The sequence below is a fragment of the Pongo pygmaeus genome, chromosome X (genome assembly GCF_028885625.2).
Source record: "Pongo pygmaeus isolate AG05252 chromosome X, NHGRI_mPonPyg2-v2.0_pri, whole genome shotgun sequence".
Taxonomy (NCBI): Eukaryota; Metazoa; Chordata; class Mammalia; order Primates; family Hominidae; genus Pongo; species Pongo pygmaeus.
Genome location: NC_072396.2, coordinates 41,268,467 through 41,412,645, shown reverse-complemented (window position 1 = coordinate 41,412,645; position 144,179 = coordinate 41,268,467). Strand labels below are relative to the sequence as shown.

Here is a 144,179-nt window from a genome sequence, read left to right as displayed (position 1 = left end):
GGGAGTTGCAGACACCCATCCCTAGATGCTGTCTTGGGGCCGGAGCCCAAAAGTGCTCACAACGGCCTCTGCATCTGCCCAGCTGCATGCTCTCCCTAAGGGTTTGAGCTGCCAGCGACCAAGCAAGTGACACCCCATCACACATCCGCAAGGGGAATCAGGGAACTTCCCGTTTCACTTAGATGAGGTGTTTAAATCTTTAGCTTTAAGACATTGATCCCAGTTCCAAGGATAACACAGCTGTTCCCAGCCATTTACTCTCTAGTGCAAATGAAGAGTTTACCATGGCAGACTTCATTGAGAATAAAAGAAGAGACCAAGACACATAAAGATGTGGACCCACCTTCTCCTTGGGGAAGATAGAGACAGTCACCTTGGGAAAGTTTGGAGAAGGGGAAGTTGGCAATCAAAGCCAATTCCATATTTTGGTCAGGACTGGCTCTGACAACTGGGTGTGGTAGAATGATCAATAGACCAGAAATGCCATGGAGTTAAGGTCCCCAGAGCAGCCCTAGTTGAAAAGGGATGGGAATTTGGTGATAAATACTGCATGTGCAGCATCCATATGGGCCATTCCCCATCATCCTGTGGAAATGTGGGGAACTGCCTGCTGTGCCATGAGTAATATATCCTTTTCCTCTAACCCAGGAGTCTCCTGTCTTCTGCCAGCATCTATGAATCTGTGGCTGGCTAACTTGTTAGCTTGCAAGTGTGGTAAAATCTCAGAACCTTCACACTTCTTGACATTTATATAATATAATAATATACATGTATATAATCTGTATACATATATATCTTTTCTGGAATTTCTCCAGTACGCATTTATTCTTTTTCAAATTTTAAATGAATAAATGACCCTTTGTAGTTCTTGACAATAACATACCTTCCTTCTCCTTAACATGGCTTCCTTCTCGTTCCTGTTTTACTGCCCCCTTTCCCCACTGTTGTTTTTGAGGTTCACCTCCCAAATGAACTATTGGCATTCAAATTCTTGATTCAGGGTCTTTGTATTAGTCCATTTTCATACTGCAATGAAGAAATACCCAAGACGGGGTAATTTATAAAGAAAAAGAGGTTTAATGGACTCACAGTTCCAAATGTCTGGGGAGGCCTCACAATCATGGCAGAAGACAAAGGAGGAGGAAAGGCACATCTTACATGGCAGCAGGCAAGAGAGCTTGTGCAGGGGAATTGCCCTTTATAAAACCATCAGATCTCATGAGACTTATTCACTGTCATGAGAACAGCATGGGAAACCCCCTCACCACCATGATTCAATTACCTCCCACTGGGTCCCTCCTATGATACGTGGGGATTATGGGAGCTACAATTCAAGATGAGATTTGGATGGGGACACAGCCAGGCCATATCAGTCTTTTTGGATAACAAAACCTGAGACAACCAACATGTTCCACAAATGTTTGTTCAACCACCCTGCACCCTCCTAATCTCAGTCTGAAAAAGAGATTAATGCAAGTTTCCACTAAATTAGAGGACTAGGGGGCAGAGTGGGAAGGTAGGGGAAAGGGAAAGGCTCAGGCTTTTTATGTACTTCCTGCTTGCAGTAGAGGGTGTGCTTTGAATAAGCCCCACCACTGCCTCCCTCACCTCCTCACCACCTTTGGATACCCTTTCCCTTTCTTTCCATTCATTTAATTCCCAAATAACATATTCATTTAATGACTCCATAAAATGGTTTAGACCCCATGGAGAATGGAGTGCAATGATGGATGTGGGATGTGGTACATTTTTCTTAACAATGAATTACAGTAATAAACAGTCATCAAATACTGAATAGGAAACACACAAAAAATTTTAATTTAAGAAAGCACTCTGGTAATAAGTGCAAATAAGTAAAAGGCAGGGTCAAATTAAAATGCAAAGTAGCAGCTAGACAAAAATTATAAGGGATGAGGAAGCCAGTGGGGGCCTTAAAGATAGACAGCATGGAAGTTGATTCAAAATGTTTTTCTCTCATATGCATAATAAAACATGCTATTCATATTCAAGTATTCTGCAAAATGTAATGAGAGCAAATCAAATTTTAAATAATGATGCTTTATTTATTTATTTATTTTTGAGACAGAATTTCACTCTGTCGCCTAGGCTAGAGTGCAGTGGCACAAACTCGGCTCACTGCAACTTCCAACCCATGGGTTCAAGCGATTCTTGTGCCTCAGCCTCCCGAGTAGCTGGGATTACAGGCACGTGCCACCACACCTTGCTAATTTTTGTATTTTTAGTAGAGACGGGGTTTTGCCATGTTGACGAGGCTGGTCTCGAACTCCTGGCTTCAAGTGATCTGCCAGTCTTGGCCTCTCAAAGTGCTTGGGATTACAAGTGTGAGCCACTATGCCCAGCTTGATTTTAAATAATGATGCTTTTAAAAGGCAGCTGGACAAAAAAAGCAATTGGAACTTTTAAAAAACACAAATTAAAATGAACTACTGTTTTGGCATGACCGTTTACATTTTAAAAATCTTTCCCCTCCTACCTAGAAAGTCCTCTTTTTCCTCCTCAATCCTCTGTCTATTCAAACCCTACAAAGCTTTCAAAGAACTGGCTTAAGTGCCCCCCTCCTCCAGAGACCCCCTGATAGCATTTATTATCTTTACTACTTGTTTTAGCACTTAATGATAAGAGCTACCACTTAATGAGCTTTTAGTATGTGCCAAGTCCTAAACTAAATCTTCAGGGGCAATTATCTCACTAAACACAGCAATCCTTCAGGTAGCTAGCATCATTATCCTCATTTACATCAAAGGCAATTGAGGCCCTGAGAGGCTGAGTAACTTGCCCATGATCACAATTGCAGAGTTAGGACTTGAACTCGAACCTGAGTCTTTTTAATATAGGGACCCACTATACTATACTGTCCCTACTCTCCATCCTAGAGCCTTTGAGTTATTCTGTGATTGGCTCATGCGGCACCCCTCCCCTGGGATTATAAACCTCCTGGAATAGACATTCTTGAACACACTTGTTTGTGAAGCTACTAGGATCATGTGTTACATTAACAGATTTTCTTTTAGATAAATAATGTGACTTATTTTTTACCACTTACAAATTTAGGAGTTGACACTTATGTTAAAAATGATAAAACAGGACCTCATGGATATTTCTTTAACATGATTATATATTTATATGTCTCCCCCCAAGGTACAGCATCTTAATAATGAAATAAGGGAGGTTTTCATGCCAAAGTCAAGACTGAGATAAGAAGGCCCATTGGATCCACTAGTTTTTTGTTTGTTTGTTTTGTTTTGAGATGGAGTCTCGCTCTGTCACCCAGACTGAAGTGCAGTAGTGCAATCTCAGCTCACTGCAACCTCCACCTCCCAGGTTCAAGTGATTCTTGTGCCTCAGCCTCCTGAGTAGCTGAGATTACAGGCATATACCACCATGCCCAGCTAATTTTTGTACTTTTAGTAGAGATGGGGTTTCACCATGTTGGCCAGGCTGGTCTCAAACTCCTGACCTCAAGTGATTTGCCCTCCTCGGCCTCCCAAAGTGCTGGAATTACAGGCGTGAGCCACCGTGCCTGGTCTGGATCCACTAGTTTTAAAAATTGTATTGAAGGTATTAGCCAAAGCAATTAGAAAAAAAAATCAAGTAGAGGCATAATAAGGAGAAAGAAAGAAGTAAAATTTTATCTTTTTTGTTGCAGCTGATATTATTATATACCTGGAAAACCCAAAACAGTCAATGAACAAATTACTGCAAATAATAATCAAGAGACTGTTCATTCTCCATTGTGTGTTCTTGGCATCTTTGTCAAAAACTGACAAATAAATTGACTGTAAATGTGTGGATTTATTCTGGGCCCTATATTCTGTTCTGGTGATCTATGTGTCTTGTTTTTATGTCAGTATCATGCAGTTTTGATTACTATAGATTTGTAGTATATTTTGAAGTCAACTAGTATTATGCCTCTAGCTTTGTTCTTTTTGCTCAAGATTGCTTTAGCTATTTAGGGTCTTTTGTGGTTCCATATGAATTTTGGGATTTTTAAAAAAATTTATGTGAAAAAATGTCGTTAGAATTTTGATAGGGATTACATTGAATTTGAAGATCACTTTGGGCAGTATGGACATTTTAACAATATTTCTTCTAATCAATAACCAGTTAGAAGAAATAATGGAAGAGAAAACACCATTTACAAGAGCAAAATAAAATAAAGTGCCTTAGTAGAAACATAACAAGAAACGTGGAAAACCTTTACGAAGAAACTATAAAACACTCCTAAAATATTTGAATAAGTAGATTACCACATTCTTTGATAGAAAAATTTAACAACATAAAAATGTCAATTCTTTGTAAGCTAATCTACAGATTTAACACTATCTCAATATAATTTCATCAGTCTTTTTTCTGGAGCCAGAAATGTTGATTATAAAGTTTATTTAGAAGAATAAACAAGTAAGAAGAGACATTCCTTAGGAAATAAAAGTGATGAGGGGGACTAGCTCTAAGAGATATGAAAACATATTTAAAAGTTTTATAATTAAATCACTATGATATTGACATAAGAATTGACAAATGGAACAGAATATAAAGCAAGCAAGAAATACATCCACATGCACATGGAAATATAGTATATGATAAAAGCTTATTTCAATCATGGGGAAAAGAAACACGGTTTTTTTTTGTTTTTGTTTTTGTTTTGTTTTTGAGGTGGAGTTTCACTCTTGTTGCCCAGGCTGGAGTGCAGTGGCGCGCATCTTGGCCCACTGCAACCTCTGCCTCCCAGGTTCAAGTGATTCTCCTGCCTCGGGCTCCCGAGTAGCTGGGATTACAAGCGTCTGCCACCATGCCTGGCTAATTTTTTGTATTTTTAGTAGAGACAGGGTTTCACCATGTTGGCTAGGCTGGTCTCGAACTCCTGACATCAGATGATCCACCCACCTCGGCCTCCCAAAGTGCTAGGATTACAGGCATGAGCCATCGTGCCCAGTCCAAGAAACACTTTTTAAATAAGTGGCACTGGAACAACTTGATAGCCATACGGAAAAAGATGAGATCCAATTTATTCCTTACACTGGTAAATTCCAGATAGAGAAGAATTCTCAGTGTGAAAAATGAAACTACACAAATAATAAGAGAAAATAAGGGTGAATCCCTTGAAGTCTGGGAGTGGGAAAACATCCCTAACTATGATTCAAACTCCAGAAGCAATAAGGAAAAAGATAAATTTGATCACATAAAAATAAAAACATTTTACATGTCAGAAAACATTATACAAAAGTGAGAAGACAAATGACCAATTGGAAAAAAATATTTGCAACTTACATCATAATCAAGAAGTAAACATCTTTAACATATAATGAGCTTCTTAAATTGAGAAGAAAAGAAATAGAAAAAGTTGTAAGAGATATGTATAGACCATTCACAGAAAAAGAAATGAAAACAGCCTTTAAACATGTGAAAAGATATTCAACTTTACTTATAGTAAGAGAAATGCGAATTAAAATGATACAGAGATAATGTTTCTCACTTACAAGACTGGCAAAAATTCAAAAGTTTGACAACATATGCCGTTGGCTGGCTGATCTCCCAGAGCAATGGTCCATTTTGAGGGCTCAGCTTTGGTGTCTACTGCTGGAAGGTTGGGCATTTAGCAGAGACAGTAGTTAGATCAGCCATGATGAAAGGGAGTACATGTTGTTGGGCCCAAATACAGCTTCCATCACTGCCACCATGACTACTCTGTTCGCAGGAACTAGGGTGGCCGAGGAAAGAGGTTGGCTGACATACACAAGATGGATCATGCTGTGCACCTATGTGGATGCTCTTTGGTGGTGATTAATACAAAACACAAAAGTCCCCACGCTCTGTATCCTCTCCTATAGGTTCATCCATATTCCTGTTTCTCAGACCAGTGTGTGTATCTTTTGCAACCTTTTCCTAAGCTGGTGTTTATAATTCTGTTACTCAAAGTTCATAGTTATGGACAACAGGTTCATTCTAGCTAGTTTAAGCAGAAAGAGATTGGATATGACTCAGCCAGAAATAATGCAGCCAGGAAAATGTAGTTAGTAAAAATACACCATCACCCCACGGGAAAGTTTCACCTGAAATACCACCAACATTAGAATAGGAGTTAAGTGAGCCATTTTACAGTATTTGCCTAACGGTCACGATTTCCTTTTTAGTACATTTAAGGAACATAATTAAGTATATACATCCCACTAAAGTTTCTAAATTAATGTATCATAGTTACCAACTACTCATATAAAAATTTTAATACTTATAATGTGATACCCACTACCTAGCATCATGCCTGGCACTTAATAAACAATGAATACTTGTTGAGTGACTGAATACAGACCTTTTAAGAAAAAAAAAACAAAAAAAAAACCTGCCTAGGAATTTCTCCACTGAAACATAGAAGATGGGTGACACAGGTGGGACCAATTCCTAGCGAGCTATAAGTTCACACCTTGTCTCAGTGAGACAGAATGGCACTGTTCACAGAGTAACTGGATTTACTCTAACTCATACTTACGAAGGAAATCATTCACATATTTCAGTATTTTTAACATACTTCCTGACTGAGCTTGACATCTCAGGGTAAAGTAGAAACCCCGGCCTAGGCAGAAGTTGTGAGTTCTGGCCTTTAGAGATATAAGGTAGTGTTGTAGTCAACCAAATTTCCTTATGGCTGTCTTCATTTTGGCTCCCCCGAAAGCAGATCTTGAGACAAAGTTTTAGAAACAAGTAGTTTATTTAGGAGGTGATCCCAGGAAGTACAGTGATAGAGTGAGGAAGTGAGACAAGGAAAGGAGGGAAGCTAATAAAGGGTGTGTCAATGGGCAAGTTATTACTTTGGGCAACTGAGGCTCAATTCTGGCAGGAGTCCTCTGACATAGGAAGTACAAGATATCTCAGAACTGTGCCACTGGGGGTCAAAGAAGCTGGCGTACAGTAAGTCCTCCAATAACACTGTTTTATTCAATGCTGTTTTGTTATAAGGTTGATGAGAAAAAATAAAATCAATTCCTGGCTGGGGCCAGGATCTGTGTGGAGTCTGTGTGGGTTTTTTCCAGGTACTCCAGTTTCCTCCCACATCCCAAAGCTGTGCACATGAGGTGCAACTGACTTGTCTACATGGCCCCAGTCTGAGTGAGTATGGGTGTGTGAGTGCCGCTCATGATGAGATGGCTTCCTGGTCAGGGTGGGTTCCTACCTGGCGCCCTGAGCTGCTGTGATAGACACTGGCCACCCGTGACCCTGAACTAGAATAAAAAGGTTGGAAAATGAATGAGTGAATGAATACAAATTATTGTCAAATAAAAATTCATAAAGTCCACAACAATCAATAAAAGATGCGGTACAAAAGCACTCAGTGAGCCTGCTCTCTTTGTGATTGTTTGGTTTCGAACTGCGTGGTGGTATGAGATGCTCCTTACAACGTTTGCTTTGCAAACATTTATTCCTTGATTTAACCCACTACCACCACAACTGTCATCGCTCACTGATGTGCCAAAAATTGGGTAAATAATTATCTTACTGGTTTTTGTTAATCTTTGTTAAATGTATGTATGGTTCATATTTATTTCAATGTTTAATATTACAAGTGTTTTGGGTCTTTATTTAGAAGTTTCGTCATGTTTTGAAGACCAGAAATATGCTACAGGAACTTAACTCTTGTTTATATCAATTAGCCTATGGGAAAATTGGTTTTGTTATATGTTGCTTGCTTAAAGTGGCAGTTTCTAAGAACCTGTTGATGACATTAAGTGTGGATTTATGTATTTATTTATTCTTATCCCTCATAAGTGGAGGTCCTGAGTATTCTTCCCGAGGTTGTTAATTCCCAGACATTTTCAGCATGCTTAATCATCCAGAAGGCACAGAGAGATGCAGGAAGCCACCAGTATGCATGGGGAGTGTCCACAGTAATCTCTGGGCTGGAAAAAGGGATTAATTGTGAGACTGCAATATTATCTACTATAGTAGTCTAGTTGAAAAGGTTAACAAGGCCGGGTGCAGTGGCTTATGCCTGTAATTCCAGCACTTTGGGAGGCTGAGGTGATCAGATCACCTGAGGTCAGGAGTTTGAGACCAGCCTGGCCAACATGGTGAAACCCCATCTCTACTAAAAATAGAAAAATTAGCCGGGCATGGTGGCACATGTCTGTAATGCCAGCTCGGGATTACTCAGGAGGCTGAGGTGGGAGAATCGTTTGAACCCGGGGGGCGGAGGTTGCAGTGAGTGGAGATCGAACCACTGCACTCCAGCCTGGGTGACAGAGCCAGACTCTGTCTCAAAAAAAAAGAAAAGAAAAGAAAAGAAAAGGTTAACGAGATTGTGGGAGGTGGGGAAACTAAGAAGAGTACATTGGAAAAGCACCTCTTCCTGCTGGAGCTATACTTGGGACACTGTGCTTTGGAAATTTCTTTCTTTTCCTTCTTCAACCTTTGCAGCAAAAGGAAGAAGTTGTCAAGAGCCAGGGAGATTGAAGGCTCTCTTGCCCTCTCAATGATCAACTCTAACTACTCATCCAAGAAGAAAGAACCATTTGAGGCAGAAGAAGGAGACATAAGGCAGTTTTCACTCTGAGCAAAATGTGGAAGACAAACTTCAATATTTTAACATTTAAAAGAACAAACTTTTAACTCTCCTTTGGGGATTTGGAGTTAGTTAATAAAGGTAAAAAGCTTGACATTAGTGACAAAGTTGCCATATGAAACCTAGATGTTGAATGCTTTCATACCTTTATATAGAAAAAGCCTGGAAGCATATGAATCAAACTGATAATAGCTGTCACAGCTGAGGTATGGAGAATATATTATATATATTTAATATATTTAGTGGATGTATATAACATATACATGCTTGATATATTACTTTTATAATTTATATATTGTATATATGTATTAGTCTGTTCTCACACTGCTAATAAAGACATACCCAAGACTGGGTAATATATAAAGGAAAGAGGTTTATTTGACTCACAGTTTCACATGGCTGGGGAGGCCTCACAATCATGGCAGAAGGCAAAGGAGAAGCAAAGTCACATCTTACATGGCAGCAGGCAAAGAGAGCATGTGCTCTCATGAGACTTACTCACTATCACGAGAACAGCATGGGAAAGATCCTCCCCCATGATTCAATTACCTCCCACTGGGTACTTCCCATGACATGTGGGAATTATGGGAGCTATAATTCAAGATGAGATTTGGGTGGAGACACAGCCAAACCATAGCAATATACATAATATATGCTTGATTTTTGGTAGATGCATATACATGTATATATAGTTAATATACATCTACTTAAATAGTTTAGCTTAAAATGTTACTTATAGTGAATAGATATGAAAAACCAGGAGAGGCTGATTATAAGGAATGAGGTAGCAAACAAGCCCTGAATCTTAGTGGCCTGATACAGTACAACAAAAGTCTGTTTCAGTCACCCAGGTACCTATGCTGTCAGAGGCTTCAACACCTTGTATCTATACTGTCTGGAACATGCAGCCTCTTTAGTCCCCCAGCAGAGGAAGAGACAGAATCACAGGTGAACTTTTCACCACCTCAGTCCAGGAATGACTCCTCCCTTCACAGAACATTGGCCAGAACAAATCACATGGCTCTGCCTATCTACAAGGGGATGAGGTGGGGTTGCCATGGAGATCCTGAAGTATAAAGATGGGATTTGCAATTGTTATTTATACTCTCTGATTACAAACATGTGGGTATCTCCATAGAAAGATACAGTTACATTTGACAGAGCTTGTTTAAAAACAGTGATAACAAATATAATAAAATCTTTCTTTTTCATAAGGAAAACCCATTCCTTATGAATGTGCCAGAAAGTGCCAGAAAGTCAAGCTTCCATAGGAGATTTTCAAAACACTTTTCAGAGGAGCAAGATGGCTGAATAGAAGCCTCCACTGATCATCTTCCCTGTAGGAGCACCAAATTGAACAACTATCCACACACAACAGCACTTTCATAAGAACCAAAAAGATGAGTGATCACAGTACCTGGCTTCAACTTCTTATCACTGAAAGAGGCACTGAAAAGGGTAGGAAAGACAGTCTTGAATTGCTGACACCACTTCTTCTCCATCCCTCAGAAGCAGCTGCATGGTGTGGAAAAAGGAATCTGTGGGCTTGGGAGAAGGAGAGCACAGTGATTGTGGGACTTTGCATTGGAACTCAGTGCTGCCCTGTCACAGTGGAAAGCAACACCAGGCAGAACTCAGCTGGTGCCCACAGAGGGAGCATTTAGAGCAGCCCTAGCCAGAAGGGAATCACCCATCTCAGCAGTCAGAATCTGAGTTCTTTCAAGCCTTGCCACCATGCGTTAAAGTGCTCTGTGGTCCTACATAAATTTGAAAGGCAGTCTAGGCCACAAGAACTGCAATTCCTGGGCAAGTGTTGGTGCTGTGCTGGGCATGGAGCCAGTAGACTTGGGAGGCATGCGACCTAGTGAGACACCAGCCGGAGTAGCCAAGGGGGTGCTTGTGCCACCCCTTCCCTAACCCCAGGCTGCACAGCTTGCAACTCTGGGAGAGACCCCTTCCTTTTACTTAAGAAAGGACAGGGAAGAGTAAAGAGGACATTTATTGCCACTTGGATACCAGTTCAGCCACAGTAGGAGAGGCCATGAGGCAGAGTCCTGGGGCCTCCATTCAAGGCCCCAGCTCCTGGATGACATTTCTAGACACACCCTGAGCCAGAAGGGAACCTGCTGCCTTGCAGAGAAGAACCCAGTCCTGGCAGGATTAATCACTTGCTGACTAAAAAACCCTTGGGCCCTAAATAATCTGCAGTGGTAGTACTTGCCGTGGGCCTTGGGTGAGACTCAGAGACATGCTGGCTTCAGGTACGGCCTAGCACATTCTCAGCTGTGGTGGCTACAGGGAGAGACTTCTTCTACTTGAGAAAAACAGAGGAAAGAGTAAAGAGGACTTTGTCTTACACCTGAGGTACCAGCATGGTCAGAGCACCAAATGGGCTCTTGGGGTCCCTGATTCTAGGCCTTGGCTCTTAGACAGCATTTCTGGACCTGCCCTGGGCCAGAGGGGAGCCCACTGACCTAAAGGGAGAGTCCTAGGCTTGGCAGCAATCACCACAAACTGACTGAAGAGACCTGGGCCCTTAAGTGAACATTGGCTTTAGCCAGGTAGTACCTGCCATGGTCCTGGGGTGGTGGTGGCTACAGGGAGAGACTCCTCTGCTTGTGGAAAGTGGAGGGAAGAGTGGGAAGGACTTTGTCTTGTGGCTTGGATGCCACCTCAGCTGCAGTAGAATAGAGCACCAGGTAGATTTCTAAGGTTTCTGGCTCCAGGCCCTGGCTCCCAAACAGCATCTCTGGACCTGCCCAGGGCTGGTGGGAACATGCCACTCTGAAGAGAAGGATGGAAACCTGGCTGGCTCCACCAGCTGCTGATTGTAGAACCCTTGGTCTTTGAACAAACATACGCAGTAGTTACAGCAGGCCTTTGGTGAGACCCAGTGCTGTTCTGGCTTTGGGTCTGACCCAGCACAGTCCCAGTAGTAGTGGCCACAGGGGTGCTTATGTCACCCGTCTCCCAGTTCCAGGCAGCTCAGCACAGAGAGAGAGGCTCCATTTGTTTGGGAAAAAATAAGGGAAGAGAACAAGAATCTTTGCCTGGTAATACAGGGAATTCTTCCGGATCTTATCCAAGAACACCAAGGTGACACCTCTATGAGTCTACAAGAGCCACAGTGTTACTGGACTTGGGTTACCCCGCAATGCTGGCTGCAGTGACCAAAAACTTAGATCATAACACTCAAGTCCTTTAAATACATGGTATATTAGTCCGTTTTCACACTGCTATAAAGATATTACCTGAGACTGGGTAATTTATAATAAAAGGAGGTTTCATTGACTCACAGTTCTGCATGGCTGGGGAAGTCTCAGGAAAATTACAATCATGGCAAAAGGCGAAGGGGAAGCAAGGCACATTTTATATGGCGGCAGGAGAGAGAGAAAGTGAAGGGGGAAGCAGCAGACACTTATCAAACAACCAGATGTCTTGCAAACTCACTCACTATTATGAGAACGTCATGAGGGAAACCGCCCCGTGATCCAATCACGTCACACCAGGTCCCTTCCTCAATACGTGGGGATTACAATTCAAATTAAAATTCACGATGAAACTTGGGTGGGGACAAAACCAAACCATATCATTTCACCCTGGCCCCTCCCAAATATCATGTCCTTTTCACATTTCAAAACTAATCATGCCTCCCCAACAGTACCCCACAGTCTTCACTCATTTCAGCATTAACTCAAAAGTCCAAGTCTGAAGTCTCATTTGAGAAGAGGCAAATCCCTTCTGCCTATGAGCCTATAAAATAAAAAACAAATCAGTTACTTCCATGTGAATATATGTCACTATACATTTGTCCAAACCCATAGAATATACATTAGAGACAGCTCTAAGGTAAACTCTGATCTGTGCATGATAACCATGTGTCAAGTGTAAGTTCATCAATTGTAGCAAATATACCACTCTGGTGGGGGATGTTGATAATGTAGGAGTCTGTGCATGTATGGGGGAAGGGAGTATGGGAAATATTTGTACCTCCCTCTACATTTGCTCTGAATCTAAAACTGCTTTTAAAAAAATAAACTCTGTTTTAAAAAGGTCAGGGGATACTAGAAGAAAAGAAATGAGATCTGGAAGGTGATAAAGGAGGCAGAAAAAGAAAACAGCTAGCTCTAAATGAGTTTTGGAGACAGGATGGAGGGTTTTGGACAGAGGATTTCTGCCACGTGCGTAAGATGTTGAAGTTAGGCATAGGAAGAGAGGGAGAAATGGTGGGGGAAAGATTTATAAAAGTTTTCCCATGTAATATAAATAGAACCTCCCTTTGGAGTTTAAAAAATGTTTTACCAAAAATAAAATAAAATTAAGATGATTTATTAAAATTTAAATTACTTTTGAAATTGTTTCTTGAATGTTGAACTGTTTTCTTTGAAAACAGCACTATGTTATGACTGGGCCATAGTACAGCTCAGCTTTATGTGGGTTACATATACAATAATCATTTAAAAAATAATTTATGAAGATCCCTACTTTGCTCAGTTCTAGAGGAGTGGGCAGTATTGGATAGTTAATAGCCTGTGCCACACAGCTTCCCTGAGAGTTAAGGAAATCCCTTTATAAACCTATAAACCTATGCTTTATGTCAATACTCATTCAGATGATAGATTCAACCACCAGAAATCCAGTGGTTTTCTCTAATTAAAGCACCCTGTGTTTCCTTTCTCTTTCTTCATTCGTCTTTTCTCCCCCTCCTCTCAAATAAAACCCCAAAATAGTTGTAAGTGTGAATAAGGTTGCAAACCTAGGCAGAAAATTTCACTATAAATAAATGTGGGGTTAAAATTTATGTTATATCGAGCCAGGTGCAGTAGCTCACGCCAGTAATCCCAGCACTTTGGGAGGCCAAGGCAGGTGGATCACCTGAGGTCAGGAGTTCAAGACCAGCTTGGACAACACGGTGAAACCTCATCTCTACTAAAAATACACAAATTAGCTGGGTGTGGTGGCACATGCCTGTAATCCCAGCTACTGGGGAGGCTAAGGCAGGAGAATTGCTTGAACCTGGGAGGCGGAGGTTGCAGCAAGTCGAGATCGTGCCATTGCACTCCAGCCTGGGCAACAGAGCAGGACTCCATCTCAAAAAAAAAAATTTATGTTAAATGATGCAAATTACATTCTAGATTATACATAGAAAATGCATATTACCATGCTGATGAGAGCATGGCATGTTCAGTATAGCTTTTTAATATGAGTGTCAATTTTGACATTACCAGGTGTCATGCACTTAGGTCATCTTACATAAACGAAAACCATTATCAGAAATATTACCTACCTTCTAAAATTCTTCTTATACTTTATACATTCTTGTCTAATTCAGCCTTACACAGCCCACCTGAAATGACTGTTCTCGATGGTATTTCTTTTCTGTTTAAAATATCTGTGGATAGGCCAGGTGGGGTGGCTCACGCCTGTAATCCCAGCACTTTGGGAGGCTGAGGCAGGCGGATCACCTGAGGTCGGGAGTTCGAGACAAGCCTGACCAACATGGAGAAACCCCATCTCTACTGAAAATACAAAATTAATTGGGTGTGGTGGCACATGCATGTAATCCCAGCTACTCGGGAGGCTGAGGCAGGAGAATCGCTTGAACCCGGGAGGCAGAGGTTGCAGTGAGCCGAGATCATGCCATAGCACTCCAGCCTGGGCAACAAGAGCAAAACTCCGTCTCAAAATAAAATAAAATAAAATAAAACAAAAATATGTGGATAATACCTTGAGAGCAATGAGCATATCTAGTGCCCAGATCTTAGTCTGTAGAGATTATTTCCCACTATACAGAACCAGGGCTTCTTGGAGAAATAGATGATTCTAGGCTGGAGTGGGGAAAGTATAAAGGGAACTTGGAATATCTTGTGGCACAAAATACGGAAGTGCAGTAAGTACTCACTTAACCTCATTGATAACGTTCTTGGAAACTGCAACTTCAAGTGAAATGGTGTACAGCAGGTCCTTGAATAACATTGTTTCATTATAACACTGATAAGGAAGGAATATGGGTTTTTTAATACTTTGTTTCACTTAAAGTCACAGTTTTCAAGAATCTATTGAAGGCCTTAAGTGAGGACTTACTGTACAAAAACAAAACTGATAAAGTCATGCCAGAAAGAAGGCAGAAGCCAGCCTAAGAGGACTCTCACTTGCTAAATATGGAACAGTTTTGAGTATTAAAATAACTAAGGACTGGAACAGATCATAACACATTAAATAAAGAATTCAAACCAACCCTATTCTTTAGAAAATTAAGAGGTAGGGAGGAGGAAAAGGGAAAGTTGTTTACAGAAGAAGGCCAACTAATTAATGTAGGATTGTTAGAATTAGAAAACCAACATTGTGCAATCACCATTGTAATAATTGATTCAGGCAAGAATCATCAATAGATGTAAAATCATTAAGTGAAATGTTAGAGAATAATATATTCACAGTCTTAAAGTACCACTAGTTATAATCATGAATTATAAAGGGGAAAGGTACCTCTATAATGGGGAGGTCTGGTAGACACCACTTAAACCAAATGATCAAATTTAATGTCACGAATAATGGGAAAAATTGACATCACGTGCCCTCTGATGTGATGCACTAAGGACACAGATCACACATTAAATATTCCTGCCTTCTCCTCCCAAAACAGATTCTAATCATTAGGAAATAATCAAACCAAATTCAGGAACATTATGCAAAACAGCTGACCTGGACTATTCAAAAATATCAATGTCACAAAAGGTAAAAAAAAAAAAAAAAAGCTCAGGGATAATCTTTAAAAGAAAGGAAAGAGGGCAGGGCATGGTGGCTCACCCTGTAATCCCAGCACTTTGGGATGCCAAGGCGGGCAGATCACCTGAGGTCAGGAGTTTGAAACCAGCCCGGCTAACATGGTAAAATCCCATCTCTACTAAAAATACAAAAATTAGCCGGGCGTGGTGGCACATGCCTGTAATTCCAGCTACTTGGGAGGCTGAGGCAGGAGAATTGCTTGAACCCAGGAGGCAGAGGTTGCAGTGAGCCGAGATGGTGCCACTGCACTCCAGCCAGGGCGACAGACCAAGACTCTGTCTCAAAAAAAAAAAAGTAAGGAAAGAGATGTAACAACTAACTGTAATGTATGATTTCTAATTGGATCTGGATTTAAGAAAAACAATATAAAGGACACTATTGTTATTAGTTTTATTAGTTATTATTGTTCTTATTATTATAAGAAATAGGAATGTGGAATGCTTATAACAGTATAGTATCAATGTTTAATTTCCTGAGTGTGATAAATGTATTATAGTTATGTAGAGGAATGTCTTTATCAGTATGTATTATAGTTATGTAGAGGAATGTCTTTCTCAGTATGTATGGGTAAAATGTCAAGATGTCTGAAACTTATGTTTAAGCCTCTTGGATCTTTCACAAAAAAGTATGCATTTACACAAAAACAGAAACACAGTTAAATAGAGAGAAAACAAATTTGACAAAATGTGAATAATTGGCGAATCTAGGTAAAGGGTATGTGGGTGTTCATTGTACTCGTTTTACACTTTTCTATAGGATTAAAAATTTTCAATATAAAGAAGTAGGATAAAGAAAATGATGTGAAAAATAAAAGTTTCTTAAAAGATGCTGAGCCAAAAATGTAAGAGGCAAAGTTGAAATGGGCAAAGTTACAAGTAGAATATGGACAGGAAGTCCAAGTCTATGAATTCTCACGGCCTTATTCCTGCCAGTTGACCCTGCTGTCTCTGAACATTCTATCATAAGCCACATATTCTTCAAATCAGGAGCTAAACACTCTTCCATAACGTTAGGGTCAGAAGCTCCTGATCTTAGGTCACAAGAAAAGATGTATGAGAAATTCATCGCTCTGTAGTTTAAACTGTTTCATGTCTTCTTCCTTATAGACATGGTCTCCAGACACTTCTTGCTGAAGGGCTGACTGCATTTTATTTTCCTTGGCTGTAGGTCTGTCATAGGGATAACACAGTTCCCACAGTCTGAAAGGAGAGCTAGATGCCAGCCCCTCCAGGCATTTAAAAATGCATTTTTGAAAGTCAGAGACAAAATTTCTGATCTGGTTTGTAATGCTTCCTTCCTCTAATATTTATGTGAACCTTCCTCTTCCCGGGCATATTCTGCGTGACTCCTCTCTCCTTCCTGGTGATTTTCCTGTATCCCGGTGACCCAGCCGAATGCCACTGCTGGTTCTTTATGTGTGTGACTCATGAGCATGTATGTGTACTCCCTTCTCCTTCCTTTATTATTTATTCATCCATGGTAATTACTTATTTATGTAGGTCACTTTATTTTAAAATGATAGTTTTACAAATGCTGAAGGAGATGAGCATTTATACACTAAAGGACAGGAGAGATGAACAAGAGACACAAAATATACCACAGAGAGCTGAATTAGGAAAGAAAAAGAAATGTAGGTCTGGAATCTCATCTTTTATTTTTTATTGTATATATTTAAGATGTACAACATGTTTTGATATACATATACATATAGTGAAATGATGACTACAGTCAAACAAATTTACATGTCCATTACCTTCCATAGTTACTTTTTGGTGTGTGGTGTTAAAAGAAAAACCTTAGACAAATTAAGTTTAACAGAGTTAATTGATCAAAGAACTATTCACAGTTCAGGAAGCCAGAATAGGTTCAGAGAGTCTCCGGTGCTCCGAATGTGTGGAAGAAGATTTACAGGCAGCAAAAAGAAAGCGAGGTACAGAAACAGCCAGATTGGTTAAACACACGGTTTGAACAGTTGGCTGCCTGTGATTAGCCAAAACTCGGTGGTCGGCACCAGAATAGGTTATAGTTTGTTTACACATCTAGTTAGGTTACAGGTCACTCTGTGAGGAGATGCCATTAGGCTGAACTTAAAATACATCAGGAGGCAGCTTTAGGCTAAACTTAATTTAACAGCAATAATTTCTTCTCTATCATCATCTGCCTTTTTTGAGTTGTCTTAATCTGATGTTTTCATTGGCTCTTTATTAAATACCTTTGTGATGGTTTTGGACTCTACTACCTTCAAAGTGAAGTAAAGTTTGTTCACTGTGTTCAAGGAACCACAACGGCTATAGTCTTCAATTTAGCTAGCCTGGCCAAATTGAAGATTGGTGTGCGAGAGTTAGTATGGCTCAAGACTTAGCCAGGCTCATGAATGGTCATTCATTTTAACCGAGCACCTACTATTTATCAGGCACTGTGTTTGGAAGTGGAGGGAGAGATTGACTGAGACACAATGCCCTAACTCAGTGGTTGAAAATATTCCATGTAAGGTTCACACTAGCATCATCTGAAGAAGGGTATTGAAGATAAGATGATGCCACCACATGGATGTTAGTGAATGCTTTAGGAGTTGTGTTCAGCTGCTAGCAATCGACACTAAATAAAGAGTGGCTTAAATAAATTGGGAGATTATTTTCTGTCTTTTGCAGGCAGAGGTAGGCAATCCGGTAGTGGCATGTCAAGCCCATGAAGTCATCCAAGTCCCATGCTCCTTCTATCTCGCTGCTTTGTCCTTCTTAGCACACATTTTCCACTCTAAAATTTGCCTCATGGTTGCCAGATGACCACTGCAACTCCAGCCATCATGTCTGCATTTCAGGCTGAAGGAAAGAGGAAGAGAGAAAAGAGAAGAGGCAAAAGGACGCTTGCCAGGTGAGTCAACCTCCTTTTAAAAGAGCTTTCCCAGAACCTCCACCCAAAACTTCTGCTTACATCCCATTAAGTAGCACTTAGTCATATGGCCATCCATAACTGTAAGAGAAGATCTCAACAAAATAAGAGCTTCGCAAGTACTTAGTCATTTGCATGTACAAGTTCAGGTACTTATGTTGGCTTACCTGTCCTCTCATTTGGTCTGTGGTACTTTTTTTTTTTTTTTTTTTTTTTTTGAGACGGAGTCTCCCTCTGTCGCCCAGGCTGGAGTGCAGCGGCGCAATCTTGGCTCACTGCAAGCTCTGCCTCCCGGGTTCGCGCCATTCTCCTGCCTCAGCCTCCCGAGTAGCTGGGACTGCAGGTGCCCGCCACCGCGCCTGGCTAAATTTTTTTTGTAGAGAAGGGGTTTCACCGTGTTGGCCAGGATGGTCTCGATTTCCTGACCTTGTGATCCACCCGCCTCGGCCTCCCAAAGTGCTGGGATTACAGGCGTGAGCCACCAAGCCCGGCTGGTCCCTGGTACTTTTAAAGTTAACTTTGCTGGTTTCTTTTTATCACCCAATTGTCTAAAACAATCATCATCTTACACTTAAAATGCATAATTGTTAAAATTCTGACCAAAGAAGAGGGATAGTTCAGCAGACACATCGAATAAGAGGGGTGAATGAATGCTAGGGCAAGGAGAAGAAAATCTCATAGACTTCTGCTGCCCCCACTCAATGGTACAAAAGACTCTTAGGTTTTTTCTTTTTTAATTTTGATATAAATTAACAAATTGCTTTGCATAAATGTTATGTCAATGTATACTGCTACCAGCACTGTATGAGCAATAGGCTTGGGTCATTTTAAAGAACTTTATGTTCAAAGCTCATTCAACACTTCATAAACTCACTACATTGTTTTTTTTTGTTTGTTTCTGTTTTTTTTTTTTTGAGACGGAGTCTCACTCTGTCACCCAGGCTAGAGTGCAGTGGCACGATCTTGGCTCATGGCAACCTTCGCCTCCAAGGTTCAAGTGATTCTCCCACCTCAGCCTCCCGAGTAGCTGGGATTACAGGCTCCCACCACCATGCCTAGCTAATTTTTATATTTTTAATAGAGACAGGATTTCACCATGTTGGCCAGGCTGGTCTCAAACTCCTGACCTCAGGTGATCTGCTCGCCTTGGCCTCCCAAAGTACTGGGATTACAGGCGTGAGCCACCGCGCTTGGCCCACTACATTGCTTTCTGAGCATCTCTTACTAATATTGCTCTACAATTGTCCAAAACTATTTACCTCTTGCTCAGTTATCCTGATTTTTGCTTGTTGCTGTGCTCTGTCATTGCTTGGTTTCATAAACATTCTTCCTTCTTTTTAAAAAGTTTTGATTGATTGAGCCCAGGAGGTCAAGGCTGCAGTAAGCCACGATTGTGCCACTGCACTCCAGCTTCAGTGGCAGAGCAAGACCCTTTCCTCTCCCCTCCTACCCCCCAAACATTTATAATGGCTTTATTGAAATATAATTAACATGCCATACAATTTCACCCATTTAAAGTGTACAATTTGATGGCTTTTAGCATATTAAAAGTTTCACAACCATCACCACAATTTTAGAACATTTTTATCACGGCAGAAAGAAACTGTACTAATTAGCAGTCACTCCTCTTTTACCCTCCAAAACCACAAGCCCTAGGCGATCACTAATCTACTTTCTGTCTCTATATATAGATTTTCCTATTCAGGACATTTTATATAAATGGAATCGATACAGTATGTGATCTTCTGCAACTGGCTTCTTTCACTTAGCATAATCTTTTCAAGTTTCTTCCATGTCGTAGCATGTATGAGTACTTCATTCCTTCTTTAATGCCTAATAACATTCCATTGTTTGCTATATTAATATTAATACCACATTGGCAATTCAATGGAGAAAGAATAGACTATTCAACAAATGGTATTAAAATAATTGTATATCCATATACAAAAAAAGTCACCTTGGGCCTAAACCTCATCTCTTTTCCAAAAATTAACTTGAAATTGATTCCATATCTAAATGTAAAACATAAGACTGTAAACCTTTTAGAAAGAAGCACGGGAGAAAATCATCATCATCAGTGGTTAGGCAAAGATTTCTTAGACACAACACCAAAAGTATGATCCATTTTTAAAAAAAGAACTTGTATGTCCAGTCCAGGGTATACAAAGAACCCTCAAAACCAAACAGTAAGAAAACAAACAGCCCAATTTTTAAAATGGGCAAAAACTAAAAATACAACCCAGCAATCACACTCCTGGGTATTTATCCCAGAGAAATAAAAATGTATGTCCATAAAAACCTGTACACAGATGGTCATAGCAACATTATTTGCAATGTCCAAAACCTTGAAACAATCAAAATGTTCCTCTATAGTTGACTAAACATACTGTGGTACATCCATACCACAGATAACTCAGCAGTTAAAAAGCAATTAACTGTTAATATATGCAACAATTTGGATGGTTCTCAAGGGCATTCTGCTGTATACTAAGTCAAAAAAAGCCAACCTCAAAATGTCACATACTATATGATTCCATTTATGTAATATTCTCAAAGTAACAAAAGAATAGAAATGGAGGCCAGGCACGGTGGCTCATGCTTGTAATCCCAGCACTTTGGGAGGCCGAGGTCGGCAGATTACTTGAGGCCAGGAGTTTGTGACCAGCTTGGCCAACATGGTGAAACCCTGTCTCTTTTAAAAATAAAAACAATTGCTGGGTGCGGTGGCTTATGCCTGTAATCCCAGCACTTTGGGAGGCCGAGGTGGGCGGATCACAAGGTCAGGAGTTTGAGACCAGCCTGACCAACATGATGAAACTCCGTCTCTACTAAAAAAAAAAAAAAAAAAAAAAATTAGCCAGGCGTGGTGGTGCGCACCTGTAATCCCAGCTACACAGGAGGCTGAGTCAGGAAAACTGCTTCAACCCAGGAGGCAGAGGTTGCAGTGAGCCGAGATTGTGCCACTGCACTCCAGCCTGGGTGACAGAGTGAGACTCCATCTCAAAAAAAAAAAAAAAAAATTAGCCTGATGTGGTGGTGCGCACCTGTAATCCCAGCTACTCAGGAGGCTGAGGCAGGAGAACTGCTACAACCCGGGAGGCGGAGGTTGCAGTGAGCCGAGATCATGCCACTGCACTCCAGCCTGGGCGACAGAGTGAGACTCCATCTCAAAAAAAAAAAAAAAATTTAGCTGTGCGTGGTGGCACATGCCTGTAATCCTAGCTAGTCGGGAGGCTGAGGCAGGAGAATCACTTGAACCCGGGAGGTGGAGCTTGCGGTGAGCCAAGATCATGCCATTGCACTCCAGCCTGGGCAACAAGAGTAGTCCCAGCTACTTGGGAGGCTGAGAGACAAGAATCGCTTGAACCCCGGAGGCGGAGGTTGTAGTGAGCCGAGATCGTGCCACTGCACTCAGCCTGGGCGACAGAGTGAGACTCCGTCTCAAAAACAACAACTCAAAAGGCTACCTACTGCATGATTCCATTTATAAATGGAATATATATGCTATGTTTGAAAAGACAAAACTACAGTGACAGAAAACAGGTCAGTGATTTCCAAGGATTAGTAGTTGGGGGAAGGTGTGATTCTAAAGCAGGAGACAGCAAACTTTTTCTGTAGAGGGCCAGATAGTAAATAGTTTAGGCTTTGTGGGCCACATACGGTCTCTGTCACATATTCTTTACTTTTGTCTCTTGTTTTTGTTCTTTTTACAACACTTTAAAAATGTTAAAACGATTCTTAGCTTCTGGGCCCTAAGAAAACAGGCTATGGACCGAATTTGACTCAGGTGTAGTTTGCCAACTCCTGTGACAATGATGGAGTTTAAGGGAGTTGGCAAGGTGGGGAATGAGTGATGTAATTGTTCTGTATCTGACTGTGGCATGGTTACAGGAATGTATAAATGTGATAAAATTCACAGAGGTGTATGCACACGAAAACGTCAATAATACTGTATGTTAATTAGAAAGAAAAACCCAGTAACCTATCAGATCAGTTCATCTGTGTCACAAGAGATATCAAAATTGCCTTTTCCCTAAGATTCAAGGATCAAGAAATCTTTTAAAAGATATGGCTTCTAACCAGGTGTGGTGGTGCGTGCCTGTAGTCCCAGCTACTCTGGAGGCTGAGGTAGGAGGATCACTTGAGGCCAGGACTTTGAGGCTGCAGTGGGGCATGATGAGACCTGTGAATACCCACTGCATTCCAGCCTGAGCAACATAGTGAGACCCCATTTCTAAAAAAATAAGTTCATAAAATAAATGGAAAATATGGCCTCTATCCATTCTATTTATAAAGTTGTTTACTGCAGTAATTCCCTTGTTTAAAATGGCAGGCTTGTGTGAATGCGATGATGAACTCAGCTGTAACTTATTCGGTTACGATGACGACAACCGTTTCTTTGAGGACAGGAAAAGCAAGTGTTATTCTCTATAACAAAGAGATAAGGGTATTTATCACTTACAATAATGTCCAGTTTATTTGCTGAGCAATGATCACTTAAGCTCAAAGCAATATGTGAGTTTCAGCTTTGAAATAGCAATTTAATCTGTATTATTTTCAAATAAGGTACCTTTTAAGCATTAGAAATTACGGCTTGTGTTATAGAGAATATGCCCTTTCTTAAGTTTTGCAGACTACAGGAGAGACTCTGACATTTATTTTATGCTCCGCATAAGAGGGTCACTGTGTCACAGCAGCTTTACTTTCCCTAAGGCCTTGCTAACTGTCAGAGAGAATACTCAGCATATTGTATAAAAACATTGAGAGAACTGACTTTTGTTGTCTGACCAAGTGAATATGTAATGCTTCCCTAAAAATATCCTTTAAGATATTAAAAATATTTCATCTTTTGTAGTGATTCTCAGTGATAAGTGTGTGTATTTCAGGAATAGGGATGCTTTAGGAGATTTACATGGCCTAACCCCAGAATCACTGACCTGGTGAGCCCTGTGAAAAACAGTGTAGACCCCTCCATCTAGGCAGCCTTTCAAACTACTATATTTATCAAGCATATACTTCAGGTAAACACGTGACAGATGATGAAACTCTTTCCCTACATTTTACTCTGGATACAAAGGGATTTCAAAAATAAGCATAAAACATGAAGGATAAAAAGACAATGTATTTCTGTGTCCCCATGGAATGGTGGCTTGCCAATGGCTAGCTTGGCATTTCTCTCTGTATTTCTTTAGGTACCATTACTTTTCATCATCCCCAAGTGCTGCCCCACGCTCCAAACTAAGTGGTTGTACTTATATGACAGACTGTTTTTTCTCTTTATGCCCATAAAATATGTTTGTGCAGCAAAAATTTATTGAGCACCTGCTATGTGCTGGGTAACAGCCTGTGTGTGGGATAGATAAGCAAATGAAACAAACAGAAGTCCCTGCCTTCATAGAGCTTGCATTCCAGTGGGGGCAGATAGACAATGAACAACAAATATGATAAATAAGTAAATTATATAGTATGTTAGATACATTTGGATTGCCTAATGTATTAGGCTGTTTTTGTGTCACTATAAAGACATACCTGATGCTGTATAATTTATAAAGAAAAGAGGTTTAATTGGCTCATGGTTCTGCAGACTGTTCAAGGAACATGGTGCCAAGATCTGCTCTGGGTGAGGGCCTCAGGGAGCTTACAATCGTGGCAGAAGGTGAAACGGGAGCCAGCATCATACGAGGAGAGCAGGAGTGGTGGTGGGGAGGTGTCACACACTTTTAGATGACCAGATCTCACATGAACTGAGTGAGAACTCACTTACCGTCAAGGGGATAGAGCTAAGCCGTAAATAAGGGATCCACCCCCATGATCCAATCATCTCCCACCAGGCCCCACCTCCAACATTGGAAATTACATTTCAACATGAGATTTGGAAGGGACAAACATCCAAACCATGTCACCTAAGGTACTGGTTAGCTGTCTTTGCTAAATTGCTGATAAGTAATAAGTTATTACATATCCCCTCTCTCTTTTGCATCATCAGTTTTACCCTCTCTACTGGACTGTTCCATCAGTGTACCCATAAAGAAGCTATTATATCTCTAACCTTAAAAGAATGCTGATATGGTTTGGCTGTGCCCACCCAAATTTCATCTTCAACTGTAGTTCCCATAATCCCCACGTGTCTTGGGAAGGACCCGGTGAGAGGTAATTGAATCATGGGGGTGGTTACCCTCATGCTGTTTTTGTGATAGTGAGTTCTCATGAGATTTGATGGTTTTATAAGGGCTTTTCCCCCTTTTGCTCGGCACTTCTCCTTCCTGCCACCATGTGAAGAAGGATGTTTTTGCTTCCCCTTCTGACATGATTGTAAGTTTTCTGAGGCCTCCCCAGCCATGCTGAACTGTGAGTCAATTAAATCTCTTTCCTTTATAAATTACCCAGTCTCGGGTATGTCTTTATTAGCAGCATGAGAACAGACTAATACAAATGCCCTCTCTTGATTCATTCTGTTCTCATCACAGCAGTAAGGGTGATCCTGTTAAAATCATAAGTCAGATGATGATACTCCTCCAAACCTTCCCATGTCTCTCCAGCCCACTCACAGTCAAGTTCTAAGACCTTGCAATGGGCTGGGCATGAGCTGCCCTCAAGTACCTGTCTGACCTCATCACTCCAGCCAACTGGCCTGCTTGTAATTTATCCAACACACTAGAAAAGCCCCTGTCTCAAGATTTTGGCATTTACTCTTCCCAGAATGCTGTTTCTCCAGAATACCCTCATGTCCTTCAGCTACTACCTAATGTCACCTTTGTATTAATATCCATACCACCACCACTGCCACTCCTGCCCAAACATCCTATTTCCCTTCCTGGCTTTATTGTTTTCTCTTTGGTACTTAACATTATTGACATAGCTCTTTTTATATCTATATCTGTATTCTATAACTTTACTTATTTATCCTGTTTCAATTGGCTTTTCCTACCAGAATATAATCTTATGCAGGTAGGAATTTTTACCTATTTTAATTAGTCTCAGTATTTAGAATCATCCCTGGCATATAGTAGGTGCTAAGTATTTTAAATGAATCATGTTGCCAACTCTAATTGTGTTTGAACAGGGAGCTGTTGGCTGAATATTATGCTTTAAGGACTATACTGTCACTGGGCAAATTTTGTTTTTGTTTTTGTATTTATTTATTTATTTATTTTAAGTTCCGGGGTACATGTACAGGATGTACAGGTTTGTTACACAGGTAAACGTGTGCCATGGTGGTTTGCTGCACCTATCAACCCATCACCTAGGTATTAAGCTCAACGTGCATTAGCTATTTTTCCTAATGCTCTCCCTCCCCACAACCCACCCCTGACAGGCCCCCAGAGTATTGTTCCCCTCCCAGTGTCCATGTGTTCTCATTGTTCAGTTCCCAGTTATAAGTGAGAACATGTAGTGTTTTGTTTTTGTTTTGTTTTTTTTGAAATAGTCTCCCAGGCTAGAGTGTAGTGGCGCAATTTCGGCTCGTGGCAAACTCCACCTCCCACGTTCAAGCGATTCTCCTGCCTCAGCCTCCCAAGTAGCTGAGACCACAGGCGCATGCCATCATGCCCAGCTAATTTTTATATTTTTAATAGAGACGGGGTTTCACCATGTTGGCCAGGCTGGTCTCCACCTCCTGACCTTAAGGTGATCCGCCCGCCTCAGCCTCCCAAAGTGCTGGTATTACAGGCATGGGCCACTGTGCCTGGCTAGCAAATATTTTTGACAAGTTATTTCTTCCACACCCTTCAATCCCAGCCTTTGAACAGTATCAATGGGTATAACTCTAAACAATAAAATATAACATTGTCAGATCCTCATTCAATGTGTTTATAGGAGTTGTGAATGTGGGCTCCTCCTTCTTCAGACTGTAGAATTTGATAATGTTGGGTTTTGTATGTTTTGTTCTTAGGTTTGTATTATTCTTTCTCCTGTCAGTAATTCCTTTGTGATCTGTTTCCTTTCTTGTTTCATTCTTCTCCTTCCCCGGTTCTCCACCCTAGAAATTTGAGAGACAGGCTGATATCCAGAAAAACAAATCTTTCACTGTAATCTCCTTTTCAGTGTTATCTCAATTTTGAATAGATTTAAGTAAAATAAGCTAAGTATTTCTTAGATACAGATATTGGTAGGCATTCAATTTTATTCATCAAACTCTGCTTACTATAAATCTTTCTCTGTTGACAACATGTACAAATTAAGTTGGAAGGATAAAGAAAGAAGCAGGGGAGGCTTCTGGAACTAGCATCTGTGTTCCTCAAATATCAGAATTGCTTGATGGTGTTAATGAGGCACTTGCCTATTAATTTTAAGTTTGATTTTCAATTTATTTGGACATCATCACTCTGCAATGTATTTTTAATTTTCCTTATCAAAACTTTTAATTAGTCTTCCCCAAATTTTAAAGCAAAACCAGCTATTATGGCATTTAATTGGAATATTACAGATAGTCAGAAAGATATTTGAAACTAAGTTGATTCAAAAATTAAGATTTAGCTAGGAACAGTAGCTCATACCTGTAACCCCTCCCTGCTACTTAGGAGGCTGAGGTAGGAGGATCACTTGAGGCCAGGAGTTCAAGACCAGCCTGGGCAACATAGTGAGACCCCATCTCTAATTTTTTTCTCTTTTTTTATTAGCTAAGTGTGGTGCCGTGTGCCTGTAGTCCCACCTACTCAGGAGACTGGGGTGGGAGGATTGATTGAGCCCAGGAGTTCCAGGCTGCAGTGAGCTATGTTTGTGCCACTACGCCCCAGCCTGGGCAACATAGTGAGACTCTGTCTCTAAATAGATACGTACATAAATAAAAGTTAAGATTTGCTTTCTAATGCATTTACATTAAAATATTTGATAAGTATGTGAGTTTGCTTCTGTGGGTCCTAAATAAAATATAATGACTTGAGAAGTATATCTACGCTTTTTATCATGGAAGCTCAGTATTCAACACAAATGCTTTCTGGTAATCCTTATTGTTTTAGTTACTGTAATTTTTAAAAAGTTATTCTCAGCTAATGAATTGAAGTTACACTTCCAGATTTGGACACCATTAAATTACTAAGAGTACTAGGACTTTTAAAAGGTTTAAAATGCATGATTTTAAACATTTGGGGATTTTAAGACAAAAGTATAAAGTTATTTGTGGAGAAATTTAAGATGTTACATGATGGCTGAAATAAAAGTCTTGGGATAAGAATAGTGTGTGTGGAGGAGGGCTTGAAATATCCAAAAGACCAACATTTTACTTTTTAAAATGGAAATTTCCTGATTTAGTGACTGAGGATTCTAATCACATGGCATGCCAGATTTTAAAATATTTATTTTTAAAGTCAATGACCGGGCGCAGTGGCTCACGCCTGTAATCCCAGCACTTTGGGAGGCCAAGGCAGGTGACTCACTTGAGGTCAGGAGTTTGAGACCAGTCTGGCCAACATAGTGAAACCCATCTGTACTAAAAATACAAAAATTAGCCAGGCATGGTGGTGCATGCCTGTAGTCCCAGCTACTCTGGAGGCTGAGGCAGAAGAATCGCTTGAACCTGGGAGGCGGAGGTTGCAGTGAGCCAAGATCGCACCACTGCACTCCAGTCTGGGCGACAGAGCAAGACTCCCTCTCAAAATAAAATAAAATAAAAAGTATCCACTGAAACCCTCTAGATGACTTTTACTGGTTTCAAATTTGTTGGACTTCATTAATTTTGTTGAGTAACACTTGTACTTAGGTCATGAACATTCACTTTACATCTGTTGCAACACCAGTGCATCAGCTCATTAATCTCCTTTCTTCCCCACCCATAACTACCTGCATGCAATATAATTCCAGGTTCCCTAATGTAACTCAATTTTTATTAAATTTAAAAAACACAAATTAGTAAGTTAAAGTAGTAGTTGAAGTAATAGAGGTGAAGTGTCACCTTTGTTGTTGTTGTCGTTGTTGTTTTTTGTTTACTCCTTTCCATTCCGAATTATTTCTGCCACCTGGTGCAAAGACGTGATCTAACAAAAGTGATTCCCCCTCCCCCGACACACACCTATCATAGTCCCAGCGGTTGCCATACCTCACTTTTGTTCTTTGGTTTCCCATTTTCATGTTCAACTTATCCAGCTGCTAGCTTTCTTTTAAAGTAACAGTTATTTGTACAACAAAGCTAGACAATAAATTGTTTTCCTCAAAACACAAAATATGGGCCTGTTCCCTGTGCTGTGAGACTATCACTTCACCAGAGGGGTCAATTTGTGTGTACTTCGGGTGACAAGATTTGTGGTCACCTGGCCAAAAACTTCTTTGTCTCTTTGGATGACTTAAAAACTCTACCCCAAGATGTCTTTCGTGGGGATGCCCCAAAGTTTTGTTTTACTGTAGGGTTGCCTGCCCAGCACCCCCAGTTTTTTTCTGAGAGTGGAAATGGCCAATTTGGGCCTGCAGTTGCTGAACTTTTCCATGGCTCTGCTAGGCTGGGTGGGCCTTGTGGCCTGCATCGCCATCCCGCAGTGGCAGATGAGCTCATGTGTGGGCAACAGCATCATCACAGCCCAGGCCATGTACAAGGGACTGTGGATGGACTACATCATGCAGAGCATGGGCTTGATGAGCTGTGAAATGTATGACTTGGTGCTCACCCTGCCAGCAGCCATGCAGGACCTTCGAGCCCTAATGGTGGCATACCTGGTGCTGGGCTTCCTGACCATATGTGTGTGGCCACCATGGGCATGAAGTGCATGTGTTGTGGGGGAAATGACAAAGTGAAGAAGGCCTGTATAGCTGATACGGTTCGGCTCTGTGTCCCCACCCAAATCTCATCTTGAATTGTAATCCTCACATGTCGAGGGAGGGAAATGACTGGATTATGGGGGCAGTTTCCCCCACACTCTTCTCATGATAGTGAGTGAATTCTCACGAGATCTGATGGTTTTTTGTTTGTTTGTTTTTTGAGATGGAGTTTCACTCTTGTTGCCCAGGCTGGAGTGCAATGGCATGGTCTCAGCTCACTGCAACCTCTGCCTCCCAGGTTCAAGCGATTCTCCTGCGTCTGCCTCCCAAGTAGCTGGGATTACAGGCATCCCCCACCACACTCAGCTAATTTTTGTATTTTTAGTAGACACGGGGTTTTATCATGTGGGCCAGGCTAGTCTGGAACTCCTGAACTCAGGTGATCCACCCACCTCAGCTTCCCAAAGTACTGGGATTACAGGCATGAGCCACTGTGCCCAGCCCTGATGGTTTTATAAATGGTAGTTTTTCCTGCTCTCTCACATGCTTCCTCTCTCCTGCTGCCATGTGAAGAAGGTCTTTGCTTCCCCTTCCACCATGATTGTAAGTTTCCTGAGGCCTCCACAGTCATGCTAAACTGCGAGTCAATTAAACCTCTCTCCTTTATAAATTACCCAGTCTTGGGTATTTCTTTATGGCAGTATAGGCATGATTAGAGGTGTCATTTTCATCATGGCAGGTCTTGCTGACTTGATAGCTTTCTTCTGGTATGGCCATCAGATTGTCATGGACTTTTACAACCCCTTGATCCCCTTGAATATTAGGTATGAGTCTGGTCCTGCTATTTTTATTGGCTGGGCAGAGTCTTCTCTGACCCCTCTAGGAGGTGTACTATTCTCTTGCTCTTGTTCTGGGAATAAGAGCAAAACTGGGTACTGTGTACCTCACTCTTACTCTAAGTCCAACTCTGCCAAGGAGTACATGTGAACTGGGACCCCTTTGCCCCAGCCTGACAGGCTATGGGTGTATCTAAATGCCTGAAAAGACCTGGGGCAGAGCTCAGCCTGTGGGCAGGGGGCAGGACAAAAGCCTCCTGGTCACTCCATCCCTGCACACCATGTACTGTTCTCTGGGGGGTAGGGTGGGAGACACAAAAAGAGAGGAGAGTGCACATTTTGTATAGTAATAAAAAATAAGTTTTGGAGAGTAAAAAGATATATATGAGCAAGTAGGGATGGACCAGTGATAGCTACAATACCTATAGTATTGGCATCTGTACAGAAACATGCTTAGGGAAGCAGCAGGGCATCTCACTGACCTGGGAACAACAAAATAACCAAAAGGTACTCACTGAAAGTTCAGAGAGCCAAAGTGAGAACAGGAACTAAAACTGTAGGGGTAAACCTCCATAGCAATGGTCTGCAATAAGATATAAGAGATCTAAAATAGTCTGGGTCATATAAGCCCTTAGAACTAACCAGCCAAAGCATCCTTTGAGGATAAAGATCCACACTGAGGAGACTTGCTGATCAATCTAAAGTGACAATAGAGACAAAAGAAAGAACAGGGCCAGAAAAAGTAGGGGAGGGGAACAGAGTCTGGAGATCTCAGAAATTAAGCCACCATATTTTTTGACACTTCACAAAAACAACAGGAGAGCTCTAGTCATAAAGTTATAAAGTCCATATTTCCCTTGTAAAAGTTCAGGAAAATGAAATTCACGTGGAAATGAACATAATAGAATAAAGAGCAAAAGCCATGTGATCATCTCAATAGACACAGAAAAATACAAATTCATAATACAAATTCTCAACAAACTTAGAATAGAAGGGAACTTTTTCAACCTTCAACCTGACAAAGAGTATCCACAAAAACCACCAGTGTTTTGTTTTTACAATATATATTTTTTTTGTATTTAGCATCTCTCTTGACTTCGTAGAGATGAACAGGCAGAAGAACTAGAATTGAAGTTTGGAGAACAAACTCGGGATTCCAAAATGGGCTAGAGGCAGTATATGTTAGGATCTTGGCAGAAGCCAAAATGGACTATTTTTCGGCCAGGGAAGTCATTTGTAGGGACCTTAAGGTTAGGGTACAGAATGAGTTGGAATGAGGGTGCCCAAAGATTCATATACACCAGGCCGATAGGATGAACAGCACTGGGGAATCTGAGTAGCGTGTCTGTATTTCTCAGGCCAGCACTGGTCTTGACTTCACCCTCTGGTATTGATGGTTGTTGAGTTTCTTGTTTTTGCTGAATATGCTCGCATTTTGCTTTCTTAAGTTTTGCTCTGTGGTTCTCGAACCAGAACTCCAGTACTGTTGGATGTATGTCAATTTTCAAAGCCCACTGAAGGCTGGGGTTTGGGTATAGGTTCTCATTGAAAAAGATGTTCAAATCTTCCAGTAGCTTCTCAGTGAACATGGTTCATTTCCTGTGTGAATGCATCTGGTGCTTGCCTTTGGGAAGATCCTCTGAGTCTGACATCTTCTAATCTAGATGTGCTCCTGTATTCAGGTCCAGTGATAAGAACTAGCAGAGATTGAATCCGGACTTAAATAGCTTACTCCACAGCCACACCAGATTCCCACCCTCTTCCAACTGTTTCTGCCCTATCTGCCTCCAATCTGATCCCTGGATCCTCCAGAGCCCCCTGGATTTCTCCTAATTCTGTCTCACATCATACCTAATCATGAAAGACTGCATGTTTGCCTCCAAGACTAGGAAGAAAGCAAGAATACCCACTCTTGCCACTTCTATTCAACATTGTACTGGAGGTTCTAGTGCAATCAAGCAAAAAAATTAAAAAGCATCGCTGGGCGCGGTGGCTCACGCCTGTAATCCCAGCACTTTGGGAGGCCAAGGTGGGTAGATCACAAGGTCAGGAGATCGAGACCATCCTGGCTAACACAGTGAAACCCCGTCTCTACTAAAAATGCAAAAAATTAGCCAGGCGTGGTGGTAGGCGCCTGTAGTCCCAGCTACTCGGGAGGCTGAGGCAGGAGAATGGCATGAACCCGGGAGGCGGAGCTTGCAGTGAGCTGAGATCACGCCACTGCACTCCAGCCTGGGCGACAGAGCAAGGCTCCGTCTCAAAAAAAAAAAAAAAAAAAAAAAAAAAGGAAGCTGGAGGACTTTTACCTCTTTTACCTCTCAATTTCAAAACTTATTACAAAGCTCAGTTATCAATACAGTGTGGTGCTGGCATAAAGACAGACATACAGATCAAAGGTACAAAATTGAGAATCTAGAACTAAACCTTTACATTTATGGTCAATTGAATTTTGACAAAAGTGCAAGGCATTTCAATGGGGAAAGGACAGATAGTCTTTCCAACAAATAGTGCTGAGAAAATTGGATATCTACATGCATACCATACTCAAAATTTAACTCAAAATGGAACAGAGACCTAAATATAAAAGGTTAAGCTAAAAAACTTGTAACAGGAAACAGGAGAGAGCAATATGGCAGAATAGGAGGTTCCCTCACTCATATCCTCCCACAACAAGAATTCTGTACCCATCCACAGACAAAAGTGTCTTTGTGGGATCCTTGGGATACAGTTAGGAAGTTGTGAAACCCAGTGGAGCCCAAGACCTAGGAGGGTCATTTTGAGAGTGCAGACCCACACCTAAGTGGCAGACCAGCTGACTGCTATCCTGGCTTCATACCTGGAAATAGCCCTGTTCTTCTAAGGGTTTGGCTACAACCCCATTTGGCCTTGAGCCTGCTACCAAAACCATTTGCCAAGGGTCCGGGAGGAATCAGGCACACTAGTGCCTCAACAGACAGGCCTGCCAACATTGGTCTAGGTAGTAAAGCCAAAAGCTATCCTGTATCTCGGCCCCAGCCCTTCTCAATGGTGGTCCCAGATTAGTACTACTTGCACAAGGACCCAGAGGGAAATTTGCCCATATGTGCCACTGGGACAGGCTTGCTGGCCTCCATCCCATAATAGATCCTGAAGGGGCCCTGTCTCAGCTCCAGCTCCTCTCTGCCACAGCCCAGGAGTATTCCCACCCACGCAGAGAACTGCTGGGAGACTAGCCTGTCTGAGCCACTGTGACAGGCTTGCCAGTTTCCTTCCCACAGCAAATCCTGAAGGGGCCCGGAAGCTTGACTCTAGCCCAGTCTGGGAACAAACCCAAAAGCACAGAGAACTGCTGCGAGATGTGCCTGTCTATGTCACCAGGACAGGCTTGCCAGCCTACATCCCATAGCAGACCCTAAAGAGGCTCTGTCTCAGCTTCAGTCCAGAGCTATTCCACCTATACAGGAAACTGCTGGGAGACACACTGGGACAGGCTTGCCAAACTCTGTCTCCTAGCGGTTCTTAAAGGAGCCCTGAACCTCAGCTCCAGCCCCTCTCAGCTGCAGTCCTGGAGCAATCCTTCCCACATAGGGAACCGTTGGGAGTCTTGCCTGATGGTGCCACCAGGTTGGGCTTGCCCATATCAGTCACACAGCAGTTTCTGAAATAGCAATGAAGCTCAGTTTCAGCCCCTCCCAGCTGTGGTCTGGGAACAGTTCTGCCCAGCTGGGATCCTGCCAGGAGACGTGCCCTTCTGAGTCCCTGGATCTTGGTCCTGGAGGGAGGCATGTCTGGCAGTGTCCCTGAAGGCTGACTCCTTGACCTCGGTCTCATTGTGGATCTTGAAACAGCCCTATAAATAGACTCCAGCCCTTCTCAATTGCAGTCTGATAGCAGGCCTGCTCACCCAGAAGCCCACAGGGAGACACACCCACCCCTGACCCTGGAGACAGGACTGAAGATCTCAGTCTCAGCTGCGGACCCTGAAACAATCCCGTGTCTCTGTTCTAGCCCCTCTCAGCCATGGACCAGAGCAATATGGCCAGCCTAGGGACTCATCCAGTGATCCAACAGCAGCTCTCTCAGAATCACAGAGGAAGCCACATCCATCAGGGCACCTGGTAACAGGCCTGCCATCTGTGAATCCTGAAGTGGATCCTCATCCTAGCACCAGCCACACAGACCAAGATCCTGGAAATAGTCCAGTCCACTAGTGAACCATATAGGACCCATGCCCACTAACTTTGGTCTCCACTGCAGACCCGGCACCAGCAACATGATCTAGATTCAACCCTACTCAACTGGGATCCTGGAGGCAATCTCATCAACCCAGATACCTGATATGGTTTGGATTTGTACCCCCACCAAATCTCAAGTCAAATTGTAATCCCCAGTGTTGAAGGTGGGGCCTGGTGGGAGATGGTTGGATTATGGGTGTGGATTTCTCATGAATGGTTTAGCACATCCCCCTTTGTACCGTCCTCATGGTCTTGATAGAGTTCTCATGAGATCTGGTTGTTAAAAGTGTACAGCACCTCCCCCTTCTCTCTATTGCTCCTTACTCCCACCATATGAGACATCTCATACCCCCTTTGCCTTCTGCCATGATTGGAAGCTTCCTGAGACCTCCCCAGAAGCAGAAGCCACTATGCTTCCCGTACAGCCTGCAGAACCGTGAACCAACTATACCTCTTTTCTTTATAAATTACCCAGTCTCAGATATTTCTTTATAGCAATGTGAGAATGGACTAATACAATACCTAACAGGAGAACACTTTAACTTGCCAAAATGTATCTGTAAAGACTGAAAGAAGGGTTTGCTCCTTCAAATGCAAGGCTACACAGACATCACCAAAGGAAGTTGTAACAACAAATGCCTACATCAAAAAAAGAAAAAAAAAAGAAATCTCAAATAAACAGCCTAACCTTATGCCTCAAGGAACTAGAAAAAGAAGAACAAGCTAAGCCCAAAATCAGTAGAAGGAAAGAAAGAATAAAGATCAGAGCAGAAATAAATGAAATAGCGGCTAAAAAGATACTAGAAAACATCAACAAAACTAAAAGTTGGTTCTTTGAAAATGTAAACAAAATTGACAAACCTTTAGCCAGACCAACTAAGAAAAAAAGAGAGAAGACTAAAATAAAGAAAATCAGAAATAAGAGAGGAGATATTACTGATGTCACAGAAATACAAAGGACCATAAGAGACTGCTATGTGCAGTTATATGCCAAAAATTTGGTTAACCTAGAAGAAATGGATAAATTCCTAGAAACATACAACCTAACAAGACTGAATCAAGAAGAAACAGAAAATATGAACAAACCAATAATGAGCAATGAGATTGACTCAATAATAAGACATCTCCCATCAAAGAAAAGCCCAGGACCAGATGGCTTCACAGTCAAATTCTACCAAATATTTAAATAACTAATACAAATCCTCCTCACATTTTTTCCCAAAAAAATGAAGAAGAGGAAATACTTCCAGACTGATTCTATGAGGCCAGCATTACTGATGCCAAAGCCAGGCAATAGCACTACCAAAAAAGAAAATTCCAGGCCAATATCCCTGATGAACATAGATGCAAAAATCCCAAACAAAATATGAGCAAACCAAATTAAACAGCATATTAAAAGGATAATTCACCGTGATCAAATGAGATTTATCCCTGGGATTCAAGGATGGTTCAACATTTGCAAATCAATGAATGTGATAAACCATAATAACAGAATGAAGGAAAAAAACTATACAATCATCTCAATAGATGCAGAAAGAAAAAAACATTTGAGAAAATTCAACATCCTTTCATGATAAAAACTCTCAACAATTAGGCATAGAAGGAACGTACCTAAACACAATAAAGGCCATATATAAAAAGCCCACAACTAATATACTCAACAGTGAAAAGTTGAAAGCTTTTCCTCTAAGATCAGGAACAAGACAAGGATGCCCACTCTCACCACTTCCATTCAACATAGTACTGGAAATCCTAGCTTGAGCAATGAGGCAAGAGAAAGAAATAAAATATAGCCAAATTGGAAAGGAAGAAGTTAAATTGCCCCTGTTTGCAGACAACATAATCTTACATATAGAAAACCCAAAAAACTCATGCCAAAACTGTTAGAACTAACAAATGAATTCAGTAAAGTTGCAGTATACAAAATCAACATGCAAAAATCAGTAGCCTTTCCTTACACTAAAAATAAACTATATGAAAAAGAAATTAAGAAAATTTGATGCTATCCACAATAGCATCAAAAAATTGAATATTTAGGAGTAAATTTAGCCAAGGAGGTGAAAGGTCTGTGCACTAAAGACTATAAAACATTGATGAAAGAAATAGAAAAGATACAAATAAATGAAAAAGTATCCCATGTTCATGTATTGGAAGAATTAATATTGTTTAAAAATGTCCATACTACCCAAAGCAATCTATGGGTTCAATGAAATCTCTATCAAAATTCTAATGTCATTTTTCACAGAACTAGAAAAAGCAATCCTAAAATTTGTATGGAACCACAAAAGACCCTGCATAGCCAAAGCAATCTTGAGCAAAAAAACTGGAGCCCAAAGCTCAAAAACAAATGCTGAAGGCATCATACTACCTGGCTTCAAAATCTATTACAAAGCTGTAGTAATCAAAACAGCATGGTACTGGCATTAAAAAAGATGCATTGACCAATAGAACAGAATAGAGCCCAAAAATAACCCCAAGCACTTACAATCAATTGATTTTTGACAAAGGTGCCAAGAACACACAATGAGAAAGGACAATCTCTTCAATAAAGAGTGTTGGGAAAACTGGACATCCACATGCAAAATGAACTTGGACTCTTATACCATGTACAAAAATCAACTCAAAATGGATTAAAGACTTAAACATAAAGCTTGAAACTGTAAAACTACTGGAAGAAAACATGGGGGAAAATGCTTCACAACATGGGGGAAATGCTCCACAATAGCCCCAAAAGCAAAGGCAACAAAAGCAAAAATAAACAAATGGGATTGGATCAAATTAAAAAGCTTCTGCACAGCAAAGGAAACCATTAATAGGATGAAGAGACAACTCAAGGATTGGGAGAAAATATTTGCAAACCATACATCTGACAAGAAACTAATATCCAAACTAAGGAACTCAAACAACTTAATAGCAACAAAAAAAAAAACAACCTAGTTAAAACACGGACCAATGACTTGACATTTCTCAAAAACAGATATACAAATGTTCAACAGATATATGAAAAACACTTATCATCCCTAATCATCAGGGAAATGTAAATTAAAAGCACAATGGAAATATCATCTTACACCCGAATGTGAGGTGATATGATAGAATATCATGAAATCTATAATAGAATAGAATAGGTGATAATAGAATTATTATCAGAAAAAGAAAAGATAATAAGTGTTAACAAGGGTGTAGAGAAAAGGGAATGCTTGTATACTGTTGGTGGAAATATAAATTAATATAGCCATTATGAAAAATATTATGGAATTTCCTCAAAAAGCCCCACAATAAATAGAACTACCATATGATCCAGCAATCCCACTACTGGGATTAAAAGGAATCCAATCCTGGCTAACACGGTGAAACCCTGTCTCTACTAAAAATACAAAAAAATTAGCCGGGCGTGGTGGCGAGCGCCTGTAGTCCCAGCTACTCAGGAGGCTGAGGCAGGAGAATGGCATGAACCCAGAAGGCGGAGCTTGCAGTGAGCCAGGATCGCGCCACTTCACTCCAGCCTGGGTGACAGAGAGAGACTCTGTCTCAAAAAAAGGAATCCAAAGGAATTAAAATCAGTATGTCAAAGTGATATCTGTACTCCCATGTTCATTGCAGCATTATTCACAGAGGGTAAGATTTGAAAGCAAGGTAAGTGTCCACCAGTGGATGAATGGATTTTTTAAAATGTGGTATATATACACAATGGAATACTATTCAGCCTTTAAAAAGAATAAAATTCTGTCACATGTGACAACATGGATGAACATGGAGGACATTATGTTAAGTGAAATAAGCCAAGCACAGAAAGACAAATATCACACCATCTCACTTACATGTGAAATTTTAAAAAGTCAAATTCATACAAGTAGAGAGTACAATGGCAATTCCCAGAGGCTGGAGGAGACGGGTAGACATGGAAAGGGGAGATGTTTAAGTAGTTGAGGTGGTGAATTTGTTAATTTGCTTGATTTAATCATTCCACAATGTAAACATATATCAAACATAAAGGTCAGGCAAGGTGGCTCACGCCTGTAATCCCAACACTACGAGAGGCTGAGGCAAGAGGATCACTTGAGGCCAGGAGTTCGAGACCAGCCTGGTCAACATAGGGAGACCCCTGTTTCCACAATTTTTTTTTTTTTAATTAGCCAGGTGTGTTGATGCATGCCTGTAGTCCCAGTACTCAGAAGGCTGAGGAGGGAGGATCACTTGAACCCAGGAGTTCGAGGTTGCAGTGAACTATGATCACGCCACTGCACTCCAGTCTAGGCGACCCAGCAAGACCCTGTCTCAAAAGAAAAATAAAAAAATAAAAAGAACAATTCTGTTTACCACAGTCTGCCCTCTGGCCCCCAATGATTCATGTCTCTCCTAAATGCAAAATACATTCACCTTCTCCCAAATTTGCCAAGGGTGTCAATCCCATTACAGCTTAAACTCAAAGTCCAAACTCTCATCTAAATCTCATCAATTCAAAAATCCAATATCTCATCATCAAATCACTTAGATTAGGTGTGGGTGAGACGCCTGGCACAATTTCTCTCCATCTGTGGACCTATGAAACTGTAGAAACAAGTTATCTATTGCCAACACATGATGATGGAACAGGCATAGGATAAGAGTTACAGACATTCCAGTTCAAAAGGGAGGAAAATGGAAGGTAAAAAGGATCACCAGTCCAAAGCAGTTTTAAAAGCTGGGAAACTCCCTTGGGTTTCAAGACTTGGAAATAATCCCACGTGCCTTTCAGTTCTGCCCTCTGGCTCTCGCCTATGCCCCCTGGGCTTTCAGTTCCTCTCTCTGAGCCATCCTTTTTTCATGAAAGGTAGAATGTGTTTACAGCTGAGTCGTTTTATCAACCTCCTTTCTGCCAGAGGAATTCTGGGAGTTTGACAGCTTCCTTTCACTTCAAACTCTGTCACTTTCAGTCCAAGCTGGCAGTATTTCTGCTGATATAAATTTCTCAAGAACCTTGTCTGCTTTGAGTGGATGTCATAGGAATTCACTACATTGAACAGAAGCCATGTCCACAAATCTGGTAGAGATCATTCCTTCTCTAGCTTTGGCTGCTGCTGAGATGGCTCAGGGACACCCTTAAGCTTCCTAGAACCCACTGATTTGAATGATATCTGTGAGGCACAGCATAAACCTCTTGTGATCAAATACTCTAACCTTTTGTCTCTTAATTTTAGTGTCTTCATCAATCTTGATATGCTGAGAATTACCCAATTCCTTTGTGTTTAACAGTCCTTTCCTCAATCTGTCTCTCTCTTCTTGGGTTTTACTATAATCAGCAAGAAGAAACTAGATGGCACCTTCAACACTTTACTTGACCAATCCAGCGAGACCCTATCTCTATAAAAATAAAAATAAATTAGCCAGGTGTTGTGGCACGTGCCTGTAGTCCCAGTTACTTGGGAGGCTGAGGCAGGAGGATCATTTGAGCCCAGGAGTTTGAGGCTGCAGTGAGCCATAATTGCACCACTGCACTCCTGCCTGGGCAACACAGGGAGACCCTGTCTCTAAAAAAAAAAAAACAAAAAACAAACAAAAAAAAAACCAAGCAAAAACAACTTTACTTGGAAATCTTTTCAGCTAAATATGTGAGTCTTTGCTTTCAAATTCTACCTTCCAAATAACTGCAGGACACAAGTTTCAGTTTTGCTAAGCTTGCTGCCAATACATAACAAGGATCTCACTTCCTCCAGATTCTAATAACATGAGCCTCACTTCCTTCTGAGGCCTCACCAGCAGCCTTCCCACAGTCCATATTTCTACTAACATTCTGTTCAAGGCAACTTAGGCTGTTATCATGCTCCACAAAATCCTCTTCAAACTTGGTTCCAAAGACACTTCCACATTTTTAAGTATTTCTTATAGCAGCACCACACTTTCAGGTACTAAAATCCATATTCATTTTCTATTGTTGCATAACAAACTACCATGAACTTACCATATCCTGACCTATATTCTATATTTTGGAATTTATCTTATCTGGCTTTCTCTTTCTAAGGGTTATTTTGTCCGTGCCTTATCCAAGTCCTCTATGCCCCACTATATTTTTTCATGGCATTTCTATATGCCTCTTCTCCTCTGCACTGTGCACCCACAGGCTTGCAGCAGCAGGCAGATGGCAGGAGCTCTATTAGAATTTGGTTTATTTCTTTACTTACAAGTAATTTGAACATCAGAATATTCTCTTTTAGCAAATACTGATGAAGGCATAAGTCATTGTATTAGTCCATTTTCATTATGCTGATAAAGACATACCTGAGACTGGGTAATTTATAAAGTAAAAGAGGTTTAATGGACTTAACAGTTCCACGTGGCTGGGGAGGCCTCACAATCATGGTGGAAAGTGAAAGGCACATCTTACATGGCAGCAGATGAGAGAGAACTTGTGCAGAGAAACTCCCCCTTATAAAACCATCAGATCTCGTGAGACTTATTCACTATCATGAGAACAGCACAAGAAAGACCCCCCCCCCCACGATTCAATTACCTCCCACCAGGTCCCTCCCATGACACGTGGGAACTGTGGGAGCTACAATTCAAGATGAGATTTGGATGGGGACACAGCTCAACTATATCAGTCATATGTTGCTTTATTTTATGAGGTTTATTTGTGGAGAGAGGGGTGAGTAGGGAGATTCAGAATGAGGCAGTATTGCCACTGTCCTCCAAACCCAGAAGGCTAGTTTTTCACAATGGTATACATTATCTATTCTGAAACTACTTTCTATGTATTCTAGGATTGAGCAAATAAATATATTGAGCCAGATTGTTCACTGTCAGGAAAGGAAGTTACAAATATGGAAAGGGTGAAGACTAGAATGAACCTCTGGTGTTGGATTGAAATACGAGGTATCAGTATGAACTCATGGCTTTTATATATATATATATATATATATATATAGAGAGAGAGAGAGAGAGAGAGAGAGAGAGACAGATGTGGAAACAAATATGTGTGTAAATGTACACATGTGTGTACACATGCATGCACATACACACATTTGCAAGAAGGAAAGAGTTAAAGGAACTGACCTGCAATTTATTTGGTCTCTTTACAAGGGGGATATCCCTAGTGCAAATAAAATAATGCATAGTTATAGTGATTACTGATATATTAGTATTTCTTTTTTTCTTAATTTATGCTTTCTATTTCCCATTCTTTTGCTTTATTTTTTCCTCCTCATTTCATGCCAATTATTGGATTCACCATGCTTCATTTTTTCTCTTCTTTTTCCTCTTCTGGCTTGGAAGTCATATAACCCATTTGTACTCTTGTAGTAGTTTCTCTTAAATTTGGCATACTTGGTTTGAAATCTAAAGTTAATCTATATTGGCCGGGCTCAGTGGCTCACACCTGTAATCCCAGCACTTTGGGAGGCCGGGGCCAGAGGATTGCTTGAGCCCAGGAATTTGAGAGACCAGCCTGGGCAACATAGTGAGACCCCCGTCTCTGCAAAAAATACAAAAAAATTAGTGGCATGTGCTGGTGCATGCCTGTAGTCCCAGCTACTTGAAAGGCTGAGGCAGGAGGATCGTTTGAGCCCAGGAGGTTGAGACTGCAGTGAGCCGTGATAGTGCCACTGCGTTCCAGCCTGGGTGACACAGGGAGACCTTGACTCCAAAAAAAAAAATAAATAAATAAAAATAAAATAAAGTTAATCTATATCTTTACTGTCCCCCTGACTAATGCATGGACCTTGAAATACTCTACCTCCAATTTCTCCTTCCAATTTTTCATGTTATTGCTAATATTTTAACTCCATCTTTTTAAAATATACTCAAATTAATCATTATTGCCATTTTTCTTGCTTTTTTCCATTTTCTTAGTTTTTTTTTTTAATAGTCAATGTCTATTTAGATTTATCTGCATATTTACTAACTTCTTTCCCACAGGTTTACCAATTTATTTGCTCACCATTGCTTCTTGCATTCTACATTGTCCTTCAGGATTCAAAACAGTTCTTTCTAAAGTGAATCCTTTAGAGGTTTTCAGGGTGACAGTCTGTGAATGATAAGCTCCTTTAATCTTTGTCTGAAAATGTCTTTATTTTGCCCTTCTTTGAATACAAAATGTAGTCTCATGGTGTGGCAGCTATGAAAATATGCCACTCAGATCTCTTGCTACAGGAAGCATAATTGACAGATGGCCTCAGCTGCTGCGCTACGAATCTACCGCCTGTTAGCATGGAGACCACACTTCACACAGGCTGCTTTCAGTCAATGATTCCGCATGGCAGGGATAATAAGGTAGACCCATTCCTGTAAGACATGTGATTCCTCTGACAGGCTACTTTGGCTTCAGGATGCCTCATCAACCTAGCTGAACCTTTCTTAGAATCTCACTGCAGTCTTAGACTCTGCCTATGCAATGCTCCTTTCATTGGTGTCAGACCTGCAGAGTGGCCTGAAGGCTCTTCCCACCTCCTGGGGATCCCTCCCTCCTCTTTTACCCTCAGAGGATTTCTCCAATCAATCCTTGCATGTCCAATCCCATGTTGGCTTCTGCTTCTCAGAGGACTCAGACATGGTTTGTGAATTAAACCAATATAAAATGTATACAGTAATGTAAGTCTCAGGCCCACCCTTGCCCAAATCTACTATTTCCCTCACCACAACCACATTCAAACAGATGTACTACTTGTGTATCCTCTGAATTTGTTATGGGAATATAATAATATATGAATACATATTATTATTTTCCTTTTTCTTACCTCAAAGATAGCATTCTATAAACACTGCTCTGAACCTTACACATTTTATCTTCTAGGTCTTTTTCACTTGTTTAATATTTTCAGTCTTTGGGTAACTCCGTGTCACAGCATTCTGAAAAATTTCCTTAAATCTATTGTACAGTTTATTTCTTCTCTTTTTAGCTGTCTAATCTGCTTTCTAACTTATTCACTAAATTGCTTTTCAGAAGCAATACCAAATTTTTTAATCTTTACATTCCTATGGTTATTTTTCCCTAGTCTGTCTTTTCTTTTTGTCATATTGTCTTGTTCTTTTCTTAGCATTTCAATTCTTCTTTTAGGTTTCTAATTGTCTAAAATATACTGATTTTATATTTTCTTTCAAATTTTAGCCTATTATCTCTGGTTTGGAGGGCTCTAATCTTTCCTCTTATTTTTCCTCCTTTTTTTTTTAATGCAGACCTAAATGTTTTCACATTTCATTTATGCCTTTTGATAACATCCAGAGGAAGTAATTTTGGCATGTTTCATAAATATCAAAGCAAAACTAAAATTATAATCCATATTTTCTTCAGGAGCATTGTTTTCTCTCTAAGCTTTACTTTTATCTTAAAATTTAAAGTTTCCTTCCCTTTTGGCTCAATTCTATCTTCTTCAAAAATCACTAGAAATAATGGGCTAATTTTTTTGGAAGTAAAAGTGAATTCTGTACAAATCTTTCTACTGGTTTACAGGTGAGGTAGTCCACCATAGGTCTCAAAGATCTTTGCACAGTCTTGCTAAGTGTGCCACACTAAGGCCTAACCATCCCCTGATACTGAACTGTGTAGCTGACTTTATCTGTGTATTATTCCAGTCTAATGAATGGCTGGACAGATTTCTGTAATACTTTCTCACTCTGAGCTAGGTTGTACTTTCTTAGTCCTTTCTTTTGGCCAAGGGCTATAAAATTTGGACCATAGGACATTATTTTGTGAAATCCAGATCTGCACCACTATCTGAGTTCCATTGATAGGAAGGCTATTCGGATAGTTGGATTAAAGTCAATCCTTCATGTTTCTTTCACTGTAAGATGAACTTTTGAGTCAATTTATGTGACAATGACTGAATAATAGCATTTAAGACTCTGAAGATCACACATATAACACTGTAACCCAGACAAATACTAACAGAAGATTTTATAATCAGACTTTGTAGTATACTTTTAGGAAACAAGTGTGTCCAAAATTAAACTAAGATTATAGGTCCTATCCCTAATCTGAAGGGTCTACAGAGTTAGCTATGAGAAGAGGGCCGCTGTCCTCCAGCCCCCAAGACGGTAGATCCACCAACAACTTGCACCATGCACCTGAAAAAGCCTCAGATACTCAATACCAGCCCATGCAGGAGCTGCCCAAGGCTGTGGGAGCCCACCCCTTGCATCAGCGTGCTCTGGATGTGAGACATGGAGTCAAAGGAAATCATTTTGGAGCTTTAAGATTTAATGACTGCCCCACCGGGTTTTGGATTTGCATGGGGCCTGTGGCCCCTTTGTTTTGGCCAATTTCTCCCATTTGGAATGGGAATATTTACTCAATGCCTGTACCCCCACTGTATCTTGGAAGTAACTAATTTGTTTTTTATTTTACAGGTTCATAGGCAGAAGGGATTTGCCTTGTCTCAAATGAGACTTGGACTTTTGCGTTAATGCTGAAATGAGTGAAGACTTTGGGGGACTGTTGGGAAGGCATGATTGGTTTTGAAATGTGAAAAGGACATGACATTTGGGAGGGGCCAGGGACAGAATAATACAGTTTGGCTCTGTGTCCCCACTCAAATCTCATCTCGAATTGTAATCCCCATAATCCTCACATGTCCAGGGAGGAACCCAGTTGGGAGTGATTGGATCATGGGGACAGTTTCCCCCATGCTGTTCTTGTGATAGTGAGTGAGTTTTCACAAGATCTGTTGGTTATGAGGGGCTCTTCCCCCTTTGCTCCTCACTGGATGTAACTACAGTAACAAAGGCTATTATTTAAACTTACTTGTCTCTATATTTTTAAGTGAAATAAATAGTTTATTAAATTTTTTGTTTCTCATAGACGTGTGACAATTTACCTACACTAGATATTCCTAGAATATGCACATGACTGAAAGAGTTTTCTGATCAATTATATTTAAAATTTCCCATTGCCCAGGGAAGGCCAGGATGGAAGGGGTAGGAGGAATGGGAGACTGGTGCTATGTATCTGTGATTGCATTCTAACAATCTTCAGCCACCCCATTCTTTTTTTCCGCTGGCCCTTAGTGCCTGGTAAGCCTGACTGGTTTCAGCCTAAGGTTAGGCAATAGGAGGAAGGTGACTGCAACCTTTTGCTTCTGCTATGACTTGGTTTCAGTTGTTGGATATGGAAGAGTGCTGGCCATGAGAATAATAGTTGGTGAAATTCATGGGCACTAGAGTACCCCTACAGTGGCCTGCTTGGGCAATGTTAGAGGACATCGTGGGCTGTTGCAAGTTCTACCCATGGTGCCCAGTTCCCATGAGCCTTCATCCTTCTGGGTAGAGGTGGTAGATGGCTGAGCGAAAGGAGAAATAGTGGCTACTGATTTAAAACAAATGGACTATATGGGAAGAGTAATAAACCTGGGACCTGGGGAAGGAATACCTTAGTACCCAGGAGGTATGGGAAGGGGGAAAACATTTAATGCTTTCTTTGTCCCCTAGATGTAGCACTGCAGCATGGCAAAACAATCACATGGTCCACCTGAGTCAGGCGGCAGCTGCAATTGGCAACATAACGCTGCTGCTGGGTTTACCATCCCCATACTCATACTATAAAAACAGAACACTCATGTAGGTATGGCAGGATCTGAACTATTTCACTGTGCATGACACTCTCACAATAGCAGCACTGTTTAGCCATACCTGACACCCTCACAATAACATGACTATTTGGCTGTGCCTGACACCTCAGCTCCTTCCTCATATGTGCACCAAGGCAACTTTGCTTCAATCTGACTGGTAAGAATTAAGGCATGGAGCCCTCAGCCCTGGGTTCCATTAGCTATGGCACAACTCACTGTGCATATAGTCTCCATGCTCATCACAACACTCCGTGAGACTTGGAGGCGTTGGAACCAGAGCTACCATGCTCATGCCCCTGCTATTTGCCCTGGTGTCTTGCTCTGATTTCATTGTTTATTTTGAGCAGCTATGGACGGCAGGTTTACTCCTTGCCCCTTCCAGAGGTGGGGGGGCTCTTCTCCAACAAAGAGAACAAGGCAAGACAAGATTTTTATCTCTTAATGAAGAATATAATAATTCTAAATGGACTCCTTCCTTCCTCCTCATTTCTATTTCTAGTAATGCCCTTCTTTTTCTTCTTCTTTTGTTCACCCATTAGAAATCATTTATTTAAAAGATACTGAATTTTAGCATAGCTAGAAAATTTTAAGATTATAAAATTGTATACTTTTTTTTAAGAGTTCCTCGGAAACATTCTTTTCAAGGCCTGAAACCAAAACTGTTAAAATATTTGACACTTTTATCTCTTTTATAGGCAATTATAATTGAAGTTTCCATGTAGTTTTCTTTTTTATGTTAGACACTCTGTAAATTAGAATTTGTTAAATCTGAAAACGAGTAGATATATATTAAAGGCTGTTCATTAGGAAAGAGAAAAGATCTGAGCCTTTAGTTGGCTCCCCATTTCCAGTCTTTTTTTTGAACTTTTTATTATGTATATTCTGAAACACAGAAAAGAAGACTACAATGAACACCCATGTATTCATCATCAGCTTTAACAACTGTCAACATTCTGCTAATCTTATTTCATCTAACTCCCCAACACTTTTTTCTGAAGCATTTTTAAAAAAATCCTGAGACCAGGCATGGAGGCTCACACCTGTAATTCTAACACTTTGGGAGGCCAAGGCAGGAGGATTGCTTGAGGCCAGCTTGAGGCCAGGTGTTCGAGATCAGCTGGGGCAATATAGCAAGACCTCCTTTTTACAAAAAAAAAAAAATTAAAAATCAGCTGGGTGCAGTAATGTGTGCCTGTAGTCTCCGCTGAGGCAGGAAGATCACTTGAGCCCAGAAGATAGAGGTTGCAGTGAGCTATGATTGTGCCATGGCACTCCAGCCTGGGCAATAGAGTGAGACCCTGTCCCCTCTTCCCCCCCAAAAATATCCTGACACTTTATTTCATGTAAATATGTGTAAGTCAATGTTTGTTTGTTTGGTTTTTTTTTTTTAGACAGAGTCTTGCTCTTGTCACCCAGGCTGGGGTGCAATGGCACAATCTCGGCTCACTACAACCTCTGCCTCCTGAGTTCAATCAATTCTCCTGCCTCAGCCTCCCAAGTAGCTGGGATTACAGGTGCCCACCAGCACATCCGGCTAATTTTGTATTTTTTTTTAGTAGAGACGGGGTTTCTCCACGTTGGCCAGGCTGGTCTCGAACGCCTGACCTCCTGATCTGCCTGCCTTGGCCTCCCAAAGTGCTGGAATTACAGGCGTGAGCCACTGCACCCAGCCTGTAAGTCAATCTTAATCCTACAAAAGTAAATGTAATACAAACAGATCTATAGCATATAAATGAAGAAATATTAGGTTGGTGCAAAAATATATTCATCCCATTCATTCATTAAAGCCAGGTAGCTAGGCACTATGGTAGGTGGGGAGATCAGAAAGATAGCCACATGAGGACAGGAGAAGAAAGTTCATAGGTTATTAGGTGAATAAGCAAATACAACTTACTGATCCTAAATGATGATGATCACTTACTGTTTGATCATCAAAGGATGAAGACCACTTGCTGTTTTAAGCCCTTCGCAAATGTCAACTCATTCATTCTTCACAATCATCCTTTGAGGTAAGCAGTATTATTACAGATGAAGAAACTGAGATCATGCAAAGTAAAGTAACTTTCTGGAGAGCGTTCAGATAGTGTGTGGTAGAGCTAGGATTTGAATCTAAGCGGTCTGATTTCAGGGGCTGTGCTCTAAGGGGAAAAAAAAGAGGAGACTACTTTAATATTATGGTAAAAACAATGCTATCTGTTCATCATACTATTTCATTTCTTCCCTAAGCACACAAGAAGACCATATTTTCCAGGTCCCTAGCCTTTAAATGGGCTTTATGACTAATTCTGGCTAATGGAACATGGGTGGACATAAAAAAAAAATTCGCATACAGTGATGGCTTCCCAAGATGGAAGAAGCTTGGGTCTCTGAGTTACTACTTAGAGGACCGTCCCCATCAGGTACATCTTTATTGAGATTCGTGAGCATGAGAAATAAACTCTTACTCTGTTAAGTCACCAAGATTTTGGAGTTTGTAATGGCAGCTATTGTAAATTAATAGAAACATTTTAATTTAAATGTTTTAAAATTATGAAATATTTAAAAATATTGAAAAGTACAGAATATATTAACAATCAGATCTCTGTCCCCTGATTTAATAGATATTAATATTGTCACATTTCCTTTATGTTTTTCTTCCAGAAATCCATTAGATAAAACAGCTAGTAACCAATAAAGTATCATCTTATCCTTTAGCCCTCCCTAGAAGTAACTACTATCCTGAAGGTGGTATATATCATCCCCATTTATATTTTTTACTTTTACTACACAATACACTAAATTATAGAGTATTATTTTGTGTGCTTTTCTTTTCTTTTTTTTTTTTTTTTTTGAGATAAGGTCTCGCTCTATTGCCCAGGCTGGCATGCAGTGGTATGATCTCAGCTCATTGCAACCTCTGCCTCCCAGGCTCCAGCAATCCTCCCACGTCAGCCTCCTGAGTAGCTGGGACTACTGGTGCATGCCATCACATCTAGCTAATTTCTTGCATTTTTTGTAGAGACAGAGTCTTGTTGTGTTGACTAGGCTGGTCTCGAACTCCTGGGCTCAGGTGATCTGCCCGCTTCAGCCTCCCAAAGTGCTGAGATTACAGGCATGAGCCACCGTGCCCGGCTTTTGTGTGCTTTTAAAATTGACACAAGTGGTATCAAAAAGATTGCTTTTCTTTATTCAGTATTGTTTTTAAGATGTATTCATGTTGGTTCACGTAGCTGTAATACATTTGAACAGTTACATAAAAATATATATATTTATTTATTTATTATTTTTATTATTTATTTTTGAGACAGAGTCTTGCTCTGTCACTCAGGCTGGAGTGCAGTGGCGGATCTCAGCTCACTGCAACCTGCGCCTCCTGGGTTCAAGCAATTCTCGTGCCTCAGTCTCTCAAGCAGCTGGGATTACAGGCTTGCACCACCACGCTCAGCTAATTTTTTTTTTTTGTATTTTTAGTAGAGACGGAGTTTTCATCATGTTGGCCAGGCTGGTCTGGAACTCCTGGCCTCAAGCAATTCGCTGGCCTCAGCCTCCCAAAGTGCTGGGATTACAGGTATGAGCCACCATGCCTGGGCAAAAATATAGTTTACTTATCTATTCTCCTACTGAGAGACAGTTAAGATTGTTCATATTTTCTTGCTTCTACAAATAAAGCTGCAATGAAGTTCCTTGTACATGTCTAATGTAATATAGTCAGGAAGGCCTCTCTGAGGATTTTATCATTAAACTGATACTTGAAGGATGAGAAGCCAGCCAGGAAACAATATTTCAAGCATCTGCAATATAATGCAAGATATCTTCAGCGGGAGGGAATGGCATGTACTATGTAGTGAAGTTACAGTGTAGTAAGGGAATAAGTGGCAGGAGATGGGGAGTTCATTGAAATTTCTGTGGGTTGAATAGATATCTTTAAAAATGGAAAAGTACTATTTATCAAAAAGAATGTTCTAAAGAAAAATAAGGTAAAAATTCAGCAATAGGACTATGGAACTTACAGTGCTTGAATTATTGGAGACCAGAGAGGTAAAGTAAATGAGAGCTCCTGAGTGCAGTGATATCCTACCTCCCAACCAGATAGTGTTACCAAAATGCCAGGGGTTTGGTCTAGGTCCCATTGCTCCCTGCACAGAAAGCCAATCACTAAGACAACGACTATTGCCAGGGAAGTAGTCATTCCATCTCTCTGACTGACTAAAATTGGGGGTTTATATAGTGGGAAAGGAATGTAACTACATGTGGGTAAACAGCAATTAGGGAGAGGTAAGGAAATCATGAAGGATGAGGGACCTGGCTTCTCATTGTCTAGATATGGTGACCTGGTTTCAGTTTCTTGCAACTATCTGGGAGGCATGAGGGTTATTTTCCTGAGGAAGGAACTCAGTTAAGACAAATGAAAGTTTCAAGCTTTAAAACTGGAAGGGTCAATATCTATGTTTATTTTAGAAGACTGTAAACATCGGTTCTATGGGACAATTGGACTGGTTTCAGTAATATAGCCACTTGGCAAACATAGGAAGGGCTAGTAGAATAAATTAATGGGGAAAGAAAGAAAATGTTAGCATGTTTGGCTGAGTTACTAAAGAAATGACCCATATTCAAACTACTTTTGGAAAGTTTCCAATTTATCATTTTAAAGCTTACAGTACAATATTTGACACTATAGTATAGGTATGTACTTCTTTCATTAACATTTTTCAGTTGTTCCTCTATTTGGTGATCACCTGATTCACACTTCAGATCGTTTCAGAACTAGCAGCATGATATTTTCTCAGCTCTTAAATTGACTTAAATACTTCAGATGTTTCATGAGATTAATCTGATTTTAACAAAAGGAACAAAAAAGATTGCAAAACATGGAGAAAAAGGGGAATTTCCTTTAAAGCTCTTTTGATGGAAAAATGAAATTATGATACATATGGTTTCATTTAATGTGCAGCTGCCCCTCAGACTCAAAAGGGTTGAAAAGGAATTGAAAAGTAATTTTTTTCATTATTTTGATAAGATTTGCAATCACTTCTATCCAAAATGGAAAGCAACAGCAGAAACTGCATTCATTCAACAGATGCAGCATTCATAGTGAAGTCGAGAGGAGGAACCATGGGCATGGTCTGACCAACCTAGAAAAAAATGAGAACATTGTAATGGCTTTGCATTTAGAATAAAACCCAAACTTCTTACTGTGGCCTCTAAAGCCATTAGCAGAGTAGCCTTTGCCTGCCTCTCTATGCAAATTAAAACCACACAATTAATTTGTGTAGGGAGCAAACAAATTTTGTTAGAATGTCTATAATCAAAAAGACGAAAGATAACAAGTGTTGGTGAAGGTGTGGAGAAAAGGGAACCCTTGTACACTATTGATGTGAATGTAAATTTGTAGTACACCCATTTTGGAAAACAGTATGGAGGTTCCTTAAGAAACTAAAAATAGAATTACTACAGGATGCAGCAATCTTACTTCTGGTTATATATCCAAAGGAACTGAAATCAGTATGTTGAAGAGATATCTGCACTCCCATGTTCATTGCACCATTATTCATAATAGTTAAGATGCGGAATCAAAGTGTCCATCAACCAATGAATGAATTAAAAAATGTGGTATAAATACACAACAGAATACTATTCAGCCTTAAAAAAGAATGAAATTCAGGCCGGGAGTGGTGGCTCACGCCTGTAATCCCAGCACTTTGGGAGGCCAAGGCGGGTGGATCACCTGAGGTCAGGAGTTTGAGACCAGCCTGGCTAACATGGCGAAACCCCGTCTCTACTAAAAATACAAAAATTAGCTGGGCGTGGTGGCATGTGCCTGTAATCCCAGCTACTCAGGAGGCTGAGGCAGGAGAATCGCTTGAACCCAGGAGGCGAGGTTGCAGTCAGCCAAGATCGCGCCACTGCATTCCAGCCTGGGCGACAGAGCGAGACTCTGTCTCAAAAAACAAAACAAAACAAAACAAGTAAAGAGTAGAATGGTGGTTACCACCAGAGGCTGGGTAGGACAGTGGGTGGGGAAAGGGGAAATATTAGTCAAAGGGTACAAAGTTTCAGTTAGACAGGAGGAATAAGTTCTGGTGATCTATTGCACAGCAATGTGACTACAATTAGCAATAACCTTTTGTATCTTCCAAAATTGCTAAAAGTGGATTTGAAATGTTCTCACCAAAAGAAGTAAGTATGTATATCATTTGATAGATATGTTAATAGCCTGATCTGCTCATTCCACAATGGTTACATGTTTCAAAACATCACATTGTATGCCATAAGTATATATCATCAATTAAAAATAAAAATAATATTTAAAAATGAGGTAGCTGCCTTCCACCAACTGTATCTGTAAGGGGTGTAAATAATCCCAATGCATTTTAATAACTAGCACAATGATATTCTGTTTCAATGTGCTTTAGGACCACCAAGAGAGGGAACAGGTGAGGTTACACTTTCAGAAGCAGATGAGCCGCTTTCAACAATGATGAAGAATTACCCAAGTGATGACAGTAAGCATATTCTAACCTTAGGGAACATCATGAACATCTCTTACACCTAAGAGGAGATGAAACTGCAAAAAGATGTTTGAAAGGGGTCGCAGCAACGAATGCTTCTAATAGTGAATCTCTACGTTAGGGCATGTTAGAATCACCTTGGGAAAGTTCAAAAATTCCCCAAGCCCAGACCTCACGCCAGACCGATTAAATCTGAATCTACAGGGGTGGAACCCATAGACCTAAGTATTTTTTTAAAAACCAGCTCCTCAGATAATTCCAAAGTGCAGGCAAGGTTGAGAATCGCTGTTTAGGCATGGATGAACTGAAAAGCCCTTCAGAACAGAGCGGTGACTGCAAGAGCAAGGACAAAAACCATATGAGAGCCCGTGGCAGGGGATTTAAGGGCCGTTTTTGTGTGGGACTGACAGGATTTGGGGGATGGTGACGACCTCAGCATACACCCGACTCTATTAAAGTTGAGTTATTCTGCCAGCGGCCCTGTCCCTACCCGCAATCATATTTTCTAGCACCTTTTCCCACAGTTTGGAAAAAAAAAAGGGGCGAAAACGTTCTCCCACGTAACGCGCCGTGGACGTGTATGGGAGGAGCAAAGGCCTGAGAATCACAAGCGCGCGGCCGCTACCAGTCCTTCGCGATTCCAGAACCAGAATTCACGAACATTTAGAGGAGGCCTCCCCTGGCTGTGTTTGTGCCCCACTTAGGAAGCGATGGTGGAGTTCTCTGGGCAAACTGTCGCCTTTACAACGCCAGGGGGCGGAGGCGAGAGGGAGAGCGGCGAGGGTAAGGGCGGGGCAACTGCTGACGTTCCCGCTGACGACTCCGGCTCAGCCCTCACCCTGGTTTCCGGCGGCGCGCGGCTCCCTTTTCCGCTCTCCCGCGCGCTCACAGGTACCGCCTCACTCCCACGCGCCCCCCAGCGCTGCCGCGCTAGACAGCTGAGAGAACAGACACAGACCTGTCGGAAGGTCCTCTGCAGGTCCCCCTTCCGCTCTGCCGATCGACTTCCGCCTTGGGCAGTCAACATGTACGTTGCGGCTGTCTGGCGAAGCTGCTTCTGAGCGTTTGCGGAGGCGCAGCTTCCCTTCTGCGGGGCCGCCCTGCTTCCCCCCCATCCCCGCCTTCCCCCGCCCCTCGCTCCCGTCCCTGGGGTCGGCGGACTTCTCGCTACATGGGGGCGGGCTTCCGCGGTCGGCGCACGGCTTCCTGTTCTGAGGCGGCCCGGCGGTAGGCGGTGGCGACTCTGCCCGCTCCCGTTTCGGCGCGGTGACCGAGCGCCCGGGAGGCTCGAGGACCGCATCGTGTGCCGTTGCGCCAATCCCGGTCCTGCGCCGCCATGGCCCCAGTGCAGCTGGAGAACCACCAGCTGGTCCCGCCCGGAGGCGGCGGCGGGGGCAGCGGCGGACCCCCGTCAGCCCCAGCCCCTCCTCCCCCGGGAGCCGCCGTGGCGGCGGCCGCTGCAGCTGCGGCTAGCCCGGGCTACCGGCTGAGCACCCTCATTGAATTTCTGCTGCACCGGGCCTACTCGGAGCTTATGGTGTTGACGGACCTGTAAGTGCCCCGAAACCCCTGCCTGTTCCCCAGCCCCCCTTCCCGCCCAACCGGCTGAGACGTTTGCACCTCCCTCTCCCCGAGAGGCTGCTGTGTTCTCCGCTGGACTGCTTAGTCTAGAATTTTTGAACTCCTGGGGTTCAGCGGAGGTGGAGAAGAAGCTTTGTATCTGGGGTCTTCCTGGCAACGATGCAACAGAGACTTGTTAATTTTGCGTGTTGTTACACTTCCACTGAAAATTGTATGAAATTTTTGTCCGAGTTCCCAACAGAACTCTCTTGATTTCTTGGCTGGAATACATAATATTCGAGCTTTTAGAAAAAACTGCATAGATGAGAAATTTGTATTACAGCCTCTTGACGATACGTTTTAAATGTAAGCTGTTATTGCTTCTAAGTTAATGCAGGAGCTACATACGTTGTGTATAAAATACAAATTTGAATTCAAAGTACTTTTTTTCTGGAACTTTTGAGTGTTTGAGGTCTTAATGAAGTTAGTGCGAGTAAAATTTTTTTGTAAGTAGTCTGTTATTTCTTGGAGTATGAAGGGGGTTTATAAATCACCTAGTTACCCATGAAATGCCTTGGGGCATGATTAAGTTGTTAATCCCTTCAGAATAGGATCAGAATATACTAATGAATTTCAGTGTGTGAAGAAAAGGCACCGTAACATTTTGGGACTCTGTTGTACATCTTATAACCCAGGTTCAGAAAAAGTTAATCAGAATTTTATTTTTTATCTGTTGCAAGACTTCGGATCAGGGTTATCAATTGAGATACATTAGTATGCAGATATTAGGCTGTAAAGCGTCACAGTAATTTGTTTTTAGAGACTGATAACAGATACTTGTTTGCAGATGACTGAAAGAATAGGCTCCACTTAACTCCTGTAAAACGTCATTCTCAGTTTTGATGTACTGTACTTTTTTGAATGGGACAGAAAAAAGTGGAGTTAAAGAAGCCTACCCATGGCTAATGAGAAATTTTAATAGCTGTCAGGATTAGAGACTATTGTAATGATATACCTCTGTGCACCATTTATTGTTGGATTTCATAAAAATCCAAGAATATCCAAGAGAATGTTTCATGTATGTGAAGGTCACCTGTCCTATATAGAGCTATGGAAAAAAAATGTTGAAAACTGCTGCTATCGGTGGTGTAATTTGCTTTTCCATAGGGGATTTGTAGAAATTCCTTGAATTGTGGTTGTCTTTTTACTATTTTAGGACTTGGTTTATGAAGAGAGGAACATCTGTTTTATTGCCGTAGAATAAGTATGTAGTTATAGTCCCACACCCTTTATATGATGGTTCCCATATTTGTATCTCCAGCACAGACCTCTCTGATGAACTCCAGACTCTATATCCAGATGCCTACCTTTCAGTATCTTGATGGGCATTTCAACATAGCAACTCCAGCACCAAACTCCTGATTCCACTGTCCTCCCTCCTGCAAAACCTTCCTTGCTATCTCACTAAATAGTATCTCCATTCTTCCTGTTGTTGCTCAGGCCAAACATTTTGGAATAACTCCTGGCTCCTCTCTCTTCACATCCTACATACATCAGCAAGTCCTATTATCTTTGACTTCAGAGTCTGACCATTTCTCAACACTTCCACCAAGTGTTGGTCCAAGCCACCTAATCCTTTACCTGTGTACTGCAATAGTCAGTTCACTAGTATCTCTGTAGTTCCCTTGCCCCTTCTATAGTTTCTTCTCCACAAAATAGCCAGGATGATTCTTTTAAAATTTCTCTGCTTAGAACCCTTCGATGGTTCCCCATCTCACTGAGATTAAAAAGTTTTGATAATTGCCAGGTTTGGTGGCTCATACCTGTAATCCCAGCACTTTGGGAGGCTGAGGCAGGGGAGGGGGTCACTTGAGCCCAGGAGTTCAAGACTCTGTCTCTACCAAAAATAGAAAATTAGCTGGGTGTGGTGGCCCAAGCCTGTAGTTCCAGCTACTTGGGAGGTGGAGGTGGGAGGATTGCTTGGGCCCAGGAGGTTCGCTTGAGCCCAGGAGGTTAAGGCTACAGTGAGCATGTTCGCACCACTGCACTCCAGACTGGGTGACAGTGAGATCCTATCTCAAAAAAAAAAAAAAAAAAAAAAAAGTATTGATAATCATCTGTATAGTGACCATAAAATTTATAGTCCAAACCGGGACACTTTTGAGCATAATGGGGCTGATGATAATAATGTCAGAACAAGAGGCGTAAACCAGGACTGTCTTGGGCAAACCAGAAAACCAGAACATGTGGTCATCTTACCTTTAAGGCCTTACATGATGTGCCTTCTCTGTTCCTTACCTTTTTTTTTTTTCTCCAACCTCTTAACCACTTTTGGTTTGTCCCTTACCTCTTTAACTGCATGTCCTGAAACTCTCCTCTTTGCTTATCCTGTTCCGACCACATTACCCTTCCTGATGTTTCTTTTTTATTTTTGTGACAGGATCTCACTCTGTTGCCCAGGCTGGAGTGCAGTGTGGTACGGTCATGCTCACTGCAGCCTCTCGACATGGGCTCAACTGCTCCTCCTGCCTCAGCCTCCCAAATAGCTGGAACTACAGGCATGCGCCACCACGCCCAGCTAATTTTTTTATTTTTGGTAGAGACAAGAGTCTCACTGTGTTGCCCAGGCTGATCTTGAACTCCTGGGCTTAAGCAGTCCTCCCACCTCTGCCTCCCAAACCTTGTTTTTTTTTTTTGAGACAGAGTCTCACTGTGTTGCCCAGGCTGGAATGCAGTGGTGTGATCTCGGCTTGCTGCAGCCTCCGCCTCTCGGGTTCAAATGATTCTTGTGCCTCAGCCTCCCGAGTAGCTGCGATTACAGATATGCACCACCACACCTGGTTAATTTTTGTATTTTTAGTAGAGATGGGATTTCACCATGCTGACCAGGCTGGTCTCAAACTCCCAACTTCAGGTGATCTACCTGCCTTGGCCTTCCAAAATGCTGGGATTACAGGCGTGAGCCGCTGTGCCCAGCCTCCAAACCTTCTTGATGTTTCTTGTTAGTGCCTAGCACACTGCCATCTTAGAGCCTTTGCTTTTTCCCTAGGAATCTGTGTGAATTGCTTTCTCATTAGTCCTTTAGGTCCTTGTTTACATACAATTTATCAGAAAGATTTTCTCTGACCGCCTATAAAATAGTACTCTGCCCCTTCACTCTGTCCTTCTTACTTGCTGCTTTATTTTTCTTTACAGCACTTATTGCCACTTGACATTAGTTTGTTGTCCATTCCCACCCCATGAGGATGGAGATTTTGATTTGTGTGTGACTTTCCCTGGGGCCTAGAACAATGCCTGGCACACAGGGCTTAACTATTTATTGATTTAATACATGAATGAATGAATTTTTAGAATTGTCATAAATCAATATATGGTTGGATAGAAGAAATAATAACTAGTGTTTGATAACTCAGTAGGGTGACTAGTTTGCAAGAATCTATTGTACATTTCAAAATAGCTAGATGAGAATAATTCAAATATTTCCAGCATAAAGAAAAAACAAATATTTAAGATGATGGATATCACAAGTACACTGATTTGATCTTTACAAATTATATAAATGTATGAAATATGTACTGTGAAACTGTACATCTTTAATGCATCAATAAAAATATTGTTCAAAAAGAATTGTAAACCATGGGAAATTTAATAGGAAAAGTTATTTTTGCTCTTGATACACAGGTATACTAAACAACTTTTTTCACTTTTGATTGTGGTAATTATTAATAAAATTAGTTTGGGAACTTACCATGGAAGTTTCTAAATAGCATATTTTCCCTAAAAACTATCAGGATTAATATGGTAATGTAGAGCCAGTGTTCTAGGTATACTTTATGAGTCTTTAGGGAAACAGTTACTTACTTCAGTAATATGTGATGCTTGTGTGTGAACTATTGAAGGTAAAAAGGACAGCCTTGGCAACTTAGATGGTTTTGTTTTGGTCTCAGATTTCTGGGTTTTTTCCTTCTGCTTGTCCACCTCCCTTCCCCCTGAACATACATGCTCTCATCCTAGAGTTTACTCTCTGCCTTGACTTTTTAGAGACCTAGGTTCTACTCTTTATTTTTTTTTGAGACAGGGTCTTGCTCTGTCACCCAGGCTGGAGTGCAGTGGCACAATCATGGCTCACTGCAGCCTTGACTTCCAAGGCTCAGGTGATTCTCCCACACTTGCCACCACACTTGGCTAATATGTATTATTTGTAGAAATGGGGTTGCCATGTGTGTCCAGGCTGGTTCCAAACTCCCGGACTCAAGCGATCTGCACCCCGCCCCCACCTCACCAAGCCTCCCAAAGTGCTGGGATTACAGGTGTGAGCCACTGCACCTGGCCCCCCCGGCCCCCTTTTTTTTTAAACTTCTTTTAATTCAGAAAATGTCAGGATCTCAGTCACGTAGTCTTGTCTTATTGTGCTTTGGTGTAAATAAGTTTCTATGCCTTACTTCCCAACATTTGCATTTTAGAACTTTTACTCTAAATGGTAGCTTTCTTATCCATAAAAGAATTTCAAATAGATTAGGAGGAATAGGGGAAAGGGGAGGCAGGCAGCAAAGCCTGTCTTTTGTCCCTGAACTGATACTACCTCTGACATGAGATGGTCCTTTTAGGGTCTCTGAGGCAGATAGGAGGAGTGGGAACAGTGATTCCTGTTCTTTCTACCCCCAGAAACTCTACTCCCCTTCTCCCCTTATAGATACCCATGGTTCTCATTCTCCCCCTCCCTTGAGGTGAAGACAAGGGCTGTGGCTTCTCAAGGAGTGTTCTCAAGAGGTTTGGCTTATAGAGGAACTTGTCAGTAGCTGCCTTTATTTGCAGTCTTCTAACAGGGCCTTAATTTCTGCTTCATCCCTCTGGTCTACTGGCCCTTCCAGCCCCCACCTAGTTCCCTTTATCATTCTGACCATAACTTTAACTTCCATCTCACTGTCTACCCTAAGAATAGGAGGTAACTATAAGCCAGAGATCATTTTAATATTTTCTCCTCCTTGTACTTTGAACCTCTGGAAGTAGTTTTAGTTTTTCTGTTCCTGTGGCACGTGGGTGGGAGACAATCTAAATGGCTGGGTGTGTGTGTATACTTCAAGAACTGATTAGCTGTGGGAGAGGCATGAGAGTTGTTTAGGCCATTGAATCTTGGACTGTGGGATAGAGGTTAACAGAATGTGGCAATTCAAGAGGCATTAAGGATCTTTCTAGGCATCAGTGGATGTGAGTGTTAAATGGTATAACTTATCTGGGAAGAAGTTGACATTGGTTGCTGGCTATCAGTATTGGAGGACTAGCAAAAAGAAACTTAAAAATCCTATTGGAGGTGTTTAAAAGCAATACAATTTTTTCATCTAACCACCATGCAACATAATTACTGTAAAACCCTTGACATACACTGGTCCTTTTGTATGCTTAGCTTCCAGTTTTGTCCACCATAACACAACGTGGGGGGATTATTGCTTGGAAACAGGTATCCATTGGATACAGGGAGGCTGGCAACCAAGTAGTAAGTTCTTCTGCATCTGTGACCATTTTGGTCTTAAAATAATCTTTTCTCTGACACCCTATGATATAGTGTGCTAATGTGGAACTTGGGCTTTTTAAATGTTTGAGGTTCATGCAATACATTTTGAAGTATTTTGAATGGAGAAAAATGTTCTTTTGTTCATTTTTGCCTTACAACCATACTGCTGGAAACTCATAAATCTAAAAAAGAGTAGGTAGCCACATGAGCCTGTAGTAGCTGTTTACCCAGTTTTTCTGAAACATTAACGTATTTAATAGAGTCAAAGTAAAGACTGTTATCACATTAGAATGAAGATATGCATGTATTTAATCAGTTTTTTTTTCTTCTTAGACTGCCAAGGAAATCTGATGTGGAAAGGTGAGTATGGAAAAAAAAACCCTTAAAGTCTCTTTATTGATCAATCTATGAGTGTTGGTGTGTGGGTATGGGTGGTGTAGGGCTGTGGATTGGAAACCTAGGCCCAAAGAATCTAGAATGATTTTTCACACCATGTATTTAGGGAGTCCTGGGAAATGTAATTTCCTCACCCTTAACAATACTTGTTGTGAGACCAGTTCTAAATCTTCTATTCTACAAACCTTTATTGAGTGACTGACCTGGTCAAGTCCCTAAGGGTGACATTAAGATAAAGAAGGTATAGTCTGTAAAGGAAGATGCTGAGGAGCAGCAGACTGGCTTTAGAAAGTTGACTGCCACAGGCATGGTGGCGGGCGCCTGTAGTCCCAGCTACTCAGGAGACTGAGGCAGAATAATTGTTTGAACCCAGGAGGCAGAAGTTGCAGTGAGCCGAGGTCACGCCACTGCACTCTAGCCTGGGCGACAGAGCAAAACTTTGTCTCAAAAAAAAAAAGAAAGTTGGCTGCTAATTTATCACTTGCAACAATGATGCTATTAAGTATCTTTAGAGAACTGACATTTGCCTACTGCTCCTACTGTTACATAGTTAACATTTTGGTTCAGTTGGAGCTTGGAGCTTAAGATTTAAGGCTAAAATGTTTCCAGAGGCCAAAGGAACAAGCTAAATTAAAGTTTCAAATAAATCATTTGATGGAGATTTAAATTGTAACTACAGTATATGGTACTTGACCATATCTTTGGCACTACTTATGCTCCTTGGTTGATTTTTTTTTTTAATACCAAATCACTTGGCAACTTTTTAGCATTTCTTAATGGCAACACTCCATTGCCAACCCCAACTTAACTTTTTGATGGAATTAGAGATCAAAAAGGTAGACGTGAAAGAGACAATTAAGGCAACCTGTGTTATGGTTTGGCTGGTCAGTATTAAAGGAGGAAAACGTTAAGTCAAGGATTTGTTCTGTCTGCTCTGCGGTATGAAGGGAAACTGGGCCTTTGGAAAACTGACTCATGTTCCCTGGCACTTGAGACAACATGGTGTCAGAAAACCATGTTACTATAGTTTACAAAGGGGGACATCTCCATTGTAGTAGAGGACTGCATTTGGGAAACCGAATTAATGTTAGACAAGTGTGTTTGCTCTGTGAGAGGAGCAGAGACCTTGCATCCTCTATAAGCCATTGCTGAGTTAGAGTGAAGGTACTGAGGTTCCCAGCCCTGAGATCTGCTGGATCTTAATGTGTGTTTAACATTTCTGCTGTGTCTCAGTCTTGTCTTATGATCCTTCATAGACACTGGCAAAGAGTCATAATTATGCCCTTGATTCTTCTCTTTATAGTACCACTAATCATATTGCTGGCCGATCTTTAAGAGAGCCTTTTAGGGTGCTTGTGGGCTATGTGTGCTCTCAGTAGGAGCTAGCCTTTAGCCTTCAGTCAGGATTGTACTTCAGCAAGAACTTTTACTTTGGTGCATTGCATCATGGTGGTGGTATTGGCAAGATGTAGAGATGTGGATTGGATCTGTAGGTCATTGAACAGCTGTACTAAGATTAATAGGTCAGAGTCTACTTGGAGGGAGGTTGGTGTCCTGCTGGGTCTGGTCATCGGTCCTGGCTTGTTGAATATTTTTTTCAGTGTCTTAAAGTAAACCATAAAAGATATGATTATCAGTTTTATAGCCGCTATGAAGTTGAGAGATCTAGCTAACACGTTGATTGACATTAGTAAAGCTTTTGGGATTTTAGGATGAGATAAAAGTACTGATGAGTATTGGGGGAAAAGGAATAATAGTGAGTATAGGATAAAACTAGATATGGACAGACCTTTTATTTTTAGTACTCAACATAATTTCTTTAGCTTTGCTTGGATTTTTTTAATGTATCCAAGTTTGTCATTGAAATTAGTTTGGTAAAGAGTTACATAGTTCTTTAATTATTCAGTCTTTCATGCTGGTGCAGGATGGGAACTGGTGCCCTTTTGTAGAATGAATACAGTTTCAGGCTTTGGTAAAGATCAGTTTCAATTCCTTTCACTTACCAAAAGGGTTACTAATTACTTAGTAATTAAATTACTCTTAATTTCAGTTATGAACTTATAATTCATAACTCCTCATTTAATCCCTTCTGTGAACCAGTTTACTTCTACCGCCATATACTGAATTTAGTATATTTTTGTAAACAACTTTTATTACAATATAAAATTAATTTTAAAATGTGACTTATTGCTACAACATTCTGTTGGGTTTATTGCTCTGAGGTGAAAAAGCATATGCAGATAATATACAAAATGTAACAATAGTTCATATTTAGATAAATATTTTAGGTGGCTCATTTTGTAGTGGTTGTAAGCAAAGGCTGATTTATTTATTTATTTATTTTTTGCTTAGCCGAAATAAATTGTGAAATACTTTTTCTAATATGTTGGTTCATTAAGAGTTGTTTTATTTTATAGGAAAATAGAAATAGTGCAGTTTGCTAGCCGGACACGCCAACTCTTCGTTCGATTATTAGCTTTAGTGAAATGGGCTAATAATGCTGGCAAAGTGGAAAAATGTGCGGTGAGTTAAACTTTTTATTTTACTTTGTATAAAATAACTTCGAATGTTATGATAGACATAGTTTTACATTTTAGCTTTAACTTATCCCTGCTGATTTGAGTGACATGTGAATAATCATATTTCTGAATGATAATGTATATTTCTGCAGAAACTTAGTATTTGTTTGTGGACACCTGATCAGAAAGAAGAGAGAGCTGGAGACATCATTATGTGAGGAGACTTTAAATATGAGACTGGAACTAAAGGGGGAAAATTGTTAGTTTATATTCGTGCTATTCCTTAGAATTTGCAAGGTTCTCCCTTAAATTTTGCTTATGAATTCTTGACATCCTGTGAGAATGGCAGAGTTGTTTTTTTTTTTTTTTCTCCAGTTTTACAGATGACAAAATGATAAGGTTCCTAGAAGTTACATGGCTTCTTCAAGGTCACAGAGACTGATAACAGCATTTTTCTGTTTGTTTATCTACTAATTCTCTAAACCTCTAATAAGCACAGGGTATAGGGCACAGAGGATGGAATCTTCAATAAGGAATAGTCCCTGCCTTCAAGAACCTCATGGTCTTTTGACTGTTGAATCACTCTTTGGAATGCAGTGACATGCAGTGCAGTGTACCAAAGATGCTAAAATCTACCAAAAATAAAGTTTTATGCTATGTTCAAGAAGCATTAAGGAGTAAAAACTTGATTTTTTTTTCAGATTGTTGACTATTGGCATATAGAAATACTACTGATATTTTGTATGTTGATTTTGTATTCTGCAACTTTACTGAATTTATCAGTTCTAATAGTTTTTTGGTGGGGTCTTTAGGTTTCTCCAAATATAAGATCATATCATCTGCAAACAAGGAAAATTTGACTTCTTCCTTTCCAATTTGGATGCCCTTTCTTTCTTTCTTTTGTCTGATTGCTCTAGCTAGGACTTCCAGTACAATGTTGAATAATAGTGGTGAAAATGGGCATCCTTGTCGTGTTCCAGATCTGAGAGGAAGGGCTTTCAGTTTTTCTCCATTCAGCATGATAATTAGCTGTGGGTCTGTCAAATATGGCTTTTACTATGTTGAGGTATGTTCCTTCTGTACCCAGTTTTTTGAGGGTTTTTATCATGAAGGGATGTTGAATGCTATTACATGTGTTTTCAGCATCAGTTGAAATGATCACGTGGTTTTTGTTTTTCATTCTATGGATATGATGTATCACATTGATTGATTTGTATATTTTGAACCATCCTTGCATCCCAGGGATAAATCCCACTTGGTCATGATGAACGATCTTTTTAATGTTTTGTTCAATTTGGTTTGCTAGTATTTTGTTGAGAGGATTTTTGTATTAATATTCATCAGATATATTGGCCTGTAATTTTCTTTTTTTGAGGTGTCTTTGTCTGGTTTTGGTATCAGGGTAATACTGGCTTAAGGCCAGTATTACTCATTCAGTAGAATGAGTTTGGAAGTTTTCCCTCTTCTGCTATTTTTTGGAATAGTGTAAGTAGGATTGGTATTAGTTCGTCTTTACATGTTTGGTAGAATTCAGTAGTGAAGCCATAAGGTCCTGGGCTTTTATTTGCTGGGAGACAAATTATAATTAATATAATGAATTTATAGCTTCATTCTTGTTATTAGTCTATTCGGGTTTTGAATTTCTTCATGGTTCAGTCGTCACAGGTTGTGTGTGTCTAGGAATTTATCCATTTCCTCTAGATTTTCCAATTTATTGGCATATAGTTGCTTACAGTGGCCACTAAGGATCCTTTGAATTTCTGTGGTATTAGTTGTAATGTTTCCTTTTTCATCCCTGATTTTATTCATTTGGGTCTTCTCCCTTTTTTTCTTTGTGAGTCTGGGTAAAGGTTTGTCAATTTTGTTCATTTTTTCAGAAAACCAACTTCTTGTTTCATTGATCTTTTGCATTGTTTTCTTCATTTCCAATTCATTTATTTCTGCCCTGATCTTTATTATTTCTTCTAATTTTGGTTTCAGGTTTCTCTTGCTTTTATAATCTTTAAGATGCATCATTAGGTTATTTATTTGAAGTTTTTCTTCTTTTTTGATGTAGGCACTTATAACTATACATTTATCTCTTAGTGCTGCATCCCATAGGTTTTGGTATGTTGTGTTTCCATTATCATTTATTACAATACATTTTTAAATTTTCTTCTTAATTTGTTCATTGACTCACCGTTCATTTGGGAGTGTATTGTTTCCGTGTGTTTGTATAGTTTCCAAAATTCCTCTTGTTGTTGTTTTCTAGTTTTATTCCATTGTGGTCAGAGAAGATGCTTGATATTATTTCAGTTTTTCTGAATGTTTTAAGACTTGCTTTGTGGCCTAACATACAGTCTATCCTTGAGAATGATCTATGTGCTGAGGAGAAGAATGTGTGTCCTGCAGCCTTTGGATAAAATGTTCCATAAATATCTATTAGGTTTATTTGTTCCATAGTGCGGATTAAGTTCCATGTTTCTCTGTTGAGTTTCTGTCTGGGAGATCCGTCCAATGCTGAAAGCGGGGTGTTGAAGTCTCCAGCTATTATTGTATTGACAACTTGCTCTTTAATAATATTAGTATTTGGTTTATATATCTGGGTGTTCCAGTGTTGGATACATATATGTTTACAATCATATCCTTTTGCTGAATTGACTCCTTTATCATTAATGACCTTCTTTGTCTCTTTTCATAGTTTTTGTCTTGAAATCTATTTTGCCTAAGTATAGCTACTCCTACTCCTTTTTGTTTTCTGTTGACATATAAATCTTTTTCCATCCCTTTATTTTCAGTCTATGTATGTGTGTCTTTATAGGTGAAGTATGTTTCTTATAGGCAACGGATCGTTGAGTCTTGTTTTTTTTAAATCTATTCAGCCACTCTGCCTTTTTATTAGAGAGTTTAGTTCATTACATTCAGTGTTATTATTGATAAGTAGAGATTTACTCCTGCCATTTTGTTGTTTTCTAGTTGTTTTGTGGTCTTCTCTTTTTTCCTTCCTTCTTGTCTTCCTTTTAGTGAAGGTGATTTTCTCTGGTGACATGATGTAATTTCTTGTTTTTTATTTTTTGTATCCATTGTATTTTTTTTTTTTTTTTTTTTTCTGAGATGGAGTCTTACTCTGTTGCCCAGGCTGGAGTGCAGTGGCGCAAACTTGGCCCACTGTAACCTCTGACTCCCGGATTCAAGCGATTCTACTGCCTCAGCCTCCTGAGTAGCTGGGATTACAGTTGCATGCCACCACACCCGGCTAATTTTTGTATTTTTAGTAGAGATGGGGTTTCGCCATGTTGGCCAGGCTGGTCTTGAACTTCGGACCTCAGGTGATCCACCTGCCTCGGCTTCCCAAAGTGCTGGGATTACAGGCGTGAGCCACTGCGCCTGGCCCATTGTATGGTTTTTGATTTGAGGTTACTATGAGGCTTGCAAATACTGTCTTATAACCCATTATTTTAAATTGATGACAACTTGACACTGATTGCATAAACAAACACGCAAAAAGAAAACTAATGAAAACTCTGCAGTTTAACTTTATCTCCCTCCTTTTTAACTTTTTTGTTTCTCTTTAGTTCTTATTGTCTTCAAAAGTTCTATATCTTCAAAAGTTGTTGTAGTTACGATTTCCTGTTGGTTTATCATTTAGTCTTTCTACTGAAGATAGGAGTAGTTTACATAGTACAATTACAGTGTTATAATATTCTGTGTTTTTCTGTATGCTATTACCAGTGAGTTTGTACCTTCAGATGATTTCTTCTTGCTTATTAACATATTTTTCTTTCAGATTAAAGAACTCCATTTAGCATTTCTTATAGGACAGGTCTGATGTTGATGAAATCTCTCAGCTTGTTTGTCAGAGAAAGTCTTTATTTCTCCTTCATGCTTGAAGGATATTTCCACCGGATATACTATCCTAGGGTAAAAGTTTTTTTCCTTCAGCACTTTAAATATGTCATGCCACTCTCTTCTGGCCTGTAAGGTTTCCACTGAAAAGTCTCCTACCAAACATATTAGAGAGCTCCATTGTATGTTATTTGTTTCTTTTTTCTTGCTGCTTTTAGGATCCCATCTTTATCTTTGACCTTTGGGAGTTTGATTATTAGATGCCTTGAGTCGTCTTTGGGCTGAATCTGCTTGGTGTTCTATAATCTTCTTGTACTTTAATGTTGGTATCTTTCTCTAGGTTTGGTAAGTTTTCTGTTGTTATCCTTTTCAATAAACTTACTACCCTTATCTCTCTTTTTCTGCCTCCTCTCTAAGGCCAGTGACTCTGAGATTTGTCCTTTTGAGGCTGTTTTCTAAATCTTGTAGGTGTGCTTCATTCTTTTTTGTTCTTTTGTCTTTTGTCTCTTCTGACTGTGTATTTTCAAATAGCCTGTCTTCAAGCTAATTCTTTCTTCTGGTTGATCAACTCTGTTATTAAGATATTCTGATGCATTCTTTAGTATGCCAATTGCATTTTTCAACTTGAGAATTTCTGCTTGATTTTTAAAAAAATTATTTCAATCTCTGTTAAATTTATCTGATAGAATTCTGAATTCATTGTCTGTGTTTTCTTGAATTTCTTTGAGTTTCCTCAAAACAGCTATTTTGAATTTTCTGTCTGAAAGGTCACATATCTCTGTTTCTCCAGGATTAGTTCCTGGTACCTTCTTTTGTTCGTTTGGTGAGGTCCTGTTTTCCTGGATGATCTTGATGCTTTTAGATCTGGGCCTCGAAGAGTTAGGTATTTATTGTAATCTTTGCAGTCTGGGCTTGTTTATGTCTGTCCTTCTTGAGGAGGCTTTCCAGATATTCCAAGGTACTTAGGCCCCAAGCTCAATAATGCTGTGGTTTTTGCCGACTCATAGAGGTACTGCCTTGATGGTCTTGGATAAGATCTGGAAGGTTTCTCTGGATTACCAACCAAAGGCTCTTGTTATTTTTCCTTAGTTTCTTCCAAACAAACAAAGTCTTGCTCTTTGTGCTGAGCCACCTGGAACTGGGGGTATGGTGATGTAAGCACCCATATGGCCACCACCACTAGGACTGTACCAGCTCAGAGCTGAAGTCAGCACAGCACTGGGTCTTGCCCAAGGCTCAGTGTAACCACTGGTTACACTGGTAACTTGGCTACCACTTACCTTCGCTCCAGGCCCTAGGGCTCTATGATCAGCAGGTGGCAAAGCCAGTCAGGTTTGTGTTTTTTGGGATGGCAAGTTTCCCCAGGCTTTGGGTGAGCCCAGAGATGCTGTCTGGTGGCCAGGGATTAGAATAAAAAACCTTAGTAATTTGCCTGATATTCTTTTCTTACTGTGGCTAAGCTGACACTCAAACCACAATATGAATTCCTTCCTGCTTTTCTCTCCCCTTTTCACAGGCAGAGGAGCCTCCCCCTTTGGCCATCACCGGCTCATGGGAGGGGTTCTGCTAGGCCACCACTGATGTTCACTTAAAATCTAAGGGTTCTTCAGTCAGCTTGTGGTGAATACTGCCAGGCCTGGGACTCATCCTTCAGGGCAGTGGGCTTCCCTCTGGCCCTGGGGAGGTCCAAAAATGCTGTCCAAGAGCCTAGGCCTGGACTTGGGGACCCCAAGAGCCTGCTTGGTGCTCTACCCCACTTTGGCTGAGCTGGTACCTAAGGTGCAAAACAAAGTCCCCTTTACTTTTCCCCCTGCTTTTCTCTAACAGAAGGAGTCTTTCACCATAGCCACCACAGCTCGGAATGTGCTTGGTCACACCTGAAGTCAGCACATTTCAGAGCCCAAGGTCCACGGCGTACTACCTGGGTATTGCCGCTGGTTATTCAGGGCCCAAGGGCTCTTTTATTCAGCAGATGATGAATCCTGCCAGGACTGGGTCCTTTCCTTCAAGGCAGCAGGTTCTCTACTGGCCCAGGGTGTGTCTTTGTCATCTGTGAGCTAGAGCCTGGAATAGGGGCCTCACTACTCTGCCCGGTGCCCTGTCCTACTGTGGCTGAGCTGGTATCCAAGATGCAAGACAAAGTCCTTTTTACTCTTTGCTCTCCTCTCCTCAAGCAGAAGGAAGGAGTCTCTTTTGTTGTCATAAGCTGTGCTGCCTGGGGTTTGTGGAAGGGTGGTGCAAGCACTCCCTTAGGCCCCCCAGCGGGTGTATACCTAGGTCATGTGCCACCTAGTCCTCTGGCTCTGAGCCCAGCCTAGCACTAGGAGTTGCCTAGGAATTGCAGTGCTTGTGTCCTAGACAGCCTTTCATGTTTACCTAGGACTCCAGAGTACTTTGGCCCACATTAGCAAGGCTTGCTGAGAAACTCAAGTTCCAGCTGCTGCGATGGGCAATTCTCTAGCCAAGGCTGGTCCAAATGCTCCCTCTGGCCCAGCACAGCTTTGCTCTCCACTATGACAGGGCAGCACTGAGTTCAGTGTAAAGTCCCCCAGTCACTGTTCTCTCCCTCCCTTAAGTGCAGGGCCTCTGTTGGGGTGGCAGGGGAGGGGTGGTGTCAGCGATTCAAGACTGCCTCTCCTGCCCTCCTCAATGCCTCTTTCAGTGATATGAAGTTAAAACCAAGTACTGTGATTGCTCACCTGATTTTTGGTTTTTGTAACAGTGCTTTTCTGTGTGCAGATAGTAAAAATTTCATGTTCCTGGAGAGGGGGTGACTGGTGTTGGCTTGTATTCCACCATCTTGCTCTGACCCTCTCAGCATTTTTGTTTTCTGAATGTAGATACAGATGTGTTTATGTCAGGGATAAAGTCCATCAATGAGAATTAGAGGGATTGTTCATGTTTCAGCACTTCTGTTCTCAACCTAATGATTATTTAACTAGTTTGTTAGAGATTCTTGATAATGATCTTTAGCCATGCCAGATGTGTTATGAGTGTATAGATCCATAGTTTATAGAACTCTGACTAATGGTAAAACAACCTGGATAATGTTTTGCCTAAGAAAAAGATAAAATATCTCTCATTCTCCTAGATATTTTCTTCAGTAGCTTTATTGAGATATAATTTACATACCATACTATTCACTCACTTAAAGTATACAATTCAGTGGTTTTTGTTATATTCACAGATATGTGCAACCATCATCACAGTCAATTTTAGAACATTTTAATCACCTCAGAAAGAAAACCTGTGCCCTTTAGTTACCACCCCAGCTCTCCTCTAGCCCTAAGCAGCCACTAATCTACTTTGTTTCAATAGATGTGCCTGTTCTGAACATTTCATATAAATGGAATCAAATGTGTTGTGTTGTGATTGGCTTCTTTAACTTAGCTTTTTTTTTTTAGTGTAGTATTTTCAAGATTGATTCATGTGGTAGCTTGTGTCACTACTTCATTCCTTTTTATGGCTGAATTGCATGGATATACTACATTTTGTTTATCTGTTCATCAGTTAATAGGCATTTGGGTTGTTTCCAGTTTTGGATTATTATGACTAATGCTATTGTAAATAGTCATGTCCAACTGTCGGGATGTATGCTTTTATTTCTCTTGAGTATATACCTAGGAGTGGGATGGCTAGGTCATATGGTAACTCTTTGTTGAACTTTTTGTGGAACTGCCAGACTATTTTACAAAGTGGCCACACCATTTTACATTTCCACCGGCAATGTATGGAAGTTTAGTTTCTCCACATCCATGCCAACACTTGTTGTTACCTGACTTTTTGAGTCTAGCCATCCTAGTAGGTATGAAGTGGCATCTCATTAAAGTTTTAATTTGTATTTTCCTGATGACCAGAGATGTTGAACATGTTTTCATGTGCTTATTGGCCATTTGTGTGTCTTGTTTAGAGAAACATTTATTTGGTGTTAAATTCTAAAGGAGATTATTATTAAACATATTCACAGCTGGTGTGTGAATACCTAAAAATAACATGGATTAGTTCTTTGTGAACTAAGACTATGTGAATGGATTCACTAATCAGTTACTCAAAACTCAAGTTTTATCTTTTATTTATTTATTTTAAGACATGAAATCTCACTCTGTCACCCAGGCTGGAGTGCAGTGGTGTAATCACAGCTCACTGCAACCTCAAACTTCTGGGCTCAAGCAGCCCTCCCACCTCAGCCTCCCTGAGTACCTGAGACCACAGGCACACACTACTGTGCCCATCTAATTTTTAAAAAGTTTTTATAGAGATGGGGTCTTACTTGGTTGCCCAGGCTGGTTTCGAACTCCTGGCTTCAAGCAGTCTTCCCGCCTCTGCCTCCCAAACTGCTGGGGATTACAGGTGTGAGCCACCACACCCAGCCAAGTTTTATCTTTATTAGTTGTATTTCTAAGTTCAAGGAATGTAGCTGAAGCTAGTGTATTTTGAGTTCAGTGAAGTAGTTTAGAGAGTGTTTCATTAATTGTTTATGTTTAAGTGGAGCCATAGGGGCTGGATAAACTGTGGCATCCCAGTAGGGTAGATGCATGTCTTTCTGCTGGGGAGGTCTTTGATACTCTTTGAGCTTGACCTTGGTCTGATAAGCATTTTTACAGTGACCTGAGTTAAGGGAGATGTGAGATGGCCTAAATCTGAGTAAAAGCCAGTTAAAAAGTTGAGAATGTATTAGCAATGTCATGACTGTTGATAAGAAGTTAGTGTTGGTGGCATTGATAGAAATTCATTGTACTAGTCATAGAAGGTAGCATTTTTACTGGACCATGCTGTATATTGGGTCTAACTAAGAATTAGAAGAAATATTTTTGTTGTTGTTTCAGCTCTTCTGATTATTGACTTTCTTTGGGCAAGTGTCTTAACCTAAGCCTCAATTTTCTCATCTCTAAGATCATAGTAATTATCTGGTTGTACTTCCTAGAGTTGCAAAAATCAAATAAAATGTTTGAAAACACTGAGAAATTGTAGAACACTGTGTTTGTGTGATGTTGGTATTAATTCTGGGTACTATGTTTTAAGTTGTCCACTGACAGCCTGTTTGAAGGACATGAGAGAGAAAACTTTAAGTGTTGTTCTAGAATAGAACTAGAAGATGGCCAGGTGCAGTGGCTCACGCCTGTAATCCCAGCACTTTGGGAGGCTGAGGCGGGTGGATCACCTGAGGTCAGGAGTTCAAGACCAGCCTGGCCAGCATGGTGAAACCCTGTCTTTACTACAAATACAAAAATTAGCTGGGTGTGGTGGTGCACTCCTGTAATCCCAGCTACTCAGGAGGCTGAGCCAGGAGAATTGCTTGAACCTGGGAGGTGGAGCTCGCAGTGAGCAGAGATCACGCCACTGCACTCCAGCCTGGGCGACAGAGCAAGACTCTGTCTCAAAAACAAAACAAGACGAAACAACAACAACAAAAAAACCACGAACTAGAAGATAAAGGTTTTAGGGAGGTAGTTTTTAGCTCTGTGATGAGCTCTACTAGTTTAGGTATCCTTATGAAATGCATTGGGTAGAAAACTGATGGAAAGGATTTCTGTATTGCGCATGAAGTTGACCTGTATCTCATAATGGGTGTTTTGGAGTGTTTTCTATGTTCTTTCTAGGCACTGTTCTAAGGGTTTTTTATGTGTTAACTCTTTTTTTTTTTTTTCAATTGATATATCATAGTTGTACATATTTTGGGGGTACATGTGATATTTTGATACATGTACATAGTGATCAAAGCAGGATAATTGGGATATTAATTACCTCAGACATTTTTCTTTGTGTTGGGAATGTTACAGTTATTCTCTTCTGGTTGTTTTGAATATACAATAAATTATTGTTAATTATAATTTCCCTTCTCTACTATCAAATACTAGAACTTATTCCTTTTAACTATATTTTTGTACCAACTTTTCTTCATACCTCCTGCCCCCTTCCCAGCTTCTCCTAACCAGCATTCTACTCTCTACTTCCATGATATCCACTTTTTTAACTCCCACATAGGAGAGAGAATGTGCAATATTTGTCTTTCTGTGCCTGGCTTATTTCACTTACCATAGTGACCTTCACTTCCATACGTGCTGTTGCAAACAGCAGGCTTTCATTCTTTTTTATGGCTGAATGGTATTCCATTGTGTATATGTACTGTATTTTCTTTATTCATCTGTTGATGGACACTTGGGTTGGTTCCGTATCTTGGCTATTGTGAGTAGTGCTGCAGTAAACCTGGGAGTGCAGATATCTTTTTGGTATGCTGATTTCCTTTCTCTTGAATGTATACTCAGCAGTGGAATTGCTGGATCATAGGGTAATTATATTTTTAGTTGTTAGTGTTTTTTTTTTTTTTTTTTTTTGAGACAGGGTCTCATTCTGTCACCCAGACTGGAGTGCAGTGGCACAGTCATGGCTCTTTGCAGCATCAACCTCCTGGGCTCAAGTGATCCTCCCTAGTAGCTGTGAGACCACAGGCATACACCACTATGCCAGGCTAATTTTTTTGTTTTTTAATTTTTTGTAGAGACAGGGTCTCCCTGTGTTGTCCAGGTTGGTCTGCAAGTCCTGGGCTCAAGCAATCCTCCTGCCTCTGTCTCCCCAAATGCTAGGATTACATATGTGAGCCACCACACACAGCCTATTTTTAGTTTTTTTTTGAGGAACCTCCGTAGTGTTCTCTGTAGTGGCTGTAGTACTTCACATTCCCACCAACAGCGTGAGGGTTCCGCTTCCTCCACATCCTCACAAGCATCTGTTATTTTTTTGTCTTTTTGATAATAGTCATTTTAACTGGGGTGAGATGGTATCTCATTGTGGTTTTTATTTACATTTCCTTGATGATTAGTAATGTTGCATTTTTTCATAATACCTTTTGGCCATTTGTATGTCTTCTTTTGAGAAATGTCTATTCAGGTATTTTGCTCATTTTTTAAATGGAGTTATTTGGTTTTATTTTGCTATTGAGTTGAGTTCCTTATGTATTCTGGATATTAATCCCTTGTCAGATGGATATTTTGCAGACATTTTCTCCCATTCTGTGGGTGGTCTCTTCACACTGTTGATTATTTCTTTCATTGTGCATAAGCTTTTTAGCTTGATATAATCTCTTTTGTTTATTTTTGCTTTGCTTTTGTTGTCTTTTTTTTTTTTTTTTTTTGAGACGGAGTCTCGCTCTACCACCCAGGCTGGAGTGCAGTGGCACGATCTTGGCTCACTGCAACCTCCGCCTTCCGGGTTCAAGCAATTCTCCTGCCTCAGCCTCCCGAGTAGCTGGGACTACAGGCTCGTGCCACCGCGCCCAGCTAATTTTTTGTATTTTTAGTAGAGACAGGGTTTCATCATGTTAGCCAGAATGGTCTCAATCTCCTGACCTCGTGACTTGCCCGCCTTGGCCTCCCAAAGTGCTGGGATTACAGACCTGAGCCACTGCACCCATCCCAGGCCAATGTCTTAGAGCATTTTTCCAGTGCTTTCTTCTAGTAGTTTCATAGTCTCAGGTCTCACGCTTAAGCTTTTAATTCATTTTCAGTTCATTTTTGTATAGTGTGAGAGATGGGGGTCTAGTTTCATTCTTTTGCATATGATTATCGAGTTTTCCCATCACCATTTATTAAAGAAACTGTCCTTTCCCCAGTGTATATTCTTGGTGCTTTTTTGGAAAATGAGTTGGCTATGTGTGGATTTCTGTGTTCTCTATTTTGCATTATCTCTTAATACAGAAAACAACTTTATGAGATTGGAAATCATGATCACCTCCATTTTACAGTTGAAAAAAGCTGAGGCACAGAGAGGTTAAGTTACTTGCCCAAGGTTACAGGGCTAGTAAGTAGCAGAGTTAAAATGGAGAACAAGGCAGTCTAGGTCTAGGAGTCCATGCTTTTAACTCCTTCATTACCAACCAACTCTGGAAGTCTGTAAGAGGAAAAAACCATTTTACTCTACTTATTTTTCCTAACTTTGATATTATGTGTGTGTAATGTTAAGGATGGAGAAATGAATTAGAAAGCTTTCACTTAAAGTGACAGAAAATTATTGCTCTTAATATCAAATACAAGTATATTAAATATTTCTTCTTCAAGTTACTGGAGAATGTTTGAAGAACTACTTTGAAATATGGAAAACTGATATTAATTCCCCTTGAAGTTTACTTTGGAATGATTTAACAATATTTAGTGTGAAAAGGAGATAGTTTTCAGGGATGCTTAATACATTTACCCTTTACTTTAAAGATGATTTCAAGCTTTTTAGATCAGCAAGCCATCCTGTTTGTGGACACTGCTGATCGCCTGGCCTCGTTAGCTAGAGATGCTCTGGTCCATGCACGCCTGCCTAGTTTTGCCATCCCATATGCCATTGATGTACTGACTACCGGATCTTACCCACGGCTGCCAACCTGCATTAGGGTAAGTTCTTTGCCCTCAAGTTCCTAAAAACTAAAGGTTTTGGCACTGGATTGGATTGTATTATTAAGTAGCCCAGCAAAAAACATAGTTAAAACAAACAGTACATATAGTTTGTTTTTTTTCTCTGTAACTAAAGTTGTGCTTTTTTGACATAAGTTGGGGCCAGATGTGAGTAGATATCAAAATGGGTGAAGGTTTTATTTTTTTTTTCCCCCAGGGGTGCGCGGATGGGCAGACATAACATCTATTTCAGATGTGAAAATGCTGCGTGCTAGTTGCTTTTTGAAAGTGTTTTAAACTTTTATTGTTTTGGTAGTTTACTGACTTGGTGCCATATTGTATTTTATACTTGTAAGAACTTGTGGAAGCTATCGAGTGATATTTAGTTGGTTTATAAATAGAGCATAAAGGAGGTCATGTTGTATTATGATCTTAGCTAAATGACTAGAATCATTGTTGCTCTTATGCATGATAGTAATGGCCATTGTTTTTGTATGTAGACTGCAGAAATGAGTGTTGGGATTCTCTTAGGTAAAGTACAAAACACTGTATAAAGACAGGAAAAGATTGAAAAAAAAAATCCCTTTTTGTACATTATTTAAAAATCACTTAAATTTTTTTGCAGGATAAAATTATTCCTCCAGACCCAATTACCAAAATTGAAAAACAAGCCACCCTCCATCAGCTGAATCAGATTCTTAGACATCGGCTTGTAACCACAGATCTTCCTCCTCAGTTAGCAAATCTTACAGTTGGTATGTATCTGAAATTTATTTTTAAGAGTTGATGGCCAGGTGCGGTGGCTCATGCCTGTAATCTCAGCACTTTGGGAGGCTGAGGCAGGCAGATCACTTGAGGTCAGGAGTTTGAGACCAGCCTGGCCAACATGGTGAAACCCCATCTCTACTAAAAATACAAAAATTAGCCGGGTGTGGTGGCACGCACCTGTAATCCCAGCTATTCCGGTGGCTGAGGCATGAGAATTGCTTGAACCTGGGAGGCAGAGGTTGCAGTGAGCCAAGATTGCACCACTGTATTCCAGCCTGGTGACAGAATTTGCATGTTAGAATATTTTCCTCAACAGCTTTTTGGATTTTATTCAAGGAAAAATAGCATTATGAAGATTTGACTGACAGTTTTATGGTGTTTGATTCTATGACTTGTCAGCTGTATCATTTCTCTTTAGTACCTAGAAATACAGTGCTGGTATTTGCAGCTTGGGAGTGGGGCTGGAAAGAGAGAAGAGTCCCCAGAGTTGAGCCTCAAGAAAATATTGTTCATTTATGTTAGAAGAGTTGCCTTTCATTTCTTGACCTGGAAGCTGGCTACTTCTTGTTCAGGAACCATTGAATTGTTGGAACCTTATGAAAGAACCTTCAATCTATTTAAAAATTTTTATAAGTAAGACTGAAAGTTCTAGGTCAGGAGGAAGATTCTCATTTTCTAGCAAAGTACACTTCTTTTTCTTCATCTTTTTCTTCTAAAAGCAAATGGCCGGGTGAAGTTTCGTGTTGAAGGAGAATTTGAAGCCACCTTGACTGTGATGGGAGATGACCCTGATGTTCCATGGCGTCTTCTCAAGCTAGAAATTCTAGTTGAGGATAAGGAAACAGGAGGTAAATCATAAGTAGTGATTTAAATCATAAGTATTAATTTAAGTGTTTGATATTTTTATATTATTGAAATATTCCCAGCTGGGGATGATGGCTCATGCTTGTAATCCCACTACTTTGGGAGGCCAAGGCAGGTGGATTGCTTGAGCTCAGGAGTTTGAGACCAGCCTAGACAATATAGCAAGACCCCCTGTCTGTACAAAAAATTTAAAAATTAGCCAGGCGTGGTGGTGTGCTCCTGTAGTCCCAGCTACTTGGGAGGCTGGGGTTGGGAGGTGGGAGGATCACCTGAGCCCAGGGAGATTGAGGCTGCAATGAGCCATGATCACGCCACTGCACTCTAGCCTGGGTAACAGAGCAAGATGCTGTCTCTATATATATTCCTGCAAAATAATAAATGTGTGCAGCAATTTATCCTGTAATTTGAAGCAAGTTTTATAATTGTAACTGCCTATTGACCATGGAAGTTTCAGTGTTTCTCAGAGTACAATGTCAAGTTTCTGTAGATAATTTCAGTGCTTTTTAAAAAAATTCATTGTTATTATGTGCTTCCTTAGTTGGTATAGTGACACACTTGTACACCTATTTGATTTACTGCTTTCTTTTCTTCTGCCAACGGAAGATGGGCGAGCTTTGGTTCATAGCATGCAAATCAGCTTCATCCATCAGCTGGTGCAGTCTAGGCTCTTTGCTGATGAGAAACCTCTTCAGGATATGTACAACTGCCTACGTATCCTTCTGAAATTTGAGACATGTATTTGTAAGGGTTTTGTGGTACCTCTCCCACATTTTTCATTTGTCCTTAGTCTTGAACTGTAGCAGCCTACATTCCTTGCCCCCATCTCCCCCACCCTTTTTGAGATGCAAATAGGGCTGGAGAACTGGCCACTGTGAAGAATAGTGATATGTTTATAATAAACCAAATTTAAAATTTTACTGTTGACTTTGCAGGTAAAAGCAAAAAGTGATTAGTTAAAAATAGTATAGTTTGAGGCTGAGCACGGTGGCTCATGCCTGTAATCCCAGCACTTTGGGAGGCTGAGGCGGGTGTATCACTTGAGGTCAGGAGTTCAAGACCTGCCTGGCCACCATGGTGAAACCCTGTCTCTACTAAGAATCCAAAAAAAAAAAGCCCGGTGTGCTGGCGGGCACCTGTAATCCCAGCTACTAGGGAGTCTGAGACAGGAGAATCGCTTGAACCCAGGAAGCAGAGGTTGCAGTGAGCCGAGATCGTGCCACTGCACTCCAACCTGGATGACAGAGCAAGACTCCGTCACACACACACACAAAAAAAATAATAATAAAAAAGTACTGTTTGGTGAAAAAAATAGTACTATTTGGTCAATCCATGTTCTCTAAACTATGATGAATTAAGACACAACCCAGACTTTATGGTTTTATATTGGTTTAAAATTAAATATAAAACCTTTTTCTGAAATTATGCTATAAATTATAATACTTTTTACGATGAGCCATTGGAGAAATAATCATTTCAGAAATTTTCTTCAGAAATTTTTCTCCAGTTTTTCAATAAGAGAACCTTCCTTAAATGAAGTTCGTCTGTACTTGATTGTTGGTGTAATGTATTAATTTTACTTAACAACATCTATCAGATTCTTTCTGTTTATCACTTCAGTTAGAAGTGTTACATTCCCAAACTCTAATGTTAATCCGAGAACGGTGGGGAGACCTTGTGCAGGTGGAAAGGTATCATGCTGGAAAGTGCCTCTCCCTCTCAGTTTGGAAGTAAGTAAAATCAGTTCTGGTGGGTTTGTGCTATGACTGTAAATACTCTTTTTATTTCTCTTTTTCTCTCATACATCTGATTTAATATACAGTTGACTCTTGGACAACACAAGCTTAAATTGTGTGGGTCCACTTATATGCAGATCAATTTGCAAGATGTGAAACCTGCGTATAGGGCCAACCTTCCCTATACGTGGGTTCTGCTGGCTGACCGCAGGACTGACTGCAGGACGTGCATTTGCGTCGATTTTGGTATTGGGACGGGAATCCTGGAGCCAGTCTCCCAAGTATACCAAGGAATAACTGTATACCAATAGCTATGCACCTCTAGTAACATGCTTTTGTGTAGTAGGGTCCCGTAGTATTATGTAGACCACATAGGACATCCATAGTTGACACCTGTCTTAGAACATGTTTTAAATACATAGACATTTACCTGTTTGTACTAAGACTTACTATTCTTAAAAAGTTTGAGAGGTTAGTTTACTTTGGGTTTATACCAAATTGCTAAAAGACCGTTAGGTTAGAAAAGACCATTAGGTTAGATTGTTGGGTATCATTTTTTAAAACATGCATGCTTATCACAGTTTTCCACTTTGAATTGTGCCTGTTAAAACTTTCTTTGGGAGAAAATTTGTATTGGACTGTTTATAACTCTCAATTCCCTGTTTGAACTTTACTTGATTCCTGTTTTTCTCCCCACCCCGGCATCTTATTATCCCAAATGACCCCTATTTTCTGTAAAGGTGTCAGAGGTGAATAGATACTACTTAGAAGACAGGTAGTTTTTGTTTTGGGGTTCTTTTTCATGTGTGCATATGTTTTATTTTAAAATTATATGTCCTTTTTTAATGCAATAAATCAAATATTGTATTGGATTACAGAATAGCTATCTTCCCATTATTATTCCCTCCACAAACACTGAGGGCCTGCCGTATTCCAGGCTCTGGCTAAACTGCACAATGGATTGTCTCTATTTTATTCTAGAAGTTAACAGACTGTGTTGAAAAAAATTCTTCATTTCATTTTTTTCTTTAGTCAACAGGTTCTTGGGAGAAAAACTGGAACAGCATCTGTTCACAAAGTTACAATTAAAATTGATGAGAATGATGTCTCCAAGCCTTTACAGATTTTTCATGATCCTCCTTTGCCAGCTTCTGATTCCAAATTAGTAGAAAGAGCCATGAAGGTAAAAGATCTCAATATATTTTAATATTGGTTTAAATGAATGGAACTTGCCATTTATCCTTAAACTCTTAGCACAAATTTTTAAAAATATCTAATTCTTCCTAAAACCTTTTATGAAACTTATTTTAAGTAAATGTTACACTTCTTACATTTGTTGTTTTTTTAAAACATCTGATACTATAATATATAATTTTTAAGATATTCTTTCATATTTTATAATTTAGATCAGATACCATTTTAATTATAAGGTCTGGCATTAGCGCACCATAACTGATTTGTAATATCTTCGCCTGTTACTTACCAAAATGTTAACTATAGTTTTTAAGCTATCAATTGTAAGTTAATTTTTAACTCAATACCATATTAGTTAATTTTTAACTTTAAGTTTGCTTTCTATTAGGGTTAACACTTAATCAGTGTGATTCCAAAAGGAAATATTTTGAAGCACAGTAATCTACTCTTGGGCTTTTAAAGTAAAAATGTTTAAATTGCACATTTGAATTTGTTGTTCTTATTTATGCAGATCGACCACTTATCAATAGAAAAACTCCTGATTGACAGTGTCCATGCAAGAGCTCATCAGAAGCTCCAAGAACTGAAGGCCATTCTTAGAGGCTTCAATGCCAATGAAAACTGTAGGTTCTTTTAAATTGACATTTGTTTTTCTTTTGTTTAAACTAGAATCCAGTTTTATTTGATGAGAATCTTAATATGACTTTTTCCTGATATTTTGCTTTTATTGTGGAAGCTGGTATTTCTGCATTTTAACTTGTGATCTACCAAACTTATCCTAATTTTTACCTTGTTACTTATTTAGCTTGGCCTCATTTTTGAAATATTTGTGTATTGGATTTCCTTAAAACTTCATGAAATGGGGCTGGGCATGGTGGCTCACGCCTGTAATACCAGCACTTTGGGAGGCCGAGATGTAAGGATCACTTGAGGCCAGGAGTTTTAGACAAGCCAGGGCAAAAAATGAGACCCTGTTTCTATTTATAAAATTTTTTAAATAAAAAAGAAAAACTTTATGAAACATGAGCTAACATTTTAATATGAACCTTATTTTTAAACTTTTTTCTAGTGATAAAACAGCATTCCAAATATTTATAATATACTTGTAAAATATGCCCCTTTGAGTGAAGCAGAATTCATCCCTTGGCTTTTTAAAAAATTTTTAAAAATTATTAACAGTTCAAATAAGGAATGCAGATACATGGACATAGTGAAAAATCTTCCAAGTTTAATTACCTAGTAAGTATATTCAGAGCTTTGAGGGACAGTCATTTAGAAAGTAAACCCTTTCATTCTGGGAATATAGGTTCGCAACATCATAATGAGCATATTTACTATCCCTGCCCCAATTGTTTTTGGCCATAATTACCTTGTGCTCACAGTGCACAGTCTTTAATTAAGTTAGATGACGTAAGTGAAGTGCCTCATAAGTAGGAAGTCTTAATAGTGCTAGTAACGAAGGTGCTGCCTTTTGTCATCACAGAGCTCAGCTCAATCCATTATACTTAAAGAAGCAGCTTCTTAGGTATGTACTAGTAACTCTGGATTAAAACCACTTTAACAGAAATAGATTTAAAAAAATTGCCTGAAGGAAAGACAGAAAGTTAGAAAAATAGGTGTGTATTTAGAATACATACTCATTCAAAGAAAGTGAAAAGATAGAGGTGAAAGAGGGGATCTAAGATAAACCAAAGCATTAGCTTATATTTTTGAAGAGACTAAGGAGAGGGGCAGCCTAACTTAACAAAAATGCAAATATGGGCCTTAAAAAAGAAATAAAGGATCTGCCAGAAATTTGGTGAATGTATTGGCTAGATGTGTCTTGGGGGTGCCTGTCCATTAGCCCTATCAGGGTTTAACATTAGCTTTATCAGTACTTCATTATCTTAATTTAATTAAAAGCTTCAGTAGAAGGCCCTCCCCTTTAATCCCTCAAGCAAAGATGTTAAATACAGACCTAAAAATTATGATTGGAAAGTATAATTGAAACTCTCACTGGAGTTAGAAAGGCTACTAACCACCACCGCCTTTTGGTCTTTTTTTCTTAACAGCTTTATTGAGATATAATTCACATATAATTACCTCATTCAATGGTTTTTACTGAAAGAGTTGTGCAACTATCACTACAATTTGATTTTAGAACATTTTAATCATCCCAGAAAGAAACCGTGTACCCATTAGCAGTCACAACCCATTCACTCCTCTCCCTTCCTGCCTCCCTTTTGGCAATCATTAATCTACTTTCTAACTCTATAGATTTGCCTATTTGGACATTTCATATAAATGGAATCATAATGTGTGGTGTCTTACATACTGTTTTTAACACATTTTTTTTGAGGTTCACAGCATGTTTCAATACTTCATTCACTTTTATTGTCAAATAATCCATTGTATGGCTATACCATCTTTTGTTTATCCATTCGTCATTGTTGAACATTGGGGTTGTTTTTCTTTTTTGGCTATTGTGGATAATGCTGCTATGAACATTCATGCCCAGGTTTTTGTGTGGACATAAGTTTTCATTTCTCTTGGCTGTACACCTAGGAGTGTAATGGCTGGGTCTTGTGGTAACTGTTTAACCTTTTGATGTGTTTAACACCACTTTACAATCTAACCAGCAATGTGGGAAGGTTTCATTTTCTCCACATCCTCACCAATACTTGTTATAGTTTGCATTCTTTTACATGAGGATATGCAGTTATCTCAGTAACATTTGTTGAAGACTATTTTCTCCTATTTAATTGTCTTGTCACCCTTGTTGAAATTCCCCTTTTGTTCTTTTTTAAGAAATGGAGTCTCACTGTGTTGCCCAGGCTGGTCTTTATCTATCTATCTATCTATCTATCTATCTATCTATCCATCCATCCATCTATGTATCTATTTTAAGTCCATGGCCTGCTGAACAGGCTGGTCTTATGCTCCTGGGCCCAAGCAATCCTTCCACATTGGCCTCCCAAAGTGCTGGGATTACAAGCGTGAACCACCGTGTCCAACTCTTTTGTTCTTAAAGAAGACTTTAAGTATTTTGCAATCTTAATTTTTCTAATTTTTCAAAACTTCATTTGTTGAGATTCCAGAAAATAGGGAGTTTGTAATCTTTTGAAAGGCTCTGGTTTACTTTAGTATCATCTGTAAACAAGGCTTAGTAAGTTAAAAAAACAGAAACAAAAAACTATGATTGCCAAGGGATAGTTAAATTACTTTGAAAAATAAACTCAAAGCATACGTTTACATAGGAATGGTTTTGTGTGCTGTTACCTAGGTTCTGAAGATTTCTAAAGAGAAATTTAGAGAAATCTTCAGAACCCAGGTGTAAAATTCCTTTTTGTAGAAATGTTAGAGATCTGAGTTCAGCTGTCTGCTCTTGAACAAGTCATTTACACTATTTGGGCCATTCTCCTCATCTGAAATTTGAGGATATTATAATAGTCCAGGCTCTTCCTAGATCTTATACTCTAGTAGGAATGTGCTACACCAGTGGTTTTCAAGCCCTAGGTGTTTTGTAGAGTCCTAGGTGTTAGAGAAGGGTGCCTTAGGGACTATAATTTGGAAGGAAGGGGGAAGCTTGCATGCGGGGTTGATCTCCTCAGTTCTGCTTTAATCAGGACAGTTCTAGAAATGAGGACTGCTAGAGGAAAGGGTCTGCCGACCCACCATTTTAGGGCATGTGCTTTAACTTGTTTTTTAAATTCATGTGCATGCATTTATACTCTCCATGTAGTCTTACTTGATCCTTTTTTGTGATGGGTGAGCATGCTTTATTAAGATCCTTACTGGAACCAGGGACTACATAGTCTATTCTTAGAATCCCTTAGCACAGTCACCCTTAAATCAGCTGGCTTTTCTTCTGACACCTAACTGGAATAACCCAAGGAAATGAGTAGCTCAGAGTGGAGCATTTCAAGGGAAGGCTAGGGGAAGGCATAGACTTCAGGTTTTGAGCAGCTCAGGCATGTGGTTTTGTCGGGGTAGAAATGGTTTAGGGGAGAGGAGGCAGGACTTTGGAGATAAGTTCCAAAAAGGCAGTGCAAGGCACTGAAGGTAACTTGAGATATGGCCCAGTTGGCAGCATTGCCTAACTCTTGAAAGCCAGGGTGCTGCTCCCTTGTGTTGTACTCTACCCTTCAGCACTTATAATCAGGGCATCATGATCAGTTTGGAAGCTATGAACCACACACAGCCATTCCTAATTGAGCATAGTTGCTGCTCTTTACTCTTCACACTGTATATTACTGTCTGTTCATCCATTCTCGTCTTGTTTTCAATAAATGATAGAAATAAAAGGAGATATGTATATGTTCTGGCGGGACGAAATAGCAGCAAGTCCTGTCATCTTACACTGCTTTTAATTCCCTCTTCTTTATTTTCTTTGCAAGTTTCCCCATTTTTGTATACCTAAAACCTGTTGCCTTTAAATGCTTTAGGGCATTGTGTATTTTATTTTCTGTAAAGAAAAATATGGACATTGGTGGTCAAAAAATATGTACATTGATTTGTGTCAGAGTATTTCTTGTCTTTTGAACTGTGTTATCTGTATTCTTCTCGGATGCCGTATTTTTCTAAGAATACTCAATTGTGTAATTAGATTGAAATTATAATTGTTACCCCAATTCCCAGAACTAGTTTTACTCTGTTGCCACACTTTAGAAATGGTTTTGCTTTAGAGAATTCACTCCTACCCTGTCAGGAATTGTAACACTATGGAAAGGTTTCAAAAATCAGCAACTCTGTTTCACATTTGTAATAACTTTTTATTAACATAGTAAGTTCAGCAAAACATCACTGATTTGAACTAATTTGTCACATTGGTCTGAATTATATGGTAAAAGAAATTTTTGTTTTTGCCCTTTTTGTTCTGTTTTTTTCAGGTCAGAGTTCTGCTGGATTTGCATGTTAAACATTTTGTATACAAATATGTATTAGATGTACAGGTTGAGTATCCCTTATCTGAAATGCTTGAGACCAGAAGTATTTCAGATCTCGGATTTTTTTTTGGGTTTTGGAATATTTGCATTTATACTTACCGGTTGAGCATCCCAAATCTGAAAATCTGAAATCCAAAATGCTTCATTAAGCATTTCCTTTGAGCTTCATGTCAGCACTCAAAAAGTTTTGGATTTTGGAGCATTTCAAATTTTGGAGTTTAGGATGGTCACCCTATGCTTTAAAGCAATTTATTTTTCTCTAATTAAATATGTCTTCTGCAATCTTTTACTTTATTAATTTGTTTGATAATTTGTTTGTGTAGACAGTACCAATGGTAATGTCATCCATTTGAATTACAGAAAATTTATAGTAAAAGGTTTTGGTTTGTTTCTTTGATTCAAAAGGAATATAGATAGTATACATTTGTCGAACACTTTGCTTTTTAAAGCACTTTTACAGCCTTGTCATTTCTTGCTCCTAACAACCTGTGGCATGGAGGGGAAGATGTTATTGTCCTTGTTTGACAAAAAAGCAGGCAGAAGCCACGCCTGGTGAAAGGCCTGCATCACCACTCCCCTCTGCGCCTGCCACGTTACCTCTCCTTCGGAGCACCTGCATCGCCATTCCCCTCTGTATCTGCCTTTTTTTTTCTGTGCTGTAGCTTCAGAGGAACTTGGTAACAAGAAGAGCATATTCCTTTTACAACCCCTCAATCTGATCAGCACTTAGTGTGTTTTCAGTGTTTTGCTTGTTTACTGGATTTCATTATGTCACTTGCAGAATTAAGAGAAATGTTAATTGGGCCTGGTGGAAATACTATGAAACTCTAGATCTGGTATATTGTCAGCTTTGGGGATTTGTGTTTAGCAGTTGCCTATGTTCTTAATTCATCTGTGACTTGGAGTGTACAAATGACTTGAAAAAAATTTTTTTCCTGGGTAATCAATAATATTTATTAGTTTCAATACATGGGCTCTAATTGCCAGAATACCTCTTTTTTATGAGGAATGGCATTGAAAATCATGAGGCCATAGAAGATATTTATTCTGTTTATACAACTAGTTTTCTTTCCATTATATAAAAGAGAAAATCCTTAAAAATTAATTAGCTTATTAGTAATTACCAAGTGAAAGTAAAACTAGAACTCAGCTCACTGATGAAGTTGAATTTTCTCTAGCTATTTCAACCCTCTTTAAGAAATTTTGGATTTTTTTTGCTGTAGTATTTGAGACAGGCATGTTTGTTTCAAGTCACCTTGAAAATTACATTCTTTCCTTTTTGAGCTACTAACTGACATAATAATACTATTGCAAATTTTGCAAAATCATGTTTTTCCTGTAACATTTAGGATCCTTCAATAGTTGGTTTGTTTGTACTAATTGATTGAGAAATAATTTTTCTGGAAAATATTCAGATAGAAAAATAATTTTTAATTCTTGATTGTTCAGCTTCCATAGAGACTGCACTCCCAGCTCTTGTTGTTCCCATCTTGGAGCCCTGTGGTAATTCAGAGTGTCTGCACATTTTTGTAGATTTGCATTCTGGAATGTTTCAATTGATGCTTTATGGACTTGGTAAGTTACTAAATGATATAATCATTCAATGTAAGAAAAATTATTTTTAACAAAAACAAAATAAAGATTTTCTGTCATTAGGTAATAGAAAGAATGGTATATGCAGTGTTGAAAGTGGGTATGGAGGGCGCGGTGGCTCACGCCTGTAATCCCAGCACTTTGGGAGGCCGAGACGGGCGGATCACGAGGTCAGGAGATCGAGACCATCCTGGCTAACATGGTGAAACCCCGTCTCTACTAAAAATACAAAAAATTAGCCAGGCGTGGTGGCAGGCGCCTGTAGTCCCAGCTACTCGGGAGGCTGAGGCAGGAGAATGGCATGAACCCGGGAGGCGGAGCTTGCAGTGAGCCGAGATCGTGCCACTGCAGTCCAGCCTGGGCAACAGTGTGAGACTCCGTCTCAAAAAAAAAAAAAAAAAAAAAAAAAGAAAGTGGGTATGGAAACCATAACTCTGACTGATGTCAGTTCCTCGGGGCCGTTTTAACTACTTTGGATTTTCTTGTAGCAGATGTTAAACTTCCCAGTATAAAGCACATTCATGTTTCCTTATGCAAAATTAATAATGTTGATGGCTGCTATTTTTTAGGTTAACTTATCTATCCCAGTAGCTCAGTTTCTGTTTTACCACTGGGTGACATGGAAATCACAATAAGGAATTCTAATGTCATTTGTGGCTGAAGAACATTTTTATGACAGTAGAAACATCTAAGATGACTTGAGGTACAGAATCCTGGAGGAAAGGATTTTTTTTTCTGGCCTAAACACAGTAGAAATTAAAGTTTGATTTCTTACTTGTTCTGTTACTGAGTCAGTGTTCTGAAATGATGAAATAAGAATTTAGTGTTTTTGTATTGCTGTTGGACAGTGTTCTTGAATATATTAGGACATCTGCTATTTGAAATTAATATTCAGCTAGAAAGGTTGAAAATAAAGGGCTTTCTGGTTATATTTTATAGCTATAGATTTTTTTTCTATGGGCTGCTCATGGAAAACTGAACTAATTACTTTGAAGGACATCACATTTATGATGGCTAAGTGACGCATTTATGAATTACTTTAACTGTGGGTTCCAAATAAGGCAAATATTGTTTGTTCTTAAAAACTTATATTTAGGCCGGGCGCAGTGGCTCACGCCTGTAATCCCAGCACTTTGGGAGGCCGAAGCGGGCAGATCACAAGGTCAGGAGATCGAGACCATCCTGGCTAACATGGTAAAACCCCATCTCTACTAAAAACACAAAAAATTTGCCAGGCGTGGTGGCAGGTGCCTGTAGTCCCAGCTACTCAGGAGGCTGAGGCAGGAGAATGGCGTGAACCCAGGAGGCAGAGATTGCAGTGAGCCAAGATCGCGCCACTGCACTCCAGCCTGGGGCGACTCAGCAAGACTCCGTCTCAAAAACAAAAAAAAAACAAAAAAAAAACCTTATATTTAACTGTTTTTCTGATTATTAACATAGTACATACTCATAAATAAAAAACTTAAACACACAAAAATTAGAAAAGCACAGAAAATAGTCTTTTAGGGATGTATACTTGTCTTAGCAGCTCAGGCTGCCGTATCAAAATATCATAGACTAGGTGACTTAAACAACAGAAATTTATTTTGTCATAGTTCTAGAGGCCAGAAATTCAAGATCAAGGTGTCAGCATGGTTGATTTCTGATGAGGGCTCTCTTTCTAGCTTGTATATAGATTGTATATAGACAGCTGCCTTCTTGCTGTGTCTTCACATGGCTGAGAGAGCAACTTCTCTGGCATCCGTTCTTATAAGTCTGCTACTGATCCCTTCATGAAGTCCCTACCTTCATGACCTCATTTAAACCTAATTGCCTCCCAAAGACCCCTTCTCCAAATACCATCACACTGAGGATTAGGGGTACAGCATATGGATCTTGGGGGGACATAGTTGATCCCATAGCGGTGCTTTTCTAATTTTTTCTATACTTTGTCCCCATTAGTCAAAATCATTTTTTGTCTTGCTTTTTTTTGCTCATTATTCTGTTTACTATCATTTTCTAGTGTCATTAAAAATTTTGACTTAATTTGCAAGCTGATCTTCAGCCAACAGCTCTTCTATATGCCAGAGATCATTTGTGTTTCATAAGTGAACATTTCAGTGGAGTTTTTTGTTTTTATGATTTTTAAGGTTCTAAGTCTAGTAATACTATGGGTTTTAAATACTTATAATTTAAAAATACTGATTAAGTAGACTAGGAGTTTGGGGAATTAAAATATAGGCAAAGAACGGATTCATGTATTTGTTACTTATTCTTTCTGCCAGTGTACATTTGCTATTAGTTGTCATATCTGTAATGCTCCCTAAATGTTAAAGAGGGAAAACAAATTAGGTTGGCTTATATCTAATGGTACATTTAGTTTAATTTTTCTCTGACTCAAAAACAACATGATTTTCTGCCTTAAACAATAATTTTCATTTGTTTTACGCTACCTAGATAAAGATTTTGTTTCTCATGTAAGCAATTAATTAATGAAGTGCTTTATTCTGTAGACCAGGCCACTCTGGATGACATGGAGAAGTCTGTGAATGATGATATGAAACGAATCATACCCTGGATTCAGCAACTTAAGTAAGCTTATTTATATAGCTCAAGACTAAAAATGGAAACTTACTTTGACAAGATATGTTTTCTTCTCCATCATTACTCTTGGTCATTCACTGTCCTTAAGGTTTATGACATGAAACTTAAGTGCCTTTTGGTACCTTAGAATCTAAATTCTCTTGGAATAGTTCCAAGATGTCAGTTTCTCATATCAAATTCTCCTCTGGAGCAAATACAGGTGTGAAGGGCATAACACTCAACTTTCATCCCTTACCACATTTTCTTCTATACAAGCACTTTACAAATCACTTACACAATGAATTTTATTCTATCAAGCATTCTCTGTAATAAAGTCCTATTTGTTCTTATCCAGGGTAATCGTCATGGTTGACTACCAACTGACACTTTCAAAATAGTCATTTCTGCTTCTCGAACACAGTCATTGAATTTGTCTCAAAATCCTTTAAATGCTTCACACTGTTAAACTAAATAAAATTGAAAATGGAGCTAGATATAATTCTGTGGAGTTTCATTACCACTCTGGTACACAAAGGTACCCTTATAGCAACTCTAACAAACGCTTTCTTAAAATTAATAGAATTCCAAAGGATAAAAAAAAAATTCAGAGACTAAAACCAAAACTGGCAAATGGAGAAGGGGGTGGGGGGGTGGGGGTGGGGCGGTATCTAAAGAAAAGACTATAAAGTGGGATCTGTTGTTCTTATAATCTTTTAGCCTCTGCCCTTCCCTTTAGCCAATATTTGAAAAACTCAATATAACCAAGTAATGTTTTCATTAACAGGGCATGATTTTTTTTTTCTTTTCTTTTTTTTTTTTTTTTTTTCTGAGACAGGGTTTTGCTTTGTTGCCACCCAGGCTGGAGTGGAGTACAATAGTGTGATCTCAGCTCACTGCAACCTCTGCCTCCCAGGCTCAAGCGATTCTTCTACTTCAGCCTCCTAAGTGGCTGGGACCACAGGTGCATACCACCATGCCCAGCCAATTTTTATATTCAGGGCATGATTTTTTATTTTATTTTATTTATTTATTTATTTTTTATTGAGACAGAGTCTCACTCTCTTGCCCGGGCTGGAGTGCAGTGGCGTCATCTCGGCTCACTGCAACCTCTGCCTCCCGGGTTCAAGGGATTCTCCTGCCTCAGTCTCCCGAATGGCTGGGATTACAGGTGTGTGCCACCATGCCAAACTAATTTTTTTGTATTTTTAGTAGAGACGGAGTTTCACCTTGTTGGCCAGACTGGTCCCAAACTCCTGACCTCAGGTGTGATGTGCCTGCCTTGGCCTCCCAAAGTACTGGGATTACAGGCGTGAGCCACTGTGCCCAGCGCAGCGCATGATTTTTAAAGCCAGTAGATAGATAATATTATGTGAGCCCTTTTTTTTTGAGCAGCTATTTAGTTTATCTGTATGTGAAAAAAAATCAGTCATTAATCTGGGTAATGATTTCTAAAACTTTTAGTGTTTTAGCATCATTGTGCATTTTGGCTAAATAAGCAAGGTTTAAATATCCTAACATGCTTAATAATTCACATCTTGCATAATTTGAGGTTGTTTATCTGGCAGTTCTAGCTGCCCAAAATATAAACTAAAACCAGAAAGTTAAGTCCCAAAAGCCTTTAACTTACCAAATGTGTGCCTGTACGTAAACTTACATAATTTATTTATAAGAAAAGTCCCCAGATTGTCACTTATAATAGTGTTTCTCAGATGATCTGTGGTGAATGACCAGTTTATCACTAATCTATCATGGGACACTGATTTTTCAAAATAACTTTATTGAGGTATAATTTACATACCATAAAAATGCACCCATTTTAAGTGTACAATTCAATGATTTGTAGTAAATTTACTGACTTTTGCGAGCATCACCACAGTCCACTTTTAGAACATGTAGGACATTTCCATCACCCCAAAGAAATGTCCATTTATAGTTAGTAACCATTCCCAACCTCAGAAAACTATGAATCCACTTTCTGTTTGCCTTTTCTGGTCATTTCATATAAAGTAGAATCAAAATATGCTGTCTTTTGTGACTGGCTTCTTTCACTTAGCATAATGTTTTCAAGGTTCATCCGTATTGTAGCATGTATCAGTACTTCATTCCTTTTTATGACTGAATAATATTTCACTGTATGGATATACCACATTTGGTTTATCCATTCATCAATTGATGAACATTTGGGTTGTTTCCACTTTTTGGTTATTATGCATAATGATGCTGTGAACATTCATGTGTAAGTCTATATGTGGACTTATGTTTTCTTTTCTCTTGGAGTAGAACCAAGGAATGGAACTGCTAGGGCGTACAGTAATTTGTTTAGCTTTTAAAAGAAAATGCCAAACTGTTTTCCAGAGTGGCTGTGCCATTTTACAACCTCATCAGTAATGTTGCGAGAATTTCCATTTCTCTACATCCTTGCCAACAATTGTTACTGTCTTTGAATATAGACATCCTAATGAGTATGAAGAAGTATCTCATTGTGATTTTGATTTATATTTCCCTAACAAATAATGATGTTGAGCATCTGTTTGTTCATGTGATTACTTTTTTAAATAATGTGCAATAAAAATGAATTCTAGGAAAAAAGAAATGAAAGAACATATATAAGATATAAGCCCCAATGTTTTTTATTGGAATCAACAGATAAAGTTATACTTCAATAAATATAATCAGAACAAACAGGAAAAAAGAAAATTATAGAAACTGTGTACATTTTTCATTGAAAGTGTATACACAGGCAATTAATATAGAAAGTCACTTAGACTCAAGTTTTTTGTCCCGCAGAATCATAACAAATAATGAAGAGTGAAATAGCAATTCCAGATCGACTTTGAAAAGGCCACCTTGTATATCAGTATTTAGAATTTTTAATGTGACACATGAGCTTTTTTCTTGTTTGTAATAACTTGTCTGCATTGGATTGATGATCATGCTAATCATGAGAGATGTTTCTCATGTTTTCCTTTTAATAACATACGTAGTAGAGGTATCATTCTCACAAAGGTATGTTGATGGGAATCAAAGTAGAGATTTGAAATAAATTTTAGCAAGTTCAGGATATTCATTTTTAACTTTTATTCAAAATGAAGCAAGTGATGGTATATTTTCAAAATTTATCTTCATTCCTTCATCAGTAACCAGTTCTTGCATTTGATCCATAGAGTTGTAGTTAAATTTGTCTTTCAATGAAAAAAACAAAATGGTTTCCAGAACAGTTGACAAACTACCCTTAAAATGTCATATATTATAACATGGTTTTACTGCACATAACTGGTATACAGTTTGTACCACATGCAACTTGCCACACAAATGTATCAGCACCCAGTCTGGTCTTTGTCCTATTTATCAAGGCAAGTCTGCCGATCATGAGCTGGGATGTTGTGGCATCGTTATGCTGCTGTGAAAATTCTTATTTTCTGTAGTTTCATTATGCATCAGTGGAGTTTGTGAACCAGCCATTTTATCCCTTTTTTACATATTATATGGTATCCTAGCTTCAAGGATAGATAATCAAATAAAAGGAATAAGAGGAGTACTATATTAAAAACATCAGTGAAATCTGGCAGCTTACCTGAAAGGGACGTGGGAACAAAGGTAGTTAATACTACTGGGACCTGCTAGGTATACTACACACTTCACACATACACAATTTAAAAACTGGGGCTATATAAAGAATGTTGAGATTAGTTGGTGCTGTCTTTAAACTGTAGGAAATCTGTCACTCCTTAATAATAAACTAACATAGTATCTCATCCTTATAGTTAATTCTACCTTATAACTAAGATCATTCACATTGCAGTTTAAACTTCTTAAACTAAAACTAGAATTGACAGTAATGCAAAACTATGAAAAAATGATTTGTCATTATGGCCATGTGTCCTTTTATTAGTTCAGTTAAATTTCAATTAATTGTTTTTTTTTAATGGTCTTTAATCATTTGTAAATTGATAGCACACAGATAATTAGAAAAGTCTCAGATTTGATGTGGATTATCACTTTTAAATTCAGGTTTTGGCTTGGACAACAGCGTTGCAAGCAGTCTATAAAACATCTGCCTACGATAAGCAGTGAAACATTGCAGCTTTCCAATTACTCAACTCATCCTATTGGAAACCTTTCTAAGAATAAACTGTTCATTAAACTTACCCGCCTTCCGCAATACTACATTGTAAGTATGCAAAGGAGTGATTTGGAGTGATCAAGTTTAGTAATTCTGTTAGTATCTTGAATGACTTATTGTTTAACTTGCCAATGAATTTTATTGAATATTTGACTTTCGTATAGTGAAACCCAGGGGTTTAGAATGGGGGAGAGAGGAATGTCATGTCTCAGTTGGGGAACATAAGGTATAACCCCATCCCTCACTCTAGGGTGTGTCCTATGTTGAGGCCTAGTCTTTGATTGGAATGAGACAGCTCTGTAAGAATAAAAAATTTGAGACCAATTCCTATAAAGGTCTGGTGATGTTTTGATGTCAGATAAACTTGTTTCACTTGAATATTAACTTGTATAGTGAAACCTTTCAAATATGGACTGGCTGAATTAGCTTTATTTTTTCATCCTTCTTTGATTGAAGGCATCTTTCATTTTATTGAGTATGTGTTCCTTTCAGTGCACAGTAAGGTCCTCTCTTATTCCTTTTTCACTGTTTCTGTATGTTTTTTAGTTTCTTTATTTTTGAATTGTTAAAATTTGCAATAATTTTAAATATGAACTCATCCTGAATATATTTTCCTGCTTGTTGAAATTTCTGGCCGGGCGCGGTGGCTCACACCTGTAATCCTAGCACTTGGGAGGCCGAGGCGGGCGGATCACGAGGTCAGGAGATTGAGACCATCCTGGCTAACACGGTGAAACTCTGTCTCTACTAAAAATACAAAAACAAAAAATTAGCCAGGCGTGGTGGCGGGCGCCTGTAGTCCTAGCTACTCGGGAGGCTGAGGCAGGAGAATGGTGTGAACCCGGGAGGTGGAGCTTGCAGTGAGCTGAGATCGTGCCACTGCACTCCAGCCTGGGCGACAGAGTGAGACTCTGTCTCAAAAAAAAAAAGAAAGAAAGAAAGAAATTTCTGTATATACCAAGTAGATATGTTGGCTAAGAATCTATGTTTTACAAATTTTAATTCAGGCCAGGTGTGGTGGCTCATGCCTGTAAAACTAACACTTTGGGAGGCCGAGGCAGGAGGATCACTTGAGCCCAGAAGTTTGAGGTCAGCTTAAGCAATATAGTGAGACCTCGTCTCTTATAAAAATAAAATAAAAATAAAAATTTTAATTCAAGATTGTTTGTTGAAAGTAATGGGAGTGAACTTTTTAAGGTTTTGACCTGTACTTTTAAAAGATACTATTTTAAAAGGACACCATTGTAGGCTGACATATCTTAAGCTCGGGATACTTATGTAGACTAATGAGTCTGTCATTGATCTGAATTTTTCTTTTTTCTGAATTTTAAAACAGCAGCTGTAGAACTAGATTTGGCCCACTACAAAAGACTATTGTTTCAGTTCTCAGTGAGCTTGCTTGGTCTACATGTGAAATGATAATACAGAATACATGCATCATAGCGAAACCCATGAACATACAAAGATCTCTTATAATCAGCCATGCACAAAATAAGATAAAAATGGTTATAATTTATTATTTTCTGACATTTAACCAGGCTTTAATGTCAGTGACCAGTGATCTATTATAAAGCAATAATTTGTTTCACATGGTTTAGACCAAAACTGAGTGTAGATTATTCCTCGTCCTCTAGATTTATCACTTAGGGGTGATATGTTCATAGAAGTGGAAAGAACTACTAACATGGACATTAAAAAGAACAGAGGAAAGTCTTGCTGCGGTTGATCTCTCTTTAAATGTCTTTCTGCCATTTTACCTTTCTTTTTTGGTTAGCTTTATTAAGATATAACTTACATAAAGTAAAAATACAGACTTTTAGCATGAGTTCTGATAAATGCATACAGTTGTGTAGCCTCCATCTCAGGGCACAGAACAGATCCATTATACCCCAAAATTCCCTCATAATACCCCTTATAATCAGCCCCCTCCAACTAGTAATCACTGACCTGTTTTCTGTCTCTATAGGTTTGCCTTTTCCGTCCAGTTTCTTTGACTCAGCATAATGCCTTTGACATTCATCTGTGTTGTTGTGTGTATAATAGTTCCTTCCTGTTGTTGCAGAGTAGCATTCCATGGTGTGGGAGTACCACAGTTTGTGTTTAATGAGTCACTCATTGAAGGACATTGGGGTTGTTTCCAGTTTGGGGTAATTTTGACTAAAGCTGTTAAACATATGCGTATAGATTTTTGTGTGTGTTCATAAGTTGTCATTTTTTATTTCATCTTGGATAAGTAACTAGGAGTGGGATTATTGGGTCATACGGTAAATGTGTGTTTAACTTTGTAGAAAACTGCCAACTGTTTTCCAAAGTGATGTACTATTTTGCATTCCAGCCAGCAATATATGAGAGTTCTCGTTGCTCCTCATTCTTGCCAACAGTTAGTCATTAGAATTTTTTAAAATTATTAACCATTCTGATAGGTATGTAGTGGTGTCTTATCTAATTTACACTGCCCTAATGGCTGAAGATGTTGAGCATATTTTCATGTGCTCATCCTATCTTCTTTGGTGAAATGGCCATTTGACTTTTAATTTTAACATTTCCTGAGGTACATCATCAGTGTGATGCTTTCCTGAAGAGTATGTGTGGGGAGGAGGGGGAGCAAGGGAGAAAGGAAGCAGGAAGAGAGATGGAAAAGAATGTGTGTTGGTCAGGAGCCTTTCCTAATGGCATATATTTTTGTCACTAAAGTATTTAGGGGACTTTTCTTAAATTTTAGCTAGACCTTAGAAACAGTAAGCAGGTATAGTAGAAAGAACAAGGCCTCTGGAGCCAAACTTCTGGAATCAAAGCATGAGTCTGTCACTTACTACATGTGTGACCTTGGGCAAGTAACTTGCTTTTTTTGTGCCTCAGTTTCCTCATCACAAAAATAAAGATAAGCCAGTTGTGGTGGCTCATGCCTGTAATCCCAGTACTCTGGGAGGCCAAGGCGGGTGGATCACCCGAGGTCAGCAGTTCAAGACCAGCTTGGACAACATGGCAAAACCCCACCTCTAATAAAAATACAAAAAATTAGCCTAGTGTAGTGGCACATACCTGTAATCCCAGCTACTTGGGAGGCTGAGGCACAAGAATCGCTTGAACCTGGGAGGCGGAGGTTGCAGTGAGCTGACATTGTGCCACTGCACTCCAGCCTGGGTGACAGAGTGAGACTCTGTCTCAAAAAAACAAACAAACAAAGAAACCTACTTCACAGGGTTATTAGGAAGATTAAATATGTTAGCATCTGTAAAGTATTAGGACAATACTTGGCACGTATTAAGCTTTGTATCAGTGTTAACTGTCAATATTGTTACCCTCACAGTGACCATATTTTTCAGTTGAAAAATTAGGGTTTGTTTTTACATGTTTCCAAGTATGAGGGATGGTTGTCATTTTTCTCTGCCTTAATAATGGAATTTTTAGGATGTTTGAGTGGTTAAGGGAGGCAGCAGAGCAATTTAAAATAGATACCATTCTAGAAAATTTAGCAGACTGTATTAGTCTGTTTTAGCGCTGCTGATAAAGAAATACCTGAGACTGGACGATTTACAAAAGAAAGAGGTTTAACTGGACTCACAGTTCCATGTGACTGGAGAGGCCTCAGAATCATGGTGGAAGGCAAGGAGGAGCAAGTCACAGCTTACGTGGATGGTGGCAGACAAAGAGAGAGCTTGTGCAAAGAAACTCCCATTTTAAAAACCATCAGATTTCGTGAGACCCATTCACTATTACGAGAACATCACAGGAAAGACCTGCCCCCATGATTCAGTCGTCTCCCACCAGGTCCCTCCCACAACACATGGGAATTATGGGAGCTACAAGATGAGATTTGGGTGGGGACACAAAGCCAAACCATATCACAGACCTACTGGATTTAGGCATATATATATATATTTTTTCAATTTATAAGCTGAGGTGTGAATATCAAGAACACTTAATACATAATAGTTTAAATGCCCCATTTGTTATAGTTTATGGTTGCTTTTGCTTTTATCATTCTTCTTTGGTCTCATCTACTTTTTGGAAAACAAATTATGTATTTGCTAGGAATGCTTTTTTTTGATACGATTGATTTAACCTCTTTTTTTTTTTTTTTAAGACATCTACATTAGATTTATAATTCTGAGCCTTACTTGATGATGTACGGAGGAAAGTATCTGACACTTCTTATTTCTCTAAGTCTTATTTCTTTTTGGGATTTTTAGGTTGTGGAGATGTTGGAGGTTCCCAATAAACCCACACAACTGTCGTACAAGTACTACTTCATGTCTGTGAATGCTGCAGATCGTGAAGACAGCCCTGCAGTGGCATTGCTGCTGCAGCAGTTCAAGGAAAACATCCAGGACTTGGTTTTTCGTACAAAAACCGGGAAACAGACCAGAACCAATGCCAAGCGCAAGGTATGATTCCATATGAAAATGAGCACAGAATTTGTGTGTGTTAACTTGGTTGTGTTCTTAACTTGGTTGTGTTCTTTACTCGTTTTTAATATGAGAAAGAACTAAGATACAGTTTTTAAGAGACGAGGCAGCAATAAGGCTTAAGTAACAATTGTCTACATTTTCTTGAAAATGCTTCTGTTTTAATTAAATAATTGTCCACCATTTTCCATGAGAGAACTTGTGAAACACAAAATATTTACTAATAAATTACCAGTGTTTAGGTCAGTATTTACTCAGTAAATACAATAACATTTGTATTGGTTAACTCTGAGCTTTCTTCCAGTATTTTAACTATCTTAATGAATTGCATCACATGTACTTTTTTTTTTTTTACCTGTTTGTGTTCTTTACTTAAATTCTAGTTGTCTGATGATCCATGTCCAGTAGAATCCAAGAAAACGAAACGAGCAGGAGAAATGTGTGCCTTCAATAAAGTTTTAGCCCACTTCGTCGCTATGTGTGATACAAATATGCCATTTGTAGGACTTCGGTTGGAGGTAAGTTTTTTGGAACAGTTGTGGATACCCCAAATGAAAGAGTAGTTTTTAAAATGTGTTGCTCAGGGTATATATAGATTCCATTAGGAAAAGCAGAATGTTTGTGATCCTGTTCATTTTGGGAGGAGTGGTAGGGTTACAATCATAGCATCTCATGGTATACATGTAAAACATGACTTGAATTATTTCATCTCTCTGATTCCAGACTCTGGGTCTTCTGCTCTTTATGGAAATTGAATGTAAATTTTTCCCAGTTAAAAAAAAGTGGACAGGGCTGGGCACGGTGGCTCACACCTGTAATCCCAGCACTTTAGGAGGCCTAGGCGGGTGGATCACTTGAGGTCAGGAGTTTGAGTCCAGCCTGGCCAACATGGTAAAACCCTGTCTCTACTAAAAATACAAAAATTGCCTGCGTGTGGTGGCACATGCCTGTAATCCCAGCTACTTGGGAGGCTGAAGCAGGAGAACTGCTTGAACCCGGGAGGTATAGGTTGCAGTGAGTCAAGATTGCACCACTGCACTCCAGCCTTGGCAAAAAAGCAAGACTCTGTCTCAAAAAAAAAAAAAAAAAAGATAAAAGAAAAAGTGGACAGGCTGAGTGCAGTGACTGATGCCTATAATCCCAGCACTTTGGGAGGCCAAGGTGGAAGGATTGCTTGAGCTTAGGAGTTCAAGACCAGCCTGGGTAACATAGCAAGACCTCATCTCTTTTAAAAAAATTAAAGAAAAACAAGTGGACAGTTTTTAAGAATTAACATTTTACTTTTATACCTGTTAGTAGGAGCATTGTTTAAACCTATTAGAGATGGTTAGTTGATAGCCAGGTGGCTTATTTTTGAGTTGGTAAAGCCGTGTATATTGCTTAAGCCCTAGTAAAACTGGGATCCTTTCTAAGAAGCAGATCAGAAAGAATATTAAACTAAATTTTTACTTTTCTCACATGGGAGAAGCAATAGATTTATGCAGAATTAGTGCCTTGAAAGAATACGCAGTTGTGATATCCAATATAATCCTCAAACGTGAAAGGGAGGTAACAGACCTGCATTTTTTGTATTTCCAAAAAGGAGTTTGGCCAAGGATGGGTAGCCCCTCAAAAGTGATACACTAAAACCCCAGTTATTTCCCTGTAGGTTAAAGTTTTATGTTTTGTAAGAATCCCCTCCTCTGTAAGTTATTGTGAATGAAGGAGAGACCTGGAAATGTGGAAATGGACTTTTTCAGTTGGGCTGATGATGATGGCCTTGGGAAGATTTGTTGAAAATAGCTTTCATGCTTTAGAACAGGGATTGGGAAACTTTTTCTGTAAAGAGCCAAATATAAATATTTTAGACTTTGTCGGTCAAGTGGTCTCTGTTATAGCTACTCAAATCTGCTGTTGTAGTGTGAACCAGCCAGAGCTGATATTTAAACAAATGAGCATGGCTGTGTTATGGTAAAAAACTTCATTTACAAAAACGGGCAGTGGGCCGGGCGCGGTGACTCATGCCTGTAGTCCCAGCACTTTGGGAGGCCGAAGTGGGCAGATCACCTGAGGTCAGGAATTTGAGACCAACCTGGCCAACATGGTGAAACCTCGTCTCTACTAAAAATACAAAACTTAGTTAGGCGTGGTAGCGGGCGCCTGTAATCCCAGCTACTCGGGAGGCTGAGGCAGAAGAATTGCTTGAACCTGGGAGGTGGAGGTTGCAGTGAGCCAAGATCACGCCACTCTAGCCTGGGTGACAGAGCGAGACTCCTTCTCAAAACAAACAAAAAAACCAGGCAGTGGGCTGGATTTGGCTCATGAGCTGTTGTTTGCCAACTCCTGCTTTACAGGAATTTGGGATCTGTAGGCAGAGGATAAGGTGTGAAACTGTAAAGAGCCGAGAGAGAAACCCAAGCCTAGAAACAGGCACCTAAAATAAATACTCATGTCCTTGATGACCCAGCTCCTAGTACTGTGAGCTTGATGAATGTCCTCTTATCTGGATACTGGCCTTAGCTCCTAAACTGTGGAGTGTGTCCATGTTTCCTATGTAATTGACTGTGTTCTTAAACTCTTTTATTGTGTTATTTGGATTGATAATATGAATATCATTCAGTTACTACCTTTGCAGTGGGAAGGGAAGATGGATATATGGTGCTGAGGCAAAGCAATGCATTTATATCCTCTCTTCCCCTACCCACAGGCCAGAATTGGCAAAAATGTGTGTCTTTGTAGGCCTACGTAGGTTAATGACTGTAGACATACGTCTTCTCTGTCCACCTTCTCTGTATTCCTATACCTGCTGCACATATGGGACACAGATGAACATTCTGTAGTGCTCTATTGAACTCAGTCAAGCTCTTAAAAACTTACCTACTTTTTATTCTCAGTGAACATTCTAGCTATGTTAAAGATAAAAGCAAGTATATTTTCTGCTTAAAGTAATTTAGGCTGAGATGTGAATAACTAAAACTAAATCTCATCTTACAAGGGATGTTTATATATCTTTTTTTTTTGAAATGGAGTTTCATTCTTGTTACCCAGGCTGGAGTGCAATGGCGCAATCTTGGCTTACTGCAACCTCCGCCTCCCCGATTCAAGCGATTCTCCTGCCTCAGCCTCCCAAGTAGCTGAGATTACAGGCGTACACCACCACACCCAGCTAATTTTTGTATTAGTAGAGACGGGGTTTTACCATGTTGGCTAGGCTCGTCTCGAACTCCTGACCTCAGGTGATCCAACTGCCTCGGCCTCCCAAAGTGCTGGGATTACAGGTGTGAGCCAGTCCACCTGGCCGGATGTTTATATATCTGATTGATAGAATAGCAGCAGTATTTTTGAGCTGGCCCACACTTCATTTCCTTTTGAATCTGAACCCCTACTTCCTATTTGGTAGCAGCTATTTTTCTAAACCTTTCCCTTTCCCAGGCCCAAAGAGCAGGGCTCACTCAAATACTTGGAACTTCCTTAAATCCTTTCCAGAACATGGTAGATATAAATAGTCTGTCATGCAAGACCTGGGAATATCTGCCAAAAGCAAGCATTTCTTTAGATCAGATGACTTTCTGGCATACCGTAATTACTTGCAGTCCCATGGAAAGGGTTTCAGGCACTATCTCTGCATTTATCTTTTTAATTTGCTTTCTGAATCCTTTAATTGGGAAATAGATGTCATTGGGTAAATGCACAAATTGGAAATCTTTTCTTGGGTTTCACATAGGAAGTAGTTTAATTCTTAAAAATGTATTTCAGAAATGTTGTAAACTAAAAAATATTGTTTAGAAATAAGCTATGACAGTGACTCAAACATTGTTTTGAACAAACAGAAGAGAATTACATGAGAAACCATTCTTGTGGCCTCTTGAACTACTAAAATTGATTCTAGATTACTTTTTTTGGCTCCCTGCAAAAATTAGACTAATCTCCTAAATTTTGAATATTTGCCACTTGTGGAGGTGTTTCTTAAACTAGATGCACTGGGACAGCTTTGCGTTCCACTGGACTTCGTGTCGTTTCCCAGGGAATCTAATGATGGGGATAATACTCATGCCTAATATGTTGTAACTTGGGGAAAGAATGGTCCTAGAACAGGTGCCACAAGAATAGAGACCATAGTACTTAGAAATGGTAGTTGTTTTTGTAAAATTGGTGGTCTGATATAATTGTTTTTCTCTTTCTAGTTGTCCAATCTGGAGATTCCACATCAAGGAGTGCAAGTGGAAGGTGATGGCTTCAGCCATGCAATTCGCTTATTAAAGTAAGCCCCTGTCATGTGTTTCACTTGGTGCCACATGTTGCAGTCACACTCTGAAAGCTGCTTCTCTTTCATGAGACAACGTAGAGCAGTGTTCAGAACCTGTGCGTGTTGTGGATTTCTGCATAGAGTTACTGGGGTCTGGGGGAAGATTCCCTTTAATCTATGGAGTGGCAGTCCAGCATCACTTGGTTTTGTTTTTTTTGTTGTTTGTTTGTTTGTTTGCTTGTTTTGAGACAGAGTCTCATTCTGTTGCTCAGGTTGACTGGAGTGCAGTGGCATGATCTTGGCTCACTGCAGCCTCCCAACCTCTGCCTCCTAGGTTCAAGCAATTCTCGTGCCTCAACCTCCTGAGTAGCTGGGACTACAGGCGCACACCACGACGCCCAGCTAGTTTTTGTGTATTTTTAATAGCGACGGGGTTTTGCCATGTTGACCAGGCTGGTCTCGAACTCCTGGCCTCAAGTGATCCATCCACCTCGGCCTCCCAAAGTGTTGGGATTACAGGCATAAGCCACCGCACCTGGCCTCACTTGGTATTTTTGGATGTCTTTTCTCTTCATTTCTTTGATTCATTCAGCAGATATACATTGAGTGTGACTGTGTGTCAGGCTTGAATTCTGACATCCCCTCAGAATGCTGTGGGTTCATAAAGCAGAGGCATATGGGCTAGTTCAGAAGTCAGGAAGGGTATCCCTGAGGAAGTACCAGTTATACTTGGACTGAAGGAGAGGTGAGAATTAGTCAGAGGAAAGTGGGGCAGAGGTGGTGGGAGGTCCTGACCAGAGGGATAACTGCTAATGTGAAGGCTTGGAGGGAAGAGAGAGCTTGGCATTTTTGTGCTGAAAGGAGTTCGGCATGGCAGGAGATGGGAGAAATGAGGCTGGAAATGTAAGCAGGAAGGGGTCAGATCCTTTAGGCCTGTGTAAATGTCCTTCAACAATTTAGGCTTTATCCTAATGGCACTAAGAAGCTATCAGATGATTTTAAGCTAAAACTGACATCATTAGATAGGTGTTTTTGGAAGCTCAACCTGATAGCAATATGGAGAATAAATTGAATGGGAACAAGACTAAAGTAATGAAACCAGTTGTTGAAGTGGTTCGCATTAGAGTTGTTGGTAGCTCAGAGTAGGGTACGTTCCACAAGGAGTTAGGAGAGAAAATATTCACGAGTCATGATTAGATTGGTGTTGAAGGTGAGAAAGAGGGGAAACTGGCAAAGATGATTCTTGGTTTTATCTTGGGCAAATGATGGATGGTGGCAGTGTTTTCTGAGAAGAGGGACACCAAAGATGTGAGTTTGAATGGACTTTGCTAAGTTTAAGGTGCCTGAATGCCCTTTGGGCAGGCAGAGATGTGTTTCAAGCTCAGGTAACAGATCTGGGAAGGAGAAGTAGATAAAGTCATCACCATCGTGATAGTAATTGAGCTGAGGTAGTAAATTAGATCACCAGGAAAGAGTATACGGAAGGAGATGGGCATAGGGCTTAGTTCTAGTGGACGAAGGACGAGGAGCCAAAAGATGCTTAGAAGTAAAACTAATGTGGTACATGTGCTTTAAAAGTGACCCAGTATGGACTTGCAAAGTCAGAATACCATCTAAGAGATCAACCTTTTTGGTCCAGGAAACAGGTTTCTTTGCAAAGGAGGGATATACTTTATTGTTTCCCAGATGTTGCTTAATGATATAAATTATATAAGCAATTTTTATTTATTGAATTCCTCTGTCTGCTAAGACATAGCAGCTCTGCAATTCGAGCAGTGGGGCTTTACCATTTGTTATCTAGGAATCTGTTTCTGTGGAAGGTAGATAGAGCTAGCAAATAGTGTCACATAACCCATGTGTCATTAGTGCTCACTTTAGATACTACAGAATTGAAGAACTAGAATAATTCCTCTTCCTGGCTATCTTAACAACATTTCTACAAAAACGTTTTCAGGAGAGAGAGAACTAGTCTTATACTGGAAATCAGTAGGAAAATGCAATACTTTCAATTGCATTTGGTTTTGAATTGCTTTGCCTTGGATATAGGTTTTTTTTTCTTTTTACTCTTCTTGGCACCTGTAGATAAGTTGATAATGTTAACATTTGCATTCTGTTCTCTTAGTTGTATTTTTCATGGTTTGTGAAATTTTAAAAATATCTTGTTCTCGGCATTTTTACAAGAGAAATTTCAGTCTCCTTTCTTCTTGAACTCAAGAGAATGCGTAAGAGTCCTACCTAGGAAGGAAGTACTTTATATTTTTTAGCTTCATTTTATAATAATTCTTAAAGTCTTTAATCTTGGCTTTTGTTTTCTTTATTTTAAAATGTAAAGGAAAATATACATAAATGGATATGTTAAAGATGACTGTCCAGTAAGTGCTGTCCATTATTGGGGTAGGGTATAGAAGTGAAGAAGAAAAAAGTAAATAATAAATGTCTCAACATGATTTTATTAAAATCCTATATAGACCTAATTAGTATGGAATTGGACTCATGCATTTATTCTCTAGAAACTCTTGTAACAAGCTTTTAGTCCTGGATATATTAATATTGAATATGAATATGAGTTGATACTTAAAAGCTTTAAAATTGGCACATTTTCCTTCTCTTTGCCAAAAATACATTCTGTTCTTGTTCTACTTTATCCCCTTGAAAATTTGTTGAGCAGGCCTCCTTGATGCATCTCTGCAATCATAGTATCAAATGTGTCATAGTAAATTTCTTCGATTGCTATGGTTCATGGACCTGTTGCCTTGTGCAAATTCAAGAGCCTTGATCCTATAACTCAAATGAGGCTTGGGACACAAGTTTTGAGAGAGCAGCATGCTCATGGTGCCTAGTTTTGAATGCCTCAGCAAACTTCCCACCTTCTCGTTGAACTCATGTCACAGTCATGTGCAGTAGTAAAGGTCCTCTGGCCACACCCACGAGGGTTTTTCATTTCCTCCATTTTGTTTCTTTGCCTCCTGTAGCTTATGCTGATAATGCACAGGCACAGCTCTTTTTTTGCAAGTTGTGCGGCCCAGCTTGTCCTTCATACACGTGTGCAATCTTTATAAAAACCTCTTCACTTTCATTTTAGGCACACTCATGCTGCTTTTGCTAGTGCTTTCAGTGATCTCCCTGGTTTTGCACTGCAGGGCCATAGTGGGGTTAATGATTGTAAAAGCCCTCACAACAAAGCTGACACACATCTGGCAGACCTTAAAAGACCATAGCCTGGCTCCTCAATTTGTTTGGTACTGAGAAGCACAGGAGAAAAGTTGGTTAGGAGCAGCTGTGTAAATCAAACATTTTTGAATTGATAAAAATTTTCAGATAGGTTAATCCATTGTCCAGAAAATACCTTCCTCGGTTCTTAATTTTGGGGTACTATAATAGTATTTTGCAGTATTTTAAGTTTGTTACAATTTTGTCAGCTTTCCTTTTGGGGAACCTGGTTTGGGATTGTTGTTTTTTTCCCCTCACATGATCATGCTGGGAAGATAAAAGTTAGTTTATTTTTATTCATTCTGTTCCATTCATAACCTTAAAAGCAAGTAACTATTTTACGAGTTCCTTGAGGTAGAGCTCATTGTATCTGCATCACAGATTAAAGTGATATACAATGCACTTTCAGGGTTCCGCTGTCTCTAAGAGCATAAATGGGAAAAGAAGCTTACACTGATGTTAGTTCTCACTTGAACACATGCTGGCTTCTGTGCTTTCCTTTTCTAACTAGATAGATTTTGTGAAAAACCTGTTTTATTTGAAAGGAAGATAATGTACTGCATTTATATTTTCAAACTTGAGATTTAAAAAATCTGTCTGAATTGGCTGCTTTATAACTCCTACGGAGAGGGCTATGTCGTGAGGGGTAAGGGCAGGCAAGTCCTCAGTATACCTGTCAAGTTGAAGAACAGATAGGTAGTTTATGCAATTTCTGTAATAACTACCCAAAATACAGTTGCACAAAATCTTTCTGGCAGTGATAAAAAGTATGTAGTGTGAAAGATTAACTTTTGAAAAACTTCAAAAGCTGTATATTGAAGAGGAGCTGTGATAGAAGTTTTAATTAGCACATGCAATCTATTTTTTGCTCTCTTAAGTTGTTTATTCCAGGTCAGTGGTTCTCAACCCCAGGGCAGTTTTGCCTTGCAGGGGACTTTTGGCAATGTCTGCAGATGTTTTTGATCATTAACTGAGAAGAGGGAGTAGGAAGTGCTACTGGCACCCAGTAGGTAGAGGCCTGGGCTGCACAAGACAGCCCCCTCACCCCGCAACAAAGGATTTTCCAGCCCCAAATGCCAACCCTGCCAAGACTGAGAAACTTTGTTATATTCTGAATTAAGGGGTCTGAACCAAGATTCCCTAATTCCAATTATATTTGTTGTTTTTTTTGCCTCAATATAGATATTTATTATACCAAATCTGAGAATTAACCACCTTCTGTATGAGTTAAAGGTTATATATAATTAAGTAATCTCATTATTTCATCTCTTACTGAAATAACTCATGAATAGCTAAAATATATTACCTCATAATGTTTTATGACCAATGAGATAGTTTGTAAAACTGTAGAAGGAAAATGGATAGGTAGGTATTTTAAGACACCAAGCTACTACATTCCTCTTGTATATGTGATGTATGTGTGACAATATGTATGTTAAATGAGTTAGCACATGTAAAGCTCTATGAAAATAAGAGTTACCTCTACAGAGGAGGAGGTGGCAAAGTGGGGATAATGAACCTGGAATTTTATCATGGTTATTCAGTCAGTGACCAAGATTTGGTTTTACTGCAAGGGAGAATTAACATACATGGGGCCAGGCTTGGTGGTGTGCACCTGTAATTCTAGCTACTCGGGAGGCTGAGGTGGGAGGATTGCCCAGGCTAGCCTGGGCAACACAGCAAGACTCCATCTCTTAAAAAACAAAACATATGAATACCTGCTGTGTCAGCCACCATAAGCACTTTCATTTTCTTCGTCAACGACACATAAAGTAATTCTTCATCTCTATTTTGTAGTTGGGAAATTCAGAGACATTAAATGTGGCTGAGTCAGAGTTAGAATGTGGGTCTCTGACTCCAAGGCCCTTATTCTTTGTACTACATCATCCTGTCTTCAAAGAGTGGTTTTATAAGGATTTGGTCCCCTCAGCTTTTCCTTGAGGATGTTCTAGATAGATTTTGCAGAAAACCAGTATTCTTGATTTTCATTCTGTAGAATTGTAGTCTTTTTTAAAGAACAAAATTATGAATAAAGACAAACATCACTGTTAAAATGAGAGTTCTAATCCATATTGATGTGAATGGAAATGGATTAAATACTATTAATTGCTGTGAATTGCTTCCTCCTTTTGCAGAAGGTATCTAGAAGTGGAGTTTGAACTGAAGCTCTAATGTCATACCCTGTCTGTCATTGTGTACATTGAGCTTTGTCTGTGTAAAGTATACTTCATATGCTGTCTTTTATCACCAGAATTCCTCCCTGTAAGGGTATAACTGAGGAAACCCAAAAGGCTCTGGACCGCTCTCTTCTTGATTGCACTTTCCGATTACAAGGTAGAAATAACCGCACTTGGGTAGCAGAGTTAGTGTTTGCAAATTGTCCACTTAATGGCACTTCTACCAGGGAGCAAGGTGAGATGTTTCACACATTTTGTCTTTGCATATTTCTGGATTTTTTTAGTATCGATTACTATTAATATTCTCTTTTAATCCTGTAGGACCATCCCGGCACGTTTACCTGACATATGAAAATCTGTTGTCTGAGCCTGTTGGTGGTAGAAAAGTGGTTGAAATGTTTCTTAATGACTGGAATAGCATTGCACGATTATATGAGTGTGTGTTGGAATTTGCACGTTCTCTACCAGGTAGGTGTAGAGATAATCTCCTTTTAAAAAAAAAAAAAAAAAAAGCCCTCACCCTTTTTTTAGCTGAAGTAAAACATGCACAGTGTTCCAAGCAAAAAAATTAAAGTGTATCTAATAAAACTTAAGTGTTCCTTTCACACAGGTATACCGTATCATAATAATAGTGCTTATTTACTGTGTGCCATACAATATTATAAACAGTTTGCTTGTGTTAACAAATGAGTTATCTTCACAGTCACAATCATGAGGGTGGGTATTATTCCTCATTTTACAGAAGAAAACAAGTTGCAGAGACTAAGAACTTTGCATAAAGTCCCATAGCTAGTGAGTGGCAGAGTTGGAATTGGAACCCTCTAACCACTATGCTAGACTGCTTCAGTATATCTCACTTACCCTTGCCCCCTTTTGTAGAAACAGAAGCCTATTATCTGTTTATGCTGTTGCTTTTTTTAAGAAACTAAATTACTTAACTAGAGACCTGTCTGGGCATATAATATTGCCAAAATGCCGTGTTATTCAAATTTATATTTTACAATTTTACATGTATAATATTAATCTCCTTTTTGTTTCCTTCTGTTTAGACATACCTGCTCATCTAAATATTTTCTCAGAAGTTCGTGTTTATAATTACCGAAAACTTATCTTGTGTTATGGAACCACCAAGGGAAGCTCAGTAAGTCTGATTAAAATGCTGAAGTTCCTGTCTTATGAATCTTTTAAAAATCAAGAATTAAAAAAATATGAAAATTACCTTAATATAAGTAAGAGCTCAAGTAAAAGTTAGGGATAAAAATGGTAAATTTTAAATGCTTTGTGGCTATAAATATATTATACTATAATGCTTAACTCTTTAAAATTGAAAACAAAAATAATACCCTGTGATGGGGTATGTAATCTTGAAGCAATTTGGACAAGGTAATGTACTGATGGTGTTTGTTTTTTTTTTTTCACTGATTACAAATTTGCTTGGCAATGTGATTATTGTAAGGAAAATTATGTATGAGTGGTTATAACAATATGGTATGTTTTTGCTTTTGGTCACATGAATGTTAACATTGTTTCATCTTATCTTAATCTTGAAGTATTTCCTGTAATCTATAGTTCTTTATTTTTTTTCCCACCTCATAAGTAAAGTCCTAGAAATGTAGTATAAAAATACAGCCAGCTGGTTTCTCTCTAGACTTCTACATCAAGTAATGTCAGGTTACTTGAGCTTTTTAAAATCTATTAAGCAAGTGTATCTGTGTCCAGAGTGGCACCCTTACCCTTTATGACAGTGCTCCTTAGTTGATGGTACCAAGAGTGTGACTCTTCTTCAGTTCAAGAGAAAAACGAAAAGAAACACTAATGATAATTTTCAAATAAAGTTTAATAAAGTTGTTTTAGCGCCTTTCTGTTTTATTTAGTAAAAGAGGACTAACACATGGTCAGGGAATGTACTGTTCAATATTAACAGCACATCTGGAGTTCAAATCCAGTCTTATTTTATTGCTTGTTTTCCAAAAAAAAAAACCATTTAGATTTTTGGCGTTTTGCCTTACTTTTAACATTTTTTTTCTCCTACTTGAATCTGTTACTTTCTCAGTTTCTGAAACATGTAATCTTTTTTATTTAGATTAGTATCCAATGGAATTCGATCCATCAAAAATTCCACATTTCTTTGGGAACTGTTGGCCCAAACTCAGGTTGCAGTAACTGTCACAATACCATTCTCCATCAGCTTCAAGAAATGTTCAACAAAACACCAAATGTGGTTCAGTTATTACAGGTAATTAAGTTTATTTTCTGTCTAAAAATAAGACTTAGTATGCCAGCCGTGCTGGTTCACACCTGTAATCCCAACACTTTGGGAGGCCGAGGCGGAAGGATTGCTTGTGCTCAGGAGTTCAAGACCAGCTTGGGCAATGTGGCAAAACCCTGTCTCTACAAAAATACAAAAATTAGTCAGGTGTGGCGATGCACACCTGTAGTCCCAGCTACTTGGGAGGCTGAAGTGGGAGGATCACCTGAGCCTGGGGAGGTCAAGGCTGCAGTGAGCTGTGATTGTGCCACTGTACTCCAGCCTGGGTGTCAGAATGAGACCCTGTCTCAAAAAACAAACAAAAAACAGCATTTAGTGTCTCAGGCAAAACTCTTTAAAAGATCATGGGGACTTAACTTGTCTTTAATGACTGAGGCTGATAACTTTTGTCTTTTATATCTTGAACACTTCTTTGAGAATTTTCTTTGATTCAATGTGGACCCAGTGATCTAGTTTGCATTCTCTTCAAGGGGAAGTTTTATGGAATGTGTCAGAAGGACGTTGTCTCATTTTTGACAGTTATACACTGAAAATTCTGAGGTTTTAACATTTGTACAGAAACTGGCTGCTCTCACTGTGTTTGTTCCTTATAGGTACTGTTTGATACTCAGGCTCCATTAAATGCCATCAACAAACTCCCCACTGTGCCGATGTTGGGCTTGACCCAGAGAACCAACACTGCCTACCAGTGCTTCTCCATTCTGCCACAGTCGTCTACCCACATCAGACTGGCCTTCAGGAACATGTATTGCATTGATATATACTGCCGGAGTCGAGGTGTTGTGGCAATACGGGATGGTGCCTATAGTCTTTTTGATAACAGCAAACTAGTTGAAGGTTTCTATCCTGCACCAGGACTAAAGGTAACAGACTTTAGTGTCATAACATGAGTAAACATAAAAATTATCTCTAAAATAGTTTCTTTGAGGGGGAAATAATGGGGAAAAGCAACAAATTCCTGTTTAGATTTAGTAAGTAGCAGTGTTAATTCATCATCTCTATAACGTCATTCTGAAGGAGCTAGAAGTTCTGATAAAGTGCTGTGCTTATGTGTATGAGATGATTAAAAGTATTTTTCTTTATATTCTTACCCTCTGATCAGTAGGGTGAAGATACTAAAAACAGTTGTGTTTGGTCTTTGGAACTTTAAAAGTAGTGTTTATCATTGATTTTTGAAAAGGTTTGGTCATCAATTCTACTGTGATGCTTATTTATTTATGAGACAGAGTCTCACTCTGTCACCCAGGCTGGAGTGCAGCGGCACAATCTTGGCTCACTGCAACTTCAGCCATGTGGATTCAAGCGCCTCTCCTGCCTCAGCCTCCCCAGTAGCTGAGATTATAGGCATGCACCACCACACCTGGCTAATTTTTGTATTTTTAGTAGAGATGGGGTTTCACTATGTTGGCCTGGCTGGTCTTGAACTCCTGACCTCAGGTGATCCACCTGCCTCAGCCTCCCAAAGTGCTGGGATTACAGGCGTGATGTAATCTGTGCCTGGCCTGATGCATTTAAAAAATGTAAGGTCCTGGACCCTCCCAAAGTGCTAGGATCACAGTAACCTGTGCCTGGCCTGATGCTTTTTAAAAATGTAAGGTCCTGGACCGCAACTGCCAGAGTAGTTAACTGATGTGATAGCTCAGTTGTATGTGTTTTTAGTCTAGAGTCAAATAAATCTAAAAGGCTTGATTTGAAAAATAGTCTCCTGCAACCCACTCTTGTCATTTTCTTGCTCCCCAGATGCCCTGTTTTCAATTCTTATATAGCTGATTCTCTTGGTATTTATATCTTTATCTCTAAGTAGAATGCCTACATTGCTATTTGTTTACTTTTTGGTTGAGGGCATTATCTGATTCTCACAATGGAAGATGAGTATTCTTTTTTCTGGTTTTTTTTTTCTGTTTTTCTTTTCTTTTCTTTTCTTTTTTTTTTTTTTTTTTGGAGACAGGGTCTCATTCTGTCCTTCAGGCTGGAGTGCAGTGGCATGATCATGGCTCACTGCAGCCTCAACCACCAGGGCTAAATCCATCCTCCCACCTCAGCATCCCCAGTAGCTGGGACCATACCCAGATAATTTTTGTATTTTTTGTAGAGATGGGGTTTCATCGTGTTGCCCAGGCTTTAATTCTTATTAAATTCTTTTTTATGTGTGCCTTCCCCCTTCCAGGCTGCTCTCAGTGCATAAACACATTTGTCTTTCCTCCTATCTTTGTAACATGGTTAGGTAGCAATTTTGATTAGATTATTTTTCAGCATTTGCGCTGTTATGAATATGTAAGCGCTGCTGCAACCAAGCTTACTATGATTATTTTTCCTGTCTTGCTCAACATTTTATTTTATTGGGAATTATTAATTGGGTCTTTTTTGGTTTCGCTTTCTCTGTAGTACCTATCACTAATTAACCTTAAACTCTCTCCTAGTTATATAACTCCTTTTAGTATGTTCAAACATATCAAGATAACATTGATTTCATCTTGAAGAAATCTCTTCAACAGGCCTCTGACCTGCTCCAATTTGGACTGATAGCAGTCTGGGCCTTCTACACAGTGTTCACTTAAGAATCTGCAAAAGGATGAAAGGGGAGATTCCTTCATTTCTCTTTTATGTTGCACATTGCATGCCTTTGGTGATGGGCGCCTTGTTTTTTTTCTTGGTTTACTTCATTGTTTTGATTACTGGGAGAAGGTACATGGGGGGTGAGGAATTAATTTGAAATCACATATGCCTGAAAGCATCTTTAGTTTACCCTCATCTAACTGAAGTGGCTAGATAAAGAACTCTAGGTTGCAATCATTTTCTGTAAAAATTTTGAAGGTACTACTTCATTGTCTCCTAGCTTCCATTGTGACTATTGAGATGTGTAATGAGTTCACACTGTTGAACATTATGTGACTTGAGTGGGCTGTTTCAGTCTGAAAACTTAATATCCTTTTGCTTTGGGAAATCTCCTTGCACTATTTCTTGGTTCATCTCCGTTGTTTTCTCTGTTAGCTCGTTCGGGTACTCCTAATGTTCTGATGCTAGGCATTGTGGACTTGTCCTCCAATTTTCTTATTTCTTCTGTTTTTTTGTCTCTTGTTTCTGGGAGATACCTCACTTTTTTCCTCTAATCCCTCTATTTTTTATTTCTACCAATATTTTATTTTGGCCATTCTTTAAAAAATTTTTTCAGAAGGTCTTTTTGTGTTTCTAAATGTTTATTTTAAACATTCTATTATATGGCAACATTACTTTTTCTTTTTATCCTACATAATCTCTATTTTATTCACCTTGCTTTTGTGTTTGGGGGGGTGTGGTATCGATTTCTTTTATATTAGTGTCTTTCCTCAAATGTTAAGCGATTCTTAACTCTCTGCTCTTATTTAAAGGTAAGACTTATTGACTGTGGTCTTCATTGCAGGATGATCTCCTTGGGCCATTTCTTTGGGAAACTCACGATATCAGTAGCTTTAGGTCTTTTTGTTGGGCTGGTGTGAGTACTAAGACAGGAGTATCCAAATCTGCATAGATGGTATGCATCTGGCTTTCAGTATTGGGAAAGTCAAATGAGAAAACGAGTATTCTCAAATTTATGTAGACTTTGATCCCCATTTTTTGTATAGTAGTCCTTCTCTGAGTTGGTCTTTGGCATCCCTCAAGTCAGAGATCCTCCTCCAGGGTGGAAGAGATAACCAAGCTCAGTGAGAACAGCAGAGGATCTGGGAGGGTCTAAGTGTCTCTTAGACTTTCACTTAGTCCTTCTGTTATTAGTCCCACTTTTATCCCCACTTCCAAAGGTACCCATATTAGTCCATTTTCACATTGCTGTAAAGATACTACCCAAGACTGGGTAATTTATAAAGGAAAGAGGTTTAATTGACTCACAGTTCCACAAGCTTAACAGAAAGAATGGCTAGGAGGCCTCAGGAAGTTTACAATCGTGGTGGAAGGTAAAGGGGAAGCACGCACGCCTTACATAGCTGCAGGCGAGAAGCGTGAGAGCAGGGGAAACTTCTACTTATAAAACCATCAGATCTGGTGAGAACTCACTAGCACAACAGCGTGGGGGGAACTGTCCCCATAATCCAATCAATCAGTCCCTCTCTCAACACATGGGGATTACAATTCGATTACAATTCAAGATGAGATTTGGGTAGGGACACAGAGCCAAACCATATCAGTGCCTGATACTGCCAGTTCCAAAGTGTCTCGGGGATCTGGATGGAAATAGCTTGCTTCTTGGCTTTTCCCACAGCTTACTTAGGATACAACTTTCTCACATTGGATGGTTCTAGTTGCTACTCAGCCATCTGCTTTGCAGCCTCCCGGATGTATTGCTGTTTCTTCTCTTCTCCTATTCTTTTTGTCTTTGTTACTTATTGCTTCAAAAAATTTTTTCCAGTAGTTTAGTGGGGAAAGAATGCAATGTGTGTTGTGAGTCCATCATCTTTAATTAAAAGTAGACTGTAGACTTCTTTTTTGAGACAGGGTCTCACTCTGTCGCCCAGGCTGGAGCGCAGTGGTGGGATCACGGCTCACTGCAGCCTCAACTTCCCGGGCTCAAGCAGTCCTCCCATCTCAGCCTCCCTAGTAGCTGGATCCACAAGTGTGCACCACCATGCCTGGCTGATTTTTCTATTTTTTGTAGAGATGAGGTTTTGCCATTATTGCCCAGGTTGGTCTCGCAAGGGATCCTCCCATCTTGGCCTCCCAAAGTGCTGCGATTACAGGGATGAGCCACCGTGCTCAGCCCACTATGGACTATTAATAGCCCTCTAGTGATTCTGATAAGCTTATGATTCAAATATATGTATATTTGAATACTGGGGATGTGAGGAGTGTTAAAGAGAATCTGTGCTTGAAACACAAACTCTGATAGCTTTGCTCAGTTTTGACAATATGTAAAACAAGGCTGTCCCACTCTTAATGGTTCAAGATTAAATTATATAATATAAAAAAGGAAAAAATTGGATCGTTTCTTACTCAGTTTTCCTTTCATATTTTCTAGTTTAAAAAGTGAGAGGGCTCACTAGCTGGGAAATTTTCCAAGTCATTGAAGTTATGGCCAATATGCTTTTCATTTTTTACCCCCATTTCTGGATTAGAAGTTAATAAGAAAATATTATGATCTGATGGTAAGAGGTGCCAGGATGTACTTCTTTCTTCAACTTTTTGCTCACACAATATTTCTTAGTCAATATGACTTTTTTTAAATGCTGTTTTTGTTAACTGTTTTCCTCAGTTTCCTGTTCCAAAATTAATAATATTTCTTCTAGGTTGTTCTAGTAACGATCTTCAAGGATCAACATACTGTGTTTCTGTTTAAATATTCTAAATAATTTAAAATATTTTACTAATAATGTTAGGTAAAATAATCTAAATTTTGCCTGTTTATATCCGTAGACGTTCCTGAATATGTTTGTTGACAGCAATCAGGATGCTCGAAGAAGGTCTGTAAATGAGGATGATAATCCCCCTTCTCCTATAGGAGGAGATATGATGGATTCTTTAATATCACAGCTCCAGCCACCACCCCAGCAACAGGTAATATCTAGCCAGAATTCCAAGTGGTATCACATTTCTGTAACTTCACAGGTTCTATAGGTGTCAAGACTTCATTGAAAGACAAGGAGGTCCTTGGTGGGCCCAAGATGCCCAGAAAATACTTATGAAATAAAGACTTACAGAAGGAGGTGAGGAGACTTCCAGTGACAAGAAATGAATAGTGTTGGAAACAGCATTAATCTCAGATCATTCACACACTTAAAATGATGTTATATGATTCCAAGGATGGAAATACCATCCGCAGGATCTGAGATCTTTGAGAGAGTTTCCTCACCTTGTCTTGAAGGACAGATGCTATTAAAGTAGAGCACAGTGGACTAAATGTCTAGCGATGTTCAGTAGGGACTCCTACAGAGAACAGGTAGACAAATTTTCAGGGTTCTGTCCTCAGACCATTTGGATAAGCCACATTATAGAACCATAAGAGCTTTCAGTTCTGTCCTGTCACATTTACATGTCTGAGAGTTGAACAGGCCCCTAGGCTAGCCATTGTTCTCTCACTGACCCTCCTGAAATAGAAGGTGAACAGTGATTGTTTAGCCCTTCAACAGTCCTGTGTGACTCCCTAGTCTGGAAAATCCTCAATGGGGCTGTAGACTCTGGGCCGGAGTCTTCAGGGGCTTCATTTTTAGTTGTATATGAGCACACAGCCTGTAGGCAAGGCTCTTTGGCACATCCTTTAGTTTTGGTTTACAAAATAGCTCACTGCTTCTCACCCAGAAGCGTTCATGAATAGCATTGCTTGAAACCAGCATTGTGCAGAGAATCCTCTTAGCTTATTTTATTGCTTAGCTTCTGGTCTGGCTACTTAGTGACTACAACTTTCCAGTGCTTAAATCTTTGAAAAAGTGCTAGATTCTTACTAGAAGGAGGGTTTTGTGGAAGCTGTATTGTTCCTGGCAGCTATTTAGGGTTACTTGCCTTCTCACTGTTTCCTTTCTTGGCCTTCATGTAGAACAGGGAAGCTCAGTAAAGGCCTATGCGAATGTCTCTGTGTAGCCGAGGTGCGGGGCTCTTGTGACAGACATTGACTCAGATGAGATACTAGCCCTTTGAAGATGCTGGGCCACCATGGGAGAGAAGTACCTTGGCCCAGCGGATATCAGAGCAGCTTTTTTCTTGTGGAAGCCACTTTCTTGCATTTTCAATCTTTCCTGTACCTGATGTGGAGTAGGGGATGAGCCACATCCTTTGGGGGAAAGAAGTAACTGAGATGGGCTGACTGATGACCATGGCCGTAGCAGGGCCAATGTTATAGGGGGAATGGAGGGAGAATGTGGTCCATTATTCTCTCCCTCTCCCAAAATAAGTTGTTCATTGGCCCCTCTGTAATGATTTTTTTTTTTTTTTTTTTTTTTTTGAGATGGAGTTTCGCTCTTGTTGCCCAGGCTGGAGTGCAATGGTGTGATTTCAGCTCACCACAACCTCCGCCTCCCAGGTTCAAGTGATTCTCCTGCCTCAGCCTCCTGAGTAGCTGGGACTACAGGCACACATCACCATGCCTGGCTAATTTTGTATTTTTAGTAGAGAGGGGGTTTCTCCATGTTGGTCAGGCTGGTCTCGACCTCCCGACCTCAGGTGATCTGCCCACCTTGGCCTCCCAAAGTGCTTTTGTTACTGAAAAAAATCATAATTTGACACAGTGAGAGCCTGCAGCACTAGTTTATTAGATATTCTGATTTGGCTAAGAGCAATATACACCCAGTAACATTTCATACTGAACATGAGATTTCTAAGTAGGAAAATAGTTGCAGGCTAAGGCAGAAGGATTAGAAGTGGGTAGATTGGCCAAAGGTTAGGATATTCTAGAAAAGTTAGAATGATTTGTCACTTTGGGAAAACTTGAGGAATTTTCTGCCTTTTCTTGTTCTCTATTCAACTTGTAGGTAGAGCTTTTTTGTTTGTTTTGTTTTTAAGTTAAAAAGTTTGACACTTAATACCAAGTCAGAATCCTTTTAAAAGAATATTCATCTGCCATGGTTAAATGTCTTTAGTCGGTGGCTTTGGCTTTACGTACCTCCTAAAGATTGAGCCTTTTATTGAGCAGTTTCAGTTTTCAGTTTTTTTCTGTTTATCAGATATCTGTGCTATGCTTCTATTTGTAAACTGTTCATCTCCCTGATAAGACAGTTGTGAGAAAAAAATGTTCATAAAGGGATTCATGTACATTTTACTTGATGTTAGCAGGTAGCTTTTCTTCTTTTATATAAAATGCAGTTTTAGTGCATAAGCTAGTCCATGAGAAAGGAAAGGAAGAAAATATAAAAGCTTATGAATATCATAGTTTTAATTAACAAGTTAGTATGGCTTACATCTCCAAACATAAAGGTACATTCTACATTATTGGATAAAACAGTATGGGCAAATATATGATTTTGTAGCTTATGAGTTAGCCTGAATTCTATAATTTCTTTAAGATAGCTTAGAAAGAATCAATAAAAAAAAAGTATACAATCTGGTTTTAAAAGTAGGTAAAAGATTCAAGTCATTTCACATAATAGGATGTTCAAGTGGCCAATAAGCACCGAAAAGGTATTCAAACATTATTTGCCATCGCAGAAATACAAATTAAAGCTACAATGAAATAACACTCCACACCCACAAAAATGGTTTTAAGAAAAAAATTGATAATTATTTACAACATTTGATATTAGGAACAACTGAAACTCTCGTTTGCCACTAGAAAATATGTAAAATGTTACAACTACCTTGTGATAGTGATAAAGATGAGTAAAGGTCAGGCTGAGCTACCATATTTCATTGATACTAAATGCCACCAAATGTAAGATGCGTTACATCTTATACACAGTATAAAAAGATACACAGTGTCTTTTTTATAACACAGTATAAAAAGATACACAGTATCTTTTTTATAACACAGTATAAAAAGATACACAGTATCTTTTTTATAACTACAGTTTTTATCTACCGCTCAGAAAGAAAAAACACTGCCAGTTAAACTAACATCCCATAAATGGAAAGACATACCCTGATTTTAGAGATATAAAAGTGTGGGGGGAAAATGTCTTAGAATCAATGAAATGGTAGATAAATAATAGAGATAAATCAGTTATATGCTAGATGGAAAATGAGCAAAAAACATCTTGAGGGATAGAAAGCATTGCAAGATCGTGAAAGAGGATGTTGCTGTTTTAAAACATTTCGAAAGTCGGGGTTTATAAAGACTTGTGCTTATGTGTATTTATTTTGCACACTTTTATACCTCATGTTTCCTATTTGGTAACCAACAAAGTGTGTAAATATTAACACTGTAGCTATAATTAGTGAAAGCCACACTCTTATGCTCCATGCAGTTGGCCATTTTACCAACATTTAATTTTCTTCTTTTCAGCCATTTCCAAAGCAGCCAGGAACATCAGGTGCTTATCCTCTTACTTCACCCCCTACATCTTATCATAGCACAGTCAATCAGTCTCCCTCAATGATGCACACACAGTCTCCAGGTAAGATATTACTTACTCTCTTGTCATGTTCAACTTTCAAATCCAAAATACACACACACACCCCCCACATTGAGAAGCACTGTGCATCTAGCCTCAGGCTTCAGAGAGAATTCCCTTTCTAGTCTATGGCTAGATAGTTGTCACTCATTTATTATGGAAGGTTTGTGAAGTCTGTGTCCAGGCTTGGGAGCACTTTAAAAGGTTTAAATTAATGTCACCCAGAGCCAGACTCACAGCACAACTCCAGGGGGTGCTAATCACAACATGATCTATGTTACAGGTTGACAGACTCTAAGGCCTATGAGCCAAATCCTGCCTGTCACCTGTTTTTGTAAATAAAGTTTCGTTGGAATGAAGCCACACTTGTTTATATAATGTCTATGGCTGCTTTCCCGCTACGACAGCCCTTTACAGAAAAAGTTTGCTAAGCCATGGAATAGGTGAAGGGTGGCCTGCCCCCAAGCTCCAGAGTTAGGCAGTGCACAGTCTGCTTGTCCAGACATAATGGCTTTGTTGGCAGCCCTATGAAGTGCACCGTAAAAGTGCTTGAGAATGCCAAATTTTTGCTTTTAACTGAATGATTCAGTGGCATCTCTTGAGCACTTGCTCTGTGCCAAATGCTGCCTGGTGCTGAAGATTTAGCAGTGAGCCAGATACCAGCCCTGCTCTTGAGCTTATCATCTAGCGAGGAAGCTAGGTCATCAGATTTATTGGGGAGAATGACCCGTTGCCTACTAGGTCCTAGTAATATTTCCAGAGCATAATGGTGGTTTTTTCAAAGAAAGTTTTAGCATAAAAGATGTGATACGTAATATAGGATGTAAAATATAAGAAATTAAATGATTTTTAAAAGCATGTGTAATAAAACCTTTTATCTAGTGTAAATATATCAGTCCACTGAACTAAAGAATACATTAAGTAGTTTTGTACCAATTGAAGGCATTCGGGCTTATCAGAAAACAGGGCAAACAAAACTACGTTAATTTTTTAAGTAGCAAACCCAACAAATACATCTGCTTTTAAGTTTTCACTTTGAAAAGCAGAATTTGCAGTGCATACTTTTCTCCTTTATAAAATACAAAAATTCTTATAGATATGTATATGTGTGTCTGTATATGAGAAATTTGTATTGACCAGAGAATCTGTTAATCTGCAGGTGGGAGATGTAGTGACATCACTTATTCAATAGCTAATTCCATTTGTAAAATGAGAATAATATAAAACCTTTTCCATAGAGATGTTGTGAGAATTGAACGAAATAGTTCACATAAAGTGTTTAGCCTGGGGTGTGGTACATGACAAATGCCTCTTTGACCAGTTCATTGTAATCTGTCTTGTTGCCCAGATTGGGCTGCTTGACATCCCACACTGCCTAGGCACTCACACCCTGGCAGATCCCACCCCCACCATGTCTCACACTTAGCCACTCATATTGCTCTTCACATTACTTCAGTGGTGTCGTTTTAAAAAAAATAGATCCTCATTTTTAAAATCTTTAAATTCACTTTTATTTGGGGGGTGGGGTGTGCTTCCTCTGCTTAGATTCCTAGATAAACAGTCTTCATCTGTAATGCCAAGTATGATGAGTGTTACAAAAAGGGTCACTTGGGCTTCTGAAAGAGCATTCGATAAGGGGGGTTCGATTGTTTCTTTCTTGAGGATGCGTTGTTTGTCTCCCTCCTTTCGACACTGGTTAAGCTGAGACTTGAAGGGTCAGAGTTACCCAGGTGCAAGGACATGGACAAGGAGGATATCTCAGGCAGACTGTGCAGGGTGTGTGGAGTCTGAACTCCCAGAAGATGGTAGACTTTTCCAAATGGCTGGTGTGTGGAGAGACAGGGCTCTGTTAACAATTTTGGCCTTTATTGTATGGGTAAATAGGAAGCCATTGTTGGATTTTAGTCTGGGTTAAATTTGTACAACTGAAAGTGACGAGTGGTGGACGGGCAGATTTCACAGAGAAAGGAGGAGGGAGTTCTCTTGAACCTGTTGATTTTGCAAGTCCCCGCAGATTACTAAGTCAAAATGTCCAGTAGGCAGTTGGCTGTATGAGCCTATGGCTCATCAGAGATGGTTGGACCACAGATGAAGACTTGGAAGTTGTTGTTGTCATGTCTAGGGTCATTGAAGCCCAAGTGGGTGGTTGAGTCCACCCCTAGGAATACCAGTGGTCAGTGGGGAAGTAGCAGCTAGGGAGGAAGTAGACAAAACAGGAGAAACAGGATTGTAGAACCCCAGGGGAGTGTGTTTCTAGGATAGGAGTTGACATTGTTTTTATATAGTAGGAAGGGAAAAATATTTTGAAATAATTATAGTAGTAGACAAGCATATAGTGCTTACTATGTGCCAAGCCCTATTCTAAGCACTTTACCCGTTTAATCTCACAGCAAACCTGTGATGTAGGTCCTATTATTATTCCCATTTTATGGAGGAAAACTGAGACATGGAGAAGTTAGGTCATTTGTCCAGATCATACAGCTAAATAAGTAAACATAAACACTTGAAGGTTAGTCAAGTTGATCAACATACTGATTGAAAGTAAGACAGTGCTTTAGGTATTACGTAACACAAAAATATGAAATTATCTCACATAGTACAGTCCCCCCTCTTATTGCTCTCCAAGGTTTTAGTTGCCTGAGGTCAACTGAGTACCAAAAATGGGCAAGTATAGTAGAATAAGATATTTAGAGACAGAGAGATACCATATTCACATAACTTTTATTACAATCTACTGCTAAGAGTGTTCTATTTTACTGTTACTGTTAATTTTTTACTGTGCTTAATTTGTTAATTCAACTTTATCATATATGTGTATAGGAAAAAAACAGGTTTCAATTCTATCTGAGGTTTCAGGCATTCACTGGGGGTCTTGGAACCTATCCCCTGTGGATAAGGCGGGGACTGCTATAGTAGAGAATTTGAAACATGCTGATATTAAAGGTAATTATGATAATGTAGCAAGTGTTTAAATGTTGCATTTATTCATAGTTTTGGTAGCCATAGTTCACCCTTTCATAATCCTAAATTAAAACTAGTCCTGTGTCTTTAAATAAGTCAACGTTTCCCTGTTTTTTATATCTCCAATCTCAGTCTCTCCAGAAGTCTAGTATTGTATTTTCTTTTGTCTTTTCTTTTCTTTTTGGAGACAGAGTCTTGCTCTGTCGTCCAGGCTGGAGTGCCATGGCGTGATCTCAGCTTGCTGCAACCTCCGCCTTCCGGGTTCAAGTGATTCTCCTGCCTCAGCCTCCTGAGTAGCTGGGATTACAGGCACGTGCCACTGTGCCTGGCTAATGTTTGTATTTTTAGTAGAGACGGGGTTTCGCCATGTTGGCCAGGCTAGTCTCAAACTCCTGACCTCAGGTGAACTGCCCGCTTTGCCCTCCCAAAGTGCTGGGATTACAGGCGTGAGCCACCACACCCAGCCTTAGTATTGTATTTTCTAGCTGTCTATTCGGCATCATTTCCATGTAATGTCTGGTAGATATCTGCAACTCAGCATGGCCGAAACTAAATTCTGGATCTCTTCACTGCCCCAGTGCTCCTCTTCCCACAGACACCCCAGCTCAGTAAATGGCAGGCCCTTCCTTCCTGCTACTTGGGCCGAAGCTCTTCGAGTCATGCTGGACGTCTTTCATACCCATGTTCGGTCATTTACCAAATACTGTCAGCTTGATTTTCAGAATTTACCCAGAATCCAACCACTTTTCACTACCATAGTCTGTCATCTTTACCAAGCCACTAGTCCTCTCTCACCTGAATTATTGCAGTCGTTTCTAACTGGTTTTCCTGTCCCTACCCCTACCCTTGCTCTATAGTCTGTCCCACAGCAGCTAGAATGATCCTTCTGGGACAGAAGTTCGTCCATGATTTCCGCTCCAAACTCTGCATTGGATTCCCACTCATTCAGGGTAAACCCTAAGTCCTTAGAGTGGTCCACAAGTCCCCATGTGATCTGGGACCCACCCCTCTTCCTCCAACCTCTCTGGTGTCCTCTTTTCCCACTGCCCGCCTCGTTCACTCTGTTCTTGCCACACCGGCTGCCTCCCTGTTATTTATAACTGCTTCCACCTTTGGGGCATTTGCACTAGCTCTCTGTTTGGCTGGAATATCTTATTCCCTGGGTATCCTCATGCCTTATCCTTCACTTTCTTCACGTCTCAGCTCACACGCCCCCTTCCTTAGAGAAGTCTTTTCTGATTGCTGTATATAAGGAACAATACCCACCTCCTTCACTACACAATATTGTCCCCTTACCCTGTTGTATTTTTTTTCCATAGCACTTACCTGACAGATACTTGTTTTTCTCATTCTATTAGAATATAAGCTTTGTGAGGGCAGGAATTTTTGTCTCTTTTGTTAACTGCTGCATCCCCAATGCCTAAAACCATGCTTGGCATGAAGTTGGCATTCAGGCCTTCTTGTTGAATGAATGAGTAACTGAATAAAAAGTACACCGGATTTTTTTTTTTTTTAATCAGTCAATATAAGAGCTAGAATTTGGGCCCATGGAATTGAACACTCTCTTTCGATAATGAAATCTTGCCAGTTTTTCTCTGTGTTATATATATGGGAGCTATACTACTTGTTTCTTTAGTTTGTAGGGAGATTTTTAACTTGGGGTCCTTGGACAGGACATAAAATGTGTCCTGCAAGATTATCTATAATTATTTTCCTTTATTAGGAAATCTGCATGCTGCCAGCTCCCCCAGTGGGGCTTTGAGAGCCCCATCACCAGCGTCATTTGTTCCAACTCCTCCCCCATCCTCGCATGGAATCTCAATAGGACCAGGGGCCAGTTTTGCTAGTCCACATGGTGAGTCCATACATGGAAATCGATAAAGCATAAGAGCTTGATGTGAAAATAATTTTTGTTGAGTAAATTTTTTCATTGCAAAATTAATACTTGTTTATTGAGGAAGTAGCAAAAATATTGCTCAAGCAAAAAGAAAATCAAATTTATCTAATCCCACCACACAGAGGTAATGACCAATGAGTTTGTCTCTGCCTTGGACTCTCCCTTGCTGTCTCCGTTGCTCTGCCTTGCCCTTCCTGTCACACATGCCCTGCTTGCCTGCCCTCTCACGTTTCTGTTATTCTCACTTGCTCTCTACCCAGCTGCTTGTCTCCCCCCTCAAATACCTGCCCTTGCCCCCCAACAATGGGTACCCTAACATATGAATTGTTTTGAGACTTGAATTTTTTAACGTTTTAGCTCAAAATTTTATTTTGAATTGATTCAACTAGATAAAAAATAGAACAAGTAGTCAATGAAATGTTTCCTTTTTATTCCACCAACCACCTAGTTCCTCTTTCTAGAAACATTTAGATATTCTTGCAGAGCTGTTTTATGCATACACAAGCAAATACATGCAAGTCTTCTTTCCCCTCTCCTTTACACATACGACAGCATACTTTACAGTGTTCAGTGCCTTTTTTCACTTAATATATCATGAGTATGATACCATAGAACATAAACAGGTTCCTCAGTTTTTAAGCTATGTAGCACATGGGATTTTAGTTTTTACTATTAATATTTGTGGGAACATTTCTGTCATTAAAAACTCCACATCACCATACCATATGGTGTAATAATATCCCCTTGTCTGGGCATACCATGACTTAACTGCTCTCCTATTGCTACATGTTTAGAATGTTTCCATTTTTTCACAATTAAAAATCGTGCCATCTGTGCTCATATCCATGATTATTTCCTTAAGTAAGTTCCCGAAGTGGAATTGTTGTATCAAGGGATTTGAGAAATTCTAAAGCTTTCGAAACATGTAACTGCTCATCTGAAAGGCTGTACCATTTCCCATACCATCATACAAGAATGTCTGTTATCCTGCATCATTGCCAGCAGGGAGTATTACATATTTTAAAGACCTTGGCCATTTTCATAGGTGAAAAATGGTATCTTATTGTTTAATGTATTTCTTTATTAGTGAAGAAAATTGAACCCTTTTTTGGTTGGTCTTTGGTTTTTTTGGGTTTGTTTTGTTTTGTTTTTTTGAGACAGAGTCTCACGCTGTTATCCGGGCTGGAGTGCAGTGGTGCAGTCTCAGTGCACTGCAACCTCGGCTTCTCAAGTTCAAGTGATCCTCCTGCCTCAACCTCCTCCCCAGCAAAGTAGCTGGGACTACAGATGTGCACCACCACGCCTGGCTAGTTTTTGTATTTTTTTGTAGAGATGGTGTTTTGCCGTGTTGCCCAGGCTGGTCTCGAACTCCTGGACTCAAGCAATCCACCTACCTCAGCCTTCCAAAGTGCTGGGATTACAAGTGTGAGCCACCGTGCCTGGCCGGTCTTTGGTGTTTCTTATTTTATACCTCCCAGTTATATATGCTTTACCTATGTTCTTCTGTTTTTTCTTGCCCATTTGTAAGACCTAAGTAAAGACCATTTACTCTCTGACATATGCATGGTAAAAGTATTTTTTCAGTTTGTCATTTGGTTACAGAGGGATATAAATAATATGTTGAAGGTATCTGGAGGATGAAATTTATTTTTTATTTTTGAATATCTTCGTAGATACCAATGGAGGATGAAATTTAAATATCAAATTGTTCAGGAAGTCACTGCTTTCAAAACTTGAGTCTTGGTTCATTTCTTAGTCAACGTAGCCTAAATAAAGAATATGGAAAATTTCCTTCTCCTCATTCTACTTGGAGTAGAATGAAAATATAGTTTGTCAAAGTTGGTTTAAAAATATAATATTTCTGCCTTTAAAGGAACTCTGAGATTGTTTGCTTAATATTTTAATGCATATAGTAGCATACATTGTTACATATTACATACATTGAAGCTTTTGTGTGAAGGTAAATTTTATCCTCTCTCAATCTTTATATTTTTCTAATTTTTGTATCTTGTTAAAAAGTACCTTACACAAAATAGAGATTCAGGCATGACATGTTAACACACATCAAGCTTCAGTGAAACATCTTATTGGAAGAAAAAATAAAATTATTACTGTGTAAAGATTTGAATGCTGTCAAATAATTTTCAGTTATTAAAATATAGGTTTTGAGAATCATTTGTTTACCTTTTTTATAGGAACTCTTGACCCTAGTTCCCCATACACTATGGTGTCACCAAGTGGACGAGCAGGGAACTGGCCAGGATCTCCTCAAGTGTCCGGCCCCTCACCAGCAGCTCGCATGCCTGGAATGTCACCAGCCAACCCCTCACTACATTCTCCGGTTCCAGATGCTTCTCATTCCCCTCGAGCTGGAACAAGTGAGTATCATCAAATTTTTATGTTCTTTTTTAGTGTAACCCAAAGTGACCTATTTTGTTGCATCCTCACATTTGAAAGTCATGACCTACTTTTTGAGAGAGGATACTTAAAGGATATTACAAAGGATGCAGATGAAGAGATGTGTAAGGGAAGTGGAGTTTCCATGCCATCTGTGAGCCTCCACATGTTTGGCTATCTGGAAGTTCTCCAAACTCTGTCCTTTTGGGTTTTTATGGAAGCTTCATCACGTAGGCATTATTGACTAAATCACTGGCCACTGGTGATCAACTTTGGGGATGGGGCTGAAACTACCAACCCTCTAATGGTGCGTTGTCTTTCCTGTGATCGGCCCCCTTCCTGAAGCTACCTAGGGGCTGCCAGCCATCAGCCATCTCATTAGCATACAAAAGGACACTTAACCACTTTGAAGAGTCCAAAAATTTTAGGATTTGTATGCCAGGAGCTAGGACAAAGACCAAATATATATTTCACAGTATCACACATAACAGAGAAGAGAATTGTACACATTTATTGGTTAGCTTTTGCTACATTTAGTGGCTTAAAACAATATATGATTGTTATATATTGGTTCACAATTCTGCAGGTTGGCAGTTTAGGTTAAGCACAGCTGAGTGATTCTTTCACACTCTGCTGGGCAGCTCACTCATGTGTCTGTGTAGTCAGCTGCTGGGTTGGTTTGGGACTAGCTGATCTAAGATGGCCTCAGATGGCAAGGTTTCTCTCTGCTTTGTGTGGTTTCACACTTGATCTGAGGCTTGTTCACATGGTGGCTCAACAGGATTTTAAGGCAGGGAGTAGAAGCTAAGGTCTACAACTAGCCCAGTGTCACTTCCACCACATTCTGTTGGTCAGAAGCAAGTCACTAGGCCAGCCAGGTTTCAGGTGGAGAAATAGAGTCCACCCCATAAAGGAGTTGCTGCAAAGTCACATTGGAAGGGGCCTGGATACAAGAAGGAGAAAAATAGTGGCCGTTTTTGCTAACAGGTTGTTAATATATGATTGTTACACCACAAGGAGTAACTAAAACAGTACAGAATGATTTAGAACATCAAAGATTTATGATGAAAGCAAAACAGGAAGCAATGAGATAGTATGTATTTGTAAATGACATAACATGTTTTCCTTCCCAAAAGGTTCTCAAACAATGCCAACAAACATGCCTCCACCTCGTAAACTACCTCAGCGCTCTTGGGCGGCATCCATACCTACCATCCTCACTCACAGTGCCTTGAACATTTTACTGCTGCCCTCTCCAACTCCAGGCCTTGTGCCCGGCCTGGCAGGTAGTTACCTTTGTTCTCCACTTGAGAGATTCCTTGGATCAGTCATCATGAGACGACATCTTCAAAGAATTATTCAACAAGAAACGGTATGGGTACCTAGTGACCTTCTAAGTGGTGATTGTTAAGGGTAAAATGCTAAATTGTCCTGCAGGATAGGATCTGAACTAACGTGACATTCATTCCTTCACCTTCCCTCCTTTAACAAGCTTGTTAGAATTATGATTTTCACCCTAACCTGGCATTAAAAATGGACTCCATTATTTTCTTTTCCATTCTTATGTTAACATATTTCTGCATTATACAGTTTGCTGTGCTGTGGCTTGTATGTTATGTGGCTAACATGGACCTGGAGATAGGTTTCTGAAGCACACAGGACCGGTGCGCACAGGATCTGGCCTTGCAGAGAATAGCATACCAGTAATTATTTGCCTTCTGGAGTGCCCGTGCGGGCAGGCTGATTTTGACTCTGAGTCTTTATTGAAATAAAATAATTGGCTGGGTGTGGTGGCTTATACCTGTAATCTCAGAACTTTGGAAGGCTGAGGCAGGAGGATCACTGAGCCCAAGAGTTCCAGACCACCCTAGGCAATATAGCAAGACCCTCTCTCTACAAAAAATTTAAAAAATTAGCAGGCATGCACTTGTAGTCCTAGCTACTTGGGAGGTTGAGGCAGGAGGATTGCTTGAGACCAGGAGTTCCAGGTTACGGTGAGCTGTGATCATGCTGCTGCACTCTATCCTGGGTGATCGAGTGAGACCCTGTCTCTAAAAAAATAAAAAGAGAAAAAAAAATTTGAAGAAAATTATTTATGGTTACAAGGACAAAAGCTTCTTTTTAAATATGTGAACAGGACGGGCACGGTGGCTCACGCCTGTAATCCCAGCACTTTGAGAGGCTGAGGTGGGCAGATCTCTTGAGGTCAGGAGTTCAAGACCAGCCTGGGCAACATGACGAAACCCCGTTGTCTACTAAAAAATACAAAAATTAGCCAGGCATGGTGGTGCGCACCTATAATCCCAGCTGTATGGGAGGTTGAGGCAGGAGAATTGCTTGAACCTGGGAGGCGGAGGTTGCAGTGAGCCAAGATCGCGCCACTGTGCACCAGCCTGGGCAAGAGTGAGACTGTGTCTCATAAATAAATAAATAAATGAATAATTGAATTTTTTAAAACTCTTGTAGAAAAAGACTTCTAAAAAGAAGAAAAGAGACTTCTAACTTATCCTATGCTGATAGCCTTAGGAGATAATTTATAATTGAGAGCACCAGTTCTAGAGTCAGGCTGCCTGGGTTTGTAGCCAGCCATACTACCTGCTAATGTGCGCTTAGGCAAATTTCTTCAGATAATAGTATTTACCTAACTGATAACAGTTGTGGGAATTTGAGATCGTTCATGTAAAGCCCTTTTAATATAGTCTTGGTATTTTCATTATTTATAATTACTGTTATTATTGGTAGATGCATGTATTAATGAGGTAGTCAAAATGGTGAATGTTTAGGCCGGGCACAGTGGCTCATGCCTGTAATCCCAGCACTTTGGGAGACTGAGGCGGGCGGATCACTTGAGGTCAGGAGTTTGAGACCAGCCTTGCCAACATGGCAACACCCCATCTCTACTGAAAATACAAGGCCAGGCGCGGTGGCTCATGCCTGTAATCCCAGCACTTTGGGAGGCTGAGGCAGGCGGACCACTTGAGGTCAGGAGTTTGAGACCAGCCTGGCCAACATGGCGACACCCCATCTCTACTGAAAATACAAGGCCAGGCGCGGTGGCTCATGCCTGTAATCCCAGCACTTTGGGAGGCCGAGGCAGGTGGATCACTTGAGCCCAGGAGTTCGAGACCAGCCTGGCCAACATGGTGAAACCCCATCTCTACTGGAAACACAAAAATTAGCTGGGTGTGGTGGCGCACGCCTGTAATCCCAGCTACTTGAGTGGCTGAAGCATGAGAATCATTTGAACCCGGGAGGCAGAGGTTGCAGTGAGCCGAGATCGTGCCACTGCACTCCAGCCTGAGCAGACAGAGTGAGACTCTCAAACAGAAAACAAAAATTATCTGGGTGTGGTGGCACATGCCTGTAATTCCAGCTACTCAGGAGACTGAGGCAGGAAAATCGCTTGAACCTGGGAGGCAGAGGTTGCAGTGAGCCGAGATCGTGACACTGCACTCCAGCCTGGGCAACAGAGCGAGACTCCGTCTCAAAAAATAAAAAAAGAATTAAAAATGGTGAATGTTTAAAATATTCACTCCATGTTTAGTGTAAAGCCATTTTGCAACCTTCATACTAAGATTTGGTGGGGAAACGTTTTTGAATAAATTAGCATTCAAAAGAAAAGAAAGAAAAATAATAAAATAAACTAAAATTAGCACTCAAAATGGTAATCATCAGACCCGGGATCTAGCCTCAGCTATGCCACTTACCATCTATGTAAGCTTTCACCTCTTTGGCCTTATTTTGCTCAGCTGCATAATCAACATACTCTGCTAAAACGGGTCAGTAAACTACGGCCCCTGGTGCTATGTCCTTACCACCTGTTTTTGTAAATAAAGTTTTATTGGAACACAGCCACACCTGTTCATTTATGTATTGTCTATAGCTGCTTTCAGCTGTGATGACAACATTGAATAATTGTGACAGAGACCATATAGTGCATAAAACCTGCAACTTTTTCTATATAACACTTTACAGAAAAAGTTTGTCAACCCTCGGGCTAGAATAAGAGCCTAATCCAGATCTAACCTTTTGTAATTGTACTCTGTCTTCTTTTTTTCTAATGTGCCACTTTAAAAAAAAATATTGTGGAAAATGTTCAGCATATACAGAAGTAGAATAGTATAATGAACTTCTGTACTCTCATCACCCACCTCCAACTGTTAACTAATATCAGTATTGTTTCATCTAGAACTCCTCCCCCCAGATTTTCACAGCAAATCTCAGACATAATTTCTTGCATAAAAATTTTTGCATATGTCTCTAAAAAGTATGGACTCTTAAAACAAAAAACAAAACCTGCACCATTCTCATACCTAAAAAAAATAATTTCTGTATCACATATCTAGTTAATACCCAGATTCCCAGGTTGTCTCATTTTTTACACTTTGAATCAGAACCGAAATAAGTTTTTCTAAGTCCCCTTCAAACTTTTGGTTCCCCCATCTAGTTCTCCTTCTTCATCCTTATACAATTTGGAATCACTTAGTATTTTTTTGATCCCTATGTTTTCTATCACATTGGTCAGTCCTCTGGATCAAACTACTGCATGAATTCAGGCTCAAGTTTTTTGATGTTGTTTTGCAAGAATACTTCATAGGTAGAGTTATGTTCTTCCATCAAGAGGCACATAATGTCTGATCGCATCTCTTTTTGCAGTGTTGCCAGCAGTTGATGCTCAATGCTGTAGGTGCCTTTGTTTTGGAATAGGTATCAACTTAGTGGTTTTCCTTTTGGAACAATTCTCTCAGTAACATCTTCATTTTCTCTTTGACTTACGTGTTAATTTGATGTGTCCTTGTTTTGTAGCTGCAGCTGATAAATTCTAATGAACCCGGAGTGATCATGTTTAAGACTGATGCACTGAAATGCAGAGTAGCCCTTAGTCCCAAAACCAACCAAACGCTTCAGCTAAAAGTGACACCTGAAAATGCAGGACAGTGGAAACCTGATGAACTTCAAGTTTTGGAGAAATTCTTTGAAACAAGAGTATGTGTTTAATAATGCATAATTTGAATATAATTAATGAAACAGAAGCATTAATGTAGAATGAAGAGTAACTTGCTTTATTTATCCCTGTAGGTTGCAGGACCACCATTTAAAGCTAATACGTTAATAGCCTTCACCAAGCTATTAGGAGCTCCTACACACATCCTCAGGGATTGTGTGCACATTATGAAGCTGGAGCTGGTAAGTTACAGAGATATACATTTCTAGCAAGGTTTGTTTGAGGAGGTTAGACTTGGTGGGAGCAGTGTTTATTGGTTTTCACCCATCTACGTAGTTTCTTCTATTTTTCTCTTAAATTCTTAATTTTTAACTTAAATTTTATTTATCTTTGAATAGGTAACACAATTCTGTTTTATCTTTTGAATTTAAAACAAGATAATATAGTGAGAAATTTCCCATCAGTTCCTGTCTAGCTATCCCTGTCCCCTCCATCCCTGTCCAACTGTCTTCTGGCCAACCAGAGTTACCATGGCTTGCCTCTCCTTCCAGAGATGGTCCATTCATAAAAGAAAATAACATTGCTCTCATAAACTTTTGATTGATTGAGACAGGGTCTCACTCCGATACCCAGGCTGGAGTGCAGTGATGCGATCTCAGTTCACTGCAGCCTCGACCTCTGGGGCTCAGGTGATTCTCCCACCTCAGGCTCCTGAGTAGTTGGGACTACAGGTGCACGCCACCGCACCTGGCTTTTTTTTTTTTTTTTTTTTTTTTTTGTAGAGACAGAGTTTCACCGTGTTGCTCAGGCTGGTCTCAGACTTCAGGTCTCAAGTGATCCACCCACCTTGGCCTCCCAAAGTGCTGGGATTACAGGTGTGAGCCACTGTGCGCAGCCTTCTTATAAATATTTTAAATGAAATGATATTTACTCATCCTGTTTTGTACTTTTTTCCATTTTTATTATGAGATGGTTTATGTATAAATTTATAACATATAATTTTAAAAATCTGACTCCTCACCTTTGTTGGTCCTAGACTTTGTGTCCTGAATAGCTGTTAAAACTGAAGTGCAGGCCGGGTGCGGTGGCTCATACCTGTAATCCTAGTACTTTGGGAGGCTGAGGCAGGCAGATTGCCTGAGCTCAGGAGCTCGAGACCAGCCTGGGCAATGTGGTGAAACCCTGTCTCTACTAAAAATACTAAAAAATTAGCTAGGCATGGTGGCACAGCCTGTAGTCCCTGCTGCTCGGGGGGCTGAGGCAGAAAAATCGCTTGAACCCGGGAGGCGGAGGTTGCAGTGAGCCGAGATCGTGCCACTGCACTCCAGCTTGGATGATGGAGTGAGACTGTCTCACAAAAAAAAAAAAAAAAAAAAAAAGGCTGTGCACGGTGGCTCACGCCTGTAATCCTAGCACTTTGGAAGGCTGAGGCGGGCCGATTGCCTGAGCTCAGGAGTTCCAGACCAGCTTGGGCAACATGGTGAAACCTCGTCTCTACTAAAAATACAAAAAAATTAGCCAGGCGTGGTGGCACATGCCTGTAGTCCCAACTACTTGGGAGGCTGAGGCAGGAGAATTGCTTGAACCCAGGAGGCAGAGGTTGCAGTGAGCCGAGATCATGCCACTGCACCCCAACCTGGACGACCGAGTGAGACTCCATCTCCAAAAAAATCAGTCAATCCATCAGTCAATCTGAAGTGCAAAGTAAGAGACAGCAGGATGCTCCATGGGCAGCAGCTGCCTTCAGAGCACCGAATATCTGTTCTTGGTTTGTTGTTGGCCCTTGGGGGATTTCCCTTAGTTTCTGCATAGCTCAGTCTGCATTCGTGTTCGTTTTCCAGGGCTGCCACAACAAATTACGGCAAGCTGAGTGGCTTAAAACAATAGGAGTTTATTCTCTCACAGTTCTGGAGAACAGAAATCCTAAATGAAGGGGTCAGCGGGACCATGCTCTCTGAAGACTCTAGGGTTGAATCTATTCCATGCGTTTCTCTTAGCTTCAGGTGGTTCCAGCAGTCTTTGGTATTCCTTAGCTACTGCAACCTCTGTCTCTGGCGTCACATGGTGTTCTCTCTGTGTGTGTCTCTGCCTGTGTCTCTTCTCTTCTTATAAAGGACAACAGTCATATTGGATTAGGGACCATTCTAATGACCTCATCTTAATTTGATTACATCTCCAAAGACCTGGTTTTCAGATAAGATCATATTCATGGGTGCTGGGGGTTAGGACTTCATGTCTTCTTCAGGTGTGCAATTCAATGCATAATAGCATTTAAAAAGATGACTTTTGGCTGGGCGTGGGGGCTCATGCCTGTAATCCCAGCACTTTGGGAGGCCAAGGCGGGTGGATCACATGAGGTTGGGAGTTTGAGACCATCCTGGCCAACATGGTGAAACTCCATCTCTACTAAAAATACAAAGAATTAGCCAGGTGTGGTGACGGGCACCTGTAATCCCAGCTACACAGGAGGCTGAGGCAGGAGAATCGCTTGAACCCAGAAGGCAGAGGCTGCAGAGAGCCGAGATCACACCATTGCACTCCAGCCTGGGTGACAGAGCAAGACTCCGTCTCAAAAAATAAAAAATAAAAAGATGCCTTTCCACCCCCAGTATTTTTAGTGTTTGTGGTGGATGTGATTTCCAGGATATCTAACCTGGCATATTGCTTGAAATGGAGGAGCATCTTGCTTTATTCACTGAACAAATCTTGGAGATCTTTCCATATCAGTATATAAAGGATGTCTTTGTTTTGTGTTGTTTAACAAAGCTTAGTATTTCATTAGATGAATGTATTAAAATTGCTGAGTAGTCCCAACTTGTTGGCCATTTTGGTTTCTTCTGATATTTTGCTGTTACAAACAGTGCCACAATAAAGAGCCTTTTTATGGATGTGCCAGTATACCTGTAGAATTGCTGGGTTGGAGGATATATGTAATCGTAATTTTGGTAGATTTTGCCAAATTGTTCTCCATAGAGGTTATGCCAGTTTATATTCCCACCAGCAATGAGAGTACTGGCTTTTTCCTACATCCTTGTCAACAGTTTTATCAGTGTTTAGACTTTGGGTCTTTCTGATTTGTAGATTTTTAGGTCTTTTGATTTGTAGGAATTGGGTATGTACATTAGCGAAGTTAGCCCCTTGGGATATTCATTGTAAATATTTTTTCCTCGTTTTTCATTTGTGTTTTGACTTGACTTTTGGTAGGTTTAGCTATGCAAAATTTTCTTTTAAATAGTGAAATGTATCAATATTGGTTTTTAAGTTTTCTTGATTTTGTATCGTTAGATTCTTCTCACTCCCAGATTTTGAAATAATCCTCCCAAAGTTTTTTTTCTAATACCGTTTGGATTCCTTTTTTTAATTATTTAAATTTTTAAATATATTTTTATTTATTTATTTTGAGACAGGGTCTCACTTTGTTTTGGTGTCAAATATGAGGAGGTATGGATCCAACTTTTTCAGATGCTCATTTATCATATAATCAATCTTCTCTGTATGGGGAGATACATACTGTGTTATAAAAAGATGTAGTTATATAGATGGAATCCAGATGGCAGCTGATGTATTTTTTCAATCTTACAGTGTTCTTTTCATTTTCATGTTTCTAGTGTTGATTTGAGTAACTTCAATTACCTCACTCTTTTTTTAGTTAGCGTTTTACTATAAATATTGGGGCAACAGTGTTCTTTTGCTAATAATCTCAACATTTGGCTTCTGATCTAATAGGCTGTAGGAAACATTATTTATGTCAAAAAGAAATCCATTTGAATTTTTAAAGGAGTAAATATTTATGTGGCTAAAAAAGCACCAATGGATATAATTTAAAAATCTTTCACACAGTTTGACTAGTTTGTTTAGGCAAAGAGTTGGAAACAGGACTGGGAAGTCTAGATTGGCACAGTTAAGAAGGGCCTTGAATGCTAGATGTTAGTCCTCAGTTGTGGGTGGTAGGGGGATAGCATGTGTCACTAAATGTCACTGAACATTTGTGAGCTTGACTGGAACCATGTTGTAGGACCTATGTCTGATGGTGGTATGAGGATGGACTGGAAGAGGCAGCCACTGGAATGAGCTGTTAGGGGAGCACAGGAGAAGTAATAAAGCCCTGCACATGGTGGCCTCAATGAATATAGAGAGGAGGGAACAGATGTCAGAGACCCTGCAGAAGCCGAATCCATAGCCCTTAGGAATTAACGAAGTGGGAGGAAAGGAAGGGGAAAATCTTACGTAAGTCCACAGTTGACTTTTGAGTTAGCGACTTCATGTATATATTTGTTTTGAAAAAGTGCAGGTTATTAACTTTATGTTCTGTTAATAATTGGGTATGAAACAAAATTGTAACCTCTCAGACTTTCCTACCTAGAATATGATTTTAAATGTTTATATGCCTTTATCTTGATTTTCCCCCCTCAAAATAGTTCCCTGACCAGGCAACACAGCTAAAATGGAATGTTCAGTTTTGTCTGACGATCCCTCCCAGCGCGCCGCCGATTGCACCTCCTGGGACGCCTGCTGTGGTGCTGAAATCCAAAATGCTATTTTTTGTAAGTACCACCCAGCATATGTGCATATACAGAGCTGAGGAAAATGCCACGTGATAATAGAGCAACTTTTGGATAACTGCATAAATTATCTCTTGTTGCCAAATAGAGGCCAGGATTCCTTAATTGTCAGCGTAGATGTCATGACATCCTGGTTCCTTTAGTAATAAACAGAAATTTATTGAACCAGGTAATTGTGTAGCACAGTTGCATCTTAACCATAATATTCAGTTGTTTGTCACTTTTCTTGTCATGTGTAATTTTCTTTTGCTTGCTTATCTTAATCTGAAAGTATAGTAAATGATAGTACCTTTGATACATTTAGACAGATGTTTTATGATGTTTTTATTCTCTTTGTGTGTGTTGTGTGTATACAGCTTCAGCTAACTCAGAAAACATCGGTCCCTCCCCAAGAACCTGTTAGTATTATAGTTCCAATCATTTATGACATGGCTTCAGGTACCACCCAGCAGGCAGACATTCCCAGACAGCAGAACTCTTCTGTTGCTGCTCCCATGATGGTCAGCAACATTCTGAAGAGGTTTGCAGAGATGAATCCACCACGACAAGGTACATGACCAGTAGATAATATTTTATTGCATATATGTTATAAAAGTTCTTTTGAGAGACACCCCTTTCTCCTCCTCTCTTCTCCCTCGTTACCTACTCTACCACCCAGTCATAGCAATAGAGGTCTGGTTGCCGTGGCCCTCTTAATGTCTGCCTGTCGCTTTCTTCCTTTCTCACTGGTTCTTCATTTTTGTCCATTTCTCTGCTGCCTGGACTTTTTGTTAGTGATTTACTATTGGGACTGACCCAGTTGCTAATGCCAGAAGCTTGTATTTATAGCACACATTGCCACAAAGACCTAGGTTAGGATGATAGAATTTTCCACGGCTGTGAATTCCTGCCCTACCATCAATACCTGCCACTCTGTACATCACAAAGTTGAAATGCATGTTGGTTTCTCATATTTCATGGTTCAATCACGAATAGAAGAATATTATTAAAAGTTCTGTATCTTCTAAATGTTTTGTGAAGAATAAAAGCTGATACAAATGGCATTACTGCTTTTTTGGGCTTCTTATATAAGTGTCAGGTGGGTGCAAGTGAACCTTTTCACCATGTGCACAATGAAGCTCTCAAACTGAACATTTCCGAGGAAACCAGAATGTTTCTAGAAAGATAAACAAGGTCCCTGCAATACTGGAGTAGACTTCACTTAACATGTAACTCCTGGCAGTGCTAAATTTGGGGTTGCAAAATACAAAGCTCAGCAAAGAGAACTTTTCTTCCATTTTGCTCATTTCTAATATTAAGGAAATTTAAAATTTGCTTATTTCTAATATTAAGGAAGTTCTCTGTATCTCTCTCTGTTTAGAATAGTTAAATAACAATTATGTTTTTAAATGAGGGAAAGTTGTTCTCTGAAACATTTTTAGGTACTACAGTGTCCAAAGTTTTCTAGAACTAGGAATCAGGAGAGAAATGATATATTTAGCTATTTGTTTCCCCACATTGGATATGCAGGCGAGTTCTCACTTTAATGTATAAGGAATACACTGGGCAGTAGAGAAGGGTGTGCTTCTTTTGTTGTAATACTTCTACTTCTTACAATTTTCTGCTTTCATCCTTTGACTTCTCTCTTCTTTCAGCTAAAAATAGGTCCTCAAGAATCAAAGTTTAAAACTATCAGAATTCTCAAAGTAACAGTCCAGTAGAACCTTGATAATAAACACCATTCCTTCACAAGCAGATGGCTGTCATTATCTTATGTGTTTTTATGTATTATGTCTTGTGGAATTTAAAATTAAAAGGAAAATGTTTTGATCCTATTGGGATCAAGCAAGTTTTCTTGCCTATCAATAATGAAAACGTGTTTTTTAAAAAACAATACTTCTCCTTTTCAGAAATTGTTGAGATATTTTGGAAGTGTTTTCCTTTTTTTTCCCCCTTGGACTGGGCAGACCTTTGGATTTCCTTTTTCTTTCTGTACCTTCTCATGTGCACAGGATCACTGCACATTCTGCCCTTTGCTGAAAGGCCATGGTTCATGAGGTCTTCAGTTATCCCACTTTCAGCCACTGTATACAGTGTTAGACCATGCTCTAGAGGAAGGGATCCAGCTTTTGGTTTATAATATTTAAATACTTGTGATATTTACAAGAAGCAGAGTATTTGGTTTCTTTGAGCAAAGGAGAAGTTGACAGGATGAATCGCCAGCACCCTCCCCACCCACAAATCCTGTTTTTGGATTGTTGGTGTACCATACTTCAGTCTCCCACGCCACCTCCCACACCCATCACTTCTCTTCTGACGAAGTGCTTTTAAGAAAAGTCATTTTTGTATTTAATTGATTTTAATGTTGAACTCTGGAAGTTGACCATTTCCTTGAATTTTGGGAGAAAACTCCAATAGATGTCAGAGACATGCACTGTCCAATATAACTGCCACTAGCCAGCATGTGGCTATTTAAATTTAAGTTAATGAAAATTAAATAAAACTTTAAATTCAGTTCCTCAGTCACACTAGCTATATTACAAGTGCTTAGTAGCCATGGCACACTTATACAACATTTCCATCATCACAAAAAGTTCTATTGGACAGCGCTGTCCTAAACATTTTTATCTGGCCTTTAATGCAACGTTTGAAAGATACCACCAAAGTTGTAACTAATGCATAAATATAAACTAGATGTTTTTATGATATCCAAAATGCCCGTAAGCACTCAGTAGGCTTAAAGCCCAACTTCAAAGGCTTATCTAATGCTACAGTGTTTCTAAACAGAAACTCTAGACATATCTTCCTAAATACAAACCTAACTGGGACTTGCTTGAAGTTTCCTCCTGAGAAAAAAAATCCAAACCAAATATAATCTGATACTTAACACCACAGCTTAATCCCCAATAATCTGGGCAGTTAAAATTGTCTTTTATTTTGATCTTTAAAGTTCTCACTAATTTTAGATTTAATTACCCCTTCCCTTACCGGTGTGTTAACATCTTTCCTGTACTGCGAATAGCTAATGACCATTTTTCTCTGTTGCAGGTGAATGCACAATATTTGCAGCTGTTCGTGATTTAATGGCTAATCTTACACTGCCCCCTGGTGGGCGTCCATAGACACTATTGTTTTTAAACCAGGAAGGCTGACAGATGAGACAACAAAAAAAATCTGAATTCAGCCTTCAGTTTAAAAAAGGAAAAGGACTTTTTTTTAAACTTTAAGAGCTAAATATTCTAAACTGGCAAAAATTTTCAGGGTGCACTTCCTTCATCAAAATGATCATCCATCTTTTGTATAATGAACTTGTATAGTGTGTTTAAATGGGACACATTTCAAAGGAAATAAATGAGTGTCCGTTTGCCAGTAATAAATTTAATATTCTGTTTTATACTATAAAGTTATGAAAATGCCAAACTTGTTTATTTAATTGTTTTCTTATGTTTTGGGTGTAATAGTCCTTTTTTGGTTTTTGTTTTGTTTTTTAAGGCAGGTCTGTCATTTTTGAATACTGTAAAACTGTGATAAACTTTATATTGAAGCTGTATTTTAATATGACCGCTTTGAATCCTTACATGAAATGGTCTGGGAGTTGTTATAAACACACCCCAAGGAAGCAATATTTAATAAAACTAGGTCAAAAACAAAACAAAACAGTGACACTCACTTGTGTGTATATAAACTCTAGAGACATCTTAGGCCCTCCCTTCATCTTTAACCTGGTGGATGGAGCCAATTATTAATTTATAATAATACATGTCTGAAATTTGACCAAAAACATCTTCTTTATGTCAAGGTTAATATATTTTCTTCAGACATTCCTAACTTGACTAGTGGTTAACATTTAGCACCTCGGTTGTCTTTCAATATATAGGATTTGGGTGAAAAATAAGGAACTTAGTCTTTGAGAAGGGACAGTATGTGGTTCATATTGATCAGGGATCCCAAATAATGCAATCATTCTCATCTGTTGAGGATGTGGGAACTTTTCTGTCAGGAAAATTTAGTTTACAGAATACTTCTGCATACAACATTAATTAGGAAACAAAGAACTTTAATGCTGTACCTCTGCATGAAGTTTCTGTGAGCTTTCTTTATCTTGCTTAACTTCTCCTCCTTGCCTTCCCCACCAAAATTGGGATTGTTCCAAACAATTTCAATTTAATTCATTGTCAACAAAACGATAGAATGTTTTGCTTGGAAGAAACCTGGTCCATTCCCCTCATTTTGAAGAATCCCGAATCCTGGGCCTGTCCAGGGTCAAATGGAGTTTTTGGTATTAATACATCTCTGCAGGGTTTCTTTTTGGAGCACTGTGCTGTCTTTCCTAGTCAGTCAGGGACTTTTTTAAGCTTCAAAGAACATGGTCTGATGCAAAGGTCTTCTACCGACTTCGTGGTATTTAGGAAAAATTTTTAAAAGATAATACCATGCGGAGTTATCTGGTCACTGTAATACTGGTTCTCCATTAAAATGTAGATGCTTTGTCTAATTCCACTTCAAGATGATTTAATTGAGCTTCTATGACTATCAACTATCAAATTCTAGTTTCAAGTATCTCACTGCACCTATATCATATCTGTTCTCAACTTTGCTTGATTCTCCACTCATTTTCAATCAGAGTTGAGGCCTTCTTTGCCTTTCTTCTTTGTCTTATTTCTGCCTTCATCTCCCACTTCTCACCCAACTCTGCCACTGTTCAGGAGCAGTTGACTATACTTTTATCCTTCCTTTAACTTAACCTTTTTATCCTTCTGTTTTTAGTTCTTACAGTGGTAATCACATCAGTTTGGCAATCTAAAATGTCTTTATCAAGGGTCAGCCCTTTTCTATTTGGAGCTGAATCTTTTCTTTCATGTAGAAATCTACATGTATATACAAGAAATGTATTTTTATCTGCAGGATAATATTGTTTCAAATAATTTTATTAAGAGTTAACTTTTTAGGTATTTTCCCTTTTAATGTGGTTTTGAAATGTTAATTGCATTTTTACACATGATGCATTCAGTTGACAGTCTTTTTTCCTAATTATAACTCATCTCTGAATGCATTGTGCCAATCAAGAGTAAGATAGGATTCAGTGCACAAAATTTGCTTTTGATGCTTATTAAGAGTGAACCCATGAATTTGAATTTTTATATTATGCTTGGTACTTGGAATTGATATATACCTTATTAAAGCTTGAAAACATTTAGCATTTGAATAGTAAGTTTCATCACAAATCATGTCTTTTGCCTCTTTTGTTACCCAGGTTCAATCAAAGGGACTGGATGCCCAAGTGATTTTCTCTAATAATCGGGTTGGGACTTAACTTTAAGGTGTTTTCAATGTGATTTTAGTATTTACAGTAATAAATAAAATTTATACAAAGTTTCAGAGAACTACCAACTCTCTAGTTAATTTTGATGAAGATGTTTTCATTAATAGTCTGGTTTAGTATTAATTTAACCTTGAAATAAGAAATCGGTCCTGATTTGCCACCTTCATTTTTCCATCTGCTGAAATGCCATTTCAGAATGTATAAAAGTACTTTCGGAATTAGAAGAAAAGTGAGAGCTTCAGCAGAACATGTCAAGTCGTTAATAACAGGAGTTGAACCTTATGTTTGAAAATTAACTGAGTGAGTTAAGTGCAAGCATAAACTAAAATATATATGACTTTGAATTTAAGAACCACTAATAACTGTGTTCTAATTAACACAGTAATCTGTTCAGCCAAAGGATACTAACAGCCATTCTTTGGACTGTGGTTAATTTGATAACTTCAAGAAGTTATAACTTTGCTACCCTGGATTCTGATCCAATTTCAATATAAAAAGTTGTTCCTTTCATAGTTTTTTCCCCCCAAAAGAAGTGCCTATTACATTTTACCTTAATGTTTATTTATCATCCAAGTGTTCTTGATATAAAATCAGTATACAGAAAATTTTAAGAGAACTTACATTCAAGAGACGTAGAGGGAAAAAATGTGTATTTCATTGTTTCTTGTGGAATTTTTTTTCATTCGGTTTGAGAATGGACAGTGTGTCTAAGGATGTGATTTAAATTTACTTAGGATGGATTTAGCATTGAGGTTATTAAGACAAAGTTAGCAGAGGCCAACCAGCACTGTGCTGCACAACTCCAGGAACTCCATGGTATGCTCACAATTTTCTGTAAGTTGCCTCCACTTCCAAGTGGCCAGTGATTTGTTAAAATACCTTGCCCAAGAATATAACTGATTGATGAAGGGGCATATTTAGGTCAATATAAAATAATAGCAAGTATTTACTGAGAGCTTACTGTGTGCTGGGCATTTTCTTAATATTTCAATGTGTATTTAATCCTCACAACAACCCAATGTGGTAGGTTATTGATATCCTCTTCTTAAAAATGAGTAAATGGAGGCCCAGAGAAATGTAATTTGCCTGAGATCAAATTAAGGTTGCTTAAGATCAAACTGCTAAGAAGGGGCAGTTTGAGTCTGAGCTAGTGCTCCTAAGCACTGGACATTTTTGTTGTGAACCACAGTCAGGGGAAGGTTTAATGTTTAGACTCTTTCATCAGAGGCTTTTAACTACACACAATTTTTCAAGCTCAGAAAGCTCACTAAAAACAACTACAACTAACGACTTGACACTTGGAGTTGACAATCCCAGTGCCTTCTGACCTTTGTGGCACTTCTTTGGAACTTAAATCAGACTTCCATGTGCAAGGAGCACTAATTATCATATAACCAAGAATATTAGATAATTATCGTCTAACCTTTGCTAGGTGCTTCAGGATGCCCTTATCTGGCTCAGGTGTGCAGCCTTCTAGAATCCAAGTGATGTGTTGCCCTAAAGAGGCAAACGCCCCCTTCTAGGTGGTCCAGTGGCGGGGGATTTTGAGTTTTGGGTCAGCTTGGCACACCGCAGGCAGCCAGCAGTCACGTTTCACTAATACCTCAATTTGCTACAGCTGGTCTGTGGCCTTAGGAACGAGTAACTCTAGAATTGTATAATGCAAAGAACATACACGATTCAAGCAGTGTGCCCTGAGCACCTTGTACATCTGTACAATAAAAGTTAAAACAGAAGTGCCCTACATTAGGAGAGGAAGTCGAATCGGATGCTGACAGGGTCTCTGTTTGGGGGGGACCAAGAGGGCCTAAGGGTTTCAAGTAGTGACTGCTTCCCCAAGCACCAAGGTTGTTAGACGTCAGACGTCACCCAAGTGGGGTGGAGCCGACGTGCCCCGGAAGTCAAGACGCCCCGCCCCGGGATCGGTGGCACCGCGCCGCGCAGGCGCAGGCGTCGCTGCCGCCGGCGCAGGCGCCACTGCCTCGGGTACTTCCCAGGCTCCGCGCCTGCGCACTGCCGTCCGCCACGCCCCGCAACCTCCTGATTCCAAGGGAGAGACATGGTGCTGTCGGAGCTAGCGGCGCGCCTCAACTGCGCCGAGTACAAGAACTGGGTGAAGGCGGGCCACTGCCTGCTACTGCTGCGCAGCTGCCTGCAGGGTTTCGTCGGCCGCGAGGTGCTCTCCTTCCACCGCGGCCTACTCGCCGCAGCCCCCGGCCTGGGGCCCCGCGCAGTCTGCCGCGGCGGCTCACGGTGCAGCCCGCGCGCCCGCCAGGTGAGCACCTGGCTCGGGGCCTTGACCACCGCCCCCACCCCACCCCTCCTCATCCCCGTTCCTGTCCCAGACCCAGAGCGCAAGTGTCCTGTTCCTTCCGCGAGGCGGGGCCCACCGCGACGTCCCTCCTTCCTGGGCCCCTCCTCACCGCCGCCCCCTGTAGTTTCAGCCTCAGTGTCAGGTGTGCGCTGAATGGAAACGGGAGATTTTGAGACATCATGTCAACAGAAATGGAGATGTGCACTGGGGAAACTGCCGGCCGGGCCGCTGGCCCGTGGACGCCTGGGAGGTGGCCAAGGTAAGCGCCTGAGGCGGGGACGGAAGGAGGAAGCGGCGGGTCACCCAGCACTCGGGGTGGCTATCTGGTCTTGTGGACGCCGGGGCCTCATAAACAGATGCAGAGAGATTGATTGATCAAGGGTCTAGGCGGTTCAGGGGTGGTATGGGGGACCCAACCCAGCTTAGTGAAGTAGAAGCTTTCTTCTACCCGTCTGCTTCCTGAGGGCATTTGAGTTTGTTACCCCTGCTTGGAAAGTTATAGGAAAGATTTCTACAAGAGATGCTGGGGCAAGATGTAGAGCGAGCATCATGAGCACAGGCAGGGAGGGAGGGAGACTTGTGTGTGGCCTGTTTGAGGGTAAGGCTCGCTGAACAGCTCATCAGCTCTTTTTTGGCTATAGGATGCCTAAGGATGACAGAGTAAGCCAAGGGAAGTTAGAGCTAAAATAGCACCTTAAGTGCCCAGTTAAAGGCACTTTGGGGAGCTGGGAATGGGGTAGGCAGCCGGATCTGTCTTCAGATCTTGGCAATGTCACTTACTAAGTAGATAGAGTGGGAAATTTTTTTGCCCAGTAAGGGACGGAGAGGGACAGCCAGAAATGGCTTCCTAACACAAATCGACTTTAGCAGTCAGTCTACATGCCAGTAGTTATCAGCAGGCACAGGGTGGGCACTGGAAAGGAGCAGTGCCTGGGAAGCAGGTGATCTGAGTCCTGGCTCAGCTGCTGTGGTGTGACACTGGGCCAGCTTGTGCTCCGCAATCTCAAAAATGAAAGGAATTGGGGCCGGGCGCGGTGGCTCATGCCTGTAATCCCAGCACTTTGGGAGGCCAAGGTGGGAGGATGGCTTGAGCTCAGGAGTTCAAGACCACCCTGGATAACATGGCAAAACCCCGTCTCTACAAAAAAATACAAAAATTAGCTGGGTGTGGTGGTGCGTGCCTGTAGTCCCAGCTACTCAGGAGGCTGAGGTGAGAGGATCACTGGAGCCCGGGAAGTCGAGGCTGCAGTGAGCCATGATCACACCACTGCATTCCAGCCTGGGTGACAGAGCAAGACCCTGTCTTAAAAAAATTGAACTGTATCAGGGGTCCCCAGACTTTTGGGTATCACGAGCCGGTAAACCCACCACACCTACACCTTCTTCCCCATTTTTTTCCACTGCAGCCATAGAGTTGCTGACTTCTATTTTTACCTAGAAAAGAGAAAAAAAAAAAAACAGAAAGAAAGAAAACTCTGCCCTTTACAATGCCTGTCCCTCATCTGTTTGGTCTCCGTTGCTGCTTTCACACCATTGGAATCCTCTTGTAGCCTGTACTACCTCCTTATACCACTCTTTGCTCCTCTTGGTTGCTGTCACCTACAGACCTTCTAGTCCAACCCCATCCTCTCAGTTTCTGGGCTCCTGATTCTAGCATCCTCTGCTTCACTCCCCCTCAGCCTCCGGCTTGCATGCCCACACCTTGGACCTTGGCACAGAAAGTCTCAGTATCTAACATCCTGCTGGCCTTTGGCACACTTATTCACACACCCCTGCCCCCAACCCTGTGCCCCATACTACTTCCACCTCTTTGAGGCTTCCACTGCTTCCTGAATACCCAGCACCCTCTGTCCTCCTGCCTGCCTTTGTCACCTCAGCTAGCCCAGATTCCATGGCCCATCATTATAATCGGTCCTTTGCTGTTATCTCAGCTTTTTTTTTCTCCTTTCTCTGAACTTGCCTGGCCCAACTCCAGTCCTGATGACATTTTCTGCTTCTGATTAGTGGGAAAGAATCTCACAAGGGAACTAACAGGTTTCACTTTCATTCTTGATCATGAGCCCCAGTGGTCTGGCCACATCTCTCTCTAGGCTTCTGTTTCTGGAGACTACTACTTTTCCCTGGCAAATCCCTGCTCCCGTTCCTCCGCCCTTGCTCATGCTTCACGGAATTGATGGAGGCCCCTGGACATATATAGTTGTCTCTCCTTATCCATGGGTTATTGCTTCCAAGACCCCCAAGGGTACCAAAATCCACAGATGCTCAAGTCCCTGATATAAAATGATGTATGTGGTATTTGCATATTACTTACATACATTCTCCTATATACTTTAAATCATCTCTAGATTACTTATAATACCTGATAGAATGTAAGTGCTATGTAAATAGTTGTTATGCTATATTTTTAAAAAATTTCTATTACTCTTTACTGTTGTATTATTTTTCTGAGAATTTTTCATCCACAGTTGGTTGATTCTATGAATGTGGAACCCATGGATATGGAGGGCTGACTATACTTCCTCTTCTTTTTGCCAACACCAACT

At 39.9% G+C, this 144,179-nt stretch overlaps 3 protein-coding genes and 1 pseudogene across 11 annotated transcripts in view; 3 read left to right on the top strand and 1 right to left on the bottom strand.

The window, feature by feature from the left end:
* Positions 1–28,630: 28,630 nt before the first annotated feature.
* On the top strand, positions 28,631–29,923 carry LOC129024447 (claudin-7-like; annotated as a pseudogene).
* Positions 29,924–30,938: 1,015 nt separating this feature from the next.
* Positions 30,939–31,361, bottom strand: LOC129024448 (divergent paired-related homeobox-like). The gene has a single exon (XM_054471527.1). The coding sequence runs from the start codon at positions 31,359–31,361 to the stop codon at positions 30,939–30,941; it is 423 nt and encodes a 140-aa protein (XP_054327502.1).
* A 21,468-nt stretch (positions 31,362–52,829) lies between these two features.
* MED14 (mediator complex subunit 14) lies at positions 52,830–139,196 on the top strand. Of its 5 annotated transcripts, XM_054471523.2 has the most exons (32): positions 52,872–53,562; positions 59,417–59,443; positions 61,897–62,002; positions 74,028–74,201; positions 74,827–74,956; positions 75,689–75,817; positions 76,437–76,544; positions 77,428–77,560; positions 78,599–78,749; positions 79,272–79,383; positions 85,135–85,260; positions 87,771–87,849; positions 91,852–92,011; positions 96,157–96,351; positions 96,756–96,890; positions 100,536–100,612; positions 106,059–106,219; positions 106,306–106,452; positions 107,034–107,125; positions 108,068–108,220; positions 108,847–109,116; positions 113,636–113,776; positions 117,150–117,261; positions 121,077–121,169; positions 121,943–122,074; positions 124,312–124,494; positions 125,650–125,885; positions 129,320–129,499; positions 129,593–129,700; positions 133,877–134,002; positions 134,377–134,569; positions 137,048–139,196. In XM_054471523.2, the coding sequence occupies exons 1-32, from the start codon at positions 53,348–53,350 to the stop codon at positions 137,119–137,121; spliced, it is 4,458 nt and encodes a 1,485-aa protein (XP_054327498.1). In that variant the 5' UTR covers positions 52,872–53,347; the 3' UTR covers positions 137,122–139,196. The 5 variants fall into 5 exon arrangements, with proteins under 5 accessions (XP_063516690.1, XP_054327498.1, XP_054327500.1 ...); XM_063660620.1 differs by lacking the exon at positions 121,077–121,169 and having other exon boundaries at positions 52,830–52,902; XM_054471524.2 differs by lacking the exon at positions 121,077–121,169 and having other exon boundaries at positions 52,873–53,562.
* A 2,107-nt stretch (positions 139,197–141,303) lies between these two features.
* CXHXorf38 (chromosome X CXorf38 homolog) overlaps positions 141,304–144,179 on the top strand; it is a 20,262-nt gene continuing 17,386 nt past the window's right edge. Inside the window, exons 1-2 of one of the 5 annotated variants that reach the window (XM_054472517.2) lie at positions 141,304–141,597; positions 141,761–141,895. In XM_054472517.2, the coding sequence (XP_054328492.1) occupies positions 141,382–141,597; positions 141,761–141,895 (351 nt within the window). In that variant the 5' untranslated portion in view covers positions 141,304–141,381. The remainder of the gene's footprint in view (positions 141,598–141,760; positions 141,896–144,179) is intronic. The other 4 variants (XM_063660799.1, XM_054472518.2, XM_063660798.1 and 1 more) reach the window with 4 other exon arrangements.

What these genes read in the sequence shown, in the direction of transcription:
- LOC129024448 (XM_054471527.1), bottom strand. Translation starts at nt 31,361, where the DNA reads ATGTTCACTGAGAAGCTACTGGAAGATTTGAACATCTTTTTCAATGAG.
- MED14 (XM_054471523.2), top strand. Translation starts at nt 53,348, where the DNA reads ATGGCCCCAGTGCAGCTGGAGAACCACCAGCTGGTCCCGCCCGGAGGC. An exon ending in CTTCAATGCCAATGAAAACT is followed by an intron (nt 79,384 to 85,134) that starts GTAGGTTCTTTT and finishes TTGATTGTTCAG; the next exon opens with CTTCCATAGAGACTGCACTC. An exon ending in AATCCAAAATGCTATTTTTT is followed by an intron (nt 134,003 to 134,376) that starts GTAAGTACCACC and finishes GTGTGTATACAG; the next exon opens with CTTCAGCTAACTCAGAAAAC.